Source organism: Stegodyphus dumicola, chromosome 8 (genome assembly GCF_044657685.1).
Source record: "Stegodyphus dumicola isolate Sdum_Otavi_A_Nest chromosome 8, ASM4465768v1".
Classification (NCBI taxonomy): domain Eukaryota; kingdom Metazoa; phylum Arthropoda; class Arachnida; order Araneae; family Eresidae; genus Stegodyphus; species Stegodyphus dumicola.
Window position 1 is genome coordinate 142,347,030 of NC_140775.1, and position 144,179 is coordinate 142,491,208.

At 33.4% G+C, this 144,179-nt stretch overlaps 3 protein-coding genes across 4 annotated transcripts in view; 1 reads left to right on the forward strand and 2 right to left on the reverse strand.

The window, feature by feature from the left end:
* Positions 1-48, reverse strand: part of LOC118182659 (microtubule-associated protein 1 light chain 3 gamma-like) — a 21,015-nt gene extending 20,967 nt beyond the window's left edge. The window contains exon 1 of the mRNA XM_085822514.1: positions 1-48. This exon is cut by the window's left edge and continues 169 nt beyond it. The gene's annotated coding sequence lies outside the window, so the exon portion shown is untranslated.
* A 37,946-nt stretch (positions 49-37,994) lies between these two features.
* mRpS2 (mitochondrial ribosomal protein S2) lies at positions 37,995-61,689 on the reverse strand. 2 transcript variants are annotated; one of them, XM_035362941.2, is made up of 4 exons: positions 61,533-61,689; positions 61,349-61,453; positions 53,535-53,821; positions 37,995-38,434 (listed from the first exon to the last, which is right to left on the reverse strand). In XM_035362941.2, the coding sequence occupies exons 1-4, from the start codon at positions 61,558-61,560 to the stop codon at positions 38,051-38,053; spliced, it is 804 nt and encodes a 267-aa protein (XP_035218832.1). In that variant the 5' UTR covers positions 61,561-61,689; the 3' UTR covers positions 37,995-38,050. The 2 variants fall into 2 exon arrangements, with proteins under 2 accessions (XP_035218832.1, XP_085678643.1); XM_085822517.1 differs by having other exon boundaries at positions 53,535-53,869.
* A 191-nt stretch (positions 61,690-61,880) lies between these two features.
* On the forward strand, positions 61,881-108,473 carry cold (coiled). The gene is made up of 4 exons (XM_085822518.1): positions 61,881-62,179; positions 78,886-79,008; positions 100,264-100,442; positions 102,880-108,473. Exons 1-4 carry the CDS (start codon positions 62,140-62,142, stop codon positions 102,964-102,966), a joined length of 429 nt encoding a protein of 142 aa, XP_085678644.1. The 5' UTR covers positions 61,881-62,139; the 3' UTR covers positions 102,967-108,473.
* Positions 108,474-144,179: the final 35,706 nt, after the last annotated feature.

A 144,179-nucleotide genomic window follows, 5' to 3' on the forward strand; every position in this document is an offset into this window, starting at 1 on the left:
CAATACGCAACAAACATTAACTTACGCAACGTCACGTTTTGGGGTCAAGTATACTGCCAGATGCAGGGGAAAATTCAAATACAAGTTTCGAAATTCTCTACCCTTTATGGAAGAATCTGTCTGATATCTGAGACCCGACGAAGGAGGCTTACCCGGATATTTACCGGCCTCAGGGCAAATACTCTCGACACACGAGTGCTATTGACGAATGAAGGGTTATTGTAATTGGCTATTTATCGCCATACTGGTTATTTTTTGTTATCATACTTTTATGTATGTTGTAATTGGCATGTGAATGGGTTTGGGGAAGTTTTTATAAAATATTTACGACTCTTCTCTTTAGTGGTATAGTTTGTAGCAAGAACTTAAGATTATCATTATACATACGCGTGCATTAAAACTAATCAGTCTGCTCAAAAAATGCATTAGATATGTGATTTTACTCATGCATTATTTCTTCGTACATACACAAATAGAAATATATATTTCTGGCATATATGTATATAATATTTGGAGTGTGCAGTAGTTTTTAAAATGTATGAAATCAGATTGAAATCTGTGTTATATTTTATTATCTATTTAATGGAGAGATACTTATTTATTACTGATTTAATGGAGAGATACGTTTTATTATATTACGTTTTTATTGTCAAGTGGAGTAATCTTTGAAATATTATAAAAACTGTATAATGGATTGTTTTGCTAAGCAAGTTTTTTCCGAACATTACGCTCTGTTAACTCTTTGTTGAATATGTCCACTGTATTATGAAAAGAAACCTGACACTGTATTAAAAACATATTTCCCTAAAAGATTTAAGGAAGGCAATTATTATTCATTTTCTCAAATATTTGTTTTTATATATTATGTAATGAATGTGGAATATTTATGATTGCAACCTTTGAAATCAATCAAAAATAAATATTTAGGTCAAAAGAATTGTGTATGTAAAAAAAACTTGTCCACATATATATTTTCATGTTAACAATGAACAATTATGTGAGTTCATCAATGCAGAGATTCCTTATTGATTTCTACAATATTTGTCCTTGCAATCGTAAAACTGCCTATTTGCAAAAAGTATAGATATATTTTCTTTGAAAATAAAAGTAAGACTGTTAAGTAGTGTCTTAGATATCAATTGTTTTATCTTTATTTAAAAATTAGGGCGTAATCGGCAAATTACTGAGAAAATTTAGATGACTAAAAACTAAAGAATTTTGAATGCAAGAATGTTAGATAATTTTAGATATAGATTTTATTGCTTATTACTATATTTAACTACACTTATTATTGCAGCTTATGTAAAATTTACTGTTTCTGTTTAAAAAGTTGTTCTTTTTTACATCCTTTCACTTTTATGAAGAAAGTTGGAAAGCAGAATTATGGTGCAACATTTATTTCATATAATGCCTGCTGAAAAGTAGGACCAATTATGATGTAACAGGAAAAACAAGGAAACCAACAGTTTTAAGGAAGTATCTGCAGATATCAATTTTAACAGCTAGTATCCTAAACATTAGTCAAAGTGTAACAAATTTTTAACTTTTTGACCCATTTGGGCACCTAAATTATAGACATAGTGATCTTATAGATTCAAATAATTAGATATTAATAAGTGGTCTTCAACCTGTCTCCTATATCTTGCACAACCAGATATTTCACAACTCACTTTACATTTTCACTGCCATCTCCTTTACAGTTTCCAATGGACTCATTTTTTTACACCGAATATACATGTACTTCTATCTACATAATCTATGTATTCATCATATGATTGTTTCTTTTATTTATGTTTTATTTCTTAAGAAATTGATATGATTTTAAAAAAGGACAACATTTATATTATAAGAAAATTATTTAATGAAGGTGACCCTTTTCTTTTTACAATGAAAAAGAGGGCAAAAAGCGAACAAAGCAGGACATTTGCGTCTTTACAAAATTTTTTTAAAGCAGTCACACGAACCGTAAAACGACTAAAATACAAATAAATTGTTGTTATTATTACTTCTACATCAATTGGCATGGCAGATGATACCATGTTTATTGCATTTGACAAAATATGTGTATTACAACCTATGCCTAGTGTTTTCTTTTAGAGTAAATCTGGTAATTTTTCATAGACATTATTTACTCCTTTTGCATCTTTTCCCACCAAAATTTGTATTTGTATTATCTGCTGTTAGTGCAACAACTTTATATTTCAAATTGTTTTCATTTATTACTCTGTATAGATGGTTCACCAAAATTTCTTCGCCCTCAATAGACTTTAAATTAAAAATTTTTATGTGAGTGCCATTGTTAACATTATAATATCTTACTATTATTGGATACAATTTTGTTTCATTATGATTCGATGCCTCAGATAAAACTGTTACAAATACTGCATTTTTCAAGTCTTCTGCAAGTATATTGTCACAATTATTATACTCAGAGTATAATAATTATACAGTGAAAGGAAATTTGTATTTGCATCAGATGTAAATGCGAACTATAATATTATAGACACATTAAAATAAAGTAAAGTGCGCAAAAGTGTGAGGTGCATGACAAGTGTGGCTGCGTGATGTTTTGATATGCCCAGAATGTGTTGTCTGTGCATTTTATAATCATGTTTCTTCAAACTGCACCATCACATGACCATTGACGTGTAACATTTCGAAGCAGCATCTTTAACTAATACAGAGATAAACAGATTAGTTGTAAAATATTCAAAAGGAAGACAGTTGGGAGGACACTTCTTGAAGAAGGACAGAATCTACCAAATGAGGACAATTGGTCTCCTTGCATGGTGGTTCACATGTAACATTCTTTTCATTGTTACCTCCTGGGGCATAGCTAGAGGGGAGTGAGGGTGGACATCTGTCCCTTGCCCCCCCCAAGGGGAGCCAAACTGATGTTACTAAATTTTAAAATTAAATATTTTCCGTTCTTAGCAAACAAAAGGGGGTGCGAAAACTTCAGCTGGGCACTGAAAACCTTACCTATGACTTTGGTTACATTATCAGCTTTAAGATTTTCCCCAGGCAGATTATTATAATTCTCATACTGTCTTCGGACTAGTTGTAAGACATTTTAGCTCTGCGTATTCCTAAACATTCATGATTTCATTTGGATAAAATTTTCGCGGTGAATCATTTCCATAAGTTTCTTCAGAGTATCAGGTATGAGTCAACATTTCAGACATTAGCATCATATTCTGAAACATAAGCACAGAAGCTAACCATACAGAAATAAATGCCAATGATGATTTAATAGCTGTCCTTTTTTTTTAAAAAAAAAGTATTCTATATAATATCCTTTAATAAAGGTTAGTTTTTGTATATAAATTCATTTTAGCTGCTTCATTACTTTTTACCATTTTGTCTTATTAAAGATTTTACAGCAGTGCTGTTCTTTTGCAAAGTGGAGATCTGTATTAAATTTCTATTTTTTTAGATATGTACTGTTAAATATAATTTAACAGAAATTCAATTATCCTTCATCCTCTCAACATCAGTTTTTACTATTCACTTATATATTCTGATGGACAGAATGAAACCCCTAAAAGGCAAAAAATAAAAATAAGTAATAATAATAAAAAAAGGGTTTAAAATAAACCATATTGTGATAAATATGATTATTTTGTCATTTTATTTATAATAGAGGAATAAATTACTGTTTTAAAAACAAAACAGTACTATGGAATAAAATTACATAGAAAAAAATTTCCATAAAAAATGACAAATGGTCAAATCAATAGTCATGTTTTTCCTGAATATATAAACCTTCATATCCAGCATGTAAAATTTTAATAGAAATTTCTATCCAGCAGTAAGAAATAGTATTGACCTAAAATGGCAAGGATGAGTCATGTTAAAGATGTTTGATATTTATTGTATTTTGTGTAACGATTGTAAGTTATATATTTCTTAAATGCAACTGACTTATATCATAAGAGCTTGCTTTTGTTTGCATAAAGGCACAAATCCACATACTATTGGAATTTCACTTTGCCAAACAAATTCAAATTTTACACGTACATCCATTTTGATGTTTTCAATGAAAGCAAAAATACCAATCTGCAGTTTGAAAAATTAATCTGGCAATTTAATTATGATCTGTACATTACTTATAATAAGTATAACAAAAGTTAACATATAACACATATGAAATTTTATTATTGTACAAAATCTTTGGTAAAACAATTTTGGAAACTTCTGAAAGTTAATAGTAATTCTGAGAACATAAAAAAGCTTTATTATTGGGCATTAGTAATAGTTATTTTCTTGTTTGAGCAATCTAAAAGCTATTAAAAGAAACAGAAATTGAAAAATCATCAGGAATCATATATGGTCATCTTAGGGAGATTTTATTACATTTAATATAACTTATGTAATAGTTTACTATTTATATATGTATATGTGCTATTTCATCACTGTGTGCTAACATAAGTTGTCAATAACAATTATTAAATGCAGTGGTTTGTGAAATGGGCAGAAGTTTTGATTTTACTGCTTACTTATTTATAATTATTGATCATTTTTAACAGTTACAGTGAAATCATTGGGGCAACCACTTCCTGAAAATGAGTAATGTTTCTGAGATCATAAATCAAACTTCACAGAATTCGTTTTTAAATATTAAGCTTTAAATATCTCTATAAGATGATGGATTCCATGAAAGATAAGAGCCATGGATGCCCTTCTTGCAGAGATTTCACTGTGTAGATATTTAGTTATTGCTATTTCATTACTCATTATTTGCTTCTGCTCTCTCACATAAACTATATGCATGATGCTTAAAAGATTTTCAGAAATATGTTTAATAAAAATTTATAATTTTAATCCAATAGTATATATTATTACATTTTTTTCACATTTCAGAAATGTTTAATATGGAATTTTTATTTACTTTCTCAAGGGGGGAAAAAAAACTTAGCATCATGATGTGTTAATGAAATAAACATCCTGAATTTTTTATTCATACATAATTTGTCAATGCATGATCTCATAAAAAAGTTCTCAGATTTAATATTTAAAAATTATGGAAATTTTTAACTTTTTTTTAAAATAAAAATTCTTGTTTTTAATGTAATGAATCTCATTGCTAATGTTGGAAATAAAGATAAAATTGTACCTATCAGATGGGAGATTTCACTGATGTGAAGTTATGGCATTAAAAAATTATTCCTGTTAGCATAGAGCTTCTGATAATAGTATTCAGACTTACTAATACTATTTCTAATATCTAATAGTTTGAAAAGACAATAGAACTTTGTTAATTCAAAATTTGTGATAATTTAAATTTAGATATCTCTTTCCCTGATGAGTTGTTTTAAAAATGTATACTAACTTTTCTTCATAAATCAAACATAACTTTGATAATTCAAAATTTGTGATAATTTAAATTCCTCTTTCCCTGATGAGTTTGTAGAGGCATTAAGTTATTTTAAAACAAGAGACATGAAAAATGAGCAATGCCCTCTCCGGGAATCGAACCACGGACCTCTCGAAGACCCGCCAAGCATGCAGACCAATACACCACGAAGGCACGCTAAGAAGGTGGGAGAAATATGTTATATACTCCTCCTTTTAAAGGGCACTGTTGATTAATCACCAAACTCTAGTGGTGGAGAATCGTCAGCAACCATCATTTTTAGTTCAGGCGGCACTATAGAGATATTGTTTCTTTCTTCTTCTTCTTTTTTTTTTTTTTTTAATGCAGTAGAAGTAAAAAATTAGCGACGCCTTCACAGGGAATCGAACCACGGACCTCTGGAATACGCGCCCAGCGTGCTGACCACTACACTACGAAAGCATGCTAAGAAGCTGGGAGAATTACCTTATACACTTCCCCTTTTAAAAGGTGACTGAGGTTTTATGGGACCCACTCGCCAAATCCTGGGTGTGGAGAATCATCATCCACCACTCTTTTAGTTTGAGTGCCACTTTAGAGACATTATGTATTTTTTTGGAAGCAGAAAAGATGAAAAATGAGCAATGCTCTCGCCGGGAATCCAACAACGGACCTCTGGAATACGCGCCCAGTGTGTAGACCATTACATCATGAAGGCATGCCAAGAAAGTCGGAGAAATACCTTAAAAGTTTTATCAAAAATGGATACTAACTTTTCTTAATAAGTCAAATTTCCTTGGGTGCTGTAATCAAAATTTCAATCAAATTTTCAATTTACTCAAAATTCAGAATTTTGAGTAAGTTTATTTTTCCCCCTACTTTTTCCTATTTATCCTAAATTCATAGAAGTTGTTCTAACTTCTCAGGAGATTCTAATCAATTGAAACCTGGAATGTTAACAAATATGTAGAAGTCTTTGGTAAAAAATGAACTTCCCCTTTTCGTCCTGACAAGCAAATGAAATATTGTAACGTGAATACAAGTCTGTATCTCAAAAATCGTCCAGAAAAGCATCCGTTCTCTTAGCAGATGTTCCTTACACACTTTGCTTTAAGTTAATTGAAACAAAATCTACCGTGGTATGTAATTTAGGTTCTTCGAAGGCAGTGTTTTGTCAATATTCAAATTTTTTACACATAACAGTAATATTTGTAATAAATATTTAGAGATATCATGTATCATACAGCATTATTTATTAGGAAAGAACACAATTCTTGGTTTAAGGATGCTAGCATATGAGAACACTGCAGCTTGGTTTCTTGATCAATGCTATATCTTTTGGTACCTCTAAATTTTAATAGTAAATTATTAATGCTATGTAACTCTTGATTACCTTGGCATTAATTAAATCACACTGTTTCCTTTGCTTGGTCCTAATACTTATATAATGTGCCGTATGTGACTTCAGAAAAAAATCCAAGCTGTTGTCAAACTAAAATGAGAAGCAATGATATAAGAAGCATGATTGCCAGTGCCCAACTTAGCCTAAATGGGGACTTTACCAAAAACTTTTTTGGGACCCTCCTATGCTTTACTGCTTCAAACACGCGAACTTTTTAGATATATTTAAATTTTTATAGTAATAAACTTTCTAGTCGATTAAGGGCCCTTCTGTGATGTGGGGGCCTGGGGCAACTGCCCCGTATGCCCTTGCCTTAGTCGGGATCTGATGATTACATAACCTACAAAGTACATATTTGAGGACTATATTTCCCACCTATTTGAGTCCCTACTGTCATACATTGCTTTCTTCCTTGAAATTGGTATTATACTGCTAGCTGCTAAACTTGCTATACCATGACTTCGGCATGCAACAAATGTCAAATTTGCCTAAAGTACTACATGGTGGGATGTGCAAATAGTTAATGATGAGCATTCTAGCGCATGCACACAAAGCAGGTATGAATAACATCTGTATTGTGTATAATTGTAAAGTCACACCGCGATTTTCATTTAGAAATCACAACTGAACATCGGTCGTTTGAGTATTACGCCTACATATTATAAACGAAAAACTCCTACCAGCACCTGTCAGAAATCGACTGCTCCAGGATTGGAGGGTTTATCGGTCCACTAGCGCCTAGAGGACAGCCATTTCGTCTCGGCTTTTGCGGGATTGTACAATGACTTCACGTGCCCTGAGTCAGGAATTTGGCTCCTCATGTTCAGGACTACGAGTGTCTGCACAGACCGCGCTATGACGTCTGCAGCACCACGAACTGTTAGGACTGCGACCGTTATTGCGGTTTTCAATTGATGACGCAGCAGAGACAGGCGTACGTACCAGTAGATTGACCAACGACGATATTGGACACAAGAGTACCACCACATCCTCTTTGTAGAGGTTCTGCTTCAACATCATGATGAAACTCGGTTCTGCGTCAGCCATCATGATGGACGTATCCATATATGGAAGTGTAGCAATTTTAACGCCCAAAAGCAGAGTACTTTAACCATCAGCTGTGTGCATTTAGAAAAATTATATGATCATCATGAAACATGCAAGAGGAATGAGAATACAGAAATGAAAATACGATGGAAGCCTATGAGTCTACGCTTAGTCACCATGCATAATTGGTCTCAAATTAATTGAAGAGCATACTTCGGAACACAAACTACACTCTTTTGCAAAAAATCCAAGCACCATGAAGGAAGTGGTTGTCTTTGATGAAATTGAATATATGTATAACTCATACACAGGTAATAAACTGATTAAAAGGTCAAAGTTATAGTACCTGTTCATGGCTCACAATCACCCATTGAGTGTTCAAGTTAGTAGTTGGTCGAACCGCCTCTGGCGGCAATGCATGCTTTAATTCGTCGAGGCAAGGAATGGTAGAGGTTCCTAATGTCATCCTGCGACACATTCTGCCAAGCATTCATCAGTTGTCGCTACAGATCTGCGATATTTTGTTCTGCCCGAATCTGGCGGCCTACCATGCCATAAAGATTAAAATAGTTCCGACCCGGCAATAAGCCATACAGCATTGAATGCTGTGACACCAAAGGGTGTCTAAAAACTATTTAGCGATCACTCAGCCCGAGTCAGACCTTGGTAGTATCATTACGAATCCCTACCGCGCCTGAGCGCGCACTGAACAGAACGGTGCTTATAGTTCTGTGAAGGCCGCTAATTTTCTCCATATTCCACTCCCAACGTATGCGCAGAATAAGTGAGCAGCGTGGGGGAGGTCAGGTCCGATTAACTCGCATAAGTAGAGCAGCCAACTCATGCATTGCCGTCTCTTCCCTACGTCGACGAAGGACGCACGGAGAGGGACTGATAAACATGGCCCAAGATCCCTAAAAGTGAACTCCTGACGATTGAAAAAAAGACAACTGTAAAAGAGACAACTATTCACTGACGGCAATGAAATTATGCTCTCAGAAAACAGCTATTAGCACTACAGCTTACCACAATATCGCTGCCGATCACATTCACTCAGGACCAGGTTCGGAGCCTGTGCAGTCGTACCGGGCGGTAGCACTTAGACAAATTGTTTAGAATTTAGGGAGGCACTGGGCGGCAGAAGTTAAGACAGCAAAGACTGCACCGTGGGGCAAAGAACCTACCATTGGCCTTGCGTACACTCCTTCATTGATGCTATTCCACCAGATGCTAATGTTAACTTTCAAGAGAACGATAGTCATCGTGCATAATTGATCTCATATTGGCTGAAGAGCATATTTCCGAACATAAATAGTGCCAACTCAATTCTTTGGTTTCAATCCTATAAGCACTTTCAGAAACAAAATTGAAACATAATTTCGAAACTTGATGACAAGAGTTTTTAATTGTTGATCAGGTTTATGCGCGTTGTCAAATGGTTGTAACTGTCGTCCTAACACGCCTCATGCATATCACTTTTGGGAAAAAAAAACTGAAGATCTGGGAAGCAAAAGGGAGGTTGTAATATTAAACAGACATTCCTTGTAGGAGTTGGCCGCATGCAGCTGGCTATTATCTTGCTCAAGGATGATCGCTGACAAAAGCCATAGTTTTGGCAATACAGAAGTTGGCAGGATCTTGTCCATAAATCATTGGGCTCTTAAAGTGCTGCGAAAGATCAGTACAAATTTGGTTATTATAGAATTTGGCTGCCTAGATAATAATGCCAGTATATACAGAGGTATGGTTGTTTTACGTTGACAAAGGGTACACAGCTCACTGGGACTTCTATGCTGAATTAAGGTAAGCCAATCTTCTTTCACGTATGAATCCCAAGCTAACGAAAATCATAATTCATCGCAGAACATGATCCAGTTCTAACCCGATACATTCGAAAATTATCAGCCGCAACACCAGAATAAACGTTGCTCTCAATACCCCCTCTCCGGGGATCTACGTCGGAAAATCGGGAAGCTACTGTCTAAGATCTATACATAAGCAGTTTCGGCTACGTATAATCAGTCTTTACAGGACTAGAACCTACGTTCATTCAGAGAATGTTTCAGGACCATATGGCATCATTCAGGACCTGCAGGGACCATATGGCACCATTCAGAACCTGCAGGGACCATATGGCACTGTCTTGTCTGCCTATTGACTGTAGGTCGCAACATGATTAGATATGAGGCGTTTTCATTGGGTCATTGGCTCTTCGGTCCTCTGGTGCACTTAGTAGATGGAACAACACATCAAATATAATCATTGAAACAGGACTGGTACCCAGCTGGAACTTTTATTGACTGAGCGTTATCTTTCGTCCAATGTTATATATATAAAGTCCGTAGGAGACCGCGTGAGTTACGTCCGCCTGAATGGTCTTCTGCAGATCTGAGGATTTTTTCTGAAAGTTAATCCAGGGCAGGAGCTCGTCTCCAGTGTTCTGTTCTGCTCTCCATGCCTAGGAGTTATGGATATTGCAACAGACGCCGAAAATTCAAACCACCTTTCCTTACAACACTGTTTTTTAAAACTACACGTCTAGAGTATGTAGGTAAGTGATGCTGAATGGTAGAAGCTTTCAACTAATTTGCAGTAACTCTTGCTATCCCACGATCCTTCCCAGAAACTGCCATTCTAGCTCTGCGTCTGTCTTTTTGGTGATTCTGAATGCCTTATTGTAATACTTAGTAACAATACAGTTCTAACTGTATTACACTCTTGTCAGAATTCTGGTTCTCAGGTCAGACGATGCATCAGTAAGATCAGTCCGTTCCCATGAAAGTGGTAATGCAGTCACTGTCGAATTTATTCATTTGGATTATATTGAGTATTCGAATACATTCTCATTAGCTAATGCAAACAAAACTGTGAAATAAGTAGTCAAAGTTATAGAACGTTGACACGTTAGTCGATATGCTTAACTGAATAAACCTTGCTCAGGCAGTTTTAAGTAAGACAAGAGAAGGCTTATATAAGCACACTGTTTTTTCAGGAAATGAGCTTGTCCTCACCTACACTGCTGGCCATTAAAATTGCAACACCAGGAAGGAATGATGCGACGAACGGTAAAAGCACGTGAAAGGAAGAAGAGATTTGGTATGCAAATGGATTAGAATTTAAGCGCATGCAAGGAGGGAGAAAAGACATCTGACGTATTGCATAAAAAAAGTTGTATAGTGGATTTCTCATACGGAACGCGCTTTGTACGGCCAGAGTTTTCTCAGAATATCGTGTTATGCCTCAAATATTAAGACGAAATTCTTACCAGCAAGAGTCGGAATATGGTAGAGGCAGGATTGTTTCCCATAGAGAGTGTGGATTATCGTTCCGCGATATCGCCCGTCGCACTGCTCGACATCCAATCACTGTCATGCGAATATATAATCAATGGGTTGCTGAGGGTCATACTGAACGGCATGCAGGATCTCAACGCCATCTCCTGACTAACGCTCGAGAGGACAGACATATTGTGAGGTTAGCCTTGAAAAAAACCGCACAAACACATAACGAACCATTAGTTAGGAAATGGGTATGTTTGCAGTACGCCGAGTATCCGCTCGTACGGTGCTTCGACATTTGCAGCAGAGCAGTGCTTAAATTGCACTGGAGCCCAGCTCTGGTACTTATCAGTTTTCAAGATAAATTACAATTCTAGCCGGAGTGCACCGGAGCCCTAAATAAGAAGGCTGCGGCAATTCTTTTATGTAACTGAATAACAATTTCCGTAGAAATTTTAACTCGAAAATTTTATTTTTAGCAATAAAATTATATTAAAAATCGCTTATGACATTTTAATTTGTCGCTTTACAATTATTTTAGTTTTAATTATTTCAATAAATAATAATTAATTATCTAATAATTATCAATTAAATTATAATGAATCATATAATTGTTAATTGAATAAAATCTATAAACTTTAATTAAATAGCTATTAATTAATTTGATTATAATTAACTGTTTAATTTTAAAATTATTAATGAGTTTAATAGTCATTTAATTTATTTATTTACTTTTATTGCTCTTTGCTGGCGGTCTTCCATAGGGCTCCGGCACTTATAATTTTAAAATTTAAGCCCTGCAGCGGAGTGAACTATCAACACGATGACCGCTACTTTGGCTTCCCTTGAAAATGCAGCATAGAGAGAGACAGTGATTCTGGTGCACCAAACGACAAAGCTGGATAAAAGAATGTCACAATGTTGTCTTTTCAGACATGTCCCTGTTCAGCGTGTGATATTCTGATGGCCGTATATGTGTCTGGAGGCAGCGAGGAGACTGCACGTCGTATGCCATACATATCTTTTTGCAATAAATATCTTTTTTGTATTTGCTTTTCTTCACTGTGTTGCTATTTTAATGGCCAACAGTGTACTACTGAAGTGTTTCTAACTGAAACATGTTTCGTTGAAAACTGCGTCTCGCCTAGCTAGCGAGATAATTTTATACTTAAACGAAAATGTTTCGTTTGAAGCACTGTTTCTCGTTTGATTTCTCCAAAGAACCGGTTTTCGCATAAGTCAACTGATCAAACAAAGATTATATATTCGACCTTGTATGCATAGACGTTCTTTCTGCACCTTCCCACGCATTGACTGTATTCTCAAATTGCACATTAATTCTTCTAACACTACATTTCCTGAATGTTTACGCCAGCCCAGAAATTTTACGAGTCATTCATTTTAAGTAATATAGTCTGCTTCTTATTCGATCTATTATTTTTCTTCCAGTCTTTTTTAAATTGCTAATTCTTCATCGATTTAATACATAGCACTGTTGATTTATGTCATAGTGAATGAACTTCATTGCGTTTTTCTGTGATTACATTTCGCTTATTTTGTGACATTGCATCCCCTTTTTTTTTTACCAGAAACAATGAACTGTTTGTGTTTTCTGAAATATTAATGCTAGATAATTCATTGCTATGCAGCAACTTGATCAATATGGTACAGAAGAACCGACTCACTTGTGCCAAGATTCGAACTTCAAATAAGCTATTTTTTTACTGTTATGCTTAAGTACATTAAGGACACTTGAAATCTGTCAGTCCAAAAGTGCTCTGATGTGGATGATAGAAAGCAAACAAAAGGTGTAAACCACAGGAATCTGTCTTTTCGGGTTTTATGTATCGAATCTAAGAAATAATTACCTATACTGCTGCAACATAAACACCACAAGTAACAGGTATAAAGTTGCACTATTATGAATATTCAAGATCTTTCCGCATGTAAAGACTCAGAATAAGTTAACACCACACTTATTGATATGTATAATGTATAATATAAGCAAATGATAATCTCCTTTTCATCGAGTTAGAATGTCATACAATAAACAGTCCATGTTTAAAAGCATCTAGCTAATTTCCTGGTCTTAATCCCATATCAAGTAGAGTTATAGCTGACTTACGCAACTTGAAGTTACATGTTTTTTTAAATCATTTTTTAAACTCCAATATATGCATACAACCAATGATTGCATAAGAACTCTGATGGACAAGTGGTATAAGCAATGTACTAACTTACATTTCACAAAAATTTAGACCAGATTTTATGACAGCAATGTAACTAAGAATGCTTTAGATGTATGGAAAAAATTTAATGTTGTAAAGGGCAAAATTATTTTGTTTCCCAGTTGCTTAATGATTTCACTCCTATATATATATACATATGCCAGTATTGGGCTCAAACACTACTCCTGCATGAGTAATGTCTACTTGAGAGTGGAGTAGGTCAAACACTACTCCTGCATGTATATTTAGTTTATTAAATGAAAACTTTAGTTATTTTCCCTTTTTTTTTAAGTGTATTATGTAAATATAAATAAATATATATATATTCAGAAACAGGTTTGAAACATATTCACATAGATATTAGATTTTTTTTATATGTACATATACAGTATTCTTTATTAGTTCAAAACTGAACTTCACAATATCATCTTCTAAGACACAGGTTCCCAAACTTTTCCATGTCTAGCAGTTCTAAAAAATTATATTCTTGCAGCCCCTAACAAAGTTTCTAGGGAGGGTGAGGAAAAAGAAAACAGTTATGTAATCAAATTTTAATAATAAACAAAAATAAAACATGGAACTAAAAAAAAATATTACAAAATTTAATATTTGCATAAATTTTTCAAAACAATAATTAATAACTATTTCTATTCCTCTGCATTGGATATTTTTTTTCAAATTGTGGCACTTTATTGTTAATAGCAATTCGCATATATGCTTGAGCATCCAAGCGATTTCTGAATTTTGTTTTGATTGACAAAAGAGCATACACTTCACAAAGAATTCCTTCACATGCAGAAAGGCATCTTTTTCTTTTGTGATTGTTTTCATGTCTTCACAGAACAAGACATCTTCCATTATAGCAACACTATGCTGTAGCACCCAGACAGGATAGTAGTTAATGATGCTGCCTACCATACCAAAAGGTTCGAGTTCAAATCCCAAAGAAGGCATGGATGTTGTAATGTAAGTGTGTAATGGTTGTTTAGCAAGGAGCATTAAAAGCAGAAGGTGAGGCGAAATCCTTGAGAGGTTGGTGGTAGGAGACTTTCTGACCACATTCAGAGCATTCTTCTTCAAAATTCCATTTTGGTGGAAGCTTAGTACTTAGCAAGGCCCAGCAATACCTACCCACTTAGATATACAGGTGCTGGTTTTCCTTCAATCTGTCAGGTACTAAAACAAGCTTATTTTTGTTGCCCATCAGTTATTATGAAGGGACAAACAAACATAAGTTTGATTTAGGTAATTCTGATTATAGATGCTAAAATATACATTATGAACATAAACTCTTTAGAACAAAACAATTTCAATAAATATCTATTTGATTTGAATATATTCAAACATCATATATACTAATATTTTCAGATTTTTTTACCATACAATGTTTACAAGAGAAGGATTCGGGAGACAATTACAAATTATTATTATTTTACAAATCTCTGAAAGCTTTTTATCAGTTTCAAAATTATTTGAATGAAACTATTTTGAATTTACTTAAAAAGTCATATTTTCATCCTTTAACTGAGATGCTCACACGTATGTATTCTGACTCAACACAAATTCAAACATTAAAATAAAAATAACACCAGAAACATATATTATAAAATTTAATTCAATCTAATACATTATTACTAGATGTAAATTAAAGAGTATAAAATTCTAAAATACATATGCAAAATCTGATGTGCACATCACATTACTTATTAAATTATACAAAAACTGCAGATTTTGAAATTTAAAACACTGCTCAGTCTTTGTCACATGGGAGTCAAACTTCTCATAATTTCATTTTTTATAATGAGTATAAAAATGTCCCAGATATTTTTGCAGACATAAGGAAGCTGGAGATCGCATTAAAATAGATTTCGTTATTTGTCAAAATAATTTTTAAAAAAAGTTTTACATTGATAAAACACAACTATTTTCATCATTTAAAGCATTTCAATGATAATTGGGAGTATAGACTAGGGCCAATGATTGTGAAAATTAAGGCTAGGTAAAGGTGTGTGTGTATATATATACACATTAGGTTCTGGCAATTACAATAAAAAGAGAGATGCACAACTATAGCAGTCTCATATACAACAAACATTCTACGGCTAATCTTTTTTAGTTATGTGAGATAAATACATATGTATGTACAGAAATCATTGAAAAAATTCCTTTTGGAAAAGAAGTCGTTTATTCTGTGCATATATACAGATGTTATGCAAAATTATGCATGACTGTATGCATGACTTTATGATAACTCTTATGACAATGCATAAATCGGCAGAGATTTTAAATAAAACTATTAATTTTTTGGGAATCTGACACAGGAGCCCCCCCCCCAAAAAAAACATTTTTTAGACAGCAATGTTCAAAAGTAGAGTTTTATTTAAATTTTCTGTTAAAGGTTGTTCTCAAATTTTGTATTTTCTTAATACAATATTTTGATTTATGGTATAAAATGGGTTTATAACCAGAACATTTTAAAGTTTTTAGTCATTCTCAGTTTTACTTGGGACAACAAATTAACAAGTGATATTAAAAAAAAATGTTATTGTAACTTTTTTAAGTTTATTTTTTAACAGTTTTAAGATATTAATATATATTTATTTGGTTTAATAAAAATATACAGTTTAATTTAAATATTACAAAAGCCTGATGAACAAAACTGAATTAAGAGTATTAATGAACTATTAAAGCAACAGATTAATAACATATTTAATTTTATAGCATACTTCATTTAAAATCTTTCCTAAAGCAGTTTTGAATAATGAGAATAAATATGGCACTAGTTTCAATTCACTAAGCATCATCAATTTAAAATTTTTTTTCTCTCACAGTTTTCCTCAAAGCAGCTCTTTTACATAATAGGAATAATTATGCCTACGAACCTATTGGCCTTTCTATACATCTAACTTTTAATTTTTCTATTTTAAAAGGGTCAACTTTGTGGTAAACTTCCGACTCGTATTCACGACGCGAAAGACCTGATATTAATAATACGACTACGAACAGAGACAGATTGAACAAAAGCTTGGCTACTTTTGAACAATGCACTTGGCTCTAAAATTTATTCTGGTAACCTTACATTGCATCAGCGATTTCGAAAGGCATCATGGGAAAAAGTACACATTTTTCGGTAAACTTCCGGTATCAGGGACTCAGTTATCTGTAAAATTCTTTATGGAAAACATGAAAACAACTCTAACTTCAAACACAATGTTAGATGTTGCCGCACTAAATCTCACAAATTAATGGTACCACAAATTGATAAATATAACCGAAAAACAAAATCTTGAGACGATTGGAGAATGCTTTGAATGGAACAAATGGCTTAGGATTGTTTTAAATGAGCTTTAGTAATGAGCTACTTTACATTATCTAAATTCTCAGAATAATAAATCCCCGAACTAACGTGGAGGTAATATTTAATTACCTAAAAAGCTTGTTTTTTTTGGGGGGGGGGGAACATCAATAAATTGGATTTAAGAAAATGGAACTTGGTCGACCGGTCAATGTCAAGTTTCTTAGACGCAATCTTTATAATGTCAACTTCTATTCTGAAACCCATTAGATTTTAAAGCCATATTGCTTCATTTTTCATGTCTAAAATTTTCTGTGTGTATTTTAATATAAGAATTCTTTGATGGAATACTTCAGCCTAAACTTGCATACCTAAACTATATATGCAATATAATTTTTAATATAACATCGTTAAAGGCCCATAAATATGTTACAAAATATTTCTCGTTTTCTCAAGTCATAATATCACTAATTCATTAAAAGTTACGGAAGGAAACCAAATGAAATGAAAAATGAGAAAAGGTATGAGTGTTTTATTTTTAATGTGCGAAGTCGAAAGGACTCCGTCAGGCGTTAGTGTTAATGTATTCGGAAAAAAATAGTAAGCTAATGAATTCAGAAACATCTGACTTCTGCTAGCAATAGCAGGTTCTATTGCCAAGCAATAAACGACCTTCTGAGCAAACTTTTACTCTATTTTTTCCAACGAAGGCACTATAGGATCACCTTAATCTTTTCGAGAAGTGAATTGCAAACTATTCCAGCAGCTAAATTAAATTACGATCACAACTCATTTCTTGATTTTTATATCGACTAAGTGCAGATTAGAAGAAATTATTTGAAATCAAATAATAATAATTATTTGAATATAAAATTCTTAGACGATCCAAGGTCTGACCTCTTAAAATGTTCCTTTCCGGAAGAGAAAATATCATGCAAAACACTTTGCCAACTTTAAAATTTGATGAATTATAATAAAAGCTTCAATTGACAATTTAATTAACATACACTCTTAGACAAAAAAACGACGCACCAAGAAGGAGTTATCCGAATGGAACGAAAAGAAGTGATGTACATGACGATTGCTCGGTCTCCGTGTTCTGTCATTTATCTAGGCCTACCGCTTCTTCTTGACGCTGTGCGCGGCCATGGTTCACCCATTTCTGCCAACATTGTCTAATAGTGGCATTGCTCCTGCTCAAATGTCGAGCTATTCGCCGATAAGACCAACCGGCTTCTTTGAGCCCACTACAAGACCTCTCTCAAATTCTGTCATCTGTGCATATCGCGCCTGTATGGGAGACATAGTTACATGAAATTCGTGAAGAATTTATGACCTGGAATCGTAATTTCTCCTCTTAAATATCCTGCCAGTTGCGCAGATTAGATGCGCTGTAGTGACAACCGTTCATTCATTAGCAGCCAAAATGTAAAATTTTGCATTTTCCGTCGAAACCTGTATGCATATCAATTTGTATCCAATTTGCTTTATATCGTCTAGGTGCGTCGTGGTGCATCTTTTTTTTTTTTTTTTTTTTTGTCTAAGAGTTTATTAGTTATAATTCCTATGTATGTTTAATTAATCATTTGGTATAATATATAATTATCAATTAATTCAAATTTCCTTCGTATACAGTATTACTTCATTAGTGAAATTAAGCTTTTCTTTTTATGCAAATTTTTCTAAATCTCAAGTGTTTATTGCATGCACATAATTTTCCTCTTAAGTTTAAAAAAAAATTAGCTGATTTATCTGTGTCTAAGAATGAGAAAGAAGAGAAATCTGCCAATGAAAAACTTTTAACTAGGCACAAACGAAGATATTTTGCCTTAGGGTTGAATAAAATTCTGTCAGTTTTGACACCGATCAGATATAGGTCCCAGTTCTTCAGGAGGATAAATAAAGGTTTATGCATTGACAACAATGAATGGAGCAAAGCAAGCACGATCGTAGCGTTTATCTCTTGAGAAAAATTTTAAGGAATGTGAAAAATAACTTCTTGCTCGTTTTGCTCCGCCCAATGTTTTCAGTATAAAGGCGCCCGTCCCACATCTCATTTCGCAAACATCCTCAGTGGCGTCCCACAAGGAAGTGTTATTGGGTTAATTTTGTATATTATATATATACTAAATGACTTTCCTGATTTCAAAAACGACAATAATACCTTGCTTGCCTGTTATGTAGACGACACGGCGATTCTTATCAAATCGAGATATCCAAATCATGGAATGGGCAAACTACAAGGGAATATCCCTATTATTGAGGGCTGGGGTGCGAAATGGAAAACATGCATCCAGCCAGAAAAATCACAAGTTCTACTGATATGCGAGTATCGTACGCAGGATAAAATAACCAACAACATCACTCTCTTCGGACATCATGTTTCCAAGTCAACCAGGCTGTTTACCTAGGAGTTATGTTAAACTTCTCATTCACCTGGTCAACGCACGAGACGAGCTTGTAGCAAAGCCTAGGGACTTGCCATGAGACTATACCTCATCCTTAAAGATCAACTTCTGACGCTAAATCCCAAAGGCATATTTACCTTTTTGTTATTCGGTCCACACTTACATATGCGTCTCCAACATGGACAAATGCCAGCGAAAACGATATCCAGTCTTTGCAGATAATACAGAATAAGATTCTCAGGATTATCACTGGAGCCCCGTACTACGTACGAAATAAAAATCTTCACGCTTCAAAGTTGAGCTCATCTCCGAGTTTCTGCACAGACGAAACTCAAAATTTATGACAAGGCCATCAGAAGTACGTCAGCCTGCCTTTCGGACATTTTTGCCTATGAAATACTTGACGATGACAGGAATATCAGGCCTTATGCAACATTTCTTTACGAAAGTCAGAAATGTAGAGCCATGACATCAGCAGAAGACAGCGTTCCGCCTAGCCCGCATACTAGGAGTCTAACTCAAATTAACTGTATTGAAAAGCATACTCAGGGCTTTACTACTTTTGAAAATTGCTTAGTGGGATTCAGATGACTATTTTCTCGCTCTTAATTGAACTTCACACTCTCACACGCCAGTAAGTCTGTAGAGACAAGGTGTCTCATTTTATTAATCTCAAGTGTTCACATCCTTATGGTGAAAAATGTATGAAGAGCCGTTATGTGTGAGGCACCTAGTGGGATTCCGTGATAAGCTCTGGTATGAGCAGGATAAATTCCTGCTGAACACCAGAATAAATAACTAAAGCATTCAAGCATCATTTCGTAAATAATGCTTCGGACCTGGGCAAATGGGATGCTTCAAGAATCAGCGATGTCATCAGATACTTCAAAGATCAAGATCATTTAAGAAAACTCCACTAAAGAAGGAAAGAAAGCTTACTAGCATTAAGTGCTCGGGACAAAACAATGCAGCTTCAATGCTTTGCTTACCATTCCCAAAATCGTGAGGAATCACAGAACGAAGACCAGAAATGCAGCGTGGAAACCTCAAGCTGCGTTCACACTGGTCCGTTGGGGCGAAAAGCGGCAAGGCGGAAAAAAACGCTTTCTGCGTACGTCAGTTCATATCAGCTGGAAACTTTCCCTTTAAAAGTTGTCATATGCTCGCACTAGATGGCTCTTTTTATGGGAACTTCGGGAAAACGTGAAATTTCTGTGTGGTATTTTGACTTTTTACGATTACATTTTTTAAAATAAAAATGGATTTAATTTCTGCTCAATTAAAACTTATTTTACTTCTTGTTTTGTGTAAGAGAAGAAGAATGCAGTGGCTTATATTAATATGTCAGAGATGACTGTAGAAAAGAATTTGCAAATAATTTAATTGAAGAAATAAGCTTGAACGAAACTAAATTTCTTTTAATTACTTTAGTATGATATCTCATCAATTCGATGAATTTCTAGCCCTCGTTGAACAATTTATTCAAAAGCAGAGCACTAATTTTTGTCAGAATATTTCAGAAAAGAATCGTTTGGAAGGTTTGGAATCGTTAGGATATCCCAGAATAGGATTATTGTACATCCATCTAACGCTGTATATATCTAATTTAATTTATTTATGAATTTTGTTGAATGATAATTAAAAATTCCTAATTGCATGATTCTATTTTGGAAAGTAAATTTTTCACGGGGTAGATTACTATAAATATTTTTGCGTGATGTATGAATTTATCTTAAATACTTCCTTAAATGAACTTCCCTTAATTGTTTTAAATAATGCAATAAAAATGTGTATTTTTTTAACTATATGTAGAATTTACAGCATTACTAATTTAAATATCTCACATAAAAGAGCAGTTATTTTTAAATTAATAAACAACAGCAATTAAAAAAAAAAGTGTTTTAGTTTCTGCCATATATTAATGAACAACCACTATCTAAAGGTTTATTTTATAGGGTCACTTTTATCTGAAACTTACTGAAATAACTTCATTTTATACAATATTACTATGATATGGCAGAAAAGATATGCTATTCTACACGACGCTACACACAGGATGTGGCTTTCCCAGCCTAGGAGCCTGTAGAAGTGCCCAGCACCTGAGCCTTTATATATAATACTTTTTTTTCTGAGTTAAAAATTGAATTCCACAACTAGCGAATTTGCTAATGCTCATGCAAAAGTTCTTTAACGAAAAATTATCATCAAGATTAAACCTTTGGTAAAGTTCATATATAAATTGCTCATGCATGTTAAGAAAAACAAACATGAATCTATTATTAGGAACTAAATTAAGATCAATCAAACTGATGGAAAGACTGAATGTTGAGAGAATTGAATTCCCTCACTTTAGTTCTGGAATTTAATCCCTTGGCCAGGTGCTAATGGCACCAGGTGTTGGCCTAGAATTCTTTTTTGCTCTTCAAGATGATTGGAAGCTAATTGCCTTCTTGCTGTTATCTTCCTCTCTCCGGCTTCCTTCCTAGAAAATTTCGCCCACCAGCGGCCGAGCGGTAAAAGTCGCTGAACACTGGTAGTTCGGTCTGAGGTTCGAATCCCGCGAACGGGCTGGCTGCATGGGTGTTTTCGTGGTTTTCCCCATGTGTAACGTGTATACGAGCCAGTTTTCCTTAGAAAGTCCTCCACGAAGGCATCCCTCCCCTTAGGCAGATAGCCCTAGTGAGCTTTGCCATAATTAAATACACCAAATCCTAGAAAATTTCATTTCAGCGTTTATACGTGAGGAGCCCATGAAACAGTACTTCAATTAGGCTAGCAAGGCGATTTTAGCAGCAAATAAAGCATACGCATTAGTCTATTTGACCCAGTTTTGAAAAAAAAATGCCTCTAAAGAGAGACCTATATCTTATCATCCCCGTAATCACACAAGTTTATTCAAAACCTATGCCAAAATATGGCTAAAACCTCTACGTCTGCTTGTTTAGGAATTAAGGATAAACATATGCATTCAGCTGACAAAATATTGCCTTATATATATGTGTGTATGTGTAAGATAAAAGATATTTAAATCGAACTTACAAGTAAAATTAGTAATAACCTCTTAACTCTTAACTTTAATTCGGTTATATCCCCCTCTCTATTCTAAAACAGTAATTGTTTATAATAACTTTTTATGGATTGTGTCATTTGCAAAATGGACTATTTCACCCCATCTTACGTAACGCACGTCAATGGTGGTGTGTTATAGCTAATCATTTCTTCGAGAACTGAAATTTTTATTCTGTATCTCACGCTTTTCTGAATGGACAGTCCTTTTTTACGCTTTGCTACTGCTCCACAGGAAAGGTACACTGCTGCTCGTAGCTTCTCTTCTTAGCTCAAAGCTATCAAAAATATAATATTTTGGAATTGGCACGATTAGAGTGTCAAGTTATTTGTGGGCGCAAATGTCAACTAAAATAAAAATTAACATTTAATCTGTTGAGCTGCCATGCTTGGTGTTCATTATGGATCAACATCTAATGAGTCAATATTTCTACATCATTAGTAAACACATATATGCACTGCCCACCAAAAGTTAAGGAACAGCATATTTTTCAAAGCTCACCATTACAAAAATGTCAGTAACGTTTAAATTCACAATTCATATGCATGACAGTAACGAAGTTTAAGAAAATATACGCAGAAAACAATAGCTATCACTTTTATTTTATAGAAATGAATATTTATATAGGAGTAGGAGAAAAAAGGCAAAGATTGTAATTTTTATTCACGAGTGTTAAGCTTCAGTTGGTATTACATTTTCGTGGACAATATCCAGGACAGCCTATCATTGTCTAGGAGAACTCGTTTGCCCGATTCATTGAGGTGGCGGGCAATCGAATGAACAAAAATGGGGATGTCATAAGCTGATGCTGCTAGACGTCCAATGTGTCTCGTAAGTGTGGTCCACTGACTATGGAATCAGTTTGATTCCCAGGATTCTGTGTCTAGAAGACATGTTCGAGGCAGACCTGCGACCAGAACACCTGCGAGAGACCGTTATTTAGCTCTTTAAGCCCGAAGGAGGAGTAACATTACTGTGCCTCAGCTCATGGTATATCATTTAGTGGCAATAGGAATAAGAATCTCAGCTACTACAGTGCGCAGACGCCTGCACAATACAGGTCCGTATGCAAGTTGTATCCATTTGTTTGCGTCCCCTTGACCCGAGGATACAGAGGTGCTCCTTTATATTGGGCAAGAAAATACGTGTCCTGGACCAGTCAACGATGGGCGTCTATTCTCTTCATAAACGAGTCCAGGTTCACACTGGAGAGTGATTCAAGTCTTCAACTGATCTGAAGGGTACAACGCACCAGATACAACCAATCCTACATTGTGGTAAGACACAGTTACAGAGGTGGTGGAATAATGGTTTGAGTCGGGATCTCTCTCGGTGGTCACACTGATCTACATGTGTTCCATGGAAAAAATTTGACCGGTGTGAGATTTCGAAACAAGATCTTTGATCAATATGTCCGCCCATATGCCGCTGCTATTGGTGCTGAATTTCTTCTGATGGACGACAATGCGCGACCGCACCGAGCTCGGGTTGCTGAAGAATATCTTGAAGGTCACGGTATGGATCGGATGGAATGGATCTACTTTGGACTACCTTGAGAGACCGGTTTCTGCTTTAAGTCCTCCTCCAAGATTGTTAGAGGAGCTTGAACAAGGATTACTCCATGTCTGCTCATTGCTTCCCATTTCACTGACCGACAACTTAATTGACAGCATGGAACGTCGCTGCAGCCAATGTATTGCAACTAGGGTTGGGCACGTTCCTTATTAGAAACCAATTTTGTAATGTTACCACCCCATTTTTCTTCAAAAAACTGTGATATACTGTTTCTCCAAGACTGGGTTTCTCTGACAAGAGTGAAATTTTTTGTTGGAATTCATGTTTGAGACACATTAGAAATTTTTAGAAAGCTTTAGAGGTACATTTACAGAATAAAGCTATGCAAGCTATATGTCAATTTTTTTTAGTCTACAGAAAAGGTGCTTTGGAAGCACTTTCAAACTGAATTTTTTTTTAATTTATAACAAACTGGACTATTCTAAAAGGAAATGTTTTGTTTAGTCATGTATTTATCAGACACCAATTCACAGTTCTATTAAAGAATTTTAAAATACACAACAAATAAACTATGCACCCGATACCAAATTTTATTATACTTAGATAGAGGCGAACACATCAGGTATTTTCTACATATTTCACAAATGATCAGTGTATCTATCTCTGCTGATACGGTGAACATTAATATCATAAGACATGTTGTCCCACAAGGGTGGCAGTACACCGTTATCAACCATAGCAACAGTCATACAGTTGCGAAGATTGTGCAGTGTAACGTCAGAACACCCGTGGTGTTCTGACGAAAAGACAGGTTGTCTTTTTAAATATTCATTTTAAAAACTTAATAAGAAATTATTGAATTAATAAGAAATTATTAATAAGAAATTGAATAATGAATAATTAATAAGAAATTGAATTAATAAGAAATTATTGAATAGTAATTAAAATAATAAAATCATTCCAGCCATAAATCATACAAAGGCCGCTGACGCGGCGACGACGCTAAAATGCGTCTACTTTCACTCGTTTACAGCATTAAAAGCTCTTTTACACAAAGTTTCGTTTTTGTTACAACCTGGAAAAGAACTTAATTAGTCCCTTATGGCCGCCAACCACACCTGGGGGGTTTCCGCTGGACTTTTCTTCCAAAGGTCTGCTGTCCATTCTGTCTCTGACAACAGATATCTCTCATTAAGCACCTGGAAGTCCGAGGGGTACATATGTCTGAACGTCACAACTCCTACCCTCCCCGGGGGTGGGGGTTTTCAGAACTCCAATTCCTCGTACCTTACCACAGCAAGTCTTAATAATAAAACTAATAATTATTTTCACTAATATTTTTTTCACTATGCTGGGCTAAGTACCAACGATAAACATAACAAGAACTATATTGATGCCCGTAAAAAACATATAAACAACATAATACTAAAAGCTAAAGCTTAATTATACATATACCATATAAGAACGTATAGTTTCTGAAATATGCAATATACAATATACATTCTAACTTTAACATTGATTATGTTTTTAGCCAGGCTGAAAAGGGAAACCTTGCATATTTTTAATTTTCAGCTTGTGGTAATATCTCAATGGTAACCCAACACCTGAATGAAAACTACTACGTTTGACCTCAAGATAATCCCTTTCCAAAGAATTACTGTGATTGTTTAACGTGACCCAATCACAAGAAGGGTTTACAACGTCACCTTTCTTTTGTAGGTCCGCTACAAAAGAATATTTTATTGTAGGAAGTGACAGTTCATCCACTTTCGTTTCAGGCAGAAAGAAATTTGTTTTCTCTATCCTTTGTGTTTGAGACAACACTTCACCCCTTTCTATAATGATGGGAGAAACTTCGCTTGAGGGTTCGAGTTCGCCGCGTTCAGCCTCCAACGGACAACTTTTCCCCATTTCATTCTTTGATTGACTTGGAGCTCAAGTACCTGTTTCCACCTGAAAGAAAAGTTTATCGTGTTTATCTTCCGCTAATGTTTCGGCGGTGCGATTTCCTAGGACATAACAGCCTTCATTCAACTCATTGCGAATAACCGCTGCCTTTGTCATTACTTCTCCAAATGTTCCTTCTATTGCAACGTTTGCTAAGTGTAAACAAATTGGGGCCTCTTCAAACGGGTGTTTTACCCAAACAGTCTCGCCCGCCAGCATCGAAGGAGTGAGATATTTCTTGCATATTATGTCAATGCATGACACGGTATCTCTCAAAACTGTAAGATCAAAACCGTTCACTTTAGCCATCATTAGATACGGGGCGAAACAATCTTCTTCAATCTCCTGGACTCTATTTACAATAAATGGAGTTTTGAGATCCTTTTTAACTTCCGACATTGACGCCTTAAGTGTTCGTTTGAACCACAAGAATAACACTTATGTGGTCTTCTCATATCAAATTGACGCTCATTCCGATTCCGGAGATGTTCCTTTCTGTCAGAGGCATATCTATCTTTCCCTCCAGACTGGTGATACTTTTGCGGATTTCTTGAATTTAAATGATTTTTATTTCTCCGTTGTAACTCAGAACTATGAACAGAAGATATCTTCTTCCGGGTTTCACGAACATTTTCATACTCTTCTAGCACTTTTGCTAATTTACCTGGAGTCTTTATCTTCGATCATTCGTCAATAAAATGATGCCGCACTTCGGCATGTACACGGCGCTTCATTTGCTTCGTTATCATGAGATCCTTTAAAAGTTCAAAATCGGTAACTTCCAAACCTACAATCCATTCTTCAAATAATTCCTTAATTCAAAGGTAAAATCTCTTCAAGTGGTTCGAGTGTTTTTCTGGGATTCCGTAAATTCAATACGAAATTTTTCTGGGCTAAGCTTAAACCTTCTAAACAATATCCTCTTTACGTAACCGTAGTCATAAGCCTGCTGCTCTGGTTCTCGCATAATCAGCTGAACTATGTCAGTTGGCAAGATTGTCAATAAAACAGAAACCCATTCTGATTGAAGATTCGCACGCTTTGCTTGGCGCTCAAACATAACTTGATACAAACTGATAATTTTTCAGGGTCAAATTTTAGAATCATTTTTTTAGATCGTAACGGCTTTTCTTAAGTCCATTTTCTTCATTCCCGCCATTTGCAGAGTCATTCCCGTTAGCGGCTAGTAATCTTAACTTCGATAATTGAAATTCCCTTTCTTCTCTCCTAATTCTATCTTGCCTCTCTGCAATTCTTTCCTGCCTTTCTTTTTCTTCTCTCCTAATTCTTCCCTGACTCTCTTCTTCTTCTCTCCTAATTCTTTCCTCCTTTCTTCTTCTTCTCTCGTAATTCTTTCCTGCTCCTTTTTTCTTTCTCAAGCCTCGTTGAAGTGATATTTTCTAACAGACCTTTCACTAGTTCCTCCTCATAGGATTCATTTCCCATAATCAGCTGTCTTAAATCCAATATCCTAAGTTCAGGGTTAACATTTTTCCCTAACTCTTCAGCCAAGGATTTAAGATCCTCTTTCCTAACTTTTGCTAAGAATGCCATGATATAAAACTAAATTATGATAACATATCAGGACTTGTGTTCCGCTTGACTTGCTTTGGAAACATGAACTGTCCTAACTCGGAACAGGGAGCTTACTCAAGCTATGTTCAATAAATTGTGAAGTAAACAATACACACAGGAAGGGTATACGAAACCCTTTATTTTTCTATCTTTACAGAGATTTCCGGAACGTTGGAATACAAAGACCAACCACTTGTGGTCTGAACGTAAGAATATAAAACTACTAACTAAAACTCTAACTAAAACTAACTTTGGATTAATATACAAGTGCCTAGATTTAAGATTGTCCGTTATTTAACAAAGTCCGTATGTAGTACACCGAGCTGCTAAAACTACGATACGTTTTGCAATTATCAAGAGGACTAAACCTCTGGCCTTGAAGGCAACCAGCAACCGAGTGAAAACTCGTAACACTATAATGACAAGCGGCTTGCTTCCAATAGCTCTTTCCTCTCTTTTGCTTGGCAAAAAGCCACAACTTAAGTACTTGGCGTTAGCAAGATAATTTGCATAAATAAGTTAAAGCTTCTAATTCTGACCGGAAGTAGAAAATAAGAAGTGATAGTAAAGATTTAAAATAAAATAAACGTTAGTAAAACTTAGGATCCTTACAAACAACCTAACAATTTTAGCTCCCTCACACTACATATATATAAAATTGATTTAAACAAATATCATTTCACAAAGAGAGAGTAAAATTGAACCCTTAATTTTTTTCATAACATATTTTACAGACCTTACACAAAAACAAGACAGTTTACACTATAATATGCACATTATGCGTTCAAATAAAAAATTCTCTACTTGAGAACTTATGATACTACAAATAATATTACCCTCTTAAATGCTTTAAATTTAGTTGCGTAAAACACTCTTGCTTATGATAATACAATATACTTTCATCAAAATTTGAGGTATATTAAAATATGCATTCAAAGGTTAATTATAAAAAACATATATCTACATGCTCATAACTAAACATTAATATGACGACCGTTAAATAAAAAATACTGGGGATTTCTAGCATTCCCCTTTTACTCATTCAATATAAAAATTTTCTCAGTTCTTAACACAAATAATGTTTGACACACCTTAACTGAAAATATTAATATTTATAATATTCAAGACGTCTTAGAAATGAATGTCTGAATGCCATCTATGCTTAGAACCTTCAAAGTTACAGTAATTCTTCTCCTTTACACATTCAATTATATAAGCTTAATTTGAGCACAACACATTAACCTTTCAGATATTCAAAAAATCTATTAACACAGATTTAAATTCTAAAAGTTACACTTCTTATTGTAACATAAAACCCAAACAGCACATTTCTTTAAGCTTTACAGAAACAAAGTTGGCTTAAAACAGTTATATGAACTTATATACAGTGTCTCACAAAAGTGATGGACACTTGTGCTTTACAAAAGGAAACTGCAATAAAATAAATTAAAAAAACATGTAAAATTTTTTGTGGGCGTGTTTCATACTTAAATTTAGTAACAATTATTACATAACATACATTTTCTCAAAATATTAAAATATTAATTTAATAAAAATACAATTGTTTAGAACGGAGCAAAAAATGGCTCACATAAGTGATGGGACACTTACTTTTCCATCAAATATTTATCCAAAAATTTTACTTTTTAAAAGGTTTTATTATTTTGTTGAATTTCCTTTTACTTTTAAAACACTATTTAATTTCTTGGGTTGGTTTGGTTTGGTTGGTTTATTAAATTACGGCAAAGCACTCGAGGGCTATCTGCCTTAAGGGAGGGATGCCTTCGTGGAGGACTTTTTAAGGGAAACTGGCTCGTATACACGTTACACATGGGGAAACCACGAAAACACCCATGCAGCCAGCCCGTTCGCGGGATTCGATCCTCGGACCGAACTACCAGTGTTCAGCGACGTTACCGCTCGGCCGCTAAATTTCTTGGAATGGGATCGAATAATTTTTTTGTGATTTCTGGAGTGATTTTACCCCCATTCTTCTTGAAGCACCGATTTTAATTGTTGTTTTGAAGAAATGGTGTATTTGCGAATTCTTGATTCCAATTCTTGCCAAATATTCTCTATGGGATTTAAGTCTGGAGATTGTGGTGGCGTTTTATTATTTCAGGACAGTTATACAGCAGCCAGAGTCTAACGTTCAAAGCAGTGTGCTTGGGATCATTGTCCTGGTAGAATTTAAAATCGTTATGAAGGTTCAATTTTCGTGCTGAAGATTTCAAATTTTGATTTAAAATGTCAATATACTTGTGCTGACCCATTATACTGTCAATAAAAACAAGATTACCAACTCCAGCGGACGACATACACCCCCATACCATAACTCCTACTCCACCATGTTTTACTGTTGGCACCAAGTTCTGTTTGCGAAATTCTTCCCTGGGTTTTCTACACAACAAGATTCTACCGTCAGAACCAAATATATTAAATTTACTCTCATCAGTAAATATAACTTCAATCCAGTAATCAGAATTCTTATTTATATGTTGGATTTTGCGAAAGCCAGCCTGAGTTTTCTATTCTTTTCTCTTACGAAGAATTTTTTCCTGGCTGCTCTACCGTGATATCCAGTAGATCGAATTACTCTTTTAATAGTCTCAGAATTAACAATTACTCCATATAATTCATGTAAATCAGCAGCAACTTTAGGAGCACTCATTCTTGGATTTTTTTAATACTTCGAACGATAATTCGCTTTATTCCATTGGATTGCTTTGATGGTCGGCCAGGTTTTCTTTTATCCTGAATCATATGATTCTTTTCATATCGTTTAATGATATTGAAAACTGTTGAATGACTGAAGTTAACTGTTTCAGGAGTTTCTCTAATAGATTTTCCACGTTCAATATGCAAATTAATAACTAATTTTCAAATTTCAGGCAAAGTTTCTTTTCGTTTAGCATTCATGGCTGCACAGAGCTAAAAAACACAAAAATTCCAAAACAAACTGGAGAGAAATATTGCAGACGATTTTATAAATTATTGCCAATTGCTTTTGAGTAAAAATAAATACCCCAAAATATATTTTTATTGCCTACTTCAGACGATTTTTGTTGCATAGTACGTAGTGTCCCATCACTTATGTGAGCCATTTTTTGCTCCATTCTAAACAATTGTATTTTTATTAAATTAATATTTTAATATTTTGAGAAAATGTATGTTATGTAATAATTGTTACTAAATTTAAGTATGAAACACACCCACAAAAAATTTCTACATGTTTTTTTAAATTAATTTTATTACAGTTTCCTTTTGTTAAGCACAAGTGTCCCATCACTTTTGTGAGACACTGTACTAAAATACAGAAATAAATTAAATTACTTTACTGCCTCAATACAAAAATCCAAGATTCTTACCCACCTGGATTGTAGACTCTAGTGGTTGATGCTTGGAAAAAAAAATGCTGTCACAGCTTTATCAAGCACTTATATCACAACGCATTACAATTTTCACCGCACTAAATTTAGTGGAATGATTTAGTCGGCCAATCATGCACTTCAAAAATGATAATGTTTTCCTTTTTGAAGATCGTCGCATTCTACTCATCATATTGTTAAGGAATTTAGAATCTCACTAGGCAAGTGCATAATACCGTTTATGAGCAGAACTGGGCTGCCGGAATTTATATGCTTGTTGGTGCCTAAATTGACAGACGATCATAAAGTCGTTCCTGCATCATATTGTTATAAAGAATGAAACGTGGGTGCATCATGAGAGACGAAACCAGCATCTGCAGCGATTACGTGGTGTGAGAGACATCGGTGACTTGGAGTGAATAGTTGCTTGCTCGTGTCGTCACTTATTATGCCAATGAGAAGTGCACCAGCGCACAAGTTTCGCATGCTCTTAAAGATGATAATGACCTTGGGATTGGATTCTGGGTCTATTTAATGCGAGTCGAATTCTCTACCACTAGCGCAAAAGAGCTCCCGCGCCCTAGGTTTAAGAATTCCAACTCTTTCAAATTTGCGAGCGTTAAGTTGCTCTCGAGATTGCTACACATCTATATCATGGAAGTACCGAATCTCATCCTCTTCCAAGATATTCAAAATATTACCAACCGCAAAGAAAGTTAGGTTGATCTTTGGATTATGGTAACTTGGCGATTTTTTGGCGAAAATTTGGCTACCAACTCTGATACAGCTACCCTCTATTTTTTTTTCGACGCCATTTTGTCTTCACGAAGTAAAGACATGTTTCTTTTCTTTTTTATTTACTCAACACTTTTTCCAACAATCTACTAGCCGAATTACACTTATGCTAGAAATTTTATGTAACAAAACTGCTTAATCATGACAAATATTAACTGCAAAATAGGGAAAAAATGCACAATCGCAAACTCCTTGCGCGTTTTTCAGAATAGCACATACACATAAACCATTTACACGTCGACTTATTTTTACTTAAAAAAACATTCTAGAATTGCACAAAAATGGCATTGCACACACTCTTAGCTTTATCCATCTACACTGCTATTTTCTCATGAATTACAAAAATTTGCACGAAAATGCATGAAAATTTTCTGAATCTTTAAACTCGGTAAAAAGCACATATATGAAATTACCAGATCGCGAAAAAGTATATACCCTTTCCAAGGATGAACATTTCCACGTATAAAATAAATAAAATATCCAAAAACTTTTACCTAGTGTCAAATATTTAAATTATTTCCATGCACGTTTACTTCAACTGAAACGTATACCAAATTGCTACAAACATAAAATTCACAAAATAACTATCATTTAATTAAAATATCACTAAACCATGTACACGTCGACTTATTTTTACTTAAAAAAACATCCCAGAATTGCACAAAAATGGCATTGCGCACACTCTTCACTATATCCAGGTACACTGCTTTTTTCTCATAAATTAGAAAAATTTCACGAAAATGTTGCAATCCGAAAATTAATCAACACTATTTCACAGAACACACAATGAAGTTTAATACAAAATAATATAGTACTACAGATATTTTTCCAAATTTTTTTTACCCCCTTTTCCGATTAAAGAACTATAATTCGTCCATTAATGTCACATGACATATCTCATGATCTCTCATTTCCCTCACACAAAATAATGCGTAATCGGAACTGAGTACTTCTCACATTATTACCAAAGTCCTAGGTAGTAACCTTTATCACCTCCAAAATGTCGCCAAACTACCTGTTACCATATTCCAAAGATCAGCCGAAAGTTATTCCGACGGTCATTTTGGGGCTACTAAAGCTTACTGCTGATTGATTTCTCTACATTTCCGTTAGGTTATAGCCGTAAGTGCTGCCAGTTACTGTAATCTCTTGGCCTTCATTGGTGAGGAAGTTCGCAAGAAACAATCAGGATTTCTCTCAAAAGTCGCTGTATTGCTCCACAACAACATTCGACAGTATGGTATCCCTATTATATGTGATTTATTCAGCCGTTTCCGCTAGTGGTACTGGATAATGTTCTCTAAAGCTTGAATCTATCAGCCCGCGACTTTTATTTTTTCGAAGCTTTTAAGAAACATCGAAGTTATGAGCTATTAACAAAACGATAAGCACGATCAACAAGCCTTCATGGCGCAGCCTTCAGGAACTTCAGGCTCCTCTCTTCTGTGCTAGCACCAAGGCTCTGATGACTGTTCGAACAAAAGTTTGGATAAGCATCGTGATTATGTTGAAAAATAATGCTTATCAGTGTCTAACTATTACTACGTATCCGTATACCTGCCTGTGGAAATTAAGTTTATTTCTGACAGGATTTGTTTTCCTGACTCTGAATTGCTTTTGTCCATATATTCTAATTAATAGCGCATATACATTGTATGTCCGAAGACAGTCTGAGTTTATCCTGCAGAAGTCAACTGTTGGAAAGCCTTTTCGTTTATTTTTACTAATTTTCTCTGAATTTCTGAAATTCTGTCAAAACTTAGTCATCCAACATAACATTTTACTTTAGGAAGCAGAAAGTAGTCTGCAAGGTACCAAGATTTATGCAGGGTGATTCTAAATTGTTTTTACAAATTAAGAGGGTGATAGTACCCATCCAGACAGCAAAAATTACCATAGAATATACTAGGGTTGCATTCCACTCTGAGAGGCAGAAAAGAGAGAACGTATCGAGGAAGAACAAGGAGGCTATCTCCTAAGACTGGCAAGAATTAACCGTATGGCAAATTTGCACTGAGAAGAAGCAGCATTTTGCTCTCAGTTGGTACCGGAGAAAGCCAATCAGAGCAAACGGTGTCCTTGAAAACGGCACAACATCAACGCTTCAAGTGTTAACTTGATAACATCGTCAGAAACGTTTTGTGAATGCTATGACGGAGTACCCGTACGAAGAATTGGCAGATATTCACCTCAGGTACGCTGAACGACTGGGCAGGTGTCCTAAGTGATTACCTGGTAGTCCCTTAATCATGCTAGGCCGTTTGACCGGCGCAACGTACCGTATCTTCTTGGAACAAGTGTCTCCCATTTTATTGCAGGCTGTTCCACTTCCCATCCAGAGAGACATGTGGTTTATGCACGATGGAGCCCCAGGACGTTTTTCAGTCACGGTCAGTAACTTTTTGAATGTCACATATCTCACACGAAGGATGAGACGTGGCGAACCTGTGGCTTGGCCTCCTCGCTCACCGGACTCAACCCACTGAACTTTTTCTTCTGGAAGCACATGAAATCTTTAGTGTGCGAGACACCTGTGGACTCAGCTGAAGCTCTCGTGGTGAGAATCATTGTTACCGCGTACAAAATTAACACGACACCAGGAATCTTCGAGAGGGTGAGCACTCGATGTCGTCGCCGATGTCAAATATGCAACAACACACGTGGTCGGCATTTTGAGCACTTTCTGCGAGTTTTTCACTAGACAATAAATCTGATTGCGCAACTTTTGGTCTCGTTTATTCGCTTTCCCAACACTGTTGTAAGTTCAGGTTGGAATTCTAATATTCCTTTTTTCTGCCTCTGAGAGTGGAGTGCGACCCTATGTTCTATGGTAATTATTGCTCGTCTGGATGGGTATTACCAGCACTCCTACTTTGTAAAAAATATTTAGAATCATCCTGTAGAAATTACCGTTCTCTTTACAATAAAAAGCTTAATAATAACTGTTACGTTGCCATAACTTTTACCGCTCGCGGCGATCACTGAGTTTTCGGCTCTCTCAATACGTACCAAATAAAGCTACAAATTCTCTCTAACACATTAGTATGATGTAATTATCTAAGCCGACACAAAGGAAAAAATGAAAACCATGCGTTAATTTTTTTACGTCAACCTTTAATTACAGCATTATAAAATACTGCTTGTTTTCTGTTAGCTAAACCGTCGAGAACAGAGTAGAAGCCTTATTAATTACTCCAATTGTTGAGTAATAGCTAGTACAGTACACTTTTTTAAAAACAAAGCACTTAAGGTTTTCAAAAAATTCTCCTCATAACTAGCAAAACCTTCAATTATAAGTATTAATATAATACTTAGAATTGCTTTCTAAAGCCAGTATGTTAGAATAAAATGCAAATGTTCAAAAGGAACTAATTTCGGGGTTTCTATTCGTCTTTCTTATTAGTAGCACAAGTAAAACTGAAGTATTGCTCGTAGAGATAAGGAATTTTTTCCAAATTAATATCACTGAGATAAAAATTTAGTTAACATTTGTATTTTTTATTCCAATAGTTCGATGGAGTAAGGAAGGCATAGCCAAAACATAAAGCTGTTAAAATCTTATTGTGATTTTTAGAATATTCTGCCAATGTAAAAACCGTTCCTCTACTTAATTCAATTCCATATGAAAATGATCGACTTTTAATTCTTGAGCTATAATCATTTTCTTTATTTCTTGCCCAAAACTAACTCTCTATAAAATTCCGTCTCACATGAAAAATGACACCCGGGGCAGGCTGCGTCACCTAGCTACACCACTGGATAATAAGCATAGTGCGTAAAGGCGCAGCGTTTTCTGTCCTAAAATGGTGAAATTTTTTTTAGAAGTCACATCTACTGTCTTCCGTTCAAGAATAATTTCGGGTCAATGCAAATGGGCATTTGTATTAATCGGCACTCGCTGATGATACTGTTCATAATTCTGCTTTCCTGAGAGTGGTGCGACAATCACAAAAGCTGCTACAGTAAAACTTAAGATCCTTACTTAAGATTCTTACATAATTATTACATAATCCTTAAGATCCTTACATCTTTACTTTTAAAATGATGCGATTCCCCCTCTTGCTAATATTTAACTTCAACTGCGTGATTTTGGGGATGGGTAACTCTCGTCTGGCGACAATTTCTGTTAGTTATAAAAATTCACAAATGTTTTAATTCCCGCGCAGTGAAACTGTTCATGACAGGAAAAGTACAATGGCATGGAATGGGGTGCTAACAATTGTCGGCACACTGTTACTGGGAATTTTTTCAAGGGCTTATTTGTCTCTATTTAGCAGAATTTATACGGAGGCAAAAACAAGCTGCCGAGTATAACAATTTGTTTTAAATAACTGCCATCTGTAATTGGAAATTATTTTAAAAAAATGTGTTTATACCAATGCTGAAAATATTATTACCGAAGGTCCCAACAGAATGTTGCCGGTGTATGCGCAATTAGGAGAGGGGGGGGGGAAAGATCTTAATCGAAGTTTCTCTGGTTAAGAAGAATTTTTCTCTTATAGCCAAGTGGTTGTCAGTTTCACTTTGTGTTATAAATATTAGATAATTACAAAACCTGTATACATTTTTGGAGATGCAAATTACGAGTGGATTTGGCGACGTATTACGGCCGGAATTTTCGAGCAATAACCATGTCAGCAAACAGCATATAAAAGTTGCCTGCTTAAGACAGCAAATATTTCCTAAAATTTTTTAGAAGGTTTAAAATGCAAATGATAAGATGCATATCAGATGTTATTTGTTGTAAGAGTTTAATAGAGGCAGCATTGCAGCACTAGTCTGCCCAGACATTCAGTAAAGTGAACAGCAAAGATGCATTTAAGTGTATGATAAAAATCAGTCACGCTGCGAATGTCCATCACTGTATTTTGAGTAAACTATGGACCAAATCATATCAAATACCTCATAATGTACTAGATCAGTGGGTTCTAAAAGCAAGTGGAAATGGCAGGTAGTACCTATGTTTCTTTGCTTCCTCGTTCCAGAAACGAATCATTTTTGGAACGAAGCTAAGGGGGGTAGAGAAATGGGTGCTCTACCGTAATGTCAAAAGTCGAAGGATTGTGAATAGTATAGAAGAGTCTGCTCCATATCAAAAGGATTGTATTCCGAAAAAGTTTTATCAATTCTTTGGTGGGATACGACAGAAATAACCCACTGTTCAACTACCTTCTATGTAACCCAATCGGTAATGCTGACATGTACTGCCAACAGCTGAACAACTGAGGCAAAAAATGACACATAAGAGGCCAGAATTTGTTGATCGCCAAACATATTATCTTTCAACATGATAACGTCAGACCTCATGCTGCTTAAATCACTCGGAAAAAAACTAGTTGGAAGTCAGAAACGTTTTGAAGAATTTTTGCAACTCTTTTTCAAAAATCAAACTCTACTTGATTCAATTTTTATGCCAGAGTTTTTCAGATTAATTCTGATCATTTGCACATGCACAATTCAGATATATCTTGTTTGTTAAGTTACATACTATGTAAGGATCTTAAGTTTTACTAACCTTTATTTTATTTTAAAACTGTACTATCACTTCTTATTTTCCACTTCCGACCAGAATTAAATGTGTTAACTTGTTTATGCAAATTGTACTTGCTAACACCCAAGTATTTCAGTTGTGGCTTTTTGCCAAGAGTTAGAGAGAGAAGGAAAGTGAACCGCCTTGTCACTGCATTCTATACGGGTTTTCAATCAGTTGCTGCTTGCCTTTAAGGCCAGAGGTTTAATCCTCTAGATATTTAAAACGTATTGTAGTTTTTGCAGTTTGCGTACTACATACGTAACCTTTTAAAAAGGCCAGTTTTAGTGTTAGGCTAATTCAAAGTCGGCAGTTTGCATCTTAATGTTAGGTAACTAATTCAAAGTTAGCTCTTATTTAGAATTTTAGTTAGTAGTTTTATATTCTTACGTTCAGACCACAAGTAGTTGGTCTCTGTATCCTGAAGTGTGGGAGCACCTAACCCTTCCTGCTTGTGTCGTCCATTCCAAACATACTTGAACATAGCTTTAGTAAGCTCCTTGTTCCTATTCAGGACACATCATATTCCCTAAACAAGCCAAAAGACATACTATTCCCTAAACAAGCCAAAAAACATATAAGTCCTGAACTTTACACTAAATTTTCATACTGCTTAAAAAGAAGTGCAGATTCATTTCATTTTAAGCTATTTAATATGTTTTCTCCCCATAAATGATGTATCTACACACATGCATGTCATATAAAGCATTATTTATTATGTAATTAATGCTAATTGTAACAACTCCTTACATCGTTAAGAAAAGAATTTAATATCATCAGATGGGAGCTTTTTGCTCTAGTTGGCCAATCCATGTAATGGGAAGGTTGCTATAATGAGCACCCATTAAAACCAGTGTAGTTAGTTAACTAAGACTGTTTTTATAACATTTATAAAGCAGTTACAGTAAATACTGTTACAAAAGTAATTAATTAGATAAATGTCCATTTCTTTTTTACTCTCTGAAGAAAATTCTAATAACAAGTATGAACTGCAAGATACGCAGCATTCTATCTATCTATGATAATTATGAAAATTTATTTTGTTTTACTACCATAATGTAATTATTACATTCATAAAAATAGTTATTTAAAATCACTCAAGGAGTTCAAAATAGTAATTATTAAATTATGATTTGAAAGAGCTTTTAGTAGGATCACAAACTTCACACATACGCGTATTTTAACAAAATGCTAACAGAACACAGACTTTTTTCTAAAATATTTATTTACAAGTATGACTAAAAATAACACATAAACTGCTCACTCTGCATCAATGATGTGGCTGTATTTTTCAATGTATTCCTTTCTTTTTGCTTTTCCCCGCAGTATTGCTTCTTTGAAAAGTCTGCAGTATAATTCAATTGACTGTGGAGTATCATCATTACCAGGAACAGGATATGTTATATAGTTAGGAAAACAGTTAGTATCTACAATTCCAACAGAAGGAATCAACATCTTGTTTGATTCTATTACAGCTTGATGGACTTGAAAAACAGAATCCAAAGTATTCAGAAAGATTGTGAGGTCAGGAAGGCGTGTCATCATACCAAATCTCTTGGGATCAGTGAACATACCTAAGCGCCAATCTTTCGTATGACAATATTCACCACATTCGATGGCTGTCTTCTCAATTACGTATGAATTCTGAAAGATATAAAGTGAAACATATAACTACATTATTTAATTAATACAATTGGATTTAATGAAGTATATGGATATCTTCATTTGAAACGTTTTTGTATTTTTTACTGAATTTCTGCAAGCTTTAACAAAAAAATTACCAACTATTAAAATCATCCACATTTAGGATATTATGATCCACATTCCATCCTTAAAGGAAAACACCTTTACATTATTTTTCTTTTATCTTCACCCCCACTTTTCTGTCTGTTTTAAATAAGGGATATACAAAGCAAATGCAACACCTCGCTCTAGGATAATAAGGGTACAATATGTATACCTCAGGACATCCAGTGATGTACATGAGCATTGAACAAAGAAACATGAATGAGTTTTTTGATTTTATTCAAATTGTTTAAATGAGCTGCTAGACAGAATTCTTTTTGAGATTGACACTATAAAGGAAATTTTTGCTGTGCAAGAAAAAAGGATGTAATGAATCTTATGAACTTACTGCTTAATAGTTTATTTTTCTCTTAGAGTATAAATTTTTCCTTACTTTTTTATTTTATTTGGCATATATGCTCTCTAAGTTCTATCCTATGAATAGGAGTTTTGCCCTTTTTAGGTTCTTTTGCAAAACATAGAATATTCTTCATAAAGGTTACCAAATTTTCACACTGCAACCATAAATATATTGGGGAAATGACTGTGTTCTCCCTGGGCATTGGAAAAAATGCATAAATGTCAAAATTATTTTCTTTTCATCTTTTTCCAGAACAGCAAAACTCAGACATATTTTTGATCAAACACTTGTTTCTGTGGCAAAAATCCATTTGCATGATAAGCTTCTGCACTGAAGATAAGGTGAAGATTATTCAAAAATAATAAATGGATGCAGCCAAATCGATATTTGCAAATGATTCATCATTCAAAGAAGCTGTATTCTACCAACAAATGCTTTAGACAAAGACCAATGAAATTGCCTAACACTTTAAAGAGACTAGAAAAGAATGAACAATCAATTTAATTACTGCATATAATATAACGGTAATTAAATCTTAATATGAATTTTTCAAATCAGACTTGCAATTTACTTCTTTTGATAGATGTGATAATGTAACGAGTTTTTTTTACTTCAAGCACCATTAAATTTTCAGATAATCTTGTCAGATAATTCATTTTTATTATCAGATTGGATTATAATGAATCAAACTTCGAGTCACTTGAAGTTCATTATAATGGAGTTTGACAGTAATTCTAATGATAATTTCTGATACAAATATGAAATGTTACTAACGAAAGTGCTGCTAAAGAGGTTATTAAAATTATTTCTGAAATTCTGGGGCATGGCAATTAAATATTAATCAAAATAAGTAACAATATGCATTATTTTTGTATAAAACTATATCACAAATGAATTTATTATATAATAGTTACAATGATATTATTGCAAAATATATATTTCAGGATAGTATTCATGTATGATCTTTGCATGAAATGAAACTTTGCTTACATTCCAACCAATATACATTTACAACTAGTTTCTAACTTTCACTCCACACCAATACCAGCATACATATTCAAAACAAATTTTTTATTGAACTTGAAAATAAACAATGAGATGTTGCTTTTCCCATGCCTGCATGTGACCGGGACCTGAGACATCACCCCACACTAAGCGCCACAGTGTGATTGGCTCTTTAGCAATAATGCCAATGCATCAGTGCATGACTTATAAATGTGTTAAAGTAGTGAATAAAGAGGTAAAATTTCAAAATTTTAAACTTAAGGCACACAAATATTACTTAAAATTTACTATGTCATATTAATCACTGAAAATAACAAACAAACAATTTTATTCGGAAGTTGATTTTGCTATGAAAGTGCATTATAACTGGCCTTGAAGTACGTGAGTTTGAACTGCAAGGATTCACTTGAAATTTTTCCAACAGATATTTGGAAAAAAAAAAAAAAAAAAAAAAAAAAAGAAAGAAAGAAAGAAAACTTTTATACATTTATAGCAATTTTAAAAGATTAGCAGACGAAATATTTAATTTACAAACATCAAAAGGTTTCATTAAGTAAAATACATCATCAATGCATACAGAAACAAACTTAGCACAACTGCAAATGAATCGGAAGATATAAGGGTCTATATGTCAAAAACAAATTTTACAGCAATAGTTAGTATTGCTGTAAAATTATTATTGGCTGCTTCAGTTTTAGTTCAATTTACATCACCAGAATTACATAAGAATTATATGACATAGATTTTTCTGAAATGACGCAGTGCAAATAGATGTTGCTCTTTTTAGAATAGAGAAGGGAAATTAATTTACGATGCTAATTTAATCTTTTACATATTATTTTTCTTACATATACAGTCAAAAGTCTTTAATCCGGACTCGTCGGGACTTCGGTGATTCCGGATTATCGATTTTTCCAGATTATAGATCATCAGTTTAAATCTGGTAAGATGGAATGCAGAAATTATAAAATTAAAAATATGAAACCGTAATTTATGAAATAAAGAACAATTATGATCTAAAGGGTATCAAAATTTACAAAAAACAAGCTTAATATTTATTTGTTTACTTTACTTTCTTAGCTATCGGAAGCGAATTATAATGATGAGGAATTTGATTTAAATCATATCAAAGACGGAGTAGTACATCGAGATGAAATACTACGTTTAGTAAGGAATTATAAGCCAAATAAAATAAAAACATCTGCCCTGAAGATAAGGATAGTGTTGACAGATCAACTTCCAATTCATTGCGTGCCACAGCGTCCCCTCGCCACAGAGAAGCGTGAAATTGATAAACAGGTTTCGGAATGGTTAGATAAACAAAGGATATGCCTTTATCCATTTTTTGCGGCAATTCCACTTTTTGTTTAATGGACTTCGAAACATACTTTTGCTTCGTAGATCCTTTACATATTAGTAAATATATATCGGAAATTCTATTTGACATAATCGAAAGTTCAAGCTTACTTTTATGAAATTGGTCTAATAGTCTGCAAAAAATAATAAGCCGGATCCAATTCGAAGATTAAGGAACAATGCAATCTGCAACATTAACTGAATTAGATAATTTTAGCTTAGCTTATACCGTCCGTTATACATTAAACACGCATGCGTAAATGTATTTTGGGCACATGCACATGCATATTCGCAGCCGTAAAGGTCTTACACGCATGCGTTAACACGACGTAGCTTTGAGGTCCGGATTATAGATCACTCCGGATTACGGGTGTCCAAATTAACGACTTTTGACTGCTATATTTAAACAAATAGCAGTTCCAACTATGAAGAATAAAATTTAACCCTTAATTTTTTCCTCAAAATATTCAACAGACATAACATGCAGATTTAAGACAATTTATACTACAACATGCACATTATGCATTCAATTACAATAGCTCTACTTGAGGACTTATGATAATACTATGCACTTTACATTCAGATCATCAAAATTTTCTAGGTTATATTAAAGTATACATTCAAATATAAATTAAAAGAAAAAATATATATTAATGCTCATAACAGTTAGAACATACAATACTAAGGATTTCTAGTCTTCCTTTAACATGCCCACCTGAAAATTTTTGAATTCTTATAATTCTTATACAAGCCAATATTTTATACTTCTTAAGGAAAATTCTAATATTTAAAGCATTCAAGAAAACTTAGAGATGATATATCAAAATACCAGCTAAAATTCAGAACCTTCAGATTTATAATAATTCCTTCTCTCTTACACATTCCATTATATAAGCTTAATTTCAGCAAAATTCATCAACATTTTGGATATTAAAAGATCTATTAATACATGTTAAAATTTTCAAAATTTATGCTTTCATATTTGAAACCCAAAACCAAAGCACACATTTCTTTAAGCTTTACAGAAAATAATGCTGAGTGAAAAAACAGTTATTTGAATTTGTATAAATTAAATTACTTCACTGCATCAATATAAAAAATCCCAGGTACTTATCACCTTAGGTTTGCAGACTTTATGGCCTAGTGGGCCTGGAACCTGTAGCAGTTTTTTCGATTTAAATTTTTTATGAACACTAATGGTCCCGGCATTTTAAAGCACTTCTCACAACTTTTGGACACTGACTGTCCCACAAAACTTGAGGTGATTTTGAAGCCTGACGATCTCTTCAATAGAACATTTATAGGAACTGGTCGCAAAAAATGTAATGATACTGAAGATCTTTCCCCCCCAAAATTAAGATGACTGGAATTTTAGAACCCCAAGCTCTTTTCTTGTCCTGGACTGACATATACAATCTTTTTTAGAGTGAAATACAAGAGTTCTTGTTTAATGAAAAACTAAACTGCTTTGTGGGTTTCATATTCTAGCGCTGCCATCAATACATTTAAGTGCTGTGATAAAAAATTTAGGCCTTATTTAAGAGACTGATAGTCCTAATAAAACTGAAGCAGTATTTTGAAGCCTGATAGGTCCTAATGAATTTAAGCTGTACTTTAGAGCCACATGGTCCTCTTTACCCCGACTGATGCCCACAATCGGCTTCCGTGGATTTCACATCACACTGCTGCTTAATTTAAGAGTTGTAAAGTCGCTGTAACGTTTTCGTAATGAAAAAACTCAGATCAGTTATCTTTTTTAGCCCAAAGGACATTAGCTCAGAGAGGCTATTAATTTCCTTTTGGCATTTTGCATTGATTCACTTTTCAAACTGTTGCCACCAAATATTACAGCCCTTTATTATATTTAAGAAATTAAATAATGAAGAATCTGCATAAATGTATGCATGTTTCTTGCATTGTGATAAAACAATGGTACCTAGGGCCATCAAATTCTGAATGACATAATCCTGCACTAAATATGGGCATCTGGAAGCCCTAATTTGGAATTTGTTTTATTATCTATTTCATATTTTGTCAGACATTAAAGAGGTTTTGATTAACAAACTCGACAGTTTCAAAACGAGGAATGGCAACACTGTATGGGGGGGAAAAATTTACCTCCAGCGATTGAGACTGTATCCGAAATTCTATTGCTGTTGAATTGAATTTTAAGAGCAAAGCACACGATATTTAATAAATACACGAAACACACAAAATATTTAAAAAGAAAACACTTTTTGGGCATAATGTAAAATCTAAACGTTTTCAGATTTTTTTATATTATTTTAAAGCTTAACATAGGTTCTCTTGCTTAATTAAAAGTAACATTACAATATTATTACAGAAGGGGAAAGAAAACAGCTTTCTCTATGCATCTTATTTGCTCAGGATTTCTCAGACAAAAGCCAATGTTTTGTAATGGATAACCCGCCAAGGGAAGGTGAACTTAATGAGTCTTTTCTTGATCACTTCCATCCATCCTTGCGGCGGACACTGCCGTTTATTCCTAAGAGAAACAGGAAGTTCTCTAATATAAATCTGGTATTTGTCATACTACTCTTAGAAACCTTAGTAGATTCAGTTGCATAATCTGCAACATGCAGATTTTAAATGTCATTAAAGGTTTATGTAATATTGCTTTAATAAACAACTATCCTGCAGTAGATAAAAGATTTTAACATCATGCTTAGTGAACAGTGTCAAATATGGTAGCTTCCAATATTTCTTAATTTTCCTCCTTATTCTGCAATTTTTAACATGATTAAAATAATATTACCATTTAAGCATGGTTAATTATTATTATTTTCCTACTGTTGTTGTATCCTCATCATTAACAATCAGGTTCAAACATGTTTGGTACTTTTATATTAGCTGCCAGTTTATTGATATATTTCTAATAGTCTATTGCTGCTATTCTGCAATGAAATATATTTTTGACACTGGCAGATTAATTGCACAGATGTTTTTAAAAAGCTCCAGTAAGTTGTTCAGCAATCATATTCAAAATGGCATCAAACATATTACTAGTCTCTGCAGCTTATCTCTGACTCTATATGAACCCTGCTAATTAAGAAGACAAGATATGATAAATTGCACTGCATCATGCAGAAGTGTTCTATGAAAATTCTAGCAAAAGGCTTGTGGGTAACCAACGGGAGGTATCACTTCCGACTTCATATCATGATTAGTACATTTGTGAGGTTGCACAATACTCACTGCATTTTTCAACTCAAAACATATTTATTACAATTACAAGCTCTTTACATATATATAATTCATGGACAGCATAGAATAATTATTGTAGTGAAATATAGTCCTTGTGATGTGAGCAACATGCTAATAAGGGTCTCTCTAGTTATGAGTTTAAGAGCATTCTAGCATGTTGTTCCGATGGAAAAAATCTGCAGACTGGATTAGCAATGCCTCCTTAATTTTTCAGCAGTATTTTACATCCTCTGGTTCATTATATCTGGAACAATATAAGAGGAAAAACAAGATCATTGGTTTGTTAGCCCTCGTGAAATCAAGAGGCTTTGAAGACAGACACAGTGTAGAAAGCTAAAATCTTTTGTACTGTCAACTGGAACGAATTATTGCATCTGTGATGTCAGACCATGCTGTTTGGCACACCATAAAAGCTTGGAAGCAGTGACTTGCGGGGACTACACACACAATTTTATCATCCCTGTGTGGTCCACTGCATATTCCCCCTCTAGTATAATCATGATGATATGTAAAAAATCAGGTAAATGCACGTCTGCCCAAATGAGTTTGACAAATATTTGATTTGACATGATGGGTGAATCCAGGTTTCAGACAGTGAGTACCCATGTCGGTATTCAACAGAAATGTTGGTTTCACCTGGTAAATTGAGACCAAAACAATTTTTCTATGAATAGATAATTTGAAAACTTTTCCACCATGTTTGAAAAGGGCCGTCCTACTGCATCATGTCGCACAAACATGTGTGAACACATTTTTAAATCTTTGTGAATAAACACTGCTTTTGCTATATGTCATCCAATTGGTTTTGGTTTAAGCTGCTGCATGCAACTTCAAATTTGTTCAATTATTCTACAAGATCAATTGCAACATTAAATGTGTTATAAAAATCACTCAGGAGTTTAATGGCGGGTCTGAATACAAGTTGAACGGGAGTGCTACTGTTAGTTTTTTTGAGAACTGTTCTCAACCCAAATAGCACACTGTTAGCCCAAGAGGTGGTCATATGTTTTACTGATTCCCTATATATTTCTGCATTGTATAAATTTATCTTTCTATAAATAACATTACTTATTTAGATATGCATGCTCTGTCTGTGTATCAACTGACATCACATTCCACCCAGTCCTTCACAGTGCTGCATTTTCAATGTTGGGCAATGTATGATACATTAAAAAAAATCTGATGTGTACAACACGACTTCCTTGAACGGAATATTAAATTATATACATTTTTTCTTGCATTTCATTTAAACTTATTGGATTGAATTAAATCTACTTTGCCGACAGTGCATAAATCACAATAGAATAAATGCATTCTTTAAAATTCACTCTATTTGTTTACCATAGTGACACTCTGGCGCTAGGTTCACTTAACAGTATTATATTTCGTTCATATTATAACTAAGAATGCACAAAATTTATATCATTTAAAGAATTATCTAATCGTTGCCACATGTTCTATTCAAATACTACAATAAAGCTAGAACGATGTATGAAAAAAATTGAGCAAACAAAACAAAAAAGAAACAGTTTTTCACAGACGATTGAGTATTTCTCATTCAATTAATTCAGTTCTCACTTTGCGACAAGGCAAAAATACATAAAAACTAAAATATCTGTATATATCAGATCAAAATATCTGTAATAAAAATAAAAATATCTGTATTAAAAATTACGAAGTAAAGCTTCCAGAAATTACTAAGTAAAGCGAAAAAAATTCCAGAAAAAATTAAGCACGATTTAATTCGCAATAATAAATGAAGGCATTAGCTTTGTTGTTGCAAAGCTACATTTCTCTAGATTGGCAACAAATCCACTACTCTGCTGTTTCAAATGTAAACAAGCAATGGCCGACATCAAAAAAAAATTATTAGGCTTAGTGTCACTTAAACAACTTTAAAATTGTTGATAATTCTAAAAATATTGCATACAGATTTACTAAAGGCATAAAAACCTTAACCGGGAGATAAGAACAACATAATTCAATTATTCTTAAAGCAAAAAATGTACAATTTACAAACATATAAGAGTAAAAAAACTGAGATCACTGAGCCGGGTAACAGAGTGTATATATATATAAATATATTTAGATACGTTTGGCGTGACTGATTGCAACCAAAATACAAGGTGAACATCTACATGTTATAGTAGTCCTATATACAAAATTTCAACGTTCTGAGGCTACTCGTTTTTGAGTTATGTGAGATACGTACATACATTCGTACAGACGCCACGAAAATTTCTCTTCAGAATTCATTTTAAAGCAGTTTTATAATTTTTTTGGAGTTAAAGAGTCTTTTATTCTGTCCTTACATACAGATATCACGCAAAAACATCGTTAAATTGCATTCGAAAGCAGTCAAAATTGATATTTTCGTTGAAATATGTTCCCTTGAAACTTTTCGCGATGACAGTACTTCCTTTTTACTTTGTACAAGGATGTAAAGGGGGGGGGAGTCTCATGAAATCCTTCTCTAATTTTTAGTGCTATTCTTTTTCCATGTATAAGTGGTCTGTTTTTGCTTAAAATGCTTAGAAAATTGCACAAACCTGGCAATGGGCATTAGTTTTCTACCAGACACATCTCATCATTGTTCCATATAGTGATTTTGCAACAAAATATTGTATTCCGGTAGGAATTTTAATGCAGTTTCTTCCATTATTGAGAAATTCCACAATAATATTTTAAAACTGAGTGGAAGACAAAAAATGTCCCAATTTGTCTTATGAAGCTTGGAATACAACAAAAAGAATGCATATGGGAATAGTGACTTTTCTTAACTAAAGCACTGTTATGAGTATGTTTGTCTGAACAATGTTTATGCATATGGTTCCCAGAGTCTGGCACATTCTGAAAATTTAGTGACTTCTGCTAAGGAGGTTGTAATAAAAAGTAAGTAACCTTTTTTCATATCAGTAAAAGTCATATCTCTAAGAGTTTCCAAGACTCAGCACAGGTTTTTCAAAAAAGGTTTAGGACTAAATTTTCTTAAAGATTTTCCCTTTACGGGGATTATAATTAAATTAAAAATATGTTGTACAATCAATATAGATCTTCTTGTTGTGGAAATATCATTCATTTCATTGAGCTAAAAGTTCAATCAGCTTCAGTGATAGTATATTGTTGCGTAGATGAGGGGATCCTACAAATGAACAGGCAAGTATTCCAAGACTTTTTATTAACTCGAACTGAATGAAGAGCTACTTATATATAGCTGGTGAACATGCTGGAACATTCCAGACTCAGAATGTTCTGGAAGAATGAGAAGGAAATTTACATAAATAAGATAACATTAACAAGAAGGAAATTTACATGAAAACCAATTATCAGGCATCTTGCCATTGATCGGTTTCGAGTCCTGCGCCTTCTCCGCTAAGCTATGAGGAGCTCGGTCGAAAAGAGCAATTTTCTCTTCAATATAGAAAAATTTTACTTTCTTCACACTATGAGAAATTTTATCATACGGATTTTCTATTAAAGCCCTCTCAGCAAAATTCTGAAAATCACTTATTTCATGCTTTAATACGAAATTTAAAGCTTGTAATCTTTTCTTCTTTTTCTGTATATGGTCATGTTATTCTTCCATGTTTTACTCTAGATAATAAACATTAAAATAGCTGTTGATTTTTCAGCATTAACTTCCTCACTATTTTTACTTTTTAACAAGATGCATATTTTCTTGGAACAAATAAATAAGAAAATAAAGAGTAGGTTTTTAGTAACAAAGTTTTAGTTATTTAGTAACAAACTAAAAAAAAAATTAACAAATGGCTCACACAAAGCTCCCTAAAACTCAACAATGATGTTGTGACTTATGTCTCGATTCCTATAATTTTCACGAGTTTTATCATTTATGCACGACTGCTGCTCTAAGAATGAATAAAATGTACTGAAAATTACTCTGAAGTGCTGAAATTCATCTCATTCAAGTTCTTCTCTTCTACAACTTTTCCAGTAAAGAGAAAAGACGTTGAACCTTCATGAATCTCCATCTTTATATGCTGTAGTAATTAGTTCAACACATAAACAAGGAATGTCTCCTTCAACTGTTTACAAATTTCATCGAATAGCTGAAATGATGAAATAACTACCTCATCACTGTTCTTTCTCTTCCCAAATAAACTATTATCTATTTCAATGGTCAAAGTTCTGGTCTATCAATTTCTTACCAGCCATGAATTTTCCAAGATATACTTCTTGAAGGCAATGATTTCAGTTGATTCGAATTTCTAATATATCAAGTTCTTTGGCTACAGTATAAAGATGCTTCATCTTTGCACTACAAATACATAAATCAGAATATTTCAGCGTAGGAAATTCAACTTTCCTTAGATCGGTTATTAGTTTTCAGTCTAACACTTTGTTGCTAGTTGTTAAAATTGCATTTCTATAGTAAATTTTTAATTGCATGAGAACTGGAATCCTTGAAATTGTTTGGCAAAGTATTACATGCATGGAAATGATGGATTGTTTCTGCTTCCCTTCTCAGCAAATTTAGCAAATACAAAGCAAGAAATATTAATACAAGATGAAGAAGTGCTTCCAGCGAATATTTTGTGGGAAAAGGATTGTATAAAAGATGAATTTTTGCTCAAACTAGTTTAAAGTTAACATTAAAAAAATAATACAAAATCTGATGTGTACACCACGAATTCCTTGCACAGAATATTAAATTATACACATTTTTTCATGCATTTAATTTCAACTAGTTTCCTTGAATTTCATTAGAGATATATTTCTCATTCAATTAATTCAGTTCTCACTTCGCGCCAAGGCAAAAATACATAAAAACTCAAAATAGCTTCATTAAAAATAGAAAGATACAGAATAACATAAAACACCAAATGTAGTTAAAACAATTTAAAATACAGTTTCTATGCAAAAACAAGCAATTCAGCCAGCAGGCAAGGCAGATTTTTTGGAGCATAAAACTAAAAGTTTTCTTTTGGTGCCACTCGGCAAAAAGACACTGAAGGTGCAGAAAGACTTCACTATTTTGCCAAGTTTCAAATGTAAACAAATATGACTGCTATGGTAAAAAAAATAAGGCTTAGCTGCACTTAAATAACTTTTAAATTGTTGATAATTCTACAACTATTTCATGCAGATTAACTAAAGGCATAAAAACCTTAACCAGAAGATAATAACATAATTCAAACTTTTTAAACCAAAAAATACACAATTTACCAACACATAAGAATAAAATAACTGAGCTCACATGAGTCAAATAACAGGGTGGATATATATATATATATATATATATATATATATATACTATATACATTTATATACCTTTGGTGTGGTCAACTGCAACCAAATAGGAGAAGTGCAATCGTTTTTTTAGTTATGCGAGATACATACGTATGTACAGACGCAACGAAAAATCTGAATCCATTTTAAATAAGTTTTTTTATTTGTTTGGTGAAAAAGAGTCTTTATTCTGTTCTTACGTAAAGATGTCATGCAAAAACATCGTTAAATTGCATTCGATAACGGTCAGGTCAAAATGGATATTTTTGTTGAAATATGATCTCTGGAATTTTTTGTAATTACAATACTTCCTTTACTTCATACAAGGAAGTAAATAGGAAATCACCATCTTCCTCCAAGAAAACAGGAATATTAACTTCCCCAAAAAAGAACACAACTTGCTAGAAGAATCAGAAGTGTTAGAAAGCAGAGTCACAGATGAGATTATTGGCAGTGTATGTGTATTGTATACCTAATGATTTTAGCATAATTATGAATTATTAGGAACGAACATACACACATGCACACCCATGCTAATTTTCCTAGACATTACTGTGATGCATGTAGAGATAGCTCCAAGCATATGAAATATCAAAACAAGGCTGAAAATTGCTGCACGGGGCAACAATTTTGTCAAGGCGTCAGCCAAATTATTCTTAGAGAAAATTAAATAAGAGCATAATTCACTTTGAATTACTAGTATTGTTGTAAATATCTGTAAATATTCAAATTCTTTATGCTGCATTGTTGTCTTACTTAGTTGTTTTGTATTTGCTGCTACACGTATATTTTTTCATCAATGTTTGTTTCTGTTGAATGTGAAATTGTTGATTTTCTTGTTTTGAGAGAAGCAACATTCAAATATAAAAATAACTAGAATGAAATATGAGGTAGCTCCTCATGAGCTTTGGTGAATAACTTTTCTTGACATTTCTAGAGGCTTGTACTTATATCAGAGCCATGCCTTATAAGAGCCAGATTTATATATAAGTTACACAAGCTAAAGGCCCCTAATTTCTAGAGAGCTGCCTCAAAATTAAAATATAGTATAAATAGTATTAAAATACAGGGTGTTTACAAAGTCCTAGACCCATTTTGATGTTTAATAAGTCATAAAATAATAAAGATAGATTAAATTAATAACATAAATGGTTAGATAGAATCAAAAAGTTTCATGACCCTTGTCAATGAACTTCCACGTGTGCCCCCTTCGTCGCACGGAGAATATCAAGTCGATATTCAATTTCACGCCAGGTACCGGCAAGCATGTCGGCATCCATAGAGGCTATTGCGGTTGTAATTCTGGCTTTTAGGTCATCAATGTTTGACACTCTCCTCCTGTTGTCTACTTCTAAACATTGTCCTTTACAAATCCCCAAAGGAAAAAGTCCAGCGGCATTATATCAGGTGATTTGGGTTGCCAAGGAATTAGACCTCCTCACCCAATCCATCTTCCTGTAAAATGGTCATTCAAAGAACTACGAACAATGGTACCCCAATGAGGTGGTGCACCATCTTGTTGCAAAAAGACATGTGGCTGAAGCTCTTCTAGTTGTGGAAATACGAAGTTTTCCAACATGTCTAAGTATACGACTCATGAGACCGTCTTTTCTGTAAAAAAGAAAGGCCCAATGATTCGATGTGCAATTAATCCACACCACACATTAACCTTTGGGGAATCCCTTTGTGCCTAACGGTATTCATGGGGATTTTCAGATCCCCATATGCACACATTATGAAGATTAACAATGCCAGAAAAATGAAAGGATGCTTCGCCGGAGAACATTATGTGCTTCAGAAATTCAGCATCATCTTCTATCCTCCTTAGCATATCTGTTGCAAAGGCCATCCTCCTAGGCCTATCATCCGGTTCCAAAACGTCAATAATTTGAACTTTGTATGCATGCAATCTTAATTTTTTCTTAATAACCTTGTACACCGTCGAAATTGGTATAACAAATTCTCTTGCCACTGATCTCAAAGATCTTCTAGGATTGTGTAAAAATGTCTCTCTGACACGCTCAATATCAAAATCACTTGTGCAGGGACGTCCGGAACATTTCTTTTCTGTGATACTTCCAGTTTCTAGAAAATTCTTTTTCCACCGCAAGATGCTGCTTTTGGATGGAGGATCTTTTTGGTAAATTCTTCTGCAATTTCTCCGTGTTTGCATTATGGATTTCGTTTCTATGAACCACCATAAAATCTGTGCTCTCTCTAGTGGTGTATGCATTCTCCTTAATATCCAGTCGAATAAAATATCACATACAAAAGTACTAGAACAAACACATCAAAAGTAAACATAACATTGCAATAGTTGCCAAAAACAAAAGAGAGAAAAATGCAATTAATAAGCAGGCGATATTTAGAAAAGTACAGATATTTAGACCGGAAAATGAAATTGTCAGAAATTAACCACACACGCAGACAATATTTACAAAAGTAAAGATATTCAAACCTGAAAAGCAAAATATATAAGTTATTCCATCAATAAATGCCATAAGTTTGTTTATATCTTCATTATTTTATGAGTTATTAAACATCAAAATGGGTCCATGACTTTATAAACACCCTGTATATTATAACGGACTTATAAAGGGTCCATATCTCAAATAGCTTAGGGCCTTCTCAAGACTAAATCTGGCTCTGTGTCTTACATAAATACAACTAAGAGAGCTCCAATGAGGTATTGTCAGTTTGATTTTCGAACAAGTACTTGTTATTCATTTCTGAGATATAGCGTTTAGCTGAATTATGAATTTACTCTGTGATTTTGGAAACTGCTGAAATTTCTTCTGTACAGAAGAGGAATTGTTTATATCCATGTTTAGATTAAGCTGTTTCAAGTTATTTACTGTACTGTTTGTTAATAGTTTTTATAATAAACTGTTAATTTCTTCATATTATTCAGAGCAATATCATTGAACCAATAGTCCACAACAATATGCTTAATTTGTATGGGATGCTAACTGTAGTGACCACCTAAAACTTTGAAAATGCCAGAATCAGATTTGGTTGTAAAATTACATCACAATGAAAAAATGTCAGCTGCCATGGCATAAATAGTACAAAAGTACTACAAATTATCCCCCTTGATATTTATATTAAAGAAAATGGGGTATTAAAATTAAACTAGGCTACATAATTAAACTGATTATTTTTTCACCAATATGGACTATTTTCTACAAAAATAAGTACCATTAATTGAAAAATGATTCCATTATCATTATTATTATTGTTTTAAATCATCAATATTTACTTATATAATATTAAAACTATATTACATTAATCTATTAATGTAATATAGTTTTAATATTATATAGAAACTATATTACATTAATTAATATCTTTGCTAATATAATATTAAAACTAAAGATATTAATTAATGCAAAGATATTAATTAATGTAATATAGTTTCTATATTACATTAATTTAAGTAAACAAATTTTATTTCACATTGCTTTATTTATTGCAAAAATACATTGATAAATAGTATCATAACATTTAGATTTACAAATTGAATTATATATTTAAGTGTTATAATACTATTTAATTATAAATGTCACTTTTATAAAATGTCTTGCCAACACTAATGCATACAGAAATAGCTGAAAATGACAAGTGGCATGGAAAGTGCATACAAACAAGCTCATTTACCCAGTCAATAAAACATGATATATGATCAAGTATCCCATAAAACAATGGATTTATATTATCTATTGCATTATGAAGTACACATAATAAATTTCTAAAAATTATTACCTGTTTATATCTTGCGATAAACAATATGATGCCACCTCGGAAAGCAATGTGGGCTGTGAAATTAAGAGCTTCTCTCAAAAGTTCAGCTGTCTGATCCAGATCAAAGATAAGAGTTCCTAAACGGGATCCTAATATAAATTGCTTCATATGATCATTGAGAGTGCCCATTGTATGGCCATAATGAACGCGAGCATTAAATAAATCCTTCACAGTAAATAAATTATGAACTTCAAAGAAATCTGGATAATTTAAAGGATCTGGCATTTCTGTTTTAGTATGGTCCACATCTAGAGAAATAAATAATGATAGCATATAAAAATACAGTCCAATATGAGCTAAAAAAAAAAAAAAAACGTATATTAGTATAAAATTACAAAACATATTTTTTTTAAATGAAACACATATATGAAAGATGATTTCATTAAAGATTTTAATTTCACTCACATATTTAAATAATAAAAAAGAAACTTAAAATTGTTTAGTAGCAAATGCAAGTATTAATTCTCATTTCATTAAGACAGATATAATTCAAATATATAAAGTGAAATTAATAATTATTTACAAAAAATTATATTACTTTTGTTTATTTTTATAATATATTTTTATGACTGCCTGATTCAAGACTACATACACTACCATCTTTAAAAAAAAGAAAGAAAGAAAGGATAAGAACTTCTCAAATATATGAACCCCATAGGGGTATATCCACTCAACCAATCAGAATTTAAGATATTATTATTTCAATATATGGGTAAAAGTATATGTTAGGGTACCCCTTGCAGAAACTTGGCGATTTTGGCGGTACATGAATACCGAGTTTATGCAATTCTTTGACTTGCAAAAATCGCTGCTACACAAAGCCAAAATAAAAAGACAAAGAATTGCACAAACTCAGTATCCACGTACACATTGACCTATTTTCACTTAAAAAAAAATCAGAGAATTTCACAAACTAGACTTTGCGCACTCCCTTGACTTTATCCATGTACACATCGAACTATATTTACCTAAAAAGTCAAAGCAGCAACAAACAAAAACATATATAATATAAATGAACTACATTTTACATCAAACAATGAAATAACATAAAAAAGGAAATTCATCTTAGCACTACACAAAGGAAATATCCACTTATTTATGAATTTACGTGCCTTCAGTCAAACACAATTCCTTAACAGCATCCAAACATTTCCTAAAATTATCTGAACTAGAATCCGTATACTGGTGTCGCCACATTAATTCACAAAAATAAGAGTGAAAAATATCCTCTGTTTGACCATACGCATTTCCCTCCTCCAAACAGAACACTTAATAATGGCTACTAAGTAAACCCTCATTTACACACCAGTCAATTAATGCTTTTTTCCCTTTCGTTCCAAATCCTACAGAACCTTCAAATTAATCTTAAGACATTCAGTCAATTTACCGTGTAAACCACAAAATAACATTCTAATCCATCACACAAGCCCTTACCCAAAATCTGATACACACACTTTCCAAATTTTTCCCCATGATTCAAACTCACAGCAACCAATTACGTCATAATAGGGTTTCCATAGCATTCAACTACTCAGGTTGTCATAAATGAGACAACTTGGCGATAAATGAAACAACAATTTCGTGATAATACAAGGGGTACCCTAAAGTCAACTCTAACCCAATATATGTGCTCAAGATTGTGATGATTTAAAACCAGAGCTGTCCCAAATATAATTAAAATGAAAAAATCTCGAAATTTTTGAATGGCAACACCCACCTTTTTCCCAGGGCAAATTGATCAGTGCACTACAAAACCTTAAATGGCACTGGAACATTACACATATGTCAAAAATTGCTGGCATAAAACACTTGTAAAGAAGAGCACTGTGATGGGCCAATGACAACACAAGAATGAAGAAAGAGACGGGGAGGGGGAACTTTAATTGGAATTATAAGTTTCTAGCATGCCGACCTGCACAGATGATAACACACTGCATGCAGGAGATTGTTGATAACAATGAATAAGGGCTATGTGCAGGAGGAATATGTATAGTTTCACATTTTATGGCATCTTTCAATTCTGATAAATCTCACAGATCTGATGTGTACACTTTAGATTTCAGATAACCCCAGAACCAGAAATCCACTGAAGCGAAATGAAGGGATCGTGATGGTCATGAAACTGCAAAGTTATAGCAGATGACTTTAAAAATAGCACTTTAAAAATAAAGTGCTGTTGCAGCACTTGCTAAACACATGTGGCAATGTGTGAAGGAACACCATCTTGCCTCCACACAATGTGATTAATATTTCGCAGCTGTAATTCTCAAATTACGTAATTCTGTAACACTATTATATAACTAGCATTTATGGTGGAGTACATTTTCCTACTTGTGGAAGAGACCTCTTTGAAGACGTACAGTCTGAAAACAAATGCCACACCACACAGTCACTTTAGCTTCATGTAAAGGCACTGGTACCACATCGTGAGGATTTTCGTCAGCCCAGTGAATACAATTTTTGGAGTTTATGTTCCCAGTTAAAGAAAAATATTGTACTTTTCCATTTTGCTGGCGCAGGCGATAAAGTCGCCAATAATGGTACAACTGATGCTAAATGGAATATCCTCGCTGGTAACATTTTATGTCTTATTTGCAAAACAAGTCGCAGCCATTTCTTATCAGATAGATTGGATCTTTCAATACCGGCATACAATTGCATAGAATTTTTACCAGATAATACAATTTTATGCCCTAACATAACATAACATTAGTGGCACTTCCTTCTTATGAAAAGAAGGAAAAGAGTTTAGGCAATGTTGCCCATTGCTCTTCCGCCATTTGATCATTTAAATCAAAGGTTTTAAATGGTAACTCCCGTGAAAGGTAAATAATAAATAAATAGATAAGATCCCAAACTGACACCAAATATATAGTACAGTAAAAAGTCGTTAATTCGGACCTCAAAGCTAAAAACTTTCTGCACATGCGCCGCATTGACACATGCGCATAGGCGTTTACGTGTGCGCGCAAGACTTTTTACGACTGCGCATATGTGTGTGCACAAGTGCAGAATACGTTTTCGCGTGCGCGTTTTATGTATAACGGATGGTATAAGCTAAAATTATCTATTTACGTTAATGTTGATGATTGCATTGTTCGTTAATTTTCGAATTGGATCCGGCTTAATATTTTTTGCAGTCTGTAAGAGCAATACTATAAAAGTAAACTTGAACTTTCGATTATGTCAAATAGAATTTCCGATTTTGGAGCTCCCAAAGGATCGTACAAAACGAAAGTATGTTTCAATGTCCATCAAACAAAAAGTGGAATTGCTGCAAAAAATGAATAAAGACATGAAGAATGTGACACAGAGGTTAGTAAAAACGAAAAAATTTCGATTGACAAGTTAGTCGGTATTCTCGGCACAGCAATTAACGGGACTTGAACAGCGGAACTTTGTAACTGAACAAGAAATTATGTCTGTTGTTTATAGAATTAAAGAGAAAGTATTATCACATAAAACGAAGCAACTTAAACAACTTACATTGAAAGAAATGTTTAATAAAGTAAATAAATAAACATTAAACCTTTTTTTTTTTTTTTTTTTTTTTTGTAAATTTTGATACTCTTTAGATCATAATTGTTCTTTATTTCATAAATTACGGTTTCATATTTTTAATTTTAGAATTTCTACATGCCATCTTACGAGATTTAAACTGATGATCTATAATCCGGAATCGCCGATGTCCCGACGAGTCCGGATTAACGACTTTTGACTGTATCAGCAAAAGATCCCATCTCTAAATTCAGGGTGTTGGTTAAACGTGAAAAACTTCCCAATTGGATGAAGAGCCGATTCAATCCCTCCCAAACCACCAAACGCAAACTCTTGACTAAACAAGGGTGCAATGGCAAGCAAAAAAATAAATAAATAAATAAAAAATAAGTAAAAATAAATTAATTAAATAAGGAGGGCAGAAGTGCTTTCTCAAGCCAGATGGCCAGGTGGTTTATATAGATTTGATGTCTATTTCCAAATTATATTCCAAAACACAGCTATGAGAGAGAAATCCCTGCATAGTTTCTTTTACAAAAAAAAAAAAAAAAAACTCGTAGGGTGTCTCAATGCTTGTTTCTTGTGGTTTCAAATTCACCTTACCCGTAGGTGTTTAGCATACATCAGAAACCTTATTATGCCAGAGAGCCCTTTGTATAGAACGGTTTGATCAAAGCTAATATAGGGAAACCCAAGGAATTTGTTTCTAGGGTCAGAAAACACCGGAAATCGTCCCAGAAAGTAAAAAGTGTTTCCTCTTCTTCTCCACGAACTGGGCAGAGAGAAAATTCGACAAGACCACATTTGTGGAGATGCTTGGCCAGATAAGCATGTCCGGTAACAATTTGAATTTATCTGGCGAAAGTTAGTTCTATTGAGGTGTATGAGTTTACCTGATAAGTTAAGTGTACTGAGCACCAATTTAGAATGAGCACAGTCTGGTAGTTTAGACCATATATCATCATGTTTGTTCTTTATCCAGCTTCTTACTTCTTTTTTAACAGTTTGATATGAAACTGGGTAAAATGGTTCTGAGCCAGACATGGGTAGTAGCGAAGCATCTTTAGCTACTTTATCAGCTAGTTCATTTCCAGCAAAATCACAATGACCTGGGACCCAGACTAAACTAATAGTGTTATGGGCCTGAGCCAGAGAATTGAGATCTTGAGTACAGTTCAAAACACAGTTTTGTAACTTGACACGATTAGCCAGGGCAAGGATGGCTGATTGGCTGTATTCTTATCAACTGATGCTAAACGGAATATCTTCGCTGGTAACATTTTATGCCTTATTTGCAAAGCAAGTCGTAGCCATTTCTTAACAGAGAGATTGGTTCTTTCAATACTGGCATACAATTGCATAGAATTTTTACAAGATAATACAATTTTATGCCTTAAGGCCATTCATGGTATTTAAGTCAATTAGAATGCAATCACACCGCTCATCCGAAGTTGAAAATATAGAAAAGGCAAAGTTAAGGGTTAAATTCATCAATTCTAATGAGAATACATTAGCGAAGTAAAGCACTGCAGTTTTACATAATTTCTGAGTAAGTTTAGACTTGTATTCAAAATTAAGATTTAACTTGAAATTAACATAGATAATTACAGAGAGAATTAGATTTTTGTACTGTAGTTTACATTGGAGATCATCATTCGTTAAGTGGTGTTCGACCTGAAGGCCTTTACCACTTCATGTTTATCATTCCCCTAAGGACGTGTAAAAGTTCGTTAAATTCCATAAAATGGAAAAATTCTGTGCACTTATAACGGAGTTTATGTGAGATGAGATCACTTGCAGTCACGTGATATGAACTGGCAAATCAGCTTGTTGAACCATGAAAGCATAATAAATTCTTAAATTAATGTCTTTTTACAAATTTTTATTGTCTTTATTCACTTTTCACAAAATTTTAAACTACATTAAAATGTTTATGACTTCAAAATAAAAAATTCTTAGAACTAACATGTGTTAATATTTTTTATGTGTATACTTGCTATAGTTGCTATAGTTTTTGTCGCCAATAAAGTCTGCTTGGCGAGATTTGCGCTGGTGAAGCAGATAAGTACCAAAAAGATGTGTCTCATCCACCCATAATATTTAAGTAGCCACTTGCTATCTTCATTGTATGAGACGAGGGAAAAATTCACAAAGTTGACATGCTGTTGCTTGTCTCCAGGTTGAAACAATTGGATGCACTGGAATCAATTAGAAAAAAATTGCAGAAGAAAGTGTAGAAGCTTAAGGACTGTGGTTTTCAGCTTTTCAAATTGTGGGCATCTCTTCTTGCAGTATGCAATGGAGTAATCATTTTATTCACTCCCGCAACAACTTCACTAGGAATACAAGGTTGTCCGGATTGCAGTCCATCATATGTGCATTCAGTTTCTTCAGATTTTTTTTACCAAATCATATACAGCTTTTATGGAAGATGAGTCTCTTCTTAGCTTAAAATTTTTCTGATAAACTCGCACTGCTTCGGCAACATTTTCCCCATTCAGATAAAAAAGCTTTATTGAATCACCTCACAGTTTTCCTGTAAGTATCATCTTGTTAGCACAATTGAACACATTATTGAAGAAAAAAATCTTCCCACATTGCTTTTCACACAGTGTTCTGCGAATGGTGCTTCTACTATCTATTCTTGTGAATTATTCAAGCTGTGTCAATGCCTCTTTGTGTTGTCACTGGTTCTTTACAATGCTTTTGAAAATGTTTTAGGTACTATTCGGTTTAGAGGGCCGTAAAAAATCGCCAAACTATTGTTGATGCCAATGCTGACAAAAATAATTGCAGCAACTCTAATAATTGCGGCAAGAAAGAAAGTATAATAGTAAATAACTATCTAAGATTGATGTTTTAATTTAGATGAAAGGTTAATTTCATATAATACTTTTTTATTATTATAATTTATATGAAAAAGGCTAAACATGACTAAATGGAAGCATAAGAGTAAATAACTGTTTCAGATCAGTATTATAATTTATATAAAAATTGCTAAACATAACTGAATGGATGCCTGCATCGCTATTTCGCTACCGACTTATTGCTGAAGCATAGTTTCATCTCGTTGGTTGTTCAAACGTAATTTTCTATAATGAATGATGCCTTTTCTTTGAAAATATTCTCGGTAAAGTGCAGAATTGCTCACGTATTTGTTTGCTGCTTTTTATAAGGGTAAAAACAATTGAATTTTTGTCAATTTTCTTTTATTTTTAAGTGAAAATAGGTCGATGTGTACATAGATAAAGTCAAGGGCGTGCAAAGTGCCATTTTTGTGCAATTCTAGGATTTTTTTTAAAGTGAAAATAGGTCGATGTGCACATGGATACGGAATATGTGCAATTCTTAAAAACGCATCAAGCAGTGGGTGATTCTGCACTTTACCCAAAATTCTATAGCCGACTAACATCATGGGCAATTTCCAAATTGTTAAATCCACAGGATATCAAAAAAGGATTTAAAAATGAAACTAGTATGTCAATGGCATCTTAAGAAATATAGAACTATATAAACTTACGCAGTCTGAAATCAACGTGTATGCTAGATTTGGCTCGCTGTTAAATGGGCACGTTTGCTAGATTTGGCGCTTTTGCGCATACATTTTCGCTGCAATTTTTTTATGGCCCTCAAAACCGAATAGTACCATGTTTTTATAGCAACAATTTTTGTTGCACATGTATGCCATTTATGGTTTTTTTTTAACGTGCTGATCAATTTGTGTTGAAAAAAAGTGAATGTTCCCAATAGAAAATTTCAACTTTTTTCACTGCAACCATAAATGTAAGAGCTCTATTGTTTTAAATCATTACAATCAGCCAATATATTCAAATAGCAATACCTTAAGTTTCATTTCAATTGGTTGAACGGATAAGCTGCAAGGGGTTCATACATCAGGGAAGCATTTTTATGACCACTATGTACATATTGTAAAATTTCAGCACTAATTATAAGAGATACTAGTAGGTTCGCTACAAATGCATATTATGTAAAGTTTTAATTTCAATTCCTAATTATACATAATTAAAACGACATTCCATATCACTAAACTTGATATTTGTATTCAGGGTAAATCTAATAAACACAGCAAAAGGCACATAAATTTTTGAGAAATGAGGTGCATGACAATTCATTAATCCTTACTCAAATGAGTTAATGAGATAGTAATTGCTTTAAAATATTTACTCTTTTAAGCTAAGCAGTATTTAACAGCTTATTACAGTTAAGGAACATATAATTGTTTAAAATAACAACAGATAATTTCACATGATACGAACCTATCTGTTTCGGATTTAGAATTGCTTGAAATTGCTGAAATCGTGAAGTGGATTTCATATTTCGAATAACACATTGTTGAAATCGAATTGATGGCTGAACTATACCTGCAAAATAACATTCAAAATTATCATTTGTTAAATGAGAAAGTAGAAGTACAGTTTATAACATATTTATGCCTCTTACCTTTCCAAGACCTCCATAAAAGAGACATTTTTAAAGTTCAATACTTGCAACTTGAAGTTTACACACCGTATTCCAATATTTCAGTCACACCGCAGCTTTGTTTTTGTTTCAGATTGTTGCCAAATGCTCTCAAATAAATATACGATATTTATGATAATTTCACTAAAATTATATAAACCACCTAGTTTGAACAGTCTTATTTAATAGATAATGACGCATCTTTAAAAGTAGAAAAAGTATGTAGATTAATTTTAATTATCATGATTTAAATTTTTTTATGAAACTTTATTTAAAATTTTGAGCTTAAAATATTACATTTTATTATTATGTGAGTCATTAGACTGTGACTGTACCTACATACTTATTTGTTTTTTTATCGCGTTTCAAGTATTAACAGTACTACTTTAAATTTTCTCTTGTTTCTATTATTTTAAAACCCAGGATTATACTTCTAAGTCTCTGGGATTTGCAATAGGAATCTCATGCAGCAATGTAACCTAATTCCACCCTTTAGTACAATGCTCGCCGTAAAACCCCAATCAGTTCATTTAATGATTGTGTTAGCTGGCTGATAAATTGCTATAGTTTTTGTATATTTAGTTTTATCATGTGGCAGATAAGCTTTATTTTATTTTTAATACCTGCAGGTATGTATACAGTAACTCTTTATCTTTCCTTAAGGAACTATGCATTGTTTAAATAGTGCAGCCCCACCCACTTTTTTAAAAATTTGTATGCATTATGCAAACTGCTTGTGTAACGGAATAAATTTTTTTAAAAATTATTCCGTTACACAAGCAGTTTGCATAATGCATACAAATTTTTAAAAAATTAATGTTATAATTAATTCGTATATAATGTTAATTAATTTGTATTTAATAATTTAATTAATTTGTATATAATGTTATAATTAATTTGTATGGTATATTAATGTAAATTTCAATGTGTGTAACTGAATAATTTATGAAAGCACATGATAAACAATTTGATTTTACGATAATTTCGTTAAATTGATGAATCGCAATAAAGTTTTTTAATTTTATTGCAATGAAAATATAAATATAGTAACTAAGCTGTTAACTCATTTAAAATGAGTTATTTTGTCTTAATTATTTATGTACAAGCCCGTTTCACTTAGGTAATCTTTCAATGAAGCAAACCTTGCATAAGACAGAGTTCTAATGCTCATTGCCATATTCAAATAAATTAATAAACATGAACATTTATTTTTTCTGTATAATGTGCAATATTAAATACATGTTCTTTTTATTAGATTTAGCCTTTGACAACGTATTTTGGCTGCAGGTCAAAATCAGCCAGAATGTTTATATGAAGAAGAGGCTTTGGTTCGGTGGTATTTTGATTTTAGAACTGCCATTCTTGGTGATTAGATAAATTTCATAATAGTTGCTGTACAGTGTAAACATAAAATTATAATTATTGTAAAAAAAACAGTTGAATGAATTTTATTTTTCTCTTTCTCAATATCTCCCGTGATGCTGAGGCCAAACAGAAGCTGTGCTGTAGAGTCGCTAAACACTGGTAGTTTAGTCTCATGTTGGAATCCCGCGAACGGGCTGACTGTATGAGTATTTTCATGTTTTTTGCCATGTGTAACATGTATACGAGTTGCCAGTTTCCCATTGAAAGTTCTCCATGAAGGCATTCCTCCCTTTAGGCAAATAGCCCTCGAGGCTCTGCCATAATAGCATAAACCAAACCCATGACATTGAACTTGAGAGGTCAATTTTATGAACTGTGTCATATAGTTAGTCATCTTAAGATGAATGCAAGTATTTGAATTTTCGGTAGTTAAGCTGCTCTTCTTAAATTTTATGTGTGAAAAATCTGTAAGTTGAACCGAATGCAGACAAAATGGCAAAGATATTTTTAATTGTGGTTGATCTTTGGATTATGGTAACTTGGCGATTTTTTGGCGAAAGTTTGGCGACCAACTCTGCTACAGCAACCCCCTATTTTTTTTTGCCGCCATTTTGTCTTCACGAAGTAAAGACATGTTTCTTTTCTTTTTATTTACTCAACACTTTTTCCAACAATCTGCTAGCCGAATTACACTTATGCTAGAAATTTTATGGAACAAAACTGCTTAATCATGACAAATATTAACTGCAAAATTGGGAAAAACTGCACAATACCATACTCCTTGCCGCGTTTTTCAAAAACACACATACACAGTAACCATGTACACGTCAACTTGTTTTTACTTAAAAAAACATCCCAGAATTGCACAAAAATGGCATTGCGCACACTCTTGACTTTATCCATCTACACTGCTATTTTCTCATAAATTAAAAAATTTCCAAGAAAATGCAGGAAAATTTTGTGAATCTTTAAACTCGGTAAAAAGCACATATATGAAATTACCTGATCGCGAAAAAGTATATACCCTTTCCAAGGATGAACATTTCCACGTATAATATAAATAAAATATCCAAAACTTTTACCTCTAAATTATCTATTATAAATGTCACCAACGAATTCATAACAAAACATTAAAAATGGTTACAAATACTTAGTGCTAAATATTTAAATTATTTCCATGCACGTTTACTTCCACTCAAACGTATACCAAATTGCTACAAACATATAATTCACAAAATAACTATCATTTAATTAAATTATAATTAAACCATGTACACGTCGACTTATTTTTACTTAAAAAAACATCCCAGAATTGCACAAAAATGGCATTGCGCACACTCTTCACTATATCCATGTACACTGCTTTTTTCTCATAAATTAGAAAAATTTCACGAAAATGCATGAAAATTTTGTGAATCTTAATATTCGGTAAAAAGGACATATATGAAATTACCTGATCGCGAAAAAGTATATACCCTTTCCAAGGATGGACATTTGCACGTATAAAATAAATAAAATATCCAAAAACTTTTACCTCTAAATTATTTATTATAAACATCACCAACGAATTTATAACAAAACATTAAAAATGATTACAAATACTTAGTGTCAAATACTTAAATTCTTTCCATGCACATTTACTTCTACTCAAATGTATTCCAAAATACTACAAACATATAACTCTCAAAATCATGATCATAAAATTATAATATAATTAAATTAAAAAACACTACTTAAAATATAAATAAGTACATACATTAAATTAATAAAAATTAGCTTACAATCCTAATTACTTTAAACTAAATCATTGCTAATAACAATTTTCTAATAAACATATTAATTTATTTACTCCTTACATTTAGAACAATGCATAAAAATAATATCCTCAAATAATTAAAAATACTAGCTTACCTAATCTTCTACAGAATCATGAGTGCATGGCGGATCACAAAATGTCCATTTTCACCAGGTTTCTTGAACCGCCATTCAAACTATCTGTAATATCCTTCCTTTCACACAATCTCATTTCATTCCCACATATTGGACATTCATACTTATCCGCAATTAAGGAATTCTTTTCAATTACACATAAACGCAATAAAAATTTCAGATTTACTTTATGTACGGCCATGGGATCCAAATATTAAACAACACTGTTTCACAGAACATAGAATGAAACTACTGCTATAAAGTACAGCAGATATTTTTACAAATATACCCCCTTTTTTGATTAAAGAACAGTGATTCGTCCATTAATGTCACATGACATATCTCATGATCTCTCATTTCCCTCACACAAAATAATGCGTAATCTGAACTGAGTACTTCTCACATTATTCCCAAAGTCCTAGGTAGTAACCTTTATCGCCTCCAAAACGTCGCCAAACTACCTGTTACCATATTCCAAAGATCAGCCTTATTGGTAGATTATGAATTGATATAATTTATTTTTTAAAATCAAAATGCATGTTTGTTACTGCAATTTCGTAATAAAATAAAAAATATTTTTGATATCCCAGCAGGGCGGTTAGTCTCGAAATGGCATTTTGCATCAAATAAACGGCTGTATCACTTTTCAAATTGCTGCCACCAAATATTTTCGCCTCATATTATAAAAAAATTAAATAATAAAGAAGCTGCATTATGTTTCTCAAATTATAAAGAAATTATACCTAGAGCCATTAAATTTTGAATAACATAGTCCTCCACCCCAATATAGGCACCTGGAAGCCCGAATCTTGAATTTCAAATTTGTTTTATCTCTTTCATATTTTTTAAACTTTAACCAAATTTTTATTAAGAAATTCAAAGATTTCAAACCAAACAGTGGCAGCACACTGTGCAGATTATCTTCCGTTGAAATTCTAAAGATGTACTGTTTTTAAATATTTTTAGTCCAAATGCTATCGAGACATGTATGTATGTGTAAATGAAAAAAAATGCCGTTTTGGGCATTATATAAAATCTGAAAACTTTTGAATTTATTATTTAGTTTTGGTTAAATTTTTTCATTCATTGAGTCCTCGTTTCATATTTGTTTTGCAATTTACTTTTACACATTATACTTTTTTTTGGAGCTCAAGTGGGTTACTTGAAACAATGAAATGGATCCCGGTTTGCCAAAGCCTGGTCTAAGCCGTTGACCATTTCCTATACAAGGCAAGCATCTCTTGAGCACAGTTTCAACCTGTATTATTCGAATTTGGTTTGAGAAATAGAACTTATGATCCAAGGCTGACCAGTTGGTTCTGGTACTGGAAATTTTAAAGAAAAGCATTGAAGAGACTGAACGGTTGATCTTTACAATATGGTAACTGGTAGTTTGGCGACATTTTGAAGGCGATAAAGGTTACTACCTGGGACTTTGGTAATAATGTGAGCAGTACTCAGTTCCGATTACGCATTATTTTGTGTGAGGGAAATGAGAGATCATGGGATATGTCATGTGATATTAATGGACGAATTATGGTTCTTTAATCGGAAAAGGGGGGAAATCGGGAAAAAATCTGGAAATTTTGTATTTGGCTTTATTCTGTGTTGTGTGAAACAGTGTTCGTGAATAGTTGGATCCCATGGCCGTAACTAAAGTAAATTCGAAATGGGTATTTATGTATGTGCTCATTTATATTTTAAGTAGTGTTTTTGAATTTAATTATATTTTAATTAAATGATAGTTATTTTGTGAATTTTATGTTTGTAGGAATTTGGTATACGTTTTAGTTGAAGTAAACGTGCATGGAAATAATTTAAATATCTGACACTAAGTATTTGTAATGCTTGCAGTATGAATTTGTTGGTGATGTGTATAATGTAATAGATGATTTAGAGGTAAAAGTTTTTGGATATTTTATTTATTTTATATGTGGAAATGTTCATATTTGGAAAGGGTATATACTTTTTCGCGATCAGGTAATTTCATATATGTTCTTTTTACCGGGTTTAAAGATTGAGAAAATTGTCATGTATTTTCGTGAAATTTTTCTAATTTATGAGAAAAAAGCAGTGTACATGGATATAGTGAAGAGTGTGCGCAATGCCATTTTTGTGCAAATCTGGGATGTTAAGTAAAAATAAGTCGGCGTGTACATGGTTTAGTGATATTTTAATTAAATGATAGTTATTTTGTGAATTTTATGTTTGTAGGAATTTGGTATACGTTTAAGTTGAAGTAAACGTGCATGGAAATAATTTAAATATTTGATACTAAGTATTTGTAATGCTTGCGGTATGAATTCGCTGGTGACGTGTATAATGTAATAGATGATTTAGAGGTAAAAGTTTTTGGATATTTTATTTATTTTATATGTGGAAATGTTCATATTTGGAAAGGGTAAATACTTTTTCGCGATCAGGTAATTTCATATATGTTCTTTTTACCGGGTTTAAAGATTGAGAAAATTGTCATGTATTTTCGCGAAATTTTTCTAATTTATGAGAAAAAAGCAGTGTACATGGATATGGTGAAGAGTGTGCGCAATGCCATTTTTGTGCAATTCTGGGATTTTTTTTTTAAGTAAAAATAAGTCGGCGTGTACATGGTTTAGTGATATTTTAATTAAATGATAGTTATTTTGTGAATTTTATGTTTGTAGCAATTTGGTATACGTTTCAGTTGAAGTAAACGTGCATGGAAATAATTTAAATATTTGACACTAAGTATTTGTAACCATTTTTAATGTTTGCGATAGAAATTCGTTCGTGACGTTTATAATATAAGAGATGATTTAGAGGTAAAAGTTTTTGGATATATTTTTTTATTTTATATGTGGAAATGTTCATATTTGGAAAGGGTATATACTGTTTCGCGATCAGGTAATTTCATATATGTTCTTTTTACCGGGTTTAAAGATTCAGAAAATTGTCATGTATTTTCGTGAATTTTTTCTAATTTATGAGAAAAAAGCAGTGTACATGGATATAGTGAAGAGTGTGCGCAATGCCATTTTTGTGTAATTCTGGGATTTTTTTTTAAGTAAAAATAAGTTGACGTGTACATGGTTTTTGTGTATGTGTTATTTTGAAAAACGCGAAAGGAGTATGGTATTGTGCACTTTTTCCCAATTTTGCAGTGAATATTTGTCATGATTAAGCAGTTTTGTTAGATAAAATTTCTAGCATAAGTGTAATTCGGCTAGTAGATTGTTGGAAGAAGTGTTGAGTAGATAAAAAGAAAAGAAACATGTCTTTACTTCGTGAAGACAAAATGGCGGCGGGAAAAAAAAATAGAGGGTTGCTGTAGGAGAGTTGGTCGCCAAAAAATCGCCAAGTTACCATAATCTAAAGATCAACCCATTTTTCTTCTGTATTCAATGACATTAATTTTCCCAATTTAGCTCTTATGAATGCTTTGAAAATTATGATTTTTTTTTTTTTTTTGTTTTGTTTTGTTTCGTTACCGTTTTTCTTGATAGATCGTGTTACAATCATTTTCACTTTACTACCTCCCTACTGCTTTCCATATAAAATCAGTTTGCTTCTCCCCATTGCTGAAATTTTCTTCCACTCTTCTGCAATCGAGGGACTCGTGTCTGAGTGCTTTCAAATTTGATTTAAAAGCTCTGTCAACCTAATGTTGCTCTTTTTATGTAATTTTAAAGTCTGTATTCTGTACAGCATTCAATAAAGAACAAAATATGATACTTGTCCATAAACTGTCTCATTGGGAACCATGGAAACAGCTTTTGTGAATTAAATATGAACAAATTTTACTAAAGCATTGATTCATGGTTTATGCCTAAATGTATGCATTATCAGTTAGATAAGCTGTTGGCTAAATGTCCTGTCAGTTAAATGTCCGTATCGACTAAATGTCTTTATGACTAACATCTGTAGTCTGAGGGTCATGCCAGCTAAATGTTTGCAACCGAGAAAAAATTTATACTACTAACGCAAAATGCATTTTGAATTATTTTATTCACAATACAATACATGAAGTAATATAGTGTGCAGTATATTTTATTATTAATACTGATAATGTCTTACTATGTTAAATTCACCAATAAAATTTAACCAAATTTAACCGCTTCCCTTACAAATGTTTTTGAAAAAAATTGCAAAAAATCATCAAATTTTTTTATTTTATTATTAAATACAACAAAACGAAACAAACCAAAATATGTAGGTTTTAAGTTGAATTTTTAATTTTTTGAAGGTGTAAAAGCATTTATTTTTAATATTAGTTTACTATCCCGAGTTATCTCGGGCAAACGAAAAAAGTTAAATATTAATCTTTGTATGATAGGTTTTGAAACAAGGGACAACACAGAGTGATACCTGATGTTCTACGCTGGTATCTGGTCTCTTTTCTTACTGGCTTACCGCTGGAATCTCTTTCACAGAAGCACAGAGTACACTGTCTCATTGGATTTGTTTTCTCCCCTCCCAACCTTTTCATAATCACTATCTGAAAAATCATCACTTTCGCTATCTTCCTTCATTGCCAATATTTTATTTTTTTCCAACACATGCATCCTTCTTTATACATTACTAATCCACAAGAGCCAACGTATACTATACAATAGGGAAACACACGACCAGCCCCTCCAAAAGAACCGCGCAACCAACAAAATTTGGCAAACTGCCAATCAAAGCTAAATATTTCCTTTCATTTTCTTCATACCGAGTAAAACTGTGATAAAAGAAATCGTACTAACAAATTCTGCTTCGCACGAGTTTTCTCGGGATAACAATTAACTGCAATATATACGAACCCGAGATAACTCGGGATAATCAGGCAATCGGTTAAGTATGTTTGTGTGAATATTCTATTGTGCATATCATTGTTTGTAGTATGTTCTGGAAGGAATCACCTATGGTCACAAGGGTATTACTGTATATATTATTTAGATTTTCAATTTTTGCAAAGGCTGACAGATTTCTATGTCGTTTGGTCTAAGTGTGAAACCAGGTTTATACAGATGCATGCTTGTGATTGTATTGCCTTTGCAGCTTGAAAGTACTTAAAATTTGTTGAGTTGAAAGTTTTCTTAAGAGAATGGCTGTTCAGAAGCAGAAATTTTTTGTTTTTGAAGAAGTATCTGATTTTCCTTGAAACTGAGAAAGTTTTATTAAAAATCTATGCTGCATTGGGATTGCTGTTTCATAGTTGCCAACTCTCCCGATTTAGGCGGGAGACTCCCGATTTTCGACCGCTCTCCCGCCAACCCGATTTACAATATATTTCTCCCGACTTTTTCTTATTCTTAATATTTCTCACGATTTTTATGGAACTTGGCTTAATATTTCATTATATGAACCAAAAAAAAAAAAAAGTGATTTTGGATGTCTGAAAGCAACTGAATTTTCTCTAGATTATATATAAAATAAAACCTTGCAAATCAGATGAGAATTTCTGCTTTGTGAGTGACGGCATACGTATCCAGAAACGTCGTTCTCCAGTTCTCCAATGGGCATCAAGCTCCACTGCGTGTCATCTGGCATATATTAGCCAATGAGCACAAAGCAAGCTCAAGGCCGTTGCAAAGAAGATTCTTTGGCCGTTGGGCCATTATTTGGATGTTCTTTCGTTATTTCGTTCATCTTGTCCTGAGTTGTGTGAGTACACGTGCCTTTGGGAAATAGTTTTAGAAATTATCGTCTTTTGTTATGTCTGCGAGAAAGGTGAAATACTCGTGCACGTTTCAAAAATCGTATACAGTTGACTTTCCTTCCATTATTTCTTCAAGGAAATATAATAAATTTGCGATGTGCACCATCTGTCGTTGCGATTTTTCGATTTCGCATGGTGGAAGGGCAGATGTTCTCAGACATGTGCGTACACAAAAACACAAGGACAACATGAGTTGTTTTGAAAAAAACGAAAAATTAAATTTTTCTTCGGAAACAAAAGACCAAAAAGTGATTAATGCAGAATGTCTGTTCTCTGCCTTTTTACTGGAGCACAACCTGCCACTGAATGCATCGGATCACGCTGCAGCTTTATTTAGAAAAATGTTTCCCGATAGTGAAATCTCTAAGAAATACTCAAGTGCAAGGACCAAAACAGGTGCAATTGTTAAAGAAATGAGTTTGAAAAATAAATCTTCAGTTATTGATTGCATTAAAACAGCTCCGTTCTGCCTCTCTACGGATAGAAGCAATAATACCGATTCAAAACTGTATCCAATTGTTGTTTCTTTTTTTAATCCAGTGTCTTCAGAAATTGAGGGCAGTTTACTTTCTGTCCCCACTTTAGAAGGACATTCCACAGGCTTTAATATAGCACAGCTAATTATTAAAACTTTAAAAGAAAATGCAGTCCCTCTGGATAATTGCTTAGCACTTGGTGCCGATAATGCACCAGGTATTGGTAGGCTTGAAGACTGGTGTTGCAGGCATCTTAAGAAAGGCAAATTCAGATTTGCAGATAATGAGGTGCACCTGTCACCTCTTAAATTTAGCATCTGAAAAAGGGGCAGCTTCTTACCATTAAATGTGGATGAACACATTGTTGATATTTATTATTATCTTGAAAGAAGTTCTAAAAGAAAGGAAAAATTGAAACAGTTCCAACAGCTGCATAATACTGAAATAAGAAAAATTTTGAAACGTGTGTACGCGCTGGCTGTCTTTAAAGAAATGCTTATCTAGAATCCTCGATCAATGGAACCCACTTCTTGCATTTTTTAAAGAAGAAGTAAATGCTTCGAGAGTTAAGATAAAAGGCTCTATTGAAAGTTATAAAGTACCTAAAGTAAATGGAGATGTAGTTACTACTTCCATTGTTAAAAATAGGTTTGAGAAAAATAAAGTAATTTCTGCATCATTCAGCAATTCAACTGGCAGTTCTCAAAATAATACTGCAAAATATAAGCGTAAAGCTGATACAAATTTCTCTCAAAATAAAAAAATTGCTCAACACACGAAACATTTTCCGATTACTGTAAGTTTATCTTGTGAAGAACGAATATTTATGTTTTTTTCTTCGGACCTTAACAAAGCTTTTTGCTTTTTTTTACAATTCATTTTGCCATCATTCGATGTTCTTAACACAATTCTACAAAGCAGAATTCCATTAATTCATGTTTCGCAATCAATGATTTATGATCTGTTTAAAGACATTTTATCAAAGTTTGTAAAACCAGTCTGTGTTTTGTCTTGTAATTCTATATATGATGTGATTTATGGTGAAACAGAAAATCAGAAGAAAGATGAAGATTTGGTAATAGGAGCTGCAACTACAAAAGTAGTGGAAGAACTTTCAGAAGAAGACAAAAATAAGTTTTATCTTCATGTTAGAAGTTACTTCTGTCGAGTATGTGATTACATACTACATAAATTCCCAGTCAACGATGAACTGATTTTGCATGCTAAAGTTGCTGATGTTTCTGCTCTAGCAAATGCATCTTTTTCTGATATAAAGTACTTTTTGAACAGATTTCCTGTGTTACTTCATTTAGTCATGAAAGATGACAATATTGATGTTGCTACTGATATACTGCAGTCGCAATTTTGCAGTTTACAATTAGAAAACTTGGATGAAGTTATAAAATCAGCTAGGATTGACACCCAGTGGAGTTTAATTGGAAAATTGAAAGGTGCTGATGGAATTTTAAAATATAGTGAACTCTCTAGAATTATGTTGGCCATCTTGACAGTTCCCCATAGTAATGCGGAGTGTGAGAGGATTTTCAGTGTTGTTGCGAAAACGAGGACCAAATTTAGATCTAATATTAGTGATGACACATTAGAAAAACTTTTATTAGCGAAAGCAGGCCTACGTGGCAATTGCTATGAACAAAATTATGAAGTTTCTTTCTTAACGAAAGCAAAATCTGCCACTGTCCATAACATTTGTATGAAAACTGATTAAAGTGTTTTTTTTTTTTTTTTTTTTTTTTTTTTTTTAACGATGCAAGTAATAAAAATGTTTTTTATGTCTACGGTATTTTACCTAAAGTAAATTTGCTTGCATTTAAGACTTAGTAACTATTTAAAGTTAATTCATCATTAAGAACTATATTTTTATCATTTAAAAAGTATTTTTAACATTGTGAAAAATCTCCTGATTTCTTAAAAAAATCTCCTGATTTTTGAGTGTCATAGGTTGGGAAGTATGCGTGTTTTGTTTAATTTTAGGGGTTTTCTTCCGCAGCGGATCCGTTGGCGCCGATGCATATTTATTCGCCAAGCTCACAAGCCATGATTTTAGCGGTGTATAGGCAAAGAATATGTATTATTAGAGACATTCTTTGGTATCAGTTAAGTTGCAAGATATTTATCATATATTATTTACAAGTTATAAGATATTTAGCATATAGAAGTAAAATGAATAGGTTGATAATGACATTTAGCGGTGTATAGTAAAACCGGAATGACGCAGGATGTATTATTTAACACGAGAACGCACGCGCATCGTAATTAAATGATATACAAATGAAACATATTATTACAATTCAGTAAAATAATGCATTCTGTATTAATTGCAACATTTATTATATAAAATAACGTTAATTTTAAAATTAGCATTATATAAAATAACTTAAAAATAATGTTAATTTAAAATTAAAAACAAATAAAAGTACTTACATTTTCTTCAGATGACTAGGAATCATTGATTTCTATGAGAAATTTGTGTTTTTTTTATTTTTGAATGCAATTATAATCCAAATTATGCAGAATTATTACATGGATAATAATATAATATAATTTTCAAATCAATTAGGCTCAAGAAAAATTAGATATTTTGTAGTTTATACATGAAGCTTCTATTTCACAGTGTTCTTGACATATTTTTTTTTTACAATTCACACATACAGTTTTTGATTTTCTGTCTTTTTTTTCTTGAGCACATATAACATCTCCAGTAACATAATTTTCTTTTCTTTGTTTGCGAATCTTCAAGAGAATCTTTTATTATATTCCTACTGTTTCTGTTATGATTTCAAATGTGGATCTAAACGTGCAAAGGCCAAATCAGACGTGCCTTCTATTCCTGAACTTCTCTGGTGGAGTTTTAGTAGATGAAAGCAAGATTTTATGCCGGCAATATTTAATAGCGAAAATAATATGCCTATCAGTTTGATATTCTGGTCACAGAATAAGTGCCACCCATTTCGTCTTCTATATCAACTGCTCCTTTTGTCATGTTATAAAACATAATTACTTCAGATTTCTTCAAATCTCCCATGCTTTCATCAATATGGTCATTGTGCATAGTTGACAAAAGGTTAACACATTTGTTCTTTTCAGCCATATAAGAAAGTAGCATTATATCCTTTTGAAACCCCAAGAGAGTTGAATGCTGTTCTCTATTCTTATTCGACACAAATTCAGGTGGGATAATCTTATCCTTGCATATTGTTCCCATGTTCAAAGTATAGAAGGATCTAAAATCAACCACAGTAAATATCTTTATACCATATCTTGCAGGTTTTTTAGACATATACTGCCAAAAGGAGCATCGTCCTCGAAAAGGTTCTAGCTTTTCGTCCAAAGTCATGTTTTCCCCTACATGATATCATTTCTGACAATTCTCGACAAAATTTTCAAACAAATCTCTTATTGGAGCTAATTTATCACTCTTTCTTCTGTCATCCCATGTTCCGACATTATTGAATCGTAAGGCATGAAGAATGAAAAGAAAATATATTGTTCATTTGTTTTATGAAAAATATCCAATCTTGTTCCATTAGTCGCCCATAATTCTCTAGCATTTACAAGGAAGGATTTGTACAATCCACCTATGTATGATTCCTAAAAAAGCAAGAAACTCTTCTTTCTCCATAGGTTTTGCGTCTCTTTTAAAATTTCCCGAAATATTTTTTTACATAAATATTAGAGCATCTCACAATCATTTCAATCATTGTGTCATCAATATTAGCTTCCATGCATTGATGGGTGAAGCCATATCTTTAGATATATGTGTATTGCCAGGCAAATTTTTATGATATTATGGGAATATTTGAATTTGAAAGTTTTCTTTCTTCCATTTTGTTGTTTTATCATTTCCTACAAAATAGTCAGTTTAATCACAAGGAGTGTCTTCTGTAGAGTCACACTCTTTTTCTGATTCAGACTGATAATCACTAAATATATTGTAAAGTATTTTGCAGTAATTGATAAAATAACAGATGATATTCTTAATAAAACGTAAATTTTATTTTTAATTTAGAGAGATAGATAATTTGAATAAAATTCTTTAGTGGCAAAATTTTCATACAACTACTAGCTGGTAAAACTTCAGAATTCTCATTTTAAACAATTTCTTGCATTGCTGAGCAATGGTTACATCATACAAATATGGAATTGCCACTTCAATAATAAATATTTATTTGTTATATAACAAAATATTACATCTTCATTATCTTAATTTTGTAAGAAGGTCCACCTCTGAAAAGATGTTTGGAAACTTATAAGAAATGATGTTCTCAAATTAATCTTAAAATGGACCTAATTCAATGTTATATACATTAGTGCAATTTAGAATATCCAAAGTGAGAATGGAAAAAGCAATATTCTCATTTCCATTTATGAAATAACCAATGCTGTTGACAAATTAATATGTACCCTATGATAATTCCAGTTCCAGGATATCATTGAAATTATTTCTGCTTATAACATGAGGGAAAAACCCCTGATGAAATTAAACATGACAACATCATTTTCTTCTGAATGATGCAGCCATATGTATGAAAAAGGCAGATGAAACACTTCTCAAAATGTTCTATCTGAAATGAGTCGTAAATGCTTTGCGTGAAAAGTTCATGAATTGTTGCCAGATGTTGACAAACCTATTTTTATTCTAAGAAAGATATTTTTAAGTCTCTGTTATAGTGAGAGTCTTTGGAGAGACTGCAGCTGATATATTAGTTTTGACAAAGTAGCTAATATGGTGAAGTGAGATTGTTATTATGCCAAGCAGTAATAACTTTAGGGGCCATGACAGTGTGATGTCTCAAGATACTGAATACTGAAGATTCAAACTTGGGCCAAACTACCAGTATTCAGCAATTGTATTGCTCAACTGCTTGTGAACTTGAACAAAAGTATGAATATCTTGTTAGTGAAACCCATGACTTAAGAAAATCAGAAGATTTATAAAGTTTTCAAGATTAAAACATGGTTGATTTCGTTATTAATCCCATGATTCTGACATGTGTTAAATACACTCCTGCTACACGGATAGAGGCGGATAGATCGTTGTCCTGCTTACAACAGATACATCATGTTAATGTAGAATCTGAAGGAAAGTTTAGGTTATTCGAATATGGCAAAGAATATCGGCTATGGATCTGAAGAAAGATGCCGTTTTGAACAACTTTCTAAGGAAACTGGCTTGTATTTGCATTACATATGAGTAAAACTAGAAAAATCAACCATGCAGCCAGCCCTTTAACCATGATATGAAACCAAATCAAACTACCAGTATTCAATATCAGTTGTAGGAAAAATCTGAAGAAAATGCTTGCAATATCATGTAATCAGAAATTAACTATGTGTTGCATAGCAGGATTACTTTTGCAAGTTTCGAGGTAGAGAATACTACTTTATTTATTTATTTTTTTTATATAGGTATTTGGCCATGGTATTCATTACATATATATTATCTGTCATTCATACGGAATACTAATATTTTTAGTAAAAAGGGTCTTTTTCATTAAGTGCTTTGCTTGTCGATATTCTCAAAATTATGTTTAATAATTTGTGCTACCGTACATTTAATAGATTAATAGATTCATTACTAAATAATACATTTAAAGCATTCATTTTACACTTTTTCAAAGTTGTTTTTTGAATTTACTTGCTGATTGCTTAAAATATATTTTATTTTGAAACAACTGTCTTTTTCATAATAAATTTGACAATGCCAAGTATCTTCAATAATATTCAAATCCTTTAAAGTAGCATTGTAAATAAAACTAGAATAAACATTATACATCTTGTTATCTTTCAAGATTCCCTCAAACTTTGATTAATTACTCAAAGCAGTGGTTTACTAACTTTGATGACCCTGGAAATACATAAAAGTATTTTGTCGTCTCAGAGAACCAATAATATTTTTTTCATTCTAACCATCTATTGTATATAAACACCTAGCATCCTCTGAAAAGTAATTTTTAAAAATGCATTAAAAATATATCAAATTTTTAAGCATAAAAACTGATTTAATTCTTATTATTTTAGGTAAAAATAATAGTAATAAAAATAAAAACTGAATTATTTAAAACGTATATTATTGTGGCCCACGTTAATCATAATATTTTAGGAACCGCATGTTTAAAGTCTTTTAAAATTACGTAACACAGCTATACTATTCTAAAAAGCCACGTTATATTCACCCCCCCACCCTCCGCCGATTTTCACCACCTCACTCAGTAGTGCCGCGCCGCTAGCCAGCGGCAAAACGGAGCCCCGAACAGACGAGAAATATTCTCTGAGCGAACCGGGTTGCTACCTCCGACAAACCAATTCGCCGGGTTACCAACTTTGAACTTTTATTGCCATTTTTGGCGATGTTTACATTTAACGGATCCTTTGCGGAAGTGATTTTAGATACCATCTTTTTCTGAAAATGAGGCATCCTCCGAAAATAAGCCCTATCGTGATTTTCGGAATTTTTTGTAAAATAAGACATCCTTCGAAAATAAGCCCTATCGTGATTTTCGAAACTTTTTGCAAAATAAGACATCCCCCCAAAAATAATCCCTAGTTAAAAGAATGTGACAAAAAGAATTCGTTGAAAAATGCTGTTGATTTATTAAGTATAAGTAATAATATATTTAGCTTTCCTAATACTCGTATTTCAGAGAAATGTTTGAAACAAAATATTCCGAGAAATTAATTGTTTACCTCTATAGGTTTCAAATTAATTCTTGGAATTTATCTTAACCAGTTCACCGTTTGCCCCGAGAGAGATACGTTCACAGGAAAGGCATCATCATCCGTTAGACAAAATAACTGATAGTGATGTTTCCAATGCACTACGAACAGGCTACTTAGACAAGAAGTATTCATTTAACAATAGCTGTATCGCAAGACATGAGAGATTCAGACCAATGATTCAACAGGAAATGGATTTAGAAGAAAATCAGAATATAATTCAGAATTTTATTTATGACGATGTTCCAAAAGAAGATGACATGACTGTAATTGAATAAATTTAAATTTCTGTATTCTGTGTAAAATAAATATTAAATAAAAATATATAAATATACTTTTATTTTTGCCCTTCCCCGAAAATAAGCCCTAGCGCGTATTTTGGGCCAAATAAGAAAGTAAGATAGTGTCTTATTTTCGGAAAAAGATGGTATGCAACTTAATTTTAAAAAAATTGTAAGCACTATATGATAAATGGATATCTATTCATCATCTATGCTTATTTCTTTGAATGAACAGTATTGAACAAATTTATATCTTCATATGCTCTGTATGTGTTTTTATCATTGTCATATATTTTTGGAATTTTTTCGACAGCCTAGCACTACATGTTCTCCAACACGAATACTTTTAGCTAGGCAGTGTTCTTCCATATTTCATTGGGGATGTCTATGACTGACTGAGTGAAACTTTCCATTGAAGATGGATATGAAGAAAAAAGTGTCCTAAAATTATACTGTTGACCTAAACTCCCATCAGGCGATTTTTTGTTGTAGATAATAGTCAAAAAACAGATTTTTAAACAAAGTAATATCAAAAGATTTGTGTGCATGAAAGAAAGCTGTCACAGACATTATTCTGCCAGGCATAGGTGCTCATGCTGCATAGTGCAGGCTCCAAAAATGAGTAAACAATGATGACAAACATGTGAAGAGCATGTAAAAGTATCTTAATATAAATTTGTTCATTATTGTTCAATAAATGAAGTAAGCATAGATGGTTAGTAGTACATTTTTTAATGTTTATTGGACTAACCTGCAAATGTAATGTTTCTATTTCCCTGTATTGTATTAAATTATTGACAAAAGTTAAAAAGGCACTTTTTTAGCTATCCATCATTTGTGATTAAAATATAAAATATATTATTTTACAGCCGTCCATTGTTTGGAGTGCTATGTATGTGACAATCAAGACAGCAATTATGACAAGTGCATTAAAACTATCAAAACTTGTGACATAGCTGAAGATCGATGCCTTTCTGAAGTCAGATGGGGAAGTAAGTGATATGTATGCATGCATTCTTTTGTTATGGCAGTAAGTCCCTAGAAAATGTACATGCAGCACAAAGTCCGAAATCTGGACCTCTAATTCCAACTGGAAGTTTTTTTATTTAAATACTTTAGGCATGCACATTTGGTATTTTTCTGCAATAAAAGGAGGAAAGTGTGATTCTTAAATTCTCTTTCGCACTAAGTAAAATATCTCCATATTAAATATGCGATCATTTATTAGCATGAATCTGTGAGATCAATAATTTGGGAATATCTGGAACCAAAATATTCTACATATAAAAATCATTGGTTTTACACATACTGAATGATTTATTTTCCTAATGCCAGTCTGGTGCATCATTATTTGTTGTTATTTGCTTTCATCATTGTGTGACTATAACTCACAGAGTGTTGCTTAAACTTTTTTTTTTTTTTTTTTTTTCAATGTTATTTAGTGAATACCAGAATATGGTAACCTTTTATGTAGACAATATGCTTCCTTAGCACTGATTACACACTTAGCTGACTGTGTTGCGCATTGAAAAGGAGAAATTAAACAGAAACTTTTTTTCATTTGCAAAAAGAAAATCGCTGCCAGAGAATGTAAAGTGTTTTTATCTAAGAATGCAAATAGAAAAATTAGGAGAGGAATGAGCTATTATTGTAAAGATTGCTATGTGGGACTCTGAATGCTATGTTTCAAACTTTGAAATTATTAAATTTTTGAAAAATATTATAGCTGTTATTGATGTTGAATAAAAGCAGCTTCATTTACAAATAATAGCATATATAATTTTTCTCTCTTCAAAAATTGCATTTATTTCTTATATGCCTGCACTGAAACTTTTCTGCCTTACTTGGGTATACAAGGAAAGCAAAAATATAAATAAGGTAAGTAAATAAGAAATTTGGGTACTATTCTGTTTCAAGGACCGTTAAAAAATTGCAGCGAAAGTGTATGAGCAAAAGCGCCAGAACTAGCAAACGCGCCCATTTAACAGTGATGCTAAAGCAAAGTTTAAAGTTTGAAAAAAATTAAACATTCAGCAGTAGTAGCAATAAAAGCTCCCTGAGAAATGTTGTGCAGACATTGAAGACAATAAAAAATATAACCATCATTCATCAAATAATATTTTTACCTGGTCTCCAAAACACTGGCATTCAATACAAATAAAATGTCCTAAACAGTAATTATGCGGCCTAAAAATGAAGCTGGCTACACATTCAATAAGTCCATAATCAATTGTCGAGAAAAACACCTGAAATTTAAATCAAGTTCTTGAAAACACTTAAAACCGGCCTAACTTCGTTTGCACGAGGAATCGCCGCTCACATGTTTTAATTGCCACCTTGATTGAAGAACATGGATGCTACCCACAGCAGTCACTCACATGGTAGCCTCTGGAACCAAGGAACTTTATTCTGGAACAACCATCCCGCGGACAGGCACCAAGGAACTTTATTCAGGAACAGCCATCTCGCAAATCGGAACCAAGGTACTTTATTCACCGGACTGCATGCATCCTTCTGAAGGGGCTGGAAACTGCTCACTCAAGTGCCAGGAAAGCAGGAACTAGAAGGGTTGAGCCAGAGCGACGCGAGATACTTATAGCAGAAGTATGAATGACGTCATCTCACGGCAACCAATCAGCTATCGGCACGACTCGGCTTTCCAGATGACGTAACATCAAGTTTCGTTTTTGCATCTTAATTAGGCTGAAACAGTCCGTTCTCAATACAAACAGTGACAGTGAAAAACGAAGTAGAAGTAACTACTATATCCCTTTAAAATAAGAACTAAACTAGATAAATATTTCAAGGAGGAGAGATGATGCAGAAAAAGGGTTACAATAGGTCATATTTTCCAACAAATGCCCCCCACATCATCATCTCCGACCTGAAATAAAACTGAACGCCAGTATCTTTACAAAATTCAGAACAAAAATAAATAAATATCACAACTCCGTTCAATTCATAAATTTTTAAGAAAAAAAAAATTTTCCTTTGGGAACATCTTATCCTATTTTTCAAAGTTTTACCATAACAAGAAAGTCCAACATGTTACAAAACAATACAAAGACATATGTATGATCATACATTCAATACATTTACCCAGGGCCCTGGTCAATCATACAACATTCTACACTATACAGTTTTACATTATCTAATACTCATCATAATATGATTTATAACATATTATTTTCAACTAAACAAAACTCTTAATTTAAAATTAAATACACACAAAAACAAGTTTCACAAGAAAATTGCTCCACAAAATCTTATCAAGTTATGCTTAGTCAGCGGTTTTGTCATGGGATCAGCCAGATTATCTATACTTGGAACATATTTTAGATAAAAAATTTCCCTGTTCAATAGATCACGAATGAAAAATAGTTTTACATCTATATGTTTTGTCCTTGAGTTTTCAATGGGTGATTTTGTAAAACATATAGCAGCCATGTTATCTGCAAACAATATTGGTTTTGAAACATAGTTACTTGCAATCTCAAACTGAAATCATTCATCCAAAATGTTTTTAAACCAAACTAATTCTTTTGCTGATTCAGTCATGGAGATAAATTCAGCCTCCATAGTAGACAAACTCACTCCCCTTTCTTTAAATGTACGCCAAGATACAGGTGATTCTCCCAACAAAGCTATTTGTCCACCAATAGACACCATATCATCCCTGCTTGAAGCAAAATCCGAATCTGAATATATATTGAGCTTCAGTTCCTTGCATACCAGTTTAAGTTTGTGATGTCTGGTATTGGAAACGTATCCTAAAAGTTTAAGTAATCCTTCCCAGTGAAACTTACCAGGATTGCTTTGGAACTGAGAAAATATATTAACAGCATAAGCTATATCCGGACGAGTACGATTGCAAGGAAACGAGAGACATCCCAAAACATTTCTATAAGGATAATTCATCATTTCAGTCGTTTCTTCTTGTGTACTGGGACTTTGAGACTTTGAGTATTTCACACCTTTAACTATTGGAAGGGAAGTAATTTGTATTTTAAAAGACTTGAATCGATCAACTATGTCTTCTATATATAATTGCTGATGAATTAAAACACTATTGTTCTCATATTCAAATTCCACACCCAGAAGCTTTCTTGTTTTACCCAAAATTTTCAAATCGAAATGTGAACTCAGGACTTTTAATATTCTTTTAGCCTGAACTTCACTTTTTCCAAACACAACTATATCATCAACATAAACCAACAGAATGACAAAATCTTTAAAACGATAGACACAATTGCACCACTCAAATTTGATAAACCCTAGGTTACATAGTGTTCTAGCCAACTCGTAGTACCATAATCGCCCACTCTGATGCAAACCATACAAGGCTCTATCTAAACGACACACAAAAGTTTCTTTATCTCGCTCTACAAAACCCTGAGGTTGGAACATGTAAATTTCCTCTGATAAAGGAGCGTAGAGATAAACACTTTTTACGTCGCATCGTATATTTGCCCATCCAAGGTGTGCAACTAAAAGGAAGAAAAAGAGCCTTATTACTGAAAAGTTGACTACAGGAGAATAGGTTTCATCATAGGTATCGTATTTAATTTGCCGATAACCCTGAGCCACTAAACAAGCTTTAAAACGAACAATGTTTCCAAATTCGTCACATTTAATGTTGAAAATCCACCTGCAACCCAGTGGAGTCTTGTCTTTAGGAAGTGGAACAAGATGCCATACCTTATGCTTTCGCATGTTGGCCATTTCCTCTTCCATTGCCTCCCATTTAAGCTTTTCTGTGGATTTCATTGCCTGGTTATAAGTGTTTGGCATTGAAACATCTAGTCAGCTATCTCGAGTATATGACGTTGAAGGAGTACCAGTTGGGTCGATTTCACCACTATAAGTATTGCTTCCCTTGAAATCAAACAAGGTAGGATCATACTGAATATTATGCTCAGTGCAATACCTTTCTACATCATTTGGTGATCGTAGTCTTTGATTAGACCCCCTCTCAAAATAATACACATCTGTACGAGTGCCGTCTGGCCTTGGAACAGGTTTACGAAGCCAAATTACTTGTCTCAATGTAGATTGAGGGTCAGTGCCAATTGTAGAAGAAGGTACATTGGTATCGGTTCTTTCCTCTATTTCAGGAAAATAGCCAACTGGAGTATCATTAGATTGGAACTCTACCCTTTCTTCAGATTCCAAATCAGGAAGGGTGCCCAGTGCAGCTCCACTGCCACTTTTCTGCATTCCAATTGACTCTTTGAAAGTAGCATTTAGGGTTTCTACTACCTTTTGCTCATTTTCCAACCAAATCTTGTACCCTTTTGTTTGTACACTGTACTCAATCAATCGGCTCTTCGTTGCCTTTGGATCAAGCTTAGAATTCCTTTTAGCCTTTGGAATTCCCACATAGGCAATCGTTCCAAATGCCTTAAGGTGACGTACTGATTGTTTCCGCTTAGTATACAATTCAAATGGGATTCTATCTTGGCCCTTATGACAAATTCTATTAAATGAATATGCAAAATACATCACTGCATCTTACCAAAATTCAGGACTCATTCCATTATCGTGTAAAATTGCACGTACATTGTTGAGAGCTGTCTGATTGAATCTCTCATAAACTCCATTTTGTTCCGGAGTATATACGTCTGTAAATTCGTGCTTTACACCATTTTTATTACAATATGACCTGAATTGTTCATTATCATATTCTCGTCCATTATCAGTCCTAAAGTATTTCAACTTAAGGTTCAAAGATCTTTCAGCACGTGCTATATGCCTTTCAAATACTTCAAACACCTGACTTTTCTCTACAATGGGGTACACTACCACATAACGAGAATATTCGTCAATAAAGGAAATGAGATAACGTTCACTATTCCTACCTGGAATGTTAATAGGTCCCCATACATCAGAAAAAACCCTTTCAAGCGGCCTCTTTACTTGAATACCTTCTAAGGGTCTATAGGAGATTCGTCTTTGTTTATTGATTTGGCAATGTTCACAAAACAAATTAGGCGAGTGCTTTAACACAGGAAGACCTCGAACTGAATGTCTCTTACTAGTCCTGACAAAAGCACCATAATTTATATGACCAAACCGACCATGCCATAATTCACTATTGTTATGCTGAACTGTGGATGCCTCAAATTTCACAGATTTGCCCCCCTTTTTCACTATTTTCGGGAATACATGATAGTTACTTCCTATCAACTTAGCCTTGTACAAAGTTTCATTTTCGTCATCATTAACTTTAATTTGCCCATTTTTACTATAAAATCTTGCGCCATTGATATCTACTCTAGGTCCAGATATTAAATTTCGTCTCAGTTCAGGTGAGTATAAAACATCCTTAAGCAAAATAGCCGTATCCCCAAATTTCATTTTAACAGTACCCTTCCCATGAATTGGAAAAGTTACCCCATCAATAGCTACTAGCGTATTCTCATTTTTCACAGGAGAAAAAGTATCAAACAATTCACGATTTTTACAAAAATGATGAGATGCAGCTGTATCAAAAATCCAACTATCATCATTTTCTTCCAAATTGTTAACATTAGCTTGAGCTATAAAATGGGACTGAGCATGGGAATTATTTTTACCTTTACTCAACTTGGGTTTGTTCTTACGCTTAGGAGAGGTTTTATTACTACTAGATACATCTGAGGAAACAGAAGAAGAAGGTGAGGGTGATCTGGAAAAATTGCCTTTCATTCTATAGTATTTTTGAATATGACCTGGACGGCCACATTTATAACACTTGAGCCCTTTAATCTGCTTAAATTTGGGTTCACAGTGAGTACTTTGAACTTCTATAGTCTTATTGGAGTTTTCCCTATCTATCTCTCTTAAATTAAGACGCGTTTCCTCTGCTAGTATTTCAAGTTCAACATTTTTAAAAATGAACTTCTCATCTGGCCACCTCAAAACATTCTGAACTACTTGATCAAATTTATCTGGAAGGAACCTAAGAAACTGGAAACATATATATACGTCTCTTACAGCCTGATTAATATCAGCTAACTGTTCAGTTACGCGTTTTAATCTAGAAGAAAAGAAACTAATACTTTCATTTGGCTTAATTTTACAATTTAAGAACTCTGAAAACAGGGACATATGTCTAGACCGATAATCTGGCTGGAAGTATTTGGCAAGCGTATTCCATGCCACTACCGGGTCATCAATTTCACATATCAAGTTTCTATATTCAGGGCTTACATTCATATAAATTAAAGATAATGCCAATCGACTTCTATTTTGATACTTAACATCATTTAAATCAGGACATTTTTCAATACCTTTGACCAAAAGCCATGCATTTTTTTCATTTAAAACAAATTTCATATCTTTGGACCATGTAAAGTAATTACATGCCTCAAGTTTAGCAATATTATGCATGACACTAACAGTAGCCATATTTGAATTTTAACAAAAAACCGCCCCCCAATCTCTTAAGTCCTAAATTAACTTTAAACTTCAAAAGTCTGCACTAAAAATAACTCAGGGGCTGGTGGCCCATATCCAAAATGATGCTAAAGCAAAGTTTAAAGTTTGAAAAAAATTAAACATTCAGCAGTAGTAGCAATAAAAGCTCCCTGAGATATGTTGTGCAGACATTGAAGACAATAAAAAATTTTGAACTTACCCAATTTATTAACAATATAATAAATAATAAAAACACAGAAAATAAGTTTCAACAATATCAGAGTCTTGGGGAAAATATAATATAACCATCATTCATCAAATAATATTTTAACCTGGTCTCCAAAACACTGGCATTCAATACAAATAAAATGTCCTAAACAGTAATTATGTTGCCTAAAAATGAAGCTGGCTACACATTCAATAAGTCCATAATCAATGGTCGAGAAAAACACCTGAAATTTAAATCAAGTTCTTGAAAACACTTAAAACCGGCCTAACTCCGTTTGCACGAGGAATCGCCGCTCACGTGTTTTAATTGCCGCCTTCATTGAAGAACATGGATGCCGCCCACAGCAGTCACTCACATGGTAGCCTCTGGAACCAAGGAACTTTATTCTGGAACAACCATCCCGCGGACAGGCACCAAGGAACTTTATTCAGGAACAGCCATCTCGCAAATCGGAACCAAGGTACTTTATTCACCGGACTGCATGCATCCTTCTGAAGGGGCTGGAAACTGCTCACTCAAGTGCCAGGAAAGCAGGAACTAGAAGGGTTGAGCCAGAGCGACGCGAGATACTTATAGCAGAAGTATGAATGACGTCATCTCACGGCAACCAATCGGCTATCGACACAAATCGGCTTTTCAGATGACGTAACATCACGTTTTGTTTTTGCATCTCAATTAGGTCGAAACAGTCCGTTCTCAATGCAAACAGTGGCAGCAAGAAAAAGAAGTAGAAGTGACTACTATATTACATTAAAATAAGAACTAAACTAAATAAACATTTCAAGGAGGAGAGATGATGCAGTAAAAGGTTTACAATAAGTTATATTTTCCAACAAACAGCACGCCTAATCTAGCGTATGCGCTCATTACAGATTGCGTAAGTTTATATAATTCTATATTTCTTAAGATGCCATTGACATACTAGTTTAATTTTTAAATCCTTTTTTGATATCCTATGGATTTAACAACTTGAGAATTGCCTGTAACGAAAAGTCGGCAATAGAATTTTGAGTAAAGTGCAGAATCACCCACTGCTTGACGCGTTTTCAAGAATTGCACATACTCGGTATCCATGTGCACATCGACCTATTTTCACTTACAAAAAAAATCCTAGAATTGCACAAAAATGGCACTGTGCACACCCTTGACTTTATCTATGTACAATCGACTATTTTCACTTAAAAAGTAAAATGAAATTCACAAAAATTCAATTTTTTTTTACCCTTGTAAAAAGCGGCAAACAAATAAGTGAGCGATTCTGCACTTAACCGAGAAAATTTTCAAAGAAAAGGCATCATTCATTATAGAAAATTACGTTTGAACAACCAACAAGATGAAATTATGCTTTAGCGATAAGTCGGTAGCGAAATAACGATGCAGGCATCCATTCAGTTATGTTTAGCAATTTTTATATAAATTATAATAATAATCTGAAATAGTTGTTTACTCTTATTTCTCCATTGTCATGTTTAGCCTTTTTCATATGAATTATAACAATAAAAAAGTATTATATGAAATTAACCTTTCTTCTAAGTTAAAACATCAATCTTAAATAGTTATTTACAATTATACTTCCTTTCTTGCCGCAATTATTTTTGGCAGCATTGGCATCAACAATAGTTTCATGATTTTTTACGGCCTTCGAAACCAAAATTTGTGCGTTTGAAAAATAGTACCAAAATTTGTATGTTTAAAAAACTGTTAAATTTAAGGAAAAATATAGTATTTTTTCACCTGAATTTATTAAAAATTTTATAAACATTAAAAAACATCTATATAATAGTGCAATGATATTTGAACAAATCTTTTAAAAATTGTACAACGAGTAAAGGGTAAAGTATATGTAATATAGAAAACCTATGCACTAGTTTTACCTTGTGTTTTGTCTTTTATAATTTCTCTTATTTCTTTCTTCATGTTCTTCCTGAGACATAACTAACTGTTCCTTTTTTATCCACTTCAAGATTTCAGTCTTCTGCTTTTTAAACTTTTTAGTATGACTGTAACTGCTTTTAGAAGGCTGAAACTTACTTCTTACATGAATTTCAACTTCCCCAGCAGTATCATTTGGTAAAATATCATTATCATTATTTTAAACATTGCCATTCCTTTCTTCTTCATCACTAGCCTCTGCAATTTCTGTGGGAACAACAACAATATCAGTTTCATTCTGGTCATTATTAACATTATCATCGTCTGTTTTTCATCAAAAAATCTTTGAAGGGCTTCTTCTAATGTAAGATACCTCGTTCTAGGCATTTTTAAACAACCAGAACATCGAAAGGAATGAGTGAAAAAGGAGATTAACTACCCGTTTCCTGCTGACGTTGCGTTAACGCGACACCTGTTTTCCCTTGCTTCCCAACACAAATATAAACATCTGACTGATGTAATGTTCTGATAAATGGTGACCTTGACTAAAAATAGATCACTCATTATGACGGCAATTCTTACAATAGAATAAGTGCACTCTTTACAATTCACTATACAGTCAAGTTTTTAATCCGGACTCGTCGGGACTTCGGCGATTCCAGATTATCGGTTTTTCCGAATTATAGATCATCAATTTAAATCTGGTAAGATGGCATGCAGAAATTATAAAATAAAAAATATGAAACCGTAATTTATGAAATAAAGAGCAATTATGATCTAAAGGGTATCAAAATTTACCAAAAAAACTTGATATTTATTTGTTTACTTTATTAAACTACGCATAGTCGAAATTAGAAAATTGCAACCAGAAAAGCTATTCGATGTGTAATCGTGATATTTATAATAACGAGGAATTTGATTTAAATCATATCTAAGACGGAGTACATCAAGATGAAATACTACATTTAGTAAGGAATTATAAGCCAAATAAAATAAAAACATCTGCCCTGAAGATAAGGATAGTGCTGACAGATCAACTTCCAGTTCATTGTGCGACGTTTCACCCCACCCCCGCAGAGCAGCGTGAAATTGATAAACAGATTTCGGAATGGTTGGAAAAACAAAGGATATGCCTTTATCCATTTTTTGCAGCACTTCCACTTTTTGTTTGATGGGCATCAAAACATGATTTCGCTTCGTAGCTTCTTTGGTAGCTCCAGAATCGGAAATTCTATTTGACATAATCGGAAGTTCAAGCTTACTTTTATAAAATTGCTCTAACAGTCTGCAAAAAATAATAAGGCGGATCCAATTCGAAGATTAAGGAACAACGCAATCTGCAACATTAACTGAACTAGATAATTAGATAATTTTAGCTTAGCTTATACCATCCATTATACATTAAACTTGCATGCTTAAATGCATATGCCCATGCATAAACGCATTATGCCTTTACGCATGCGCAGAAAGTTTGTAGCTTTGAGGTCCGGATTATAGATCATTCCGGATTAACGACTTTTGACTGTATTTGTTTACCATTAAATCTACTTCGTTGTTAGCGCATAAACCACAATAGAATGAATGCACTCTTTAAAATTCAGTACATTTGTTTACCATAGGGACACTCTGGCCAGTTTTCGTACGGTCTTTAAGAGTCCTTAAAAGTCCTTAGGTTTTTTTGAAATCGATTTTTGGTCCTTAAATGTCCTTAATTTCGGCCAAAATGGGTTGAAGGTCCTTAATTTTAATCATCAAAAATTTCTGTCTGTTTTTACGACTGCCATTTTTAGTGTGAATTAGCATTTTGGAAGAATATTTTTGGCGGTCACTGACAAATATGGTTATCTTTTGAATGTTTTCATGGATTGCAATTTGATCCTATTTCTAATATAAATGGTGGGATACTTGAGTTTTTCTGAGCAAGAAATGAAACATAAGCATTTCGAAATTTTTTTTTTTTTTTTTTTTTTTTTCCCTAATGAAGAGCTCTTGAACAACTTTTAGCTTTCGGGGATGTGAATTTTTCTATTAAATGGTTCAAAATTTGGCGACTTATCAACATTTTGGCGATTCTGAGATCAGTTTCTATAGAAAATTTTTAATTCCTTCGACTATTTTTTTAAAACTTTGTAACATTGATAAATTTTATTAAAATAATGGTAAAATATTAAAATTATATTTAAAAAATAACATTAAAAACATTTTTTATTTTTTGCTGTCATATTATTAGTTCTATTTTGACCACCTATTATACAATATTTTGAATCTGAAAAATAAACAACATATAATGCTATAAAGCACAATTTATGAAACAGTTCTTAGCAAAAGCAAAACAGCTGTGTAATTAATTAGAAATATCTTCTTTTTAATTTTTTTATGGTAAAAGTTTTTCCCATGTTATTGTCTCAGAATATTCAGAATTCTCAGAATATGCATCAGTTTTCTCTATAAAATTAATTTAACACTTTTCCCCTCTTATTTTTTTCCCAAAATATTTCTGGCCTTTTTCTGTTATAGAATTCGTAGGTGTAATTTTTCTTTAGAATTTTAGACACTGCAGCTTGGAAAGTTTAGAAGGATTTGAAGGTAAGATTTATAAACCCACTATTCTAGAAGATTCCAGAAAAATGTGATAAAATGAAAATGCTTCCATGGTACTAACATGTAATGGATGTATTTTGCATAAAGTTTGCGATGAATTTCTTACTTTTTGGAGAATGTCTAAAAGAACAATGAAAACGTAATATGAATATTTTACTTCTGATACTAAAATCTTTTTCTTAACATGTTTATCTTCCCCTTTAGTTTCCCTGCTTTTTACTAGAGACAAGCATGGAAAATATTAAAAATGCTTCTAATCTTATCACATGGACAGGCATTATAGAAAGGAATTTTTTCATTTAAAGAAATTGAAAACTGACAATTTAAAAGATTAATCTAATATTCCTTTATGCATCACACACGGGGCTGGCACTAAACATTTTCCCACCTGATGCAATTCTCTGTGGATCCTAAATTCTGTTGCCTAGTGCCTTTCTAAATTCTAAAAGTTTTGTCATTTCTAGACTTTGTTTTTTGGTGTGTCACTAAATTCTAAAATTCTGCCACATTAGCTCTGTAACAGGCCCTTACCATATGTATTTCATATTTCTTCTGAGTGTTCATATGACTAAAATAAACTTAGCAGCTTTTTCTATACATTCTAAATGCATTTAGTTTTTTAGAATAATAGAAATCTTTAAATCCAGAAATTCTAAAAGGAAAAAGAAGTGTGTTGGAGAAAGAAACTGAATACATAAAGAGAAAGAAAATTATTCTTCGAAGATATGTACAGTTATTATTATGTAAATTACCCAATTGTTTATAATTTCTCATTTTGATTTCTTCACCAGAATGCACTTAGGCAGTTTTTAAATTGAGGTTTTTGGAGTGTAAGACAAAGTGTGTGTCTGACCTCCGCTTGTTTGCTGTATTAGTTCCTGCCAGCTCTGATCATTTGTAATTATTCGTCTTTGGATTATCACTGCTGAGATTTGAATTTGTTATGATGATAGAGTTACTGAGTTACCATAAATTAAAATTATATTTATAGTCTTTGAGTCCACATATTTAGTTTGAATTTGACTCTTGTTTAAATGTCTACGAGTTGTAATTGATTTTGTTAGCGTAAGAACATGCATTTATGTTCTAAGTTCTTTTTAAATAAGAGGCTTATTTAAACTGTTGTGTGATTTTGTAGTTACTTTCAGACATAGCGATAATTTGCTTCACCTCTGTGTGAGGATTTTGGACTATTTAATTTTTACCAGATCAAATAAACTCTCATAGTTCTGGCGCATTGTGGAGAGGTTGATAAGTTAGGACATAAAGCACGCAGAAACTAGTGAGAACACTGGTTTAGGTATTGGGACAAATTTCTAATTGTTAGAAAAGATGCTAAAAGAGAAGGAAATTAATATAAGTTAGACAAAATATCTGGAAAGGCTTCAAATTAAAAGGGAAAATAAATATTTTGTTGAGTGTTGTTGCTACAAAACATAAATGTCTAAAACATAGAGCTTTTAATGTGTAATTATCCTAATTTAATTTAAGAATCAATGTCATAAATTACATACATTTTAAACTGTGAAATTTTATTAGATTGTGATTTTATTGGGACTTTTTAAAGAAATATTATTACAATATAAATAAAATAATAATGGCCATGTAAATCCATAATAACTGAGGTTATCTAACTAGTTAATATAATTAAATTATTTATAACTTCTTACCCTTAAAAATTATCTCTGCATATTAAAGGGAGTTATTACCTTTCATTTAGCCTTCCCGTCTTGACAAGATAAAACTGAAAGATGTAAAATTCATGTAAAACTTATTCATCGCATTTAGTGAGATGTGAAATAATACAAAGCAACTTGTCACTCTGGTGCTTTGGCTTATTGGAACATTAAAGTATATTAACTGGGTTACAACCCCTGGAACTCTACATGAAGCTACAATGCTAACTGCATCAAACAGAGTCTAACTAACTTTCAAAACTTCCCAGTCATGCCTAGATCCAGGCCTTTCAAGTTTGTTCTGATCAGCAGGTGTCTTTCTAGGCAAGCAGCAGTGGTGACAATAGCTAGTCTTTTGTTATGAATCATGCTGATTATGATTTTACTTCTCATTTTAACCTATGCTGCTTAACATAAAATCTACCTGCTATTTAAACCTCTAGACTGAGCAAGTAAGTGACAAAATGAGACATAAAAAAAAAATTAAACATAAAGCTAACTGTTAGTGAAACGTAAATAAAATATCACTTATCTTCTTTCAAATATGTCGGACTATTATAAGTGTAAAATATTTAACGCTATTTCATAAATTTCTAATATTTATGTTAATTATGTTTTATAATAGTGCATCCTACTTACTGATCTATATATATATATATATATATATATATATTTTTTTTTTTTTTTAACAATGGTTTTACAGAAGTGAAGTTCAGGCATATATAATATTTTTATTTGAATTTATTCAGTTCCCATTTGCTTACAGGTCCTTAATTTTTTTCGTTAATGGTCCTTAAAAGTACTTAATTTCCGTATGTAGAAATGTGCACGAACCCTGTCTGGCCCTAGGCTCACTTAACCGCTACATTTCAGTCATTTTTAACTCAGAATGCACAAAATTTTTATCATCTTAAGAATTATCTAATCATTGCCACATGTTCTATTCAAATACTATAATAAATCTAAAACGATGTATAAAAGACATTAAGCAAAGAACAACAACAAAAAGAAACAGTTTTTCACAGACGATTCAGTATTTCTCAATCAATTAATTCAGTTCTCACTTTGCGACAAGGCAAACATACATAAAAACTCAAAATGTCTGTATTGAAAATTATGAAGTAAATTTTAAATGCTTATTTCCTGGAAAATAATTCCAGAATGGATGATGCATGATTTAATTCACAATAATAAAAGAAGGCGTTATCTTTATTATTGCGAAGATTACTTTCTCTAGATTGGCAACAAATCTACTATTCTGTTGTTTCAAATGTAAACAAGCAATGGCCGACATACCAAAAATTATTGGCTAAATGGCACTTAAACAACTTTTAAATTGTTAATAATTTAAAAAATATTACGTACAGATTTACCAAAGGCATAAAAACCTTAACTGGAAGATAAGAACAGCATAATTCAATCATTTTTAAAGCAAAAAATGGACAATTTACTAACGTATAAGAATAAGGAAACTGAGATCACTGAGCCGAGTAACAGAGTGGATTATATATATATACATATATTTATATACTTTTTTTAGTGTGACCGATTGCAACCAAAATATGAGGTGCACATCTACATGTTAGAGCAGTCCTATATATAAAATTTCAACGTTCTGAGGCTACTCTTTTTGAGTTATGCGAGATACGTACGTACGCACAGACACCATGAAAAATTCTCTTCAGAATTCATTTTAAATTAGTTTTACAATTTTTTTGGGTGGAAAAGAGTCTGTACGAACAGATGTAAATCAAAAAAATTGTTAAATTGCATTTGATAGCGGTGAAAATGGATGTTTGTGTTGAAATATGATACCTGAAACTTTTTGTGATTATAATACTTCCTTTTTACTTCGTACAAGGAAGTAAAGAAGAAAAAGAAAAAAAAAAAATTTGTGGAAACAAAGAACCAAAAAGTTATTAATGTAGAATGCCTGTTCTCTGCCTTTTTAATTGGAGCACAGTCTGCTACTGAATACATTGGATCATGCTGCAGTTTTATTTAAAAAAGTGTTTCCCCAGTAGCACAATTGCTAGGAAATACTTGAATGCAAGGATAAAAATGGCTGCAATCATTAAAGAAATTGGTATGAACAATAAATCTTCAGTTATTGATTTCAAAACTTTTTTTTAAATAGATTTTCAGTTTTACTTCGCCTAGTTTTGAGAGACCATACTGCAACTGATAAATTACAATCACAGTTTTGTAGTTCACAATTAGAAAACTGAAAGGTGTTGATGAAATTTTAACATTCAGTGAATTGTCTAGAAGGTCATCCTGACAATTCCCCATAGTAATGCAGATTGCGAGAGGATTTTCAGTGTTGTTACTAAAACGGGAACTAAATTTAGATCCAATATTAGTAATGAAACATTAGAAAAATTTTCATTATCAAAAGCAGGCCTACATGGCAATTGCTATGAACAAAATTACAAAGCTTCTTTCGTAATGAAAGCAAAATCTGCCTCTGTTCTTGGCATTTGTATGAAAACTGATTAAAATGTTATTTTTGTCTTAAAAGGTTCAAGTAATAATAATGTTCCTTTTACATGCAAGTATTTTTGTACTATTTGCATTTAAAAATTAGTTACTGTACTTTCAGATATTAATTTGTCACTATTTAAAGTTAATTCTTTAATATATAATTATTTCTAAATATTTTTATCATTTAAAAAATCTTTTTGTCATTGAGAAAATTCTGATTTTTGAATGTCATAGATTAGCAATTATGCATAATATTCAACAATGAATCCTGCCTCAGTCTTGGAGCAGACCATCGGCTCAGTCTGTGGAGGGGCCAGAGCTAGTGGTCCCAGTCAGCCTTGGTTTTGCAGAGGACATACAGCCAGTATCCCTGGTGTGTTAGTGTGGGATACTATTTCTTACGACAGCAGATTGATCTTATTCATCCTGTATACAACTTTAATAGCTCAATGATATATTGATGACATCCTGCGGCCATTTGCATTATCCTTATCATGTAAAAAATCTTTTTGTCATTTAGAAAATTCTCCTGATTTTTTAATGTTATAGATTGGCAGTTATGCATAGTATTCAACAATGAATCCTGCTTTAGTCTTGGAGCAGAAGACTATTGGGTCCATCTGTGAAGGGGCCATGGCCAGTGGTCCCAGTCTGCCTTTGTTTTGCTGAGGCACACATCCAATACCTGTGGTCTGATAGTGTGGGATACTATTTCTTATGATCGACCTTTTTCATCCTGCATACAGCTTTTATAGCTCAATGATATGCTGGCGACATCCTGGGGCATTTGCATTACCCTTCATGGCGTGCCATCTTGGAACCATTTTCCAACAGGATAATGCTAGATTTAGATTTTATATGGCTCATATATCTCTGGATTGTCTCTGAACTGTTGATAGTCTTACTTGGTCATCGAGGTCACCAGACCTTTTGTCAATTGAATATGTATGGAATATGGTAGGCTGCCAAATATGGTCACCCCAAAGTATCGCAGACATGGAGCAACAGTTGAGGAATACCTGATAGACTGTATCGCAGGATGAGATTAAGAATCTTTATCACTGTTTACCTAAACATTTACATTACAAGCATGCATTGTGGCCAGGGGTTTTCAGTAGTTGCTAAACTGAGCGTTCATTGTGCATTGGTAGCCAATGGTGGGTCCTTGAATTTTTAATCATTCATTACCTATGTATGAGCTTTATGCATATTTAATTTCAATAAGAATTGGCAATTTCTTTATAGAGCTTCTTGGGGGAGGCAAAAGAGTGAATTAAAAATAACAATAGGAGAAATGAGTGTACACAGCTCAGTAACCCTAAACACGTGTTTTTCACATATGTGCAGATCATTAATCATTTTCTTCTTCCCAGTTTAGAAATGTGCAAATTAACTTCTCTCCAAGGCTGCCACAGAAGACAAATACCAAATTGTGTTTTATCATCAGGTGATTGAAAAAAAATGGTAGTATACAGAAGCAAAAGGAAAGAATCTGATAGCTAGAAGTATTAAATATGCAATTAGTAAATTTTTAAATACCCCTCCTGATTTCAACATTAAATTACTACTTATAAAGGCATAGGCTTTTTTTAACTGATGTTAAAATTTAACACCTGACAATCATTTAAACTTTTTGTTGTAAGAATAATTATGAAAATGTTTTATTGTCTAGCTGTTTAAAGCCAATAAATCAGATGAGATGTTTATTGAAGGTATGTCATTGTCGAAGATAGTACTGCTTATATATGCATTACATTCTTAGATAGAGTATTAATATTATGAAAATGTGTTTGAAGGCTGTAGCTGAACAGTATCTATTGGCTGTAAAAATGCAAAATTGGACATGTAGCGCTATCTGTATGCATAAATTTCTTTCTTTCTTTCTTTCTTTCTTTCTTTTTTTTTTCTTTTTTTTTTTTTTTTTTTTTACCAAATATTCATTTTGTCATTACAACAAAAGCTCAATTATAAAAAATCTGATGTGTACACCACATGACTTCTTTGTATGGAATATTAAATTATACGCATTTTTTCTTGCATTTCATTTAAACTTATTAGGTTGAATTAAACCTACTTCGCCAACAGCGCATAAACCACAATAGAATAAATGCATTCTTTAAAATTCGTTTTGTTTACCATAGCGACACTCTGGCGCAAGGTTCACTTAACAATATTATATTTCGTTCATATTATAACTCAAAATGCACAGAATTTATATCATTTAAAGAATTATCTAATCGTTGCCACATGTTCCATTCAAATACTATAATAAAGCTAGAACGATGTATAAAAGAAATTAGCAAACAAAACAAAAGAGAAACAGTTTTTCACAGACGATTGAGTATTTCTCATTCAATCAATTCAGTTCTCACTTCACGACAAGGCAAAAATACATAAAAACTCAAAATATCTGTATTAAAAATTACGAAGTAAATCTTAAACACTTATTTCCTCGAAAAAATTCCAGAAAGTATTAAGCATGATTTAATTCACAATAATAAATGAAGGCGTTATCTTTGTTGTTGCGAAGCTAAGTTTCGCTAGATTGGCAACAAATCCGCTATCCTGCTGTTTCAAATGTAAACAAGAGCAATGGCCGCCATCAAAAAAATTATTAGACTTAACGGCACTTAAACAATTTTAAAATTGTTCATAATTCTAAAAATATTGCATGCAGATTTACTAAAGGTATAAAAACCTTAACCGAAAGATAAGAACAACATAATCAATCATTTTTAAAGCAAAAAATGTACAATTTACAAACATATAAGAGTAAGGAAACTGAGATCACTGAGCCGGGTAACAGAGTAGATATATAGTATATAAATATATTTATATACGTTTGGTGCAGCCGATTGCAACCAAAATACGAGGTGTACATCTGCATGTTATAGCAGTCCTATATACAAAATTTCAACGTTCTGAGGCTACTCGTTTTTGAGTTATGCGAGATACGTACGTACGTACGTATATACATACGTTTGTACAGACGCCACGAAAAATTTTCTTCAGAATTCATTTTAAACCAGTTTTATAATTTTTTTGGGGAAAAGAGTGTTTTATTCTGTCCTTATGTACAGATATCATGGAAATACATCGTTAAATTGCATTCAAAAGAGGTCAAAATGGATATTTTCGTTGAAATATGCTGCCTGAAACATTTCATGATTACAGTACTTCCTTTTTACTTCGTACAAGGAAGTAAAAAAGCTTGGAAATTCTGGATAATTGTGTGTATAAAAAATGCAGTTCACAATAAAGAAGCCAGATGGAAGTGAAAAGAAATTTCCACTCTAACGTTATAAAAAGTCACTTTATTTTTTTTTATCAAAAACTTGCGTTTAAAATTATGTAAGTTTAAAAAAAATGTATTTTGCATGATTGTGGAAAAAATCCATGAAATCTTGTTAACCGTGGAAGTTGGCTAGGAACCTGTCAAACGCATCAGCAAAAGTTAGTAGTAAAGTTGGTCTAAATTAGATAAATCGGCAGATATAGCATATGAAAAACTTGAATCTTTTAAAATATTTTTTCTGATTGCATTGTCATTGTGTATGCATTTTCATATAAAGTCATATATCATGCCATTAACGTAATTTTTATAGCATATGAAAAACTTGAATCTTTTAAAATATTTTTTCTAATTGCATTGTCATTGTGTATGCATTTTCATATAAAGTCATATATCATGCCATTAATGTAATTTTTCTTTATGTTAGGATACCATAATTTTGAAACTGCACCACTGCATGCTGTTTTATAGAAGGCAGGTCTAGAATTTCAATAATTTTTTTTCAAAATGTGAGGGATAGAAAGATTAATAATATTTCACTATTAGACTTCTATTTAAAAACTTAGCTGGTTTTTCAAGAACTGTTTGGGTTTTCATATAACTAATGGCAAGTATCTAATGATTATTTGTATCATCATCCTTATTCATTATGAGTGTCAAATCACACAATATGATAGCTGTTTTTGGTGTGTTGAAAATAGTAGAATAGTTTGTATAAGTGGAAATAGTTTGCAGAAGAATATGCACTAATATGTTTCTTAAAATGTGCTCAATTATGAGGAGAGTCAGAAATAAATTTTACGTCGATTTCACTATGAATTCACATGACAATTAATAATAAAATGTAATAAAAATAAAAAGTAATTAAAATAAATTTAATTAAAATAAAAAGTAATAAAAATATTTTCAGGTTTTGAAAATTTGTGACAATTTTGAAAAAAAAAAAGTATAATGAGGTGATTAATTGTTCCCATGCTTAAACAGTGGCTCGTTTTTAAGATCACACTGTGGGGAATATTCAACTCTGTTTTGATGGCCAGTTGTGTTTGATCTGCTTCCAGTCTATTAAGTACTTGCAAGTTTTGGTCTTCATTTAAACAATGTTTTTCAGACATGGTAAATATCATCTGATTATTTTCATATTTTACTTTTAACCAATATATATATATGCACTGTCAAACATGTTTCCTTTCATGTTTTACTCATACTTGCTTTATTTGCACATTCTGTGTACAGATATTTGTGTAGTAATAGCCTCTTATGTTCAGTAGCATGTAGCTGTCATAATAATTACTGTCAGTGAATTTTAATTAATTTTTGTAAAGCTAGCAGTAACTTTTTTTAATTATCTTTTAATTTCGAATTCCATGTGAAGCAATAATCAGGCAAAAATTGGCATTCATCTAGCTGGTAATCCAGCTGCCTTAGAAATCTGAACTATTGGACATTACAATGTTGAGAGTTTTGTCTCCCCCTTTTTTGTGTGTGTTGATTGTGTGTTAGTCAGATATCTGTGTTTATCATGGTGTTAATGTTGTTAAACTGGGGAAGTCTAGATTCATCATGTCTTCTAATACAAAGGAACTTATCAGAATCTCTTTTGATGGCTTATAGCAGGGTTTCTTAAGCTTTTTTCAGTCACAACCCCTTATCACTGAGATTTTTTTGCCCCCAGGACCCCATAATATTTACAAAAATTTTGTGTAACCCCATAAGTATTGCGCAAATCCGACACATGCGTGAGTGAAACTGGCAATATTTTCACTTGTACTGTAACATACTATTGCAGGTTTAGGTCATTAATTTTAATTTCCAATTTTAAGACATAGAACAATGCAAAAATTTTAAATAAGTAACAGACGAAATGACTGCGTCACATGCAAAGCAAGGAAAATGAACACTTATAAAAAGAATGTGTCGAAATGATTTTGTTTTTTTTTCTTTGTCTGTATTGTCTTATCTTTATCTATTTTCAGATACATTGTGTAAAAATATTTGGTAATTGTAAAATTATTACAATATGTTAAAGAAATATAAAAACTGCTAAAATTTTTGGCGACCCGCCACCCACAGTTTAAGAAACCCTAGCTTCACAAGCACACATTTTTTTTAACCCAATTTCTTTTTATCTTATCAGACTCTTAATTGGCACTTAAGTGGAATGTCTAATAACAGATACATTATAAACCTTAAACTAAGAATTAATAAAAATTAGTGTAAAAATATAATGATGAATAATTATATTAAAAATAAATTTTGAGAAGTAAGATCACAAACCAATACATTCAGTCGTATAAATTTTCATTTCAATATTATGATAGCTGTAACAGATCATTTACTGGTTTGTAAATGTTTTTGCATGAAAAATATTAATATTCTTTGCTAGTTACACATCAGAGCTGTGCAAACAAAAAAAGAGGGAAAATAAAACACTAGAAAGGGAATTTTGAAAGAGAATTTTTGATTAAAAGATAAATTAGATGCAGTTGATGATTTAATGATTTTTCTGAAATTTGATGAGATTTCAGTGTATTGTCTACATTTTTGTAGGGGTGTCATTGGCAAATTTTTTGTCTAACAGAAGTTTCTACATTTCTTTATAGACACTTAATATTAATAAGACCACATTAAAAATTTAGAGGAAAGTTTTTACACATAGACAATTAAACTATACTAATGGTACTCCTGCTTTCAGGTACACCTTACTGGGATTCCACTGGCAAGAAACAGTTTTATATATCAAAGGCATGTGCAACAGAACGTGACTGCAAGAAAGCTATTCATGCTGTCAGTAAGCGTTGTGACAGGATATGGTACAATGATTGGGAATGTGTTGAATGTTGTCATGGAGATCGTTGCAATTACTATGTAACCGTAAGTATGACTTAGTGTAGTATTTTATAAAGTTGCTTTTATTCTAATTTTGCTCCTATTTTGGTTTTGTAATGTACCAGTTCTTTCTGCATGTTGAAGCATACACATTTGCAACTAATTCTCAAATAATTTTCTAACAATCTATCAAGTAAGTCAAGTGTTAGTGATATTTTCCTGTATTTATTTGTGTTACAGTTACATACATGTAATCTTTTCGGTACACACCATTTACAAAACCACCTTAGTAGAAATCGACAAACTTTCAGAGTGAGCCAACACTATCAAATGCATAATAGTTCTTTAGTCAAGCTGTGTTGCAATATTTGTATACATTTGTACACTTCAGTGTATACTTGGTGATCGTGATCATGCCAATGCACAGTACTAAATTTGTGTATGACACCAAGTTTATGCAGTTCTCTATAATTTTTTTTAGCAGAAACCTTATTTAATAATTAAAATTTGTATTTTGAATTGCTGACCATCTTTATCTTTAAATTTATTGTTAAATTAACTTTTAAGTTCTTGTGACTGGTCAGTGCTGTTTGTACACACATAAGTCCATGTTAACCATTTTGTGATCAATAAAAGGTTCTTTTACACCCTTTCCCTGGTTGTGTTCATTTTCAAGCCTGTGCTAGAAGTCACAGCACATGTGTTAATGATGTAACTCCTGTATTCGTCAAGGGTTTACTGCACGTTTGATTTATAAAAGCATGCACAGTTGTTTCCCAGTTAACTGGGAATAATATCTGTCAAAATTACTGTATACCTGAAGATTGTTAAAAAGCACAGGAAAGAGAAAAATCTCGTGTTATAATTAATAGAAAAATACTGATAGCAATTTGTCTGTATTATCCAATAGTTTAATCTGGTAAAGTTCATTTGTTTATGTAAAATAAATCAATATTCAAAACTGAAAGAACATGCTATGAGTAATGAAAGAATGTACAAGTGAACAGCATGAACAGTGCCATTCAGGGCCGGATTTAGACTTGATAAGGCCTTAAGCTATTTGAAATATGGGGCCCTTTATAAGTCTCTGTTATACTATATTTTAAATTTTGTTTTTTTGGGGGGATCCTAAGCTGTTGCTTATACATAAATCCTGTACTGGTGCTATTGAGTTCAGACTCAATCAGAATTTTTTGTTTTGGGGAGAGTTCATTTGGCAGATACAGTCAAAAGTTGTTAATTCGGACACCCATAATCCGGACCTCAAAGCTAAAAACTTTCTGCGCATGCGCACAGGCGTTTAATCGTGCGCGTAAGACCTTTACAACTGCGCATTTGCATGTGCACAAGCGCAGAATACGTTTTCGCTGCGCGTTTAATGTATAACGGACGGTATAAGCTAAAATTATCTAATTGTCTATTTCAGTTAATGTTGATGATTGCGTTGTTCCTTAACCTTCGAATTGGATCCGGCTTATTATTTTTTGTTGACTGTAAGAGCAATTTTATAAAAGTAAGCTTGAACTTTTGATTATGTCAAATAGAATTTCCGATGCTGGAGCTCCCAAAGGATATACGAAAACAAAAGTATGTTTCGATGTCCATCAAACAAAAAGTGGAATTTCTCCAAAAAATGGATAAAGGCATATCCTTTGTTTATCTAACCGTTCTGAAATCTGTTTATCAATTTCACACTGCTCTGTGCGGGGGGTGGGGGAACTTGGCCACTGGCAGGGCAGGCAGCGTGCAATGAACTGGAAGTTGATTTGTCAACACTATCGTTATCTTCAGGGCAGATGTTTTTATTTTATTCGGCTTATAATTCCTTATTAAATGTAGTATTTCATCTCGATGTACTTCGTCTTTGATATGATTTAAATCGAATTCCTCATCATTATAAATATCACGAATACAAATCAAATAGTTTTCTGGTTGCAATTTTCTAATTTCGGCTATGCATAATGTATACTTTACGCATGCGTGCGTTGAAAGAAATGTTTAATAAAGTAAACAAATAAATATTAATCTTTTTTTTGTAAATTTTGATACCCTTTAGATCATAATTGCTCATTATTTTATAAATTATGGTTTCATATTTTTAATTTTATAATTTCTGCATGCCATCTTACCAGATTTAAACTGATGATCTATAATCCAGAAAAATCGATAATTCGGAATCACCGAAGTCCCGACGAGTCCGGATTAAAGACTTTTGACTGTATTTGCTGTGACAACTGATAATCCCAGTCAATTTTCTTTTTCTTTTGTATTCTCTGTAAGCCGTTTTATTTTGCATTGATGATGAGTGGCAGTACTTTTTCCATTGTTCTAAAAAATTAATTATTTTTATTTATTTTAAAGATGAACCCAATTAATTAGAAGTTGATTGTAAAATGATTTGTAGAAAATTTATCATATGTGGTATTTACAAACGGAAAAAAATTTGCAATTTTGCTAACATTTTCCCCTTCCTTTTTTTTAGCTTGCTGGTGTGAGTATCAAGCCACATGCAGTATTTTATATCTTAGTCACAGTATTTTGGTTAATGATATTAACTAAAGTGTTTTAAGAATTTTTCTTTTACTTTGTCTTAAAGACTTGAAGTTTTTAATTAAATATAAGTAATACATTTGTTGTTGCTCTCAAATTGATAAAGTATGTGTATATGTAGTAAACAATTTAATAACCAATGTTAAATATTCCTTCTTTATAGGTTTTATCATTTTTTAATAAAATCATCAATATTAAAATGCACTTTTAATGTTTTCCTTCGCGTAATATGTACCTTAATTAAAAAAAATTGTGAAGTATTTCTCTTCAGTGTGATTAAAGAGATGATTTTGAAATTACTTATATAATAAAGTGCAAAGTCTTTTGTATTTGATAAAGCCATGGACATTGTTTTAAGTATTCTTTTTTGTGTTTGATTAAAAGTGATATAAATATTAAAATTTCTAAATATCTGTCTAACTTTCTCAGTCAGTTTAATTAACTTTTTCCAGCATTGGATGGTTTGCATCTAAAGTTAAGCAAACCTGTTTCTATTATTTCTAAAACATAAGAATATTTTATAATTTAATAAATATTTCTGTAGTTAGTGATACAGGTATGATTTAAAAAAAAAAATCTGGCCTAAATTGGGAGAGTAATAACAGAAACATATAATGAGTACCATAAATTCACTTCCAGGATATGCAGTTGCCAAAATGAAATACTTAAAAATATTTTATAACTTTTTAAAAATATTTTTTTTGTGTTTCGTAAGAAGTGAACTTACTTTTTTAAGAAGTGTAGAACGGATCCTTTCCCATCTCTTTAATAAGTTACAGTATGTTCATACCCTTTTTTAGCCTTTCATGCTATAAAGCTGTTTCATATCCTTTTTTAGTCACTGAATCACTTTTCCATTTGGAGCCTTTTCTCCCTGTTTCTGCCAGTATATGAAACACAAGAACTAGGTCTAAATGACTTGCCTTTTCTTTCTTAGTAATATTAAGTATATGTTAATTATTGGTAGCTCTAATATTAGTAAAATCAATAGATTTGCTCATTGATATTGTCATCAGTGTTCTAGTTATCAGTGCTGAGTCAGTTTACTTTTGGATGATTGTTGAACTAACTGTTCTACATCTTTCTTGACCTTTACTTCAAAGAGCTTGTTTATGCTCAAAGAGCTTTAAATTTTGAATCATCTTGACTTTCATCTCTATTTTCTCTCATTGATGTAAAGATAAAATTGGCCTGATACAATTTCAGGATTCACTAAAGCAAGAGTATGAAATTGACACTTTGTTCTATATCACTTAAATGTTTTGAATTTTCCCAACTTAATGTAACGTGATATCTCTAGTAATCTGTCTGTGAATTTATTTGGCATTTGAATAATTCCAGTAATTCTATGAGATAATTTTTCATAAGAAGAAGCTTTGTAGTAAATTGATACTAATCTAGTCCCCTTCATTAAATTTGCAGTTTGTTGATTCATAGATCACTGCAATGAGTTTATGTGAAGGAAAAGAGATAAGTTTGATTTCTATGGTAGTAGTATTGAAGTTACTTAAATCTGAAGGTACATTTTTTGTACATGGGGATGGATGCAAAAAGACAAAAACTTATGTCAAACATTATGTGATTTTGATACTTTATATGACAAGTACATATTTGAAAATGCAGTACAAAGTCTGTATTCCAGACTCGTTGGGACTTTGGCGATTCTGGATTAGGGTTTTTTCTGGATTATAGATCATCAATTTAAATCTGGTAAGATGGCATGCAGAAATTATACAATTAAAAATATGAAACCATAATTTATGAAATAAAGAGAAATTATGATCTAAAGGGTATCAAATTTTACAAAAAAAAAAAAAAGCTTAATATTTATTTGTTTACTTTGTTAAACATTTCTAACGTGCGCATGCATAAAGCATACATTATGCGCATGTGTAATGTATGCACATTCTTTACGTGCATGCATAACGTTTGTGGCTTTGAGGTCTGGATTATAAAGTCCTGTGGGGTGGATCATTTGGATAAACTGGAAACCTGGGAAAGAGAAGTAGAAATGGCTGTAGTACTGACTCAAGTAGAGCCCATAAGGAGTAATCTATTAAGCAAATCACTTGGAGATCCCTGTTTAAGAAGTCATACTAAGCCACAATTGAACATTTTTTCCAATTATGATTTTTGCCTTAAATATAAATAAACTGAGTCATACTTGTATGATTTTAAACTTCTGTTCCACATTGTCTAAAGTAAAAATACATATTTAAATTAGAAATTTATTTTTAAAATCTGAAAAGTAACATTTTATTAATGTGAATGTTGTGTCAGCTAATTTAAATTGAATTGAGGGAAAGAAAAACTTTTTAAGCATTTCGTATTCTGTATTAATTTAATAATCATGTTAAATGTTATCTGAAGAATTCATTTATTTTCATATGTGTGATGTTTTTTTCCTTTTGTAGTCCCAGTCATTTAAATTTTTTGCTGATTATGTATCATATTTAATACATATATTTTGTACATATTGACTTTATTAACTTTAGAACAAATTATTGAAGAACGTTTGTTAAATAATTAGACATGAAATTATTTTCATATTTCTTCTAATATTAATCTGCAGTATTTATCTGCTATTTTGAAATTCCATTTTTGTGAAATGCAAAAATTTGCTTCTGCAAACAAATGTTATAATTGCATTTTGTTTTAAATTGTTAATAAGTGCTAATTTATCAACACTGAGAAATTATGTAAATTATTAATATATACTGTTTATTTACATCATCTATAAAACACCATTTCTGTAATCAATCCCCCTGAAAAAAATTTTTTATTTAGTTATACACATCAAATAAAGGATATTAGGCGAATAATATATATTCATTAGACCAATTATGAATATTGTTTTTATTTTGATGTTGATTTAAAGATTGTTTAATGTTATTTTAGCTTTTAACATTTTTATATATCATATCATTATTGTATATATGCACTGTACATCTAAATATGTGTATAGTGTGTCTAATGTTTGATAACCAGTGGGTGGTAAAGATTCAAAATATGTCATAAGGCTTCAAAGAAAAGTTTCCCCAAATGAATTCTTTCTTCCTTTAGTTATCTAGTTTTATTATAGCTCTTAGTGTAATGGTTTTTTATTATTGAAAATGTGCTTGTGGTAGTGTGGAATTTTATTACTTTTGCTTTTTGTGTGATGTGTGTCACATTCAGCTGTAACAGTTTTAGTCATCAGGATTCACAGGGGCATAATATTTTTTCTTTCTTTTATAGTGTATAAGGAAAATGTTTGAATATCAATAACATATTCTGTAATAAAATGCAGACTTTTTTAAAAAACCCTTTTATCATTCTGTGAAGTTTTGTTGATGCATCATTGGGAATAGAAATTGTTGTGGAGAGTTTTATCTTAAATAAAATTTTGATGTTAACTCATTCTGCAGAAAAACATTATATAACAGTTCATTGGTTTTTTTTCGTACTAAATGAATTTAAGATCATACAACCTTATTTATATATGTATATATATATTAAATGACTCTCAGTGCATTTAATCTTTTTTTTTATCTGGTTGTTGTTGGTAAACTGAGCATTAATTTTACATTGATTCCATTGGAAAATTTTTAAGATTCTGAGTAATATAACACAATAATAGCTACATTTTGAAACAATTATTTGTGTACAATAACTCCTTCAACCCCCCTTTTTCTTTAGTAAGATAGCATATTCACCAAGAAAATATTCCATTTTTTTGTGCTTTCTGCTAGAAAATATTACATCTCATTCAATTCTGAGTATATTAAATTTTTTGTTATTCATATTCCTGTGTGCCTTGGAAAAAGAAAAGTATATTTGAAATCAGTCAGTTTTAAAATGTTAAGAAGTGCTATTGTGTTATAGATTATAATGTTACAATGTATATATTTTTGATGTTTTATGGAATTTTTAAATATTCACCAGGGTCAGATATCAGCTATGGCAAATAAATCTACATTTTTATGTGTTATTTAGCATTGTTGATACACGTATGTGTGTAATAAATTTAGAGGGACCAGTATTTCATAAAAATAGGGAAAAAAGGTAGATATTTTAATCACAGTTGTTATATTACTTAATTATTCTGTGTATTTATAAAATTTGTTTGAGCTGACAGTGCTGCATTGCTAGTACTTATTAGAACCGTTATTTTCATAATAAGCTCAAAAAAGTGGTATTATGTCATTCAAGTGATATTTTTTAGTTTAATTTAATGAGTGATACTTTAAAATTCAGTTTTGCATTTTTATGGAAACTACTGCACACTTGTTGGCTTTTACTGAATATCATGTATGTATTTTACATAAGTTTATGGCAGTTGCTTCATCAAGCATTATCATTTTTATTGAGATCACATTCTATAAATTTATTTTCTTTCATATGTACCACATTAAATGCTTGAATGATGATTAATATGCTAACAAGACAGAAAAAAAGGTGGCAATTTATATGGGGCTGTTTTTCTCGCATGCAGGAAACTCTTATCAGATTATTACATTAGCTAACTCGACTGCTACATAAACCATGATAATTCATGAATGCATAAGATGTGTACTAACCCTCTAAATGGCATGGGTTTTGGGATCTGTCATGAAGACCTGTATTGAAACAGCATTTATTAGCTAAATTTGTATAATTTAGTCTCCCCCCCCCCTTTTTTTTTTTTTTTTTTTTTAAGCTTAATGCTTTCTTAAGCTCCAAGATGACACTTCTATTATTTAAAAAAAAAAAAAGAAAGAAATCAAAATATCTTTAATTATATGCTAATATATACAAAGTCACAAGAAATCTCGTGACCAGATAAAGCCAGTGATGGTGCTCAGAGGGTTAATTATTATGTAGATAATAATGAAAAATATTCTACCATCCAATTGTGTGGCTGCTAGTATTGATTGCATGTAAATGTAAATATGTATGATTTTACACATAAGAAAGCATGTAAGCCTCCATAATATTAATATAATATCAGTTGTTATAAGAAGAAAATCAGGCATAAGAATTAGAAAATGCAATTGAAAAAGTATTCTCTGATCTTTGGAATACTATATTTTCTAATGTCATTATTTGTAAGGTATATAAATTTAGCAAATAATAATTACATATGAACATTTGCATTATTATAAGTTTCACTGAGAAAGATCTGATGTAAATATCAAGTAAATTCATCTTTTTATAAACTAAGCATTCCTAAACGAAGTGTGTCTTTTTTTTTAGTTCCGTCCATTTTATATTTTTCAGTTGTTTAAAATGTGTTCATTTATGTGCTGTGGTTGATGCTGCATTTTTTTTTATTGATATCGTATACTTTATTTATTTAAAATTGTGTACTATTTTATGCTCACAAGAAAAATCAGGTATATATTGTATTCACAAACTTTTTAAAAATCATGTTTTAATATTTTTTAATTATAAAATTTATCTTAATGAATAATCTAGAAAAGTGATTATTAGATTCATATTTTCAAATTATGTTTGTAAATGTAGGTGCTTTAAAGTTTTTGAATAAAATATTTTTTTATACAGGGATTTTGTTTTGTAACTGTCTAGTTAAATTATCTACTCACATGTAATTATTTTTATTGAATATCTCAAGATTTTTTAGGGTGAAGGTAATTATTAAAACATTTCTTGTAATTGTCATACAGCACTAGTTTGTAGTAAAAAAACTAATCTATAATAGTGATATAATCCAAACTGATACTTAACAAATTGTTTATATAACAGAAATTTGTAATTCTAGAAAAATTTATTAAAAAAGCCTCATGAAAAATAACCATGAAATATAATAAATATAAAACCTCATGAAACCAACAGCCATTTTTTAAATTGAAACTGTAGAGACTCATATCCATTTTTTTTTTTAACTAGCTTTATTATACCTTTCTTTTAAAAGTAAATATACATTTATCAAGGAAATGGTTTCAGTATATATTGTATGCAAAATATGTTTTAAATCTATCCAGTAAATGATTTTTTAAAGTCATGACTTTTAAGGCTGCTAGTTCAGAGAGCTACCAGCATTTCTAAGACCATAATTGAATATTTATTTTTTTTACAATGACCACCTCCTCAGAAGATAAAAATCATCTAGAACTATTACCATCTTTGAGTGGTATTAGTATGTACTAATATATCAAACCAATTAAAAATCACACTGTACTAAAAAATTATTTGAAAGTTATTTAATTACCAACAATGGAAGCTTTTGAGATCTGAATAAATAAAATTATAGAACATTTAAAGTGAAGTTTTGTTTTTGAATTCTGAAATTTATAAGTACTCAGCATCAAACAGATATTTATATTGACAGTATTCTAGAAGGGAATTTCTGAAACTGGAAATTAAGTGAATTTTGAACTGACAGTGCTGAGATTTCTCTTTTATATACATCATGTGCTGTATTGCAGACATAAGTCAGAACAGAAAATATTCCAAAGATGATTTTTCTTTATTTAAAATAAAGCAGATTAACTCACTGGACAAAATTTAAACCAATGTAGTAAATAATTAATACTTGTCTACCTCTACTTAACATGAATGACAGCAGCAGTTAGCTGGTGCTGACTTGTTATTTTACAAGTCTAAAAATTCACTTCGATTTGAAGCCAGATTTTCAATGAGACTCTATGGAATTTGCAGGCTAGGAAATATGAATGAGCTTCTTAAAATGCTTGTAGAATCAGTTAGTGATAATTTGGGCGTAGTGTACTACACAGTTGGCATCTTGTAAAATTTGGTTAATGATAAGGTAATGAAAAAGAAAATTATACCTATTCACCCAATATCAGATGTCCCAGCTGTTTCAGTTCTACATAAACTGTGAGTAGGGAACTTATTTCAAAATGAAGTCATTTAAGATCTCCTCAAATCAATAAAGGCACACCTTCTGTTTACACTACATCGTTTGTATTAAATGCATTATGTGACTTGCAGTGTCTTTTAGTAAAGCATCAGTATATTGTAGTATGGGCTGAAAACACTGATCAGATGAGATGACATGTATGTTCTTAATGTTACGAGCATTTATTACGTTCAGTCTCTGCAATCCATTGCAACTGTATTCTTTTGTGCTTTCCAATGGTACTCTGTATGTCTTTGACATGGAGTTCAACGTATAATTGTCATTCTGAAACTGAAAACTTTTTGTGATAATCTCTGGTGCTTCTGATCAGTTAATATGTTTTTTATCATAATTTGTATGCACTTTCTTGCATTGATTTAAAATACATTTCCGTAGGCAAACATTCAAAGCACCAGAAAATTTAATCAGTTCTTAATGATCAGTTTTTGAACAGCCATTAGCTATTATTAATTCAATCAGTTTTTGAACAACCTATAGCCATTATTATTATTATTTTTTCCATTCAGTAATATCTTTCTTATGACTCATCTCACAAGAAATAAATGCTTCAAGTAACATAATTATCTCACATCTTCAAGTAAAATAACATGATTATCTCATAACATGAAATAACATGATTATCTCATAACAGTATAATTCTGTTAGAATGGCGTCAGTTAAAAATGCGGCAACAACCGCGCCAAATATTGGCTTGAGAATTCTAGTTTTCGTTTGAAATATGGTCACTCATTATTTTGAATATTTTTTATTTACATTTAAAATATCATGCCTCGAGGTTTCTAGTTTACATTTGAAATATTGTCAGTAGTTATTTTTTGGCCACATTTTGCCATTTTTTTTTTAGTACGATGGATTACACAATTTGGCATATATGTTCTTAATGTTACCTAATGACGAAGAGGCTGCCATAAGATTCTTTTAGGATAAAGGAATAATTCATTGCAGCAGACTTCGTTCTCAAAATCATCCGATGAAGTTAACTTTTGACTCAAACAAAGCTCCTATATGGCATTGTTACGTACATTCTTGCTGTGAAAAAATAAGTCTGAGAAACAAACATGGTTTGAAGGCTCACATCTTATCTTCTTCAATGTCGTTCGTTTCATCTATGTGTGGTGTCAAGAAGACGTCGATTGAATTTTGCAAATTTTAATTAGAAATGAGCCATAATATGACAGTAGATTAGAATAAGTACTTGAGGGAGGTATGTGCAAATAGTTTGATGTCTCGTGAAAGAATTAACATTGGTGGAACCAACAAAATCACAGAAATAGATGAAAATCTTTTTATAAGAAAAAATCAACGTCGGACATATTCTTCCGAAACAATGGGTATTCGGAGGTTATGCTGGGAAAGCAAAGAATATTTTTGGTCGCCGTTCCTGATCATTGTGCTACGACATTGATGACTGTCATTCAAGAAAACATCACAGATGGCAGTATTATATTTTCAGACTGCTGGGAAAACTAAGAAATGCTGAGTATGAATATTTCACTGTGAATCACTGCTATAATTTTGTAGACTCTGAAACTAGATGCCATGCCCAAACTGTGGAGCAAAAATGGAGAAATAAACGTCAGTGAGGTGCTGCTAACCACCATTTAGAATCATATTTAACAGAATTTGTATGGTTTCGATTATATTCAAAAACTTGATGTTTTTCTGCGATATTGAATGATATTTTTAATTTTATCCCACCTATTTAGATTATATTTCATTTTGTTTTGATATTTTTTTTATTTATGTGTAGAATAGTCTATGTTACAAAATTAAAAAGAAAAATTTACTTTGTTTAAGAATTAAGAAATTTAAAAAAAAATTTTTTTTTTTCTTTTGAATTCTATTATTATTTTATAATTTAATACATGACGAAAATTGGCAGCAAAAAAAGTGACGTATTTTTAACTGATGCTGCTTTAATGGAGCAGTACCCATGATTCAGTCGTCTGTAAGAGTCAAGGACAGACTTCGCAACCTCGGTCGCCAATAACACGACCTTAGCGGAGATTTCCAGTGTCTCTTGCAGAGACAGAAGCTACTTCTTTCTGTAGTCTGAAAAAAAAAGTCTTATTTCTATGAAAATATTTCAAAACTGGTTGCTTTATAGTTTTCCTTCTTTCTTAAACACATCTTAGGTTCCCTCCTTCCTAATTGTTGTGTACAAAGTTTTAGTAACTGAAGGAAAAGAATGCACATTTATTTTTCAACATCATGTTTTAAATGTTAGTATAAGTCGCTAAGAGGTAATATAAACTTCAGATTTCAGCTCATAGCATTATTAGAAATATACAGTTATTTGTTTGGAGGCGCTTGTTTTTTTTTTACAATTCGCTAATGTTTATTTTTTCTTATTTTTTTAATCTTGTTTGAAAAACGTTATTCAGAAAGTTTTGGGTTTAAAAAAATTGTTCAAAAAGTTCTGAAAACGAATTTGCGTAAGTATTTGACCACTTTGAACAAGCAGTTTGTGTTTAATAAAAAGATGAAAATAGTGGGACATATCAGTATTTCGTTGATATCGTGTAGCTAAAATCATCCTCACTTGTAGTACTGTTTTGCATGAATTCAAGTAATTTTTTCTAGTAAAAATGTTCCATTCCTCCGTAAGAATTGCTTTTAGTAAAGCTTTCAAAAAATTATCATGCTTACTTATTTTTATCTCTAATTCATATTACCGGGTGATCAAAAAATCAGTATAAATTTGAAAACTTCATAAATCACGGAATAATGTAGATAAAGAGATAACACACATACTTAGAATGACATGGGGTTTTATTAGAACCAAAAAAAAAAAAAAAGTTAAAAAAAAGTACTGTTTTTGATCTTTTTTTTTTTTTTTTTTTTTTTTTTTCCCCGAAGAAATGCGTGATACTGGTTTTATAACTGCTACCGTGACGGGCGAGAGGTACGCCGATATGTTACAGAATTGCATCGTCCCCAGCATGGCTGATAAACACCTGCTGGAACGTACGATTTTTATGAAGAATGGCGCTCCACCCCATATTGCTAGACGCGTGAAAGATTTCTTGCGCGCGTTGTTTGGTGATGATCGTGTGCTCAGCCTCCACTTTCGTCACGCTTGTCCTCCCAGGTCCTCAGACCTCAGTCCGTGCGATTATTGGCTTTGGGGTTACCTGAAGTCGCAAGTGTATCGTGATCGACCGACATCTCTAGGGATGCTGAAAGACAACATCCGACGCCAATGCCTTACCATAACTCCTGACATGCTTTACAGTGCTGTTCACAACATTATTCCTCGACTACAGCTATTGTTGAGGAATGATTGGGAACATATTGAGCATTTCCTGTAAAGAACATCATCTTTGCTTTGTCTTAATTTGTTATGCTAATTATTGCTTTTCTGATCAGATTATTGCTTTTCTAATAAAACCCCCATGTCATTCTAAGTATGTGTGTCAATTTTTACCTCTCTATCTACATTATTCCGTGATTTATTAAGTTTTCAAATTTATACTGACTTTTTGATCACCCGGTATATATGTTCGATAGGATTTCAGGTTGCAGAATATGGAGTTTTGATAACTTCTGGGCAGCTCTATAATAACCGCAAGCATGTTTAGGATTATTATCGTGATATATTTTAAATACATTTTTATTCCACGTTTTCTTGTAGGATTATTATCCTGATAGACTTTAAATGCATTTTTTATTCCACGTTTTCTTGCGGATGCTTTCATATGAAGCAGACTTCCATGTAATGCTGTAGAAATACTGATTGCACAAATACGCAGAATGTTGATCATAATGAAGGGCATAACTGATACTGAAGAGGTAATGAAGAGCATAAGTGATAATGAAGAGCAAAACTGGCAGACAAGGCAGATTAAATATTTATCTTTATTTTTAAAAATATATTGCGGCCACAAACAACTTGGCACTCTAATTCGTGCCTATTTCAAATAGTTTACATTTTGGTTACTTTTTACTTTGCGGTAAAAAGAGAAGCAGCAGTCCAGCCAGGCCGCGATGCAGAAAGCAAGTAAGTTGTGTTCAAGATGAAATTTTACTTCAGAAAGGGGTAGTTTCTGTTCTCAATGCATTTGATTAGATAATTAATGAGGCTGTAAAAGTATTATTGGCTGTTTTAATTCTATTTACATCACCAGCGTTATGTAAGAGTCATATAACACGGACTAATCTCGAAATAACTCAGCGCAGAAAAAGATTACTAGTTTTAGAATAGAGAGGGGAAATAAGAACATTAAAAATTAAGCATTAAGGGGATATTGCTAATTTAAATTATAATTTATATATATATTTCTTACGCACATATACATGTATGGATACATATTACATATATATTTATGGATTACTGATCCATATTATTTACTATAAAAACTAGATTTCGCATTCCAGAGGCAACGAAACATCCTCCCCGACCATTATGCCTCTAGCCTGGGAAGTTTTTTTGGATTCACTTCTTAGTCGGCTTTCCCCACGCAGTAATTCGTCGTCTCATGTAACAGTGACTCATATTTGTTTTCAGATACTTGTGTTTCCCATTTATTTGCAAATGCTAGTTGCCAAATATTCGTGACATGACGTGAAGTTTTTATTTTATGTATGTTATTGATTATATTTTTTAAAATCTGCTTGCTTTCCAACGTTATTCGATCTAAGATCAAACCTCCATCCTCTATTTAAGAGCAATTGCAAATGATAAAGGCTAAAGATTCCCATATACTAGTACGAAAAAACATCATTTTATTCCAATCAATTACAGTAATTTAAATATGGTTTCTTGCTGTTCTTTTGTCATTTCAAAACTGCGCTGTTACTTTCCCCTCTATTTATAAAATACGCAATTCAATCCTTTTAAAGACCGACTGATATGAAATATTTGGAAAATATTTATCATCTCTTACAAAACCCTTTAAGAGTTTTGGCTTGACTTACATTAAGGCTTGATATACAAGGTGGTCACAAGAAAACTTCTCCGATAGCGGTCTATCCACTATTCTAACCTATCAAAATAAAGTTTTAGATATTGTTAATTGAAGGTATGCGCTGTAGATTGTAATGATTTAAAACAATAGAGGTGCGTTTATAGAGAAAAAATTACAAAATATAGAGAAATAATTTAAAAATTTTCGAAAGGCAACAATCTTTCCTCCCCTCTTTTTTTTTAACCCTGCACAAGTTGACCAGCTCGTTGAAAAGCCATAAATGGCGTTTGAACGATACATGTATGATGAAACTTCCCGGCTTAAAACATTAGCAAAGAAGAGCATTTTAAAGGACCAGTGAAATACAAGAGAAGAGAGGGAAAAAAATATTGATTATTAACTGCACATTAATCGAACCAACAGCGCGTTAAAATTTTACATAAAAAAAGGCTAAAACTCGTATTTTCTGCCAAATATAAACAGACAAGTTCTTAATTTGATTCCGTTTTCATCCCTAGATGGCGTCACTTGCCCTCCCCTTTCCTTTCAGCATTTGTTTTGCTTTTGTAAAGAACCATAGTAGCTACCGAATATAGTCATAATAAGTAATATCGAAAGTAGTTATTGTAAGTTATTGGAAGCTTATTGGTTTCTTATTCTGTTTGTGATACTTGTCGTCATTTAGTAATACATCCAAAAGATGATAGTATATAATAGCGTATAGGGCAGTGATGGTGAACCTATGGCACGCGTGCCACAGTCGGCACGCAGAGCCTCATAAGCCGGCATGCGCCTAAAATATTACCACCTTAATCAATAATCAGAATAAAATGATACTATGTAATTTAAATTTTTAGTCTGTTCTTGAACGTTACTTACTTATCGCATAATGCCATTGGCATAGGGCCTAAGCCTAAGCCTAGCCTTTAACACCAACCACATTATTGTTGCCAAACGTGATGAAGCTGAACGGAAAGTCTTTATTGAAGGGAAATTGAGGAATTATAATTATCAAAAAGTTGCTTTTTGCAGTTATCTTTCTGAAACAAACCATCTAAAAATGGCCAGCTCTCAAATTTCACTGTGCCTGGCAAAAACATGGTAAACCACTCTCCGATGGAGATTTAATCAAAAGAGGTTTTAAGCACGCTGCCCCCAAAAAGGTTCGCCGCCATTGATACAAAGCTTCTAAAATAAAATTGAGAGCCAAATATCGCTGTTTATCTATACTTGGCAAGCGTAGCGTATTTTTTCTTACTAATAAAAGGGGGGAAATGTTGTATATCCTTGTTTGTATCCCTTCCCCTTTTCTCAAAACCTAGCACATTTGCAGCTGCATGTTACTATGCAAGAGTGAACTGTTTTTGGTTTTCTTAACTTAAACTATGTCAAATATCTTCACAATCAATCTGTATAGTTCAAGCATATTTCTTCATGCTGTAATAACCTGATGAAGGTGCTAAAATACTTTAATAACATTTATTCTGTTGTTATTTGAAATTAATCAATTTCTCAACTTATTTTAATAACTTCGAATGGAAATATAAGTAAAAGTTTACAATTGGGTGCCCCTTGTTTTTTGGCGATTCTTTTTTGACGCCAAGATCGGCGCCAGGAAGATACAATTTTAAGATGGCCGCTACACAGAACCAAAAAAGTCAAAGAATTGCATAAACACTGTGTCCATGTACACATCGATCTATTTTCACTTAAAAAAACATCCCAGAATTGCACAAACTAGGCATTGCGCACTGTTTAAATTTGCCCATGTACACATCAATCTATTTTTATTTAAAAAAAATCAGGAGTCTAAAGCAAAGTTACACTATCATGGTAACCAGAAATAAGATTTCATCGCCAAAATTTTACAAAAAATTGTCGCTAATCGAAGGGACACCCAATTCTACACTAGAGCCGAAATATATTTCGCAGAGAAAACCTTTTTAATTAACAACGAACCTATTTATTTAGAAATTTAAACATATAAAAAAAGGAACATTCCGTGAGTTATCATGCTCAAAGCATATGTAAACAAAACATCACTATTGCCACAAAAAATATACATTATAATGAAAATATGAAATTATTCGGTATTAATTGAGTTCGTGCACGTTCCTTAACATCCTCCCACCTTGCAATTTTAGGAAATTCCAACATATTTTTTACTCAGTTCATCAGTCTCTAGTTCTGACTCTTGAGAGAGACAGGCCATTTATCCGGTTCTTGTTTAAGCCAATTCAGCCTCTCCCACCATCTGCTCTGTAGCAACATTTTGGCATCGCACTCTCTAAAGAGAAGATCAGCTTGGTACATAATGTCAGTCATCCGGATTTGTGCATCTCCTTATTTCAGCTATATAATTTGCCAAAAAAAAAAAAAAAGAAAAAAAAAGAAAAAAAAAACACTCCAGTGGGAATGTTTTTGATCCATGTCAGAACTACAGCCGAGTCACTCCAAAGGTACACTTGGCACGTTCTCAATTTAAGAGCATCAATGACTTGACGATACTACCGAATAGCTATAATTGCTCCAAGCAACTCTAATCTAGGAATAGTTACCTCTTTGGCAGGCGCTACTCTTGATTTACATAATTCCAACTGTACTGAAGTTTTGGAGACAAGTCTAAAATTCTCTTTCTATACCTTGTGGAAGATTTTCATCCCAGGAAAGTTTCATCTTTCGTGTTTTTCGCAAAATGAGTTTTGGAATTAACGTAGTTGAACTAGTAAATCCGATGGGGTCGAATATACTCTGTGAAACTGACAGCAGAAATCTTTTCGTGTGGGCACTCTTAGAAAATGCCAAAGGGGTTAAATTGCAGTAAATTTCATCATTATAGGTGTTGGAATGAATTGGAATGATCTTCTGGTAGGAAGTCATGCTTCTCCCATTGAAGGGTAAAGCAGTCCACCCTCTAAGGTCAAAACCTCCTGAAAACATTAGAGTTTGGTACTCTTCTTTGAATTTGACTACATCCTCTTCGATTTCGAAACTAGCTATACAGTTTTCGACATAAAAGGATTTCTTCAATCTAAGTGCCGTTCCTCTTAAATCTTGTGGAGCATTATCCAGATGGTAGGAAATCGTTGCTCCCGACAGGAATGGACTCGAAGAAATGCCGAACACGAAACGACGGTGTCTGTAGCTAACAATTTCGGTTTGATTTGAATCTTTCCACCACAGGAATTTCAAAAAGTCTCTGTCTCTAGCACACAAACTGATTTGTAACAAAGCTTTACTTATATCGGCAGTAACGCCAATTGCATGTTGCCGGAATTGAATCAAAAGTTTTGGAAGCATTTCTATTAAATTCGGCCCTTTTTCGGGGGCAGCATTCAAGGAATTCCCATTTTCATCCTTCAAACATGCATCGAATACAGGCAGCACTTTCGCAGGCAGACTGGAATCCTTGATTACTACTTGATGAGATAAATAGTGACCAATATCACTATTATTCCAATTATAGTATAATTATTTCAATTATACCTTCCTCGTGCCAGCCTTTAATAATACCATCATATTGTTTTGTGCGTACGGGTTCGTTATGAACTGAATGCACAAGTCCGATGAAAAATGAACAAAAATTTATTATTACCACAAAATTTATTATTATTCCATCATCCGATTCGAATTTCCGGTATAAGACGCCGTTTCGAATGTGAAGTAAATCCCAGAGTGCCCAATATTGTTTGGTTGTAGGATTACAGATAGAAATGTCCTGCCAGGTAGGTTTTCTGTTTGATGACTCCATTAAATCAATTATGGGTTTAATGTCGCGGTCTTCCAGCTGGTCTCTCCTGACTTCATCATCACTCCACGGTTCTCGATCAGCCGATGTTGATGTTGTAATTTGTCTTGCGACCGGAGTCAGCAGTTCGTATTTCGTTTCCAACCTGGAACAATATCGGCAGTTTTCTGGGCAAGGTCTTCTAGACAGGGCGTCGGCGTTTCCATGTGATGATCCCTTATAATGACGGATAGTGATGTCATATTCTTGGAGTTTCTCTATCCACCTGGCTATTTGACCCTCAGGATTCTTGAAATTTAAAAGCCAGGTTAATGATGCATGATCGGTGCGGAGCAGGAATTTTCTGCCGTATGGATAGTGATGGAACTGTTCTACAGCTTTGACTATGGCGAGCAACTCTTTCTTGGTGACACAATAATTCCTCTCCGGTTTAGACAGGCACTTGCTCCAGTACGCCACTACACGTTCTTGGCCGTTTATTTCTTGGGACAAAACAGCACCGACACTTTCATTGCTCGCGTCGGTGTCGAGAATAAATGGTCGGTCGAGCTGAGGATACGTCAGGATTGGAGCAGATGGTAAAGCCTCTTTTAAGTTGTTAAATGCATTCTCGCATTCTTTTGTCCACAAGAACTTTTGGTTGCTATCTGTCAGCTTGTGAAGGGGTCTTGCGATGGAAGAAAAATCCTTCACGAATCTCCTATACTAGGTGCAAAGCCCTAGGAAGCTTCTCAGCTGATGTACATTTTCGGGACGTTTCCAGGATTTAACCGCTGATACCTTTTCAGGATCCGTGCGCACACCTTCTGCAGAGATGACATGTCCCAGGTAAGTAACTTCCCTTCGGAACAATTTGCATTTAGCGGGACTCAGCTTCAGATTGGCTTCTTTCAGTTTCTGAAGCACCTTCCTAAGATTTTCTAAATGTTCTTCAAAACTCTTTCCGACGATGATGATGTCGTCCAGGTATATCAGGCAGGCTTCGTAGGAAAGGCCTTTCAAAACAGTCTCCATAAGACGTTCGAATGTTGCCGCCGCATTACACAGTCCAAACGGCATCACCTTGAATTGCCAAAGCCCTTGTCCCATAGTAAATGCCGTCTTTTCTCGGTCTTCAGGCTGTATTTCTACTTGCCAATACACACTCTTTAAATCAAGTGTTGAGAACCACGTGCTTCCAGAAAGAGTGTCTAGAATGTCGTCAATTCTAGGAAGAGGGTAACTGTCTTTCTTCATAACCTCATTCAACCGACGGTAGTCAACGCAAAATCTTGTTGAGCCGTCTTTCTTTCTGACTAGGACGATGGGAGATACCCATGGACTTACTGAAGGCTCGATGACATCGCCTTCTTCCATATCTTTTAACAGTATCCGCACCTCTTCCTGTTTAGCAAACGGTAGGCGTCTTGGATGTTGCTTGATCGGGGGATGATCGCCGGTATCGATTCTACGTAGGTAAGTTGAAAAATAAGTTTCCCCTGTCGACTGTGGTCAGAGTTGTGTATGAAAGTCAAAAAATAGAATGAGACATTAAAGATATGACATACCTTTATTTTATTATTCTCGTACGAGTACGTTGAGACATTTGTCATATCGCTTGATAAGCTTCAAAAAGTCTTCCAAGAAAAATTCACGCTTTGCATATGGAAGAAGCGTTGAACGGCTATGGGCGAAAAGCGACACAGCAGGAAAACGCGCAAGTCACAGATACACCATTGGGTAGAGGTCGCTGCAAATCAAGCAGATGGCGCTGTTGCAGTGCCTGCGTAAAGCGGAGACCAGCCTCTCATTTGAGCCCCGGTAGGTATGGAGAGAAGGTGCGTTTTGAATTCGTGGTCAGAGGAGGAAGTGAGAGCGGTTATCCGCTATGAATGGGCACGTGGAGTAGCAGGAACAGAAATTCATAATCGCCTCGTGGAAGTCTATGGGCCAGGTGTGATGTCGAAGCAAATGGTGCGGAGATGGTGTCGCACATTCAGTGATGGACGTCAGCAAGTGGAGGACATACCGAGAGCTGGACGGACGCGCACGGCCACTACAGATGCAAATGTCAGGAAGGTGGATGGCATGATTAGAGCGAACCGGCGTATCACCATCGATGAAGTAGAGGAAGAACTTGGAATCTCACATGAGCGAGCTCAAAACATCATCCACGACATTCTTCGATACAGAAAAGTGTCAGCACGATGGGTGGCCCGACAATTGACCTCGACACACAAGGAACAACGCATGGGGGTCAGCCTGGAACATCTCGTGCATTACCATGAAGATAGCAATGACTTTCTGTTTCGGATTGTGACGGGGGATGAAACGTGGGTCCACCATTTCAAGCCAGAATCGAAGGCCGCATCTATGGAGTGGAAACATCTGTCATCACCTGTCCGAAAGAAGTTCAAGACAACTCCCTCTGCAGGTAAAGTGCTCCTCACAGTGTTCTGGGACGCCCAAGGAGTTTTGTTGCTGGACTTTTTGGAGGTTGGAATCATCAATGCTACGCGCTACTGTGACACCCTGTCGAAATTGAAAAAGGCGATTCGGAAAAAGCGGCCTGGCCTTCTCACATCTGGCGTTCTGCTGTTGGATGACAATGCCAGACCACATTCGGCGACGGCAACGCAAAACCATATTGTAACTCTTGGTTGGGAGCGCCTACACCACCCGCCATACAGTCCTGATCTCGCACCAAGCGGCTTCCATCTGTTTCCGGCTTTGAAGAAAAATCTCGGGGGAAGGCGCTTTGGAAGCAATAGTGAAGTGAAACAAGCCGTTCAACGCTTCTTCCATATGCAAAGACCTGATTTTTTCCTGGAGGGCTTTTTGAAGCTTATCAAGCGATATGACAAATGTCTCAGTGTACTTGGAACCTATGTGGAATAATAAAGGTATGTCATCTCTTTAATGTCTCATTCTATTTTTTGACTTTCATACACAACTCTGGCCACTGTCGACAGGGTAAACTTACTTTTCAACTTACACTCGTATTAAGACACAATAACACGCCGAATAAATACTAATTCAGAAGTCAAACAACAAAAAATGTTTGACTTCTGAATTAGTATTTATTCGGCGTGTTATTGTGTCTTAATTATAGAAGCCCCAAACAGGCTTACATTTTGCTTTCTTTTTTGCACGTGGTGTGGCCGCCATTTTGTGATTGTAGGAGTTTCGGTGAGTACATTTTTGCAATTTTTAAGTTATGTTTATGTTTTGTACATTTAGATATTGTGCTTTGCTTGTCTGATTTCATGCATTTTGCTTACAAACGTTTTGTTTTCTATTCATTTCAGTGAGGGATTTTTCTTTGTTTGGTGTGTACCTTATTATTGCTCAGTTAATTTAGTTTGATTTTTGCATTGTTTATCATGCCTTCATCCGTTAATCGTTTCACTAAATTACGCCTGAAACGGCAAAAATTCCTGAATCATCTTGACTTTTTACTTAAATGTAAATATAAAAAATTGATCCCCAATTTTATTCAAATCAAATCTAATAAAAAACCTTCGAGTCGCGTTTCAAGAATTCTGTTAAATTGCAAGCTTGCCTTACTTCGGTCCGTGATAAGGGATACACGTCAACAATTGTCCAAAATTGAACATGAACTCTATAAGCTTCATCTGGAACTCGCTAAATCATATCCAAAATTCACTGCCCTTGAACAAAAGTCTTGGTCTAGAACGGAGAATGCAGTTAACCGTCATAAAAACACCCTTGCAGTTAAATTCGAAAAACTTCTTTTACAGTCTTCCAGTTCAAGTAGTTCAAAAAATCTTCCCATTGTAAACATCAAGCCAATAGTTAATATTTCTAATGTTAGTCTTTCAGAAGAACAAGAGAGAATTCTAAAATATAATTTTAACTTCTCACAAACCTGTAAACCCTCTATTCCAAAGATTTTGGCTCCTATCGAAAAAGCTTTCAAGTTCAGTAAAGTTTCAGATTCACAGAAAGAAATGATTAGGCATCTTATCGCTCATAATGTGAAATTCAATAATAAACCTTTGAAACCAAATCTAACTGCGAGAGAAAGAGCTACAATGCGCGAAATTCATTCTAACCCGGATATTATCATTTCAAAGGCCGACAAAGGCGGCCAGATAGTCGTCATGGATAAGAACACTTACATCGATGGTGTCACTAAACTCTTAAACGAAGGACCATATAATCCGATCCCTAAAGATCCTTCACCTTCGGACTTATCCAAAATAAAAACTGCGATCAAATCTTCGCAAATCATTTCAAACAACTTAAAACATTCGCTTATCCCATCTGTTGCGAATTGTGCCAGATTATATGCTCTTCCCAAAATTCATAAAAGTGGTATTCCTTTCCGCCCTATTGTATCAAATTTAGGTACTGCCTCGTATCCTTTAGCTAAATATTTGGTTTCTAGATTTTCCACTCTATTAGACAATAACATTTACACCATAAAAAATTCAATAGAGTTTGTAAAAAAGGTTAAAAACATTTCTCCTAGTAATTTACTCATGGTTTCTTTTGATGTAAAATCATTATTCACCAATGTCCCAGTGGAGGGTGCATTAAGATGTCTAGAAACCAGACTTCGCGAATTTCATTTCTCTTGCATCGATATTGAAGAGCTAATTTCTCTCACTCAACTCTGTTTGAAACAAACACATTTTGTTTTCCAAAATAAATATTACAAACAAACTGAGGGATTAGCCATGGGAAGCCCCCTCAGTCCCATCCTGGCTGATATCTACATGCATTATTATGAATCAAAATTGTTTGAAACTTTAAACTTCCCGGCATGGTTCCGCTACGTAGACGATACTTTTACCCTGTTTGAAGGTAATAAAGATGATTTAAATAAAGTTCTTTCAACAATGAATTCTATTGATCCTGCTATTCAGTTCACTTTTGAACTTGAGACTTGCAATTCTCTTCCGTTTCTCGACATTCTGGTCACACGTAACACATCCAACTTCAGTACTACAGTTTACCGTAAATCTTCATCGGTTTGCCTTCCACCACACTTTAAATCATGTCATCCGACTAAACAAAAGTTAGCTTCATTTTATTCCTATGTTTTCCGTGCTCTTCAAGTTTGCTCCTCCAAATTAGCCCTTGATGAAGAACTAAATTATTTAAAAGCAATAGCTATTGACAGGGGCTTTTCACCCAACATTATTAATCAAGCAGTTAAAAAATTCTCATCTGAACACACTAAAAGCCACGCTCTTATTTTAGGAGATTATAAAAATTCTGTTGTCATTCCCTTCTTTCCATCAATTAGCTATAAAGTTGCACATATTTTGCAGAAATTTAACTTTCGGGTTGTTTATTCTCCCATCAATAAAATTCCAACTTCTATATTCAAGGACCCCATTCCGGACATGAATTCCTGGGGTATTTATAGGATTCCTTGCCAGTGTGGTTTAATTTACATTGGCCAAACTAAGAGAGCCTTAAAATTTCGCGTCAAAGAACATGAGGCATATGTTAGAAAAAAGGACACACAGAAGTCTTCTGTTGCTCAACATTGTTGGTCCGAAAATCACACTTTCAATTTTTCTGCTGCCAAAATTATTCAAAAAACATCTTCCATTGGAGAACTGGATTTTCTAGAGGCATTTCACATTCATAAAAATCTTTCTGTTCTAGTTAACGATCCTAATTCCAATCCAAATTTGCCTTCGGCTTTTAGAGAAATTATGTTTTAGTTCTGGTTTCGCCAACAGATGGCGCCACTTGCTTATTCTTGTCCAGGCTTTCTTATCTTATCTAAACATTATTTCCTATCTTGTTCATTTGCGGTTTTGCAGCTGAAGATGATGGTTCGGTAAAACCATCGAAACTAGTCCTGTGAAAATTTTTGTTGTTACACTCGTATGTTGTGTCAAACTAGTTCGACCCACGTCAGAAGACGAGCGGGAGAAAACAACTTGAAGATCTTTAATGACGCGATCGGCAGCATTCTTCTCTTCATCCTTTAATTGCGCATTCTGCAATAACTCCGATGTAATGCTCTCTGAGGACACGGATTCTGGGATGTTGCTCTTTCTTTCAACGCTGGTTACTGGAGTACATGCCGCTGGTTACTGGAGTACGACGCCTTTCTTAATAACTCTCGCCTTCTCAGTTACAGTGGCAACTCTCACCGGGATAACCATTCTCGATAGGTCGACGAGTGTTGAGGCTACTAGTACTCCTTTCGGGCTATTACAGTTATTGGGATATTCTATGATGCCGTAGCGGAAATCTATGTTTTCAGCTATAGATCCAGGGAGTAAAATTTCTGTTCTTGCCGGTATTGTGATATTGTCTTGTGCTATGATTTTGTGAACAGATTTAACTTCTTCATTATTAATTCCAAATAACGTTATGTCCTCAGACGCAGAATGCAATTCGTTATTTTTAAAGTCCAAGGAAAAATTATATTTCCTTAAAAAGTCTAATCCGAGTATGCAAGGATCTGTAACGTCTGCTACATATGCCATGTGATGGTAAGCGGCACTTCCAAACGTGATGTTAACGTTTACTTTCCCCGCGATATCGATCTTCTCACCAGACACAGTCTGGAGGGTAACGCAGGGCGGCGTCCAGATAAGTTTGCTTCCCAATTGTTGAGCCAAATCTTTTCGGATGATGGTAACGTTGGCTCTTGTATCTATAGTCATATAACTTCTTCATCAACATATTCTTATCTGGACATGGTCCTTTCCCCACGTACTACTTTGCACGAAATTTGAGCGAATCAGACAAGTGCGTATGTGGGGAAAAGGGAGACCCAGAGCACTATATTTTCAAGTGCCAGCTCACAAAAGAGCTACACTGCAAAGGAAGGTCACAAATTACGCCTGAGTACATTAAATGCATGCTAACGATACCTCATTTACAACAAAAGGTTTCCTTGATTATGAAGAAACTTTTTGCATATAAAAGAGAAGACATATGTCAAGATGCTATCGCATCTGTATAAATACCTCTTATTCTACAACTTGCAAAAATAATGCAAGATTTCAGAAATATTGCAAGTGTCTGAAACAGGCTAAATAGTTTTTATAAAATAGTTACATTAAGAATTTGGACAGTATTAGTGTAATAATTAAATCATTAATTAAAATATAATGTAAATAATATACGACTCTATTAGATATATTAGTGTAAATGTAAGTATTATGTGATTTTCTATTGTATATTTTCTGTATTTATGATACATTAATTTACAAAAATAATAATGTAAGACTTCAGTGCTGATGCATTTGTGTGTAACAAGTTAAAAAAATGAAAGGAAATGTATTAATAAGAGAATTCGCCTTAGTAATTCAACTAAGTATGATAAAATGCACAAAAAAAAAAAAAAAAAAAAATCTTCAATTAGCTCCTTAAAATGATGTTTATTTTAATTCGATGTAACTAGATATACTAATGTAAATATATTGTTTGTATGAAGTACAATGTACAATGAAAGTTTGTATGTATGTTCGAAGTAATTATGTTATTTCAATCTGCCATAATCCAACTTTTGTTGATAGGTTAATTTCTTTGCAATAATTGTATACTATGTCTTTGTAATTGTATATTCAATACGTAAGTCTAATATTAATGTAAAATTTACTATGTAAATGTCTTGGTAGGCTAGCATCCGATGCGGGCCAACTAAAAGCCCAGCGGGGTACAGTAGTGCGGCGGAGCAACACCTGTAAAAGTCACTGACGAAGTTCTGGTGCTCCGTCCACTTTTCCCTGTCCCTGTCCCTGCAGGGAACTGCATTAATATGTCCTATTATAAAAAGTCCATTACTGCCGCCTTTCACTGCAGAAATCTGAAGCGCTTTAAACTGGGGCTTTTCATTATCTGGCAACCTCCGCCCCGCGAGATGGCCACTAATTAGTTCCCCTGCTGTTTGTTAGGAGCGGTCTTAACATCCGTACCCTGGGGTATTCTGCAGTTTCGTCGTATGTGTCCTTCAGCACCGCAGTTCCAGCACTTAACGGTCGGTTTCTTATCACCAATATTCCGTCTCAAGGCGTTCAGTTGTCTAGTTAAATCGTCTAGACGAGCGGTGACTTGATCCCCTGGCTCCTGGACTTGAGGAGCTCTGACTGGGTTGCGGTCTCGACGAGTGGCTTGCTGGGCTGCCTCGAATTTCATGGCGTACACTAAAGCGCTTTTCAAATCTTTAACATCCGCCATTCGTAGAGCCTTCTGTATTTCGGGATCCCGGATGCCATCGATAAAGTACTGCAGGGACAGGATTTCCCTCGTTTCTCTCGGGCACTCCGTAAAGGCGAGGTGGGACAACCTTTCAACATCTGTGGCGAGTTTCTGGAGTGATTCGGTGGCTTCTGTTGACGGGATTTTAATTGAAGCCTGCTGTAGTCTTTTAAGCATTTCTCCCCAAAGCGCAGCTCTAGTGCGCCGGATAGAGCTTCGAAATCTAATCTCTGGTTTTCAGGAAGCGTCTGCAGGATATCCGCTGCGTTTGCTCTCAGAGAAGCGGCGAGATGACAAGCCTTAGTTTGGGAATCCCATCCATTCGCATCCGAAACGACAGAAAATTGTGTTTTATACACTTGCCAGGATGTCTTCCCATCAGATGTGGATAGCTTCAGAGATGGACGAGCAGGCATCGGTAAGAATTTAAAACCCTCAGAATTACTTCCTTCTGTCGCTATGCTCTTCTTTAAAGTGTCAACTTCTTTGGCAACAGCAGCAGAAACCCTTTCCTCAATTTGTTGTTGGACGGCAGAAACTCTTTGTTCAATTTGTTGCTCTACCGCAGAAACTCTTTCTTGAATTTCTCCAACTTTGTCTTCAAATGTATCTATTCTTCCTTCCATAGCTTCGAATTGTTTTCTATTATGCAAGTAATTTCTCTCTTCAATTCCTCTTGACCTACTTTCATTTCCTCTTTAACAGATTTCACCTATCTTCTAACGGATTCTTCCATTTTTTTCTGACTAGCTTCCATCTTTTCTTTCATTTCTTCTTGTCCCGCTTTCATTTCTTGCTGGCACGTTTTCATTTCTTCTTTAACGGAGTTGACCACCCTTTCCATCTTTTCTTGGAAAGCAGTAAATGCAGTCATCATTTGCCTGAATTGTTCTTCCATCGCTCTTGTAATTGGCATTCAAAATCCCACTTCTGACACCAAAAATTGTTGCGTGCGTACGGGTTCGTTATGAAATGAATGCACAAGTCCAATGAAAAATGAACAAAAATTTATTATTATCACAACAGAAATGCTTAAATTTTCTTAAATTATCATGCAGTATTACAATATCTCACAGTAGTTATCTTTTAACTACTCAAATGTCCAATAGAACGTAATTTAAAACAGCTAAAGAAAGCTAATCCGCGAATTCGCTACAATCAACAACAGCAGTTTTCTAAACTACAACAAACTAAGCAACTAAAAATTGTTGCGTGCGTACGGGTTCGTTATGAAATGAATGCACAAGTCCAATGAAAAATGAACAAAAATTTATTATTATCACAACAAAAATGCTTAAATTTTCTCAAATTATCATGCAGTATTACAATATCTCACAGTAGTTATCTTTTAATTACTCAAATGTCCAATAGAACGTAATTCAAAACAGCTAAAGAAAGCTAATCCGCGAATTCGCTACAATCAACAAGAGCAGTTTTCTAAACAACAACAAACTAAGCAACTACTACAAACTGAGATGTTTTCCTCCTTTTATAAGATTTTAAAATCACGCGCTAGAATTTTCTAGTACTTTCTCGAAATCAAAAAGAGATATTTATTTATTTAATGCACGCGCTCTTGTATTTTCAATTTTCCGGCTTAGCTTTCTTTTAACATGCGTCACGCGCTGCACTACGCGAGAAATAAAACCATTTAATTTATAATTGAACTAACATTAGCTTTTTAAATATCAAATTCGTAACAATATTCTTCGAAAAATCCCATCTTCTGCAGTCTTCGTGTATTGGCGAAAAGTCTTTTTTCCGCTTTATCTTTAGTATCTCCAAGAATCCGGTGACAATCCTTCCAAAGCAAACAGACTTCATACCTATTGTCTCGATTACTTAATGTTTTCTAGGAAAAATTTGATTCTTTCAGTGTCTAAATTCTCCTTAGTCTTCACTTTTGCCGGATCTTTTATGCCAATTCTCTCTAAATTCCACAGTTCTGTGAGATCCAAATAGCAAACGGTATCAAGCAAGGAATTATGATTTTGCACCGGGCCTTGTAGGGTCCGACCTAATTTTGTTTCAATGTCAATAAGGGTTTTGTCAATTGGAATCATATTATTCGTCATCAACTATTAGTCGGCGTCCGGAAAACGGAAAAGTCGGCGTCTATTAACAATCCGATATCTGGTGCATCTGTACCAGAATCACTGATTTTGATTTTATGTTCTTTAAGTGAGGAACATATTTGTTTGAGTTTGTTTAAGAGAGTCTAGGAATGTATCCATAATTTTTTTTCTTTATCTAAAACCGATAATTCATATTTGAATTTATTTTCCATACCTTGTACTTCGATATCAAAAATAATATGGACCTGATATTTTGTTTCAACTCCATCAAACAGATTGTGGCTCAAAGTCTCTTGATCTAAGGGGACTAAATCTAGTCTCTTTAATGTCTTTCCGTAAGTAAGATCTTTGTGAGCCACTGTCAAAAAGCGTTCTCACAAGTTCTGTTTTTTCATTATGGACAATCTTCAGCATAATAGTTTGGAGAAGAGTTGTTTGCAGTTTTTGGTTAGACAATAAAGTCTCACTCGTTTCGTTAACTACTTTAGGTGCTTCCATTTTAGAACTTCTAGAACCTTTTAGTTCTCTGCACATCACCGTTACATGACGTTTGTTGCAAAATAGGCATTTCACAGAACTTTTACACTTTTCGGCAGCTTGCCCAATTTTTAGGCATCTTCCATAAGCTTTTTTCTTCCTTAGTAAATGTTTCTTATCTTCCAATGAAAGGCTGTGCAGCTTAAAGCACTCATAGGAATTATGTGTTTCCTTGTCACACCAAACACAAAAATTAAGGTGTTTCTTCTTTGAATCTCCTGCATAAATACAAGCTGCTGTGGCTGGAACCGAGTGAACTTTGTCTGGAGCAAAAAAACTTGTACGGGACAACTGTAGACGCTCTTTACTTTCAACTTAAATTCGGAGAACATGCAATAAATTTTCCAAATTTTGAGTGTGTGCAAGACTTTTCCTACGCTGGCGAGATCGTTCCCATGCCCTTAGAATTTCTTCAGGTAGTGAAGACTCTACAGGGGGATACAGCATAGCTGCATAAATCTGACTTTTTACCCCCAACATCTCCAAAGCTCTGAGTTGCGTCTCTAACTTACCGTATAAGTTGGATGGAGTCATACTTCCTTTTTTGCCAGCTTGAGCCAAAACCAACTTTAATAATTCACGAACATAAATTTCTACCAGTAATTCGTTGCGCGCAAATCGAGATTTTAACTGCTTGATAGCTTCTTTATAATTCGCACCTGAGGTAGGATAACTATCTATGAGTTCTCTCGCTGGGGATCCAACGATAGTTGCCTGCAATAGGTACTGAAATTTATCATTGTCATCTATATTTACATCTTCGTCGATCTTCTTAAACTGTCCCCAAAATTCTAACCAATTTCGGGTCTCTCCATTGAATTCTTGAAACTCCAACTTTGGTAATTTAAAGTTTCTCTTCGTGGAATTTTCTAAAGTATAATTACAGGAGTGGAATTCACCATTTTATTTTCTACTTTTGTTTTTAAACTGATATATTTATTACGATATGTTTCATTCGTCTCAAAATCAGTCAAATATTCACTTTCTTTTTCACTTTCCAAAAGTTCGGAAATGTGTGATTGAACTTCATCTAATCTGTTGAACTTACCTTCCAGTTGCGAGCTCAATACTTGGAGTTGATTAATCTCCACGTCAGGCTTTAGAATTTCAGCATCTAAAGCATTGGCAGTAATCTTAAACGATTGCCTTTGAGGCTTACGCTTTCGTAATAAAATTTCTATGGTTTCAAATTCAATATATCGAAGGATATAATCAAATAAATCATAAACTCGTTTGATAAATTCCAATACGAGCTCGACATTTCGTTTTAAACCCGTTGTTTCGTTTTCTTCAAATAGCTATTCCGTCCTATCACGGACGCCAGTTGTTTGAAATCAATCAATTTCTTAACTTATTTTAATAACTTCGGACGAATGGAAATATATTTCACAGAGAAAACATTTTTTTTATTAACAACGAACCTATTTATGTAGCAATTTAAGCATACAAAAAAAGAGGAACATTCCGTGCGTTATCATGCTCAAAGCATATGTAAACAAAGCATCACTGTTGCCACGAAAAATCTACATTATAATGAGCAGATTAAATTATTCTGTATTAATTGAGTTCGTGCACGTTCCTTAACAGCTGTAGTCTATGAATGCCGATAAAACATTTCTGTGATAGAAAAAATACAATGAATCCTCTTACTACAACCACCTCTGAAAGTGACCATTACATCTGAATGCATAAACATTGGGGGTGGAACATTACCTTTCTAAGATAACAGTTTCCACACAAGACCAAAATCCTTTGGAACAATGATTGCTTTAGAGAGTTACTATAAAATATGCGCCATTTCTGTCAAATTATCAATATTGAGAAAGAAAAATTTATGTTTTGGACTAAATCTAAATAAAGAATTTATACAGAATCATTCGTTTAAGTAGGCATAACAAGGAAATATACATGTCAGAGTAGGTTACGCTAAAACAAGCAGCGGAATAAGTTTTTAAAATCATTCCTGAATATTTTTAAATAAGCAAATACTCAGACAGTGAGCAATTGTCTGTGGCGCCTTTTGGTTCTATCATCACTTCATGAAATACATTTGCCAGCAGCATAATTTAAGCATCTATATCCTGTCATCCAAAGCAATTCCGAGATCTGATAATCAACATTTCCTTGATTTTCCTATACAGCTGCATCGATTACTCTGTTGTTATAATGTGGGTCGCTTGAAGCTGAAGCCCAAATTTGATAACGCGTGTGGCACGTGTTAGTTTAATCAATCATCTCTATCTTCTTACACCCGCTTATCAAAGAAATGTGTTGTCAAATGGCCTAACAACTGAAAGTATGGAATTTCTGTGAACTTTGATTTGAACCTTGAATGAAAATTAAAAGCTTAAAATATTCATGTAATAATAAATTTAGAGATGGAGAGATTATGAATGTAAATAAGTTGACTAGAAGTTTTATTCTAGAATTTTTTTTTTTTTTTTTTTTTTTTTTTTTTTTTTAAGCAACTAGTAAAATAAAATGTGTGATTTCTTTCGATTTCTGAAGAATCGGTGCTTTTAAACCTTATCTGTAACCTTCACATTTTTATTTCGGCATTACTTAAAAGCTATTTGAAAGGTTAAATAATTAATAGTAATTTAAAAATATTCTGTCCCATTTGACTATTTTTATCTTGCTTGCTCTTCATGTATCTGTGTAGTAAAAGAAGAATATCATGAACTTTTATTATGCCAAAAATATCCAAACGATTTCCATAGAATTTAAAATAAAACTAATTTGAGAAGCTCTATATTATTTGATTATTACTTTGATTTTATATGCTAACTAGCTCTTTGCGGAATTATTTGATTTAAATTTCTGTGAGTGCTTTCGTTTTACTTTGAAAAACGATAAGAAATTGGATTTTCACAAAAGAATTATTCACTTTTTGCTTCAACTAGAAAACTGATGAGCAAATAATGATAAAAGCATGTTGGACAATAAAATTCAAATCTGAAAAGCTTGAAAACGAAATACATTAAAAGATTTAGAATGTTTAAGAATCTGATAGAAATCGGGAACACATTCTTCTCACGAATTCATGATGAATAAAACAATTTTTGTACTTAGTACAAAAATAATTCCCATTTGCTTTTATTGACCATCTTGTTCAATTTACCTGAATTAGTTTTTAATTTATACTGTGGTGATTGTGACAAGGAGCGGGAACACTAAGGAGAAGTTTTTGAAGAAGCGCAGAGGGAGAATAGAGACCGGCTGTCGAGGGATAGTACGTATATTTGATCCTGAAATAAAGGTTATAATTTTTACGTGTGCCGTGTGAATATTTAATGTGATATGAACAACGAGAACCGCTTAGATACCACTATGGTTTCTTCAGTGCTATCCTATTTTCAGAAAATATAATCTGTCTTAAAACTTTATGCTCTAAGATAGGCATGACTCCAATTATTACTCCATATAATTTAAACATGCTAGTAAATTCAAAGCAAAATGCCCTTTTATTTAGTTGTTGCTTCTGAGAAAGACTTACTTGGCGCTCTCTGAAAATCGCCTCCCTAAACGGCTGCCTATGACGTCTACGCCCCGCTGAGAGAATTTGTCAACAAAATAGAAAAGAATATTGTAGAATTTAATTGAATAATAAAGACATTTATAAAATTCAGATGGAGCATTTGAGTTCTAAAAGCCTACGAATCTTGCGAAAGATAAAACATTCGTAAGCTCGAAGAATATTCGCGTATTTTTTGTTATTCAAACTTTTCATAGACTAAACTAAAAGTGTTCATAAAAGATTTTAACTCAAAAGAATATGCAATATCGCAATTTTAATGATATCTGGATTACCATTATCGTCTCGTGGCGACTTTGAGTGGCAAACTCTTTCAAAATTTTCTAATGAGAAGTACTGTTTCATGTTTTGTGTTTTATCTATGGTAAAGTTTTGAAATAATTCTCCCCTTTCTGTAATTTATTTATTTTTAGAAGATTCTGACAAAATATAAAAAGTCTAAATTATTACTGAAATATATTTTTTAACAAAATGTATTGAGAAAATAAAGTCAAGAGTTTCAGTTGTATAATTCACTTATTAAATATCATTCGTGTCATCTTAATATATATAGGCGAGTTTTTAAAGGCAATCTTACTTTAAAGCAACTAGTATATTAATGGTAAGTAATTTTTTGGGGGGCTCATTTTTTGCAGAATTTTGTTTATGTCTAATGTAGGTCTAAACTTTTGAGATCATTTTCTTATTTAGAACTATATTGTTACGTTTTTTTTCTGACACCAGTTGTTACGTTATTTTCTTCCTTCACGTTCGTACGGGGTTCGTATGGATTTGGAGTGAATAATGACGACAGCACTTGATGGAATATCGAAACACACTTTATTTAGCCAATATTAATCAGGACAGCTCCAAAATCCCATTATAGTCGTCGAAGAACTACTATAAACACGCTGACACAATCAGCGACACAGCCTTCACATTATTAGGCAATAACGGTGGAAACAGCTTCACTGCAAAGCACCAGAGTACAGTTCCCGACTTTGCTTGGTTGTTCTCGGAACTCCACGTACTCTCGAGACTCTCCACGCTACAACTCGCGATGCACTCGACGACAAACAGAGCGCAGCTCCCGACCGACTCTTCGGTTCAGTCGTTCCCGGAGCTCAACACACTCTCTCGACGCGGTGCACTAACCGCGGTACACTAAGAGACTCTTCGATGCACTCGAGGACCAACTTGGCGCTAGACTTCGAGACACTCACTCAATGACTAACTATTAGCTCCCTAGACGAGGCACACTCCGCGTACCAACAGGGTTTATATAGTTTTGGCTTGTGTTCGAGAACATTCTGGGCTAAATCGGTACGAATTCGCTCCAGAAAGTTCTCCATCTGTCCATGGCATATCGTCAAATGTCGCCAAATGTGGTAAATACGCCTTCTCTTGCCATTTTATGGCAACCCTAAACTTGCTTTGCGGGGAAGCTATCTTACCGCGCCTGGACATTTCGTAACACTGCCTACCCCCAAGGACTGCACATCCCAGGCAGTACAATCCTTGTTCAGAAGCTTAATTCGGTACAAATAATAATAATAATAATAATAATAATAATAAAACAAACAAATAACATAGCTAAAGAAACAAACATTTACACTTATGTACAAGTTATATACAGAAATTAAACACATAACAATTTTAAATTATACTGAATTTCAGTCTCAGTCTTTTCATTAAGTTATACCCGGGTCAAATACTTTTCTACTGCAGTTCTCAGATGTATTTCTGATATGCATATCGCAGTCTGAAGATTCAGTCCTTTCCGACTTTTCATCCACAGAAAGACCTGAAACAGTTTGTTCACAACTTTGTAGTTTATTCTCAGCATGCATACAGTTCACCTCGGTATTTTCAGCAGCTGGTACATGCTGATTTACCTCTATTTCCTGAAAAAAATTTCCGATGTTTGCATTAGAGTTATGCGCAGAATCCAGTTCATTACAAGTAGAAGTATCCTGGTTTAGAATCAAATCCTTGTCTGCAATATGAGGCACACACATAGTTTGCGAAGTCGGTGAATTTTCTTGCAATACTGGAGCACTCTGCGTAGTACATCAGCTTCTTCCATCTCAGCATCACATGAAATTTCAGATGGTTCAATACTTGCTAAATGTAACTTCGTAACTTCACTATCAGTTTCTACAAACTTGACAATCATATTTTCACTTTCTTCCACTTCCATTTCAGGCATTTGAGAATAAAGAGCTTCTTTCCCGTCTTTTATTTCTTCATGTCTTTGTTCTTTTCCTTTAATTCTGTTAGATGTTTCAACCGTCATTTCTTGATCTTCCTCAGACAGTTCATTAGCTACTTCCTTTATTTCTTCATCCTTTGATTCTTCAGATGCCACTTCTGTCATTTCCACATCGTCTTTGATGGCTGTAGTTTCTTCTGTAAGCTCCACTTTCACCTGTTGGAGTTGCTGCCGCTCCTTTTCTTGGCCGAAATTTATTTCTTCTTGTCGGGCTTTCTTCTTTTCCAGTCCGGCTTTCATCTCTTTCAGTCCGGCTTTGATCTCAGCCCTCATCGTCTCATATCCGGCTTTTATTTCAGCATATTCATGTTTTGGATTTTGAAAATTCACCCCGCCAAACTAATGAGTTATTTCGATAATTTCTACCTATGTAAACTTTGCATTGATTTTTAAATTGTCGTATTACGTAACAAAGAACATCTACAATATGTCTACAACATTTAGAGAACATCCACTACATATCTTACAAACCTACCGAGTGGCGACTATTTATTGGCTCATTGAAAACAAGTCTATAGGCAGTTTTATTGTTTATTGGAAGCGAACAACTATCTGTTCCCGTGAGTCATGCTGTAAATATGAAAGAAACGTACGAGAATTTGCGTATATTATTTCAAAGCATATAAATTACGAAGATCATAAATGGAATATCTGTGCAGATCTAAAAGTTGTTCCACTGCTTATAGGACTGCAGAGTGGCTATACCAAGCATTGTTGTTTTTTATGCGAATGGAACAGCAGAGCGAGAAACCTACATTATATCGTTAAAGAATGGCCGTTACGTGAAGATGGTGCTCGTCTGAAAAACCTCCTCAATGAACCCTTAGTAATGCATCAGAAAATGTAGTTACCTCCTCTTCACATAAAAATAGGGCTTATAAAAATTTTTGTTCAAGCCTTAAACAGAGAAGGAAATGCTTTTCTTTATTTGAGACGGAAATTCGCGAAAGAAAAAGGCAAAGTATAAAGAAGGACTATTCGTTGAGCCGCAAATGCGAGAACTTAAAGACGAAAATTTTGTTACTGCACTTTTGAGAAAGGGAGTGGACTGCCTTCAAAAATATATGTAGCAACTTCCTAGTGACAAGATATCGAAGATCTACAAAGATGTAGCAAAAGAACTTAACTAATTTTACAAAGACGTTAGGTTGCAACACGTTACTTAAAGCACGCATTTTCTTCACTCCCATTTGAAATTCTTTCCTGTCAATCTAAATGCAGTTTCAGACGATACGGCGAAAGATTTCACCAGCAAATTGTTCAAACGGAGAAGCGGTATGGTGGAAAATGGACACCAAAACATGTTAACGGACTACTGTTGGAGCATCAAACGTGAGACCGATCCCAGCGAATATAAGTGCAAAAAGACAACAAGCTAATTTATTTGATTGTATTATATATTTTTTTCAATACAAAATAAAGTATATTTTAAATAATTAATTTAAGTAAAAAATTATTATTATTATTATTATTATTTTTTAAATCTGAAAATTCACTAGATTGCTTCTAGGTTGGGATTTCTCATATTTTATGTTCTTCTTCCCTTCTCTAAAATTCTATGGGGAAATTCTGGTGTCTCGCCCCATTTATACCTATGCCTGCCGCAAAGACACTATACACTTACAAAAATTCAGGGATCTTCGGGATTTGAGCCCACCACAATAAAGATGTAATAAAAAATTTGAATTGGCTGCAATTATGGCAGCTGGCTTAAAATCTTTATTAAACCTTTGATTCTGAGCAGGCTTTATTAAAAAAACAGCAGCCAATAGCGCTATTCTAATAAAAAGTATAATTTTTCCAAGCGAGTAAAATACATAGAAACGCAATTTGGGAGATGCTGCATATCAAGAGAAACTTTACTTGAAAAGAATACATTAAAATTCATGTTTGAGCATTTTAGTTCTCACTAATTAGCATAAATATTTCAAAACAGGGCTATTTCAGCTAATTTCTAGTCATGGTTCATCGAAAAATTCGAAATTAAAATCTCAAAATTGTTCTCTATGTGAGAATTAGAAAAATGGTGGCGGAAAGTATCATTTTCTTTAATACTTTCTGTTGAGAACGAACGGTAGTTATTTGATTAACAGCTTGTTTTGCACCCGAAAGACTGATTATATTTACCTCACTATTAACAAAAGAGTGAATTTTTTTTAAAGAAATTTCATTGTTCAAACTTTTTGGCTTTTCTATAAGTTTACGTGCATAATTTTCCTCCATTATGAAACCATGGATTAAAAATAATTCAGAATATTTTACTTTACATATAGTTAGATAGACTTAGTCTATGAATTAAAAATATGTTCACCCTTTCATATGTGAAATATATTGAGAAAAAATTTAATACAGGTACCCTTTTTAAGAGTAAGATAGTTCCGGATGATTTTGGTCATCTATGGAGCTGTGGTCGTCTTAGAGAGCTGACGTTCAGTATCGGTGTTGATTCATATTCCCAGAAATACTGGTCGCTTCAAAATTGATGGCTAAAAGAGAAATGGCGTTACTCATTGTACTTTGTTCTCATTTTCTGGGTTACTAATCTAATACTTTCTTTTGAATAGTTTATTTAGCATTATTTTAACTCTTATAGTTAACTTTTATAGGCTGCTTTGTCCTTCAACATTTCGAGTGCATTCCATTTGCTCCTAACTGTTATTTCTGGCCGCTTCTTTGTTATATCGATTCGTAGGAAACATCCTTGACCTGCCAGTTTGAAATATCTAATCTTGTCCAAATAACGTGGACAATGACTGATACAGAAAGTGTCGACGACAATGGGCGCGGTTATCTTGAGCAATCTGCCAAAATTTTCTGAAAATAGTAAAGAGGTATTGTATCATTTGTCTGCGCTTTTGCCAGAAAAAACGTGAATAACACCAGACGCATTTACGTAAGTTATCACTCTCTGCCCCACCTTCTTTAATGTAGATATACTGATATTATCAGTTATTTTCTGTTGGGGTGGTCTCATTTTTTTATCTATTTATTTACTTTTATTTTTACTTTAAAAAAAAAATTCCTTGTTTTCTGTTTGCAAAGTTCGAATCGCAACGAAACAAATTCTCGAACTGTATTCATATCAAATTTTCCGGAGTTTATCCGTTATAAGGGTATCAAATCAATTCCAAAACTAAGTTACACTAAAAATACCTAAAAATTACTCAAAATAAAGTCAACTCTCTGTAAAACGACCATCCGTATTTTCAGCTATTTTGGTCCTCTTTGGAGGTGGTCATTTTAAAGACAAGAAGTTCAGTATCAATACTGTTACGAAATGTCCAGGCGCAGTAAGATGGCTTCCCCGCAAAGCAGGTTTAGAGTTGCCATAAAATGGCAAGGAAAGGTGGGGTTGCCACATTTGGCAATATTTGGCGACAAAATTGGCGATATGCCATGGACGGAAGGAGAACCTCCTGGAACGAATTCTTACCGGATTAGCCCAGAATGTTCTCGTACACAAGCCGAAAGCTATATAAACCCTGCTGGTCCGCAATCAGAGTCCCTCGTCGAGAGGGCGAGTGAGTGTGTCTCGTCTTGAGTGCGAGTGTCTCATCTAGTTAGTCCGTGCGGAGACGATCGAGTTGACAGCCGGCCAGCGAGTGCCGAGTGGGTCGTCGAGTGCATCGAAAGAGTCTCTTCGTATATAGCGGTTAGTGCATCATCGAGAGAAAGTGTGTTGAGCTCCAGGAACGATTGAACCGAACAGTCGGGAGCTGTGCTGTGTGTGTCGTCGAGTGCATTGCGAGTTGTAGCGTGGAGAGTCTCGAGAGTACGTGGAGTTCCGAGAACGACCTAGCAGAGTCGGGAGCTGTACTCTGGTGCTTTGCAGTGAAGCTGTCTCCACCGTTATTGCCTGACAGTGTGAAGGCTGTGCCGCTGATTGTGTCAGCCTGTTTATAGTAGATCTTCGACAACTGTAAAAAAGTGACTTTGGAGCTGTCCTGATTAATATTGGTAAGTAAAGTGTGTTTTGATACTTCATCAAGTGCTGTCGCCGTTATTCACACCAAATCCAAACCAACCCCGTACGAACGTGAAGGAAGAAAATAATGTAACAACTGGTGTCAGAAAGGAAAACGTAATAATACTTTTTTATAGCCTTAAAATATGGATCTTTTAAAAGCGGTCATCTCAATGAAGTGATCTCCATAACAAAGTTCTCTATATACAGTGTGGTCATAAAAAAAAGTTCCCCAATATATGAACCCCTAGCGACCTATCTGTTCATCCAATCGAAATGAAATTTCGGGTATTGTTATTTGCAAGTATGCACTCGAGATTAGGATGATTTAAAACAATAGAATTTTCACTGTTACAGTTACAGCGAAAAAAATTCGTAATTTTCGAATGGCAGCACCCATTTTTTTTTTTTTTTTTTTCGCTGAAAACTGATCTCTGCACTGAAAAACCATAAATGGCGTTGGAACTCTACACGTGTGATGAAAATTTGCAAAGGAGAACATTTTAAAGGACCAATGACAATACAAGAACGGGGTAAGGAAATAAACAAACAAAAAAAAAAAACAAAAAAAAAAAAAAAAAAAACTTGGAATCTTGGAATTACAAGTTTTCAACTTGCCACCTTCGCAGACGATAACATGCGGGAAATTGTTGATAACAATCACGAGCGTTATATCGCAGGATCGATCAGTATAACTTCACGTTTTATGGGATCTTTCAGTTCTGAAAATTCCTGTGATTTGATGTGTACACCTTTGATTTCAGGTAATCCAGAACCAGAAATCCATCGGAATGAGGTTGGGAGATCGCAGTGGCAACGAAACTGTCAAGTTACGGAAGATGACTCTAGCTTGGAACATATGCATTGAAAACTCACAATTCCAATAAAAGTGTTTGTCCCTTGTCTTCTCTTTATATTGCCACTGGTCCTTTAAAACGCTCTTCTTTGCTGATGTTTTACGGCTGTTTTCGTCATACGTTTATCGTTCGAACACCATGTATGGTTTCTTAATGCGCTGATCAGTTTGCGCAGGAGAAAAGTGGGTGTTGCCATTCAAAAATTTCGAAATTTGTTCACTGTAACCATAATCGGTACTTAATGTTACTTAAAATATATGGTAGGTATCCTTCTTTCCTGCGTTTTTTTTTAATTATTATTATTATTTTATTTATTGCCACTGAATTAACTGACGGCGTCGTTATCTGTATTACCCCGGTTAATTGGGAGTTGAATATAACTTTTAAAAGCATTTTTTACTGTTATACATCGAATTAACTGTCTTCGATAATTTTTTAATTAAAATAAAATCCCCGTGAAACCTAGTTCTGAAGTTACTTAACTTCTTACCAGTATCAACGTAGCACTAACTTTCAGTGGCTCATAGTATTGAATATAGTGAAATAAAAAGTTTAGGTATCTGGAACATCATTTTATCTGGACTGCTTTCCCATTTTTTAAACCCAATAAAATTAAGATTGATACTATCGTATTTACTAGCGTAATAGTCGCAATTTTTTTTTTTTGCCAATTTCTCTTTGTGAAAGTCTAGGGGCGACTACAATGCAGGGAAATCTACTACACAGTACACTTTTAACGATTTTTTCTGCTTCAGAACGGGGGTGCGACTATTACGTGAGTAAATATGGTAATTTTATTTCTATGTTCTTAAGTTTTAATTTAAATATTTTTTCAAATTAAAATCATAAATTTCTTACAAAATATCAAATTTTAATAAATTATTAATTTAAAAAATAAATAATTTTCCAACGTGATATTTAGCTGGATTTATAGCGGGATTTTAAACTCCATTTATATATGGGTTTTCATTCCTGGCTGAATTTTTGGAACAAAATTTTACTTCTAGGCTTGCGCACGGATCACCTTATACTCGGAAATAAATGGTATTATTATTATTATTATTATTATTATTATTTATTCCAGATGCATTTTATATTTGGAGGAAGGAATAAAAACATTTAGTTAGATTTAGAATTTTAAATGAACTGCTGTGAAAAATATTTTGATGTAGGGAAACAAATAATATACCGCGTTTAGAAATATTTGAAACTGCTCAAAAATATCACATCTGTCTGGGAATGGAACAGGCAGATGCAAGATTAAAAAGCCCCCGAATGTGAACTTAAAAAGTGAACAAATTCACCCTGGGACTGGCAATAATTAATTAAAAAAAAAAAAAAAAAAAAAAAAAAAAAAGGTGTTTTAAAGTTTCGGAGGAATCTTATACAGGATCGCCTTTGAGAGGGTTCTTGATCAAGATCTTTTTGTCGAGAAATTTCGTGAGTTCGAGACCTGAATTCCGTCGAGATGCATCATTCAATAATTTAGTTATTTAACGTTTGTTAGCAAACTACTTTCTCTAAAATGAATGCCAGTTTGTCTTTGAATTTTGCTTTACGGGTTACGTTAAAATCAAGGTCTTCTTGTTGACCAGAGCGATAAAAGGAGCAGACTTTTTTACAATCAGTCCAAGTTAAAACAATTTGTCTGCTAAAATTCTCTATACATATAATAAAAGGAAGAGTTTGTATGTCTTTCGTACGTGCTGCGCGTAAGCTAATAGATCCAGGGCTACGAAATTTGGTATATAAGTGATCTAGACAAGAGCCAGTGCACCTCGAAGCGATGTTTTCAAAATTCCAATCAGATTTTTAAAAATTTTATCTTTTCGATTTTATCGCATCATTTTGAATAGTTTTATTCTTTTAGAAATGTGGTTTTGGCAACAGTTTTTCATCCAATGCTTTGTATACTGGACTTGCTGACTGTTGAAAATATGAGATAAAATGCTGCTTTTTTTCTTTTGATTTCTGGACACGCAACATACACATCTCAATCTTCTTATTCTGACGCGCATGTATCTCGCGAGGCACAACATAATTTCCTTTCCCCCCTCTCTCTTTATTAGTTAATGGCAAAGAGTTTTGTATATTTTGAATTATGTCATCCACAAAGCACAATTTTGATGGGTTATTGCTTTCTGATGACAGTTTCATTCTTTTAGAAATGGGGTTTTGACAACAGTTTTTCATTCATTGCTTTGGATATTGGACTGCTGACTGTTTTCTTTTGAAAATATGAGATTTATTGCTTATTTAATTATAATTTTTTTATATTATGTTTTAATTATGTATAATTAAAATATGTATAATTAAAATTATGTATAATTAAAATATATAAAAATTAAATTATGTAAAATGTTTTGCATGATTTTGTTTAGGAAATAAAGATTTTAACTTCCTTTACAACATTTGAATTCTTAAGATTTTGCAACGGGAAGTTGGTTAATTTATATATTAGGATAATTAATATTTGTATTACGGGATATTGCTTATTTCATTATAATTTTGTTAGACGTAATACAATTTTTTATGAGTGTTCACAGAGTAAAATTCTGCGCAGTTTTTAAATATAACGTTTGATATTCCCTTTAGGAATTTTCCCGGTACATTTAAAAGCTAGACGAAGGATGGCCGCTTAGCTGCTGGTATAAATAAATAAATATAAAAGAAAAACTTCGTTTGAAGAATAATATTAGAATTTCAAACCATTAATGCAACATTTTTTTCTCGACACTTGCCCTTACAGTGAAACTTCCCAATACGGTTTCAAACGATGTTGTTTTTCTCTTGCATTGGTAGCCTTAGAGCATATGACTGTAGATGGTGTTCAATACCAAAGATTGTTTATGCTGTCAGAAATAGTTGTAGATTCAGATTATAGCCATTAGAAGTTATCAAAGTTACATATTGAGGGAGGGAAAAAAAAACAACTTTCTTAAAAAAAAAGAAATTTCTTTGTTAAAAAAAAAAAAAAAAAAAACACTCCTGCTATTTCGGTTAATTTCTGATTAATTCTCAGACAAATATTTATAGTTGCTATACATCTTTCCAGATACAACGTTTCATTGAAAAATTTGTTATGAGATAAATCTTTCTCCTAAAAATATTTCCTTGGAAAAAATTAAGCTTTCTCGCGGTTTTTTTTTTTTTTTTTTTTAAATCATTATTTTGTTTCACTAAGGTAACGCGTTTAACATTCTGCGTCTATTTTTCCACATACCAAACACAGTTTGAACAGCAATCCAAAATTTCTTTTGCAAATTCTTCTTTCGAGTTCTTTAAACCTTATGTTTGAACCATAGCATTCGATACAAAAATGTCTTTCGTGACGAAATGGCTCTGCGCTATTAAAACTGATTTCAATTATTTAAAAAATCCAGGACTATTTACAGAATCTGCAACATTTTCAGGAACTTATTCTGGATTTTAGTGTAGAGTTTTTTCAGAAACTCTACAGTAAAATCTAGGATTATCCTGTCCAATTCGGGAAATCTGCTCACATCTTTCAATGACTGGCTTGCGGTCCTAAAAAGAAACCTCGAATGTTAGCGACGTTTGTTTTAGAAAACAAGAATTTTTAAGAAAAAAGAACCAGGGTAAAGATTTTAATAGTACAACACCGCTAAAAATTCCACATAAATTTTAAGATTCTGGACAGTTTACTTTTCTCAAAAGTATAAAAATATCCTGTAAAAATATACACTATGGAAAGAGGTACTTGCGATAAAATAGTTTACATTTTCGAAAAGCACAGGCTTCTGAAGAAAGTTGTTTATATTGAGAACATACTCCGGCTAACCCTTTTATTGGATAAGCGAAGTGATTGTTTGACACGCTACTTTCAAGTGCCCAGAGCACGTGCTTATGTTCTTTCTTCAGCGTACGGGTAAACAGCAGCCAGCAGGCAGCCGTAACGCTGTTATGATAACGTTAGGAGCATCTTCCGTCAAAGAATACCACATTTGGCAATTTATCTATGTCTCTAAAAGGGCGCGAAAATGAAAGTATTTTACTCGGTACGTACTCGACAACTATAACTTTCAATTTTTAGAAGCGGAATTTTTAAATGAGTGGTCCACTTATAATTTTGAGGGCCCCTTACTTTAAGGTGGAACGTATGTTTATTATTTTTGATACTTTTGTACTGTGTTTTCGAGAAATGTTTGGAAACCTTTGGAATAGGAGCCTTTGCTACTCGCGCGATACAACCGATCCGCCAATAATATATTAAATAAAACATTTCAAGAATAAAATAATCGAATTCTATTACAATCTAATTGATTCGCACATAATTCTGATTAGTCATCGAATTTAT

Bases quoted from the DNA above. Each gene is read 5' to 3' on its own strand.
- cold (XM_085822518.1), top strand. From the start codon at position 62,140: ATGTGGCAGATAAGCTTTATTTTATTTTTAATACCTGCAG. The intron at 62,180-78,885 runs GTATGTATACAG...ATTATTTTACAG, and splicing joins TTTATTTTTAATACCTGCAG to CCGTCCATTGTTTGGAGTGC. The intron at 100,443-102,879 runs GTAAGTATGACT...CCTTTTTTTTAG, and splicing joins GTTGCAATTACTATGTAACC to CTTGCTGGTGTGAGTATCAA.
- mRpS2 (XM_085822517.1), bottom strand. From the start codon at position 61,560: ATGTCTCTTTTATGGAGGTCTTGGAAAG. The intron at 61,454-61,532 runs GTAAGAGGCATA...GTTATTTTGCAG, and splicing joins TTTATGGAGGTCTTGGAAAG to GTATAGTTCAGCCATCAATT. The intron at 38,435-53,534 runs GTAATAATTTTT...TATATCTTTCAG, and splicing joins TTATCGCAAGATATAAACAG to AATTCATACGTAATTGAGAA.